Source organism: Gymnogyps californianus, unplaced genomic scaffold (genome assembly GCF_018139145.2).
Source record: "Gymnogyps californianus isolate 813 unplaced genomic scaffold, ASM1813914v2 HiC_scaffold_37, whole genome shotgun sequence".
Classification (NCBI taxonomy): domain Eukaryota; kingdom Metazoa; phylum Chordata; class Aves; order Accipitriformes; family Cathartidae; genus Gymnogyps; species Gymnogyps californianus.
In genome coordinates, this window is record NW_026114257.1 from 632513 (window position 1) to 763215 (window position 130703).

At 40.7% G+C, this 130703-nt stretch overlaps 1 protein-coding gene and 1 pseudogene across 1 annotated transcript; both read left to right on the top strand.

Annotated features, from left to right (window-relative positions):
* Positions 1-27193: 27193 nt before the first annotated feature.
* Positions 27194-119611, top strand: LOC127028624 (integrin alpha-1-like). The gene is made up of 30 exons (XM_050914345.1): positions 27194-27244; positions 57172-57292; positions 61274-61386; positions 62358-62446; positions 62537-62651; positions 63318-63445; positions 77800-77948; positions 80081-80231; positions 81842-82007; positions 86288-86361; positions 88230-88374; positions 89573-89715; positions 91014-91157; positions 92577-92831; positions 93262-93392; positions 94828-94991; positions 95184-95320; positions 96910-97020; positions 97571-97656; positions 97857-97992; positions 98980-99060; positions 107585-107661; positions 108378-108467; positions 109512-109614; positions 110860-110973; positions 112450-112554; positions 114913-115017; positions 115880-115972; positions 118683-118799; positions 119549-119611. Exons 1-30 carry the CDS (start codon positions 27217-27219, stop codon positions 119591-119593), a joined length of 3516 nt encoding a protein of 1171 aa, XP_050770302.1. The 5' UTR covers positions 27194-27216; the 3' UTR covers positions 119594-119611.
* On the top strand, positions 31380-34034 carry LOC127028625 (protein pelota homolog; annotated as a pseudogene).
* Positions 119612-130703: the final 11092 nt, after the last annotated feature.

A 130703-nucleotide genomic window follows, 5' to 3' on the forward strand; every position in this document is an offset into this window, starting at 1 on the left:
GCAGTTGCTTTATGCAGTCACGTCAGGGATTGGAGATCTGACCCAAAAGGGACTGCTTCTTAAGCAAGGTATTTTGAAGAATAGCTGGTATTGACTTCTATTCCTTAGAGTGATTCTGGCTATGAACCTTTAAGTAAGGAGTCTTTACTGATGCAGAGAAATATATATGTTCCATTGAACATTAAAACAAATTCTATTTCTTAGATTTGAGGTATGGCAATAGCGGTTGTAACTACTGACAGAAATCCCTTGTCTTATGCTTTGCAGCTAATTGAAGCCAGGAAGCACTTGTAAAAAATGTAGCATTTCCTGCAGTCTGTGAACTGTTATTGAATTCAAGCTTTACATTCCAGTATATTGCTGTTTAAACCTTGGTAATGGTCTACCTGAACAGAGCCAGTCTCGTGCTCAGCAGTGTAGTATTTTTGTACAAGTAGCTGGGAGGGGTACGGGAAGTTCTGGAGGTGGGAGGGAGCCTGGGAAAAAGTGAGAGTTTTAGCAGGTTGGAATAGTTCAGTGGAGGTCAGGGTAAAGAAGAGGGTTGGGAAAGCTTGGGGGAGCCTCTGGATGCTCAAGATATTGATAAGGGACAGTAGGATTTCAGAATGTCTCCCTAGAAGGATGAGGAAGAGTGGAAATGAGTGAATGGGAGTTTCAGAGAACAAAGCGGGCTTTGTTAGGGGTTTCAGAGAATACTGCAGGCATCATTTGGTGTTCAGCATCATTTACCTGTGCCTCAGTCTGTCCCTCAGAGGGAAAAAAGTTGTGAATTAGGTAATACATTACTATGAGCAATAATGCACTAAAACTATTGTTGGTGTTTGTCGTGGTTTAACCCCAGTCAGCAACTAAGCACCACGCAGCCGCTCCCTCACTCCTTCCCCCTCCCAGTGGGATGGGGAGGAAAATCAAAAAAAAAGAAGTAAAATTCGTGGGTTGAGATAAGAACAGTTTAATAACTAAAGTAAAATAAAATATAATACTAACAATAATAATAAATATAATAATAATAATTTTAAGGAAAAGGAATGTTAAAAAAAAAAATAAAACCCAAGAAAAGACAAGTGATGCACAATGCAATTGCTCACCACCCGCTGACCGATGCCAGAGCAGCGATCCGCCCCTCCTGGCCAACTCCTCCCTGTTTATATACTGGGCATGACATTCTATGGTATGGAATATCCCTTTGGCTAGTTCGGGTCAGCTGTCCTGACTATACTCCCTCCCAGCTTCTTGTACACCTGCTTGCTGGCAGAGCATGGGAAACTGAAAAATCCTTGACTTAGGATAAGCGCTACTTAGCAACAACTAAAACATCAGAGTGTTATCAACAGTATTCTCACACTAAATCCAAAACACAGCACTGTACCAGCTACTAAGAAGAAAATTAACTCTATCCCAGCTGAAACCAGGACAGTGTTTAAGAAGTTTCCTGACTGTTTTCCTAACAAATTTGTTGTTCATACTGGAAATGAACATATCTAGCAAGTGAGCATAGCAACTCCTAGATTTTAAAACTGAGGCTAAAGGAAAAAGAAGCTGTATGTGAAAATGAAGACAACAAAGTAATGAAAAATATCTTTGTTTATAAAAGCCAAATCTCCTGCTAGCAACAAAAACAAGAGTTAGAACAACTCAGCAGATACTCACAGTTAGTTACATTATATTCCTCTCCTAAGTTACAGGTTTGATCCAAAAGCCAAGTTGGGGGGGGCAGGGGGGAGGGACAGGTTCCCTAGATGTCAGCAATCTTGGTATCAGGCCCACAGTATTGTTTTGTTTTTCTGGGAATCCTACTGACAACAGAGTGAAGAAGAAATATAGAAAGAAAAAGAAGTTTGGCTACTGTGTTGGTTTACCTGGAGACATACTCAGATTTTTCATAGCAAAACTGGAGAGGGACAAACCCTCAGAAGCCATCAATCAATATAGCCTCCATTAATGTCACTGATGATTAAAGTTGTCTAAGAATCTGGCCTGAGACCACCTAGATGTGTCAAAAATATTTGACATGCTATAGACACTATTGTTATTCTAATAGTAATGATAATAGTGTCATTTTCCTCAATTTATTTAATGGATTTTTGTCCCTTAACTCTCTGCTTCATTGGCATCTACATTTTAAATGACATTACGTATCATTATACTCAAGTAGTTTATATATTTTTTAAAACAGTTAAAAATAGATACTTCTATTTTTTAAAAAAGCCCAGCATTCAGTACTAAATCTTGCCATTCCAGCTTACCTGAGCTGTCATTACTCTTATTAGCAGCAATGGTCCTGCTCAGATTAAAAGATCTTGTCCTTCTGATAGATTACAGCACTTGTCATATTTCTACTGCTGCACAATCCACATACTGGGTCTGGATTTTTTCTGGTTTACAGGGCCTCTGGGCTCTGAAGCTTCCTTGGGCCCAAAGAGGAAGCAATACTGTTTCTCCTAGCAGCCTGGCACAGAACAGGGACTCCATAGCCTTCAGTCAGTGCTTGCCTCCCACCCCTACTCAACTGAAACATGCCCTTCCTCATACTGCTAACCATGCCAGCACTTTGTATTTACAATGTAATAAGCAGGGGCATATGGTAAGTATAGAACAAACTTCATTTAGGGTTCTAAAACAAAAGTATATTTATACATAATTTACATTTAATTTACAATTTAAAAATCTCACCTTAACCCATTTACCTGCCTTCTTTCCACACCATACTAAAAAGCAATTGGGGAAAAAAAGAAACAAAACAAAACAGTTGAGTGATCTGAGGTGGGTAGCATGTCACCATGCATATGGCATCTCCCCAGAATTCTGGGTCTTCCTACCCAGAAGTACGGCCAAAATTCTGCAACACAGACTCCACCCAAAGGAATGGAACTGGGCTTCCACCACTATTGGCACAATGGCTGTCCTCAGGCTTAGTACCTGCACAGTTCCTCATAGGAGACAAAACACTCTCTCCTCTATTCAGAGTGGTATTTTCTTGACAGACTCTTGATCACATTTGGCAAAGGACAGAGGTAGAATAGCTTTACATTTTTATTTTCTGTTAGAGCTAGCTAAACTAGAAACAGCCTGGCTGTCCTTTAGCTCCTGATCTGTTTCCTTGGGAGCTAAATCCTAGATTTATGATTTCTTCTCATTAAAATGGCCCTCTGTTTTTTATCAATCAGCAATATCTAGAGCTGTGTATCCAGGTCTGAAAAGTTTTACAATGCTATGAGAAGGGGGTTGGGAAGACAGGGATTACTACTTTGTTTCAAGTTACTGTACAGCCTTGGGAAGCAAATATAAATGGTACATTACACATTTCTTCATTTAATATACGTATTCTTCACTAAGATGATGCTGCCTGCCCTTGCAGTTAATTTCAGAAATACTTTTAATTACAGCTTCCATCATTCCAGCTGCTGCTGTGTTATTTCTGCCAGTGTCCTGCAAAAAATAAAATTTAGTGTTAAAGCAGCAAATAGCTTAACCAATGAAGCAAACCACTCACAAAAAAAACTAGCAAGTATATTACTCTCAGAATAAACAAAGAGGAACAAGCATCCTGCATTACAAGGTTGTCACATACAGAGAACTCCAGCAAGCTTACTTTCTCTGTTCTTCTTCCAGCAACCAATTTTTAAATATAGATGAGAGTTTCATGCAGTTTTGTGGTACATATCCCTCAGCTTGTGGTGAAGTTGGCTCAGGCAACACTCAGATAATTGTTGTATCAGTTCTGTCCATTACTAGATCACTTGTCAATACAAATTTGGTCAGGATTGCACAGCTAGCAAAATCAACCAGTCCTGTCTCTTGGAGAAGTCACCATCTCTCCTGGTACCCAGACTCCTGGGGTGCCTACAGCAAGCAGTAGGGCTGGAGGTTCAGAATTGAACACATCCCAAAGGAAATATCCACTTCCATTATCTCATCCCTCACTCTCTAGCTTCTCAGTATATCTGCATCAGGAGTAGCATAACTTTGCCTAGTTCTTGTACCTGCAGAAGGCATGGTCTTGGTGGTGGAATTGGAGCAGTCTTTCATAGTGGAAGGCCTACTCTTACTCCATGTCCACAAGCTACTCCTGGTCTGTCTGTGTCTGACATAGGATTCTCCACGAGATGCGCTCTGGTTTTCCTTGGCTCCTTCAGGTTCTATTCAGGTTCACATTCTGGAAGTGGCTGTATGAAAGGAATTTGGAAAGACGATAACTAGTCTGACAGTCCTCAAGGTCCTGTATACCCTTAGTACGCTGTATTGTTGCCCATAGCTATCACCTCTAATTCTAAGAGCAAAGGCTACAAAAGTGGGAAGACCACCAGAGTAGGAAAAACTGAGGGAGAGGAGATGTGACATTTGAAGATTGCCCCTAACCTCTCTCTTTACTTGGAGGGGCATGAAACCAACATGCCAATGAGCATTAAAAAGGTGATTTGATCACTCAGAATCTGGCAATCCATATTCATTCCAATTCGTTGCAAGCTTATTTGGGGTCAAAAAGTTGACAGTGAGCATCACAGTTTAAAAGCAACCTCTGCTATTTGGATAGTTCTTGATTCAGGCTAAATGTGGCTGATGGTGCTTCACTCATAGAGAAATTGTGCTTTGGGTCAGCCAAGAACATCTGTGGTTCCACTTGCTCCAATTGTGTGACCTGGACATTACAGCAGAGGTGACTAGGGAGCTCCAGGAAGCATAATGCAAGCAATGACTGACAAAGTTCAGCTTCCAAGGAACCTAGACTGGAAGCACACTCCCATCAAAAGTTTCATACAAAAAATCTACCATAAAGCAGCAAAAAAGTAGCAGCTAAAAGAAGAAATGGAGAGGGAAGAATGTGTCCACAGAAGTGGTTTTTTTATCTGTTGTGGCAGTCAGGTTACTGCATAGATTCTGGATATCTTTTTTAAGGTTCCTGGCTCCCAGAAGCTCTCCTCCTGCCTCTTCCCTAGATTTCACTCCTTCTGACTCTTCTACTACAGATACTTCTCATTCTATTTTTCCTCAGTATTCCCAGCAAATGAAAACTGGTCTCAGGCAGAGATCACCCTACGTTCTTCCTCACAGAAGCTCTGATGTACTCCAGTGTGATGTCACTCTCACAGATGTAGCTGCCCCTTATGGTAGAAGGGCTCTCTTTTGACTCCAGGATGTTCATTATTGCCTTTGGCTTTCTTCTCAACACAGGGCCTGCATTGATTCAGATACCTAATAACTCCAAGCTACACTATTCCAGTTACACCACAAAATGACATGTGTTCCTAAAGATGACTTTCCATCCAGATACTCCAGCCTACACTGAATTATATCCATAGTCCCCAGCTGGGATCACAAAAAGCACTTGGGAAATGCAACTTCCTATTCTGCACTGTCATGGAGCTCAGACTTCAGCTTCCACTGAGCAGCAATGCTCTTTTGTTGGCATTGTTGAATCCAGCTGTTGGTTAATGGGACTGAGGTGGAGAATAGCCAGAATCAAAGAAAAGAAAGGCCCTTTCGTGTGCATATCCTAGTGAGGAAGTGGGATAAAAGTAGTCCAAACAGATGTGGTGCTTTTGGGTAATGTATCAAAGAAACTGTCATGGGGCAAGGATATAATTTCGTGGGATGAAGTTAATAGGAATCAAGTCACATTGTAAATTGCTTTGTTTCTTTTGGATAAAAGCAACAATACATGAAAGCCTTTGTAGCAAACACACACGATATCAATATAGAAATGTGAGAAAATCTGGTTTAAAATCCAGAAATTTTAAAATGTTAGGTTGCTTCAATAATCTTAAATTAATCATCGATTTATATCCTGTATAGATCCAAACTGAGAAATAAAAAAATTTATATTTGGAGTTCAGTCTTGCAGTCTTTGCAGTCCTGCTACCAAAACCTTGCCACGCAAACCCAATACACCCATATATATCAAATCATGGTCTACCTGATACTAACTGATATTTTCCTAATAATAACAATGGTAATACTTCCGTATTATATATAGACAATGAAAGTTAACAAAAGGTAGACTTTACTTCCCCTACCTTTAACCGTTTAAATGTTAAACTCTCAGCCTAAGATGGCAGGTAGGCTCCCTCTAGAGTTGATGGAGAAAAGAAGGTACAGGAGAGCTACTATAGCTGTTCTGAGAAAAGTAGACTAGATCTGGCTATGGGGGTACTTCCTTCATTTCATTGACTGTAAAATGAGCCTTGACAAATGGCTTAGATTAGACAGACACATTTTATATGCAGAAGATATATCTTACCACAAAATGCAGTGGCGTGACTTACTAAGGAATTCTCTCCAATACTGAATTTCAGGGTCAGGGCTGTTTAGAAATGTAACAGAAATGATGATCAAAACCCCCATATCTGATATGCACTGTATTGGCACTAGATTTCATCCAAGGCTGAATCTAATTTATTTGTGCCTGGCTTTCAGATTTTATGTCCCTTTTCCAGCCTTCAAAGGATCATATTTTTATTTCACTTGGTTGCATATGAGAATTCTGGTTTTTGTCAAATAATTTTATCATGTCAGATAAAAATTACCTTAGATGAGACTTTATAACAATCAAATAGTGCACATTTTAGAGATAATTGATTCTTAAAAGGTAAAGAATTACTTAATTGTTCAATAGAATGAGGACTTTTAAAAGGTAAACTGTCATTTTGGGGAAATAAGATAAAAAATGTTATCTGACAGTAAAAAAAAAAGCCAGGGAAATTTCATTAAACTGATTTTATCTCTTATGGGAGATATTGTACAAACTTAATTTAGGAAACCAGTTTTTGTATTTCAAGCAGTATGAAAAGCTTGAACTATCCAGTATATGAGGAGCATGAAATGCAAATATGATTGTTCAGTGGTCTGTTTGAGAAAACAAATAACACCAAACTTCAAGGCACTCTCTACACATTCTTTAAAATCCACCTATCTTTCATGTAAAACTTCCCAGTGATTTTTATTTGAACAAAAAAGACTAAACCTTGACCCTCCATTTGTCTAAGATGATAACTAAAATCCTTGTAAGTGTTAGACCTGGGATAAAGAACTGTGGTTTCAGAGATATCATACAATACATTGTCAGAAAAAGGTGTGGATAGCTTGCATATGAGATTTCCTGAAAATTATGTTTACAAGGAATTTGCTTTGTTATAAAGCTTTTAAATCCATTCAACTTCTTATTAAATGCTGTTCTTTTGGGAAAATACATCTCCCAATGTTTTTTTTTCCTACAGCAAAATATAGTATATGTATTTCCTTCAAATGTTTCTGTTCTAGATAGAACTTAGGTTGGTATGAAAATCTGCATTACCTTTCATAGGTGGGAAAATATCATCTATTAATTATTATAGCATCTGCTTTTATACTGACCTCTGTAACAGGAAATAGACCACAAGTGACCCAATAAAGCTGGTGATAAAAATGTAAATAACATCTTGCTTTCTTGCTATTGTGTTGGCTTTTCTGCAGTTCTGGATGGCCTGTGTCACAATATAACTGGCACAGTCCCACTGCAGAAAGACATAGGAGGATATCTGGGTGTTTATGTGCAAGTTGCTGGAGAAAGAAGCTATTAGGCTGGATCTGAAAATTAACTTTACAAAACTACTTCATCAGCTTATTTTGATAAGCAAATAGTACACAAATATTGTTTAGAAATATGATACAACTCTTCACACTATATAACTATGTATTTGACTCATAACTAAAAGTAGATATTAGTTACACCTCTAATTATAGATGTTGTACTTCAATAGTAAAAGTACTTCAAATTCAAATCGTGTAATTATTTAAAAAAACCCATACTATAATCATACTGCTGAAGTTATCCTATTCTTTTAATTCTAGATTCTCTCTTGCATTTTTTGACTTTATAGTGTTTTGCTCCCTATTTTACAGTGAAAAAAAAATCAACAGAGACAAAAATAGAAAAAAATCATGTATCATATATCAATTAATGACTGTTATTTCAAAATAGCATCTTAAAATACTATTAGATGGACATGAGCATTCAAAGTATCTGATTTTTCTTCAATATGATATGTATAAAGAACAGGAGGTCAATATCTCTTCAAAATTTTGCAATATATTCCTTTTTTCCAAAACAGTGGCTGGAAAGTCACAACACCATTAGTCTACCAAACTGTTTGGTAACTTTGAACAGATAGCTGTGCCCAGGCAGTTCCCAGATGTTGCCACAGAATTCCAGTAAATTTACTACAAGTTTCAGTCTTTTATTGGGTTTCATGTAAAGAGAACAAAATTCTTTCACTTTCAATATCTAACTGAAAGTTGATTTAAGACCAAAAAGGTTTATTGTTTTTGAATTAAATTTTTAAATACAAGTGAGGTGAATTATTTGTAATCTAAAAAAAAGCTCTCTGAATAACAAAACTAATGAAAACTGGCTATTTTTCTGTGAGTTTGTCTTCCCCTATTGTGATGATCTCAACTTCTCCTTCCTTCCCTTTCCCCACACATGAGACAACAGTGCTGTTGCTACACTGAACTTTTAAGCATAATAATTAGCTGGTATAATACATACTGCTTGATCGAGGCTCTAACATCATCCTTCAGGGGAACTGGTGGAAAAGATGAGGCTCTAATTTGCCCCTACTCGTCTGACTAATGCCCACACTTCCCCAGACTTGTGAGACCATACTCAGTCCTCTGCTTCTCCCTCAAATGGAATCAGCTGAAACTGACTGCTAGGTTCAAAGATTACTCAGGAAAATGGCACATATGCAATCGAACTGATAAACTGACAGCATAATTGTACATGGTGACAGAGTACGCAGCATACTAAATGGATTGTCCTGATTGATAGCCTTGTCTTTTGCCACCCTCTTTCATGAGGGCCTGGCAGCACCTCTTTTATCACATGATCACACACATGCCTATCATATATAAAAGGCATGATATGCAAAACCACGATGTCATGGAACATCTGCATTGTACTGTCCTGGTTTCAGCTGGGACAGAGTTAACTCTCTTCTTAGTAGCTGGTACAGTGCTGTGTTTTGGATTTAGTGTGAGAATGATGTTGATAACACTCTGATGTTTTAGTTGTTGCTAAGTAGCGCTTATCTTAAGCCAAGGACTTTTCAGTTTCCCATGCTCTGCCAGCAAGCAGGTGTGCAAGAAGCTGGGAGGGAGCATGGCCAGGACAGCTGACCCGAACTAGCCAAAGGGATATTCCATACCATGGAACGTCATGCCCAGTATATAAACAGGAGGGAGTGGGCCGGGAGGCGTGGATCGTGGCTCTGGCATCGGTCAGCGGGTGGTGAGCAATTGCATTGTGCATCACTGGGTTTTTTTCCTTTCCCCCCCCTTTTTTTGTTGTATTCCTTTTCATTACTATTATTAGTAGTAGTATTAGTATTATTATATTTCATTATTACTATTGTTAGTATTATATTTTACTTTACTTATTAAACTGTTCTTATCTCAACCCATGAGTTCTGCCTTCTTTCCCGATTCTCCTCCCCATCCCACCGGGAGCAGGGGGAGGGGGACGGGGAGCGAGGGAGCATCTGTGTGGTGCTTGGCTGCTGACTGGGGTTAAACCACAACAGTCCTTTTTGGCGCCCAACGTGGGGCCCGAAGGGTTGAGATAACAACAGATCTGACCAGAGTGTGTTAAAACAAATTTGTTGTTTGTTGTATTGTATTAGTTCAATAGTCACTGGTCACAATGTTGGGTTATTGGCTCTTAGAGTTGTGGCGCTTGTTCTTAGACTTGTGTTATGTATCACCTCACTTGCCGTATATAGTCCCTGTGCTGCTGCTTATCACCCATAAGGTGAGGTGGATTAAGGTTTTCGCTTTGCTTTACTATGTAACACTGGTTTATGGTACAATAAAATTGTCGGTCATGGGACTAATCTGGTATTTATACACAAATATCTAGCGGAAACTATTAATAATTACACCCTTTACCTTTTCTCCTCGGAGAGCCAATCTATGGGGGAGACACCTTCCTTCACCTTCCCATCCTCCTCCAGGCTAATTACAGTAGTGTTTGAGAATTTTGAAAATTTTGAATATCCTTGGAATGTTGAAACTAACATGGTCCTATTGCTAGGAACTAGCTTGTTCCTGAATGTGGTTCAGGTCTTGTTCAGGGTTAAACAACTATTTAAGAGGATCACCCAGAGATCTGCCCCAAGGCTGGAGAGTTATGAGTGGCAGGGTGTGTGGGGTAGCATGGGCAAATGCCTAGGACGGTGGGCACCTCCAGTGTTTTGGAACTTCACCCTTGAACAAGTGCAGAATCCTGAAAAACTAGGAGAACATTTGGAAAAAGTATGCTGTCACTCTGACGATTCCCGGGAGACACAAATCACTGCAATGTGCTGGGGCCTGGCCCATGCCTACCAAGCCCTGTTCAACACTATTCAGTACCCTCAAGGGGAAGCGAAGGTCTCTGGATCTGACAACAAAATGACAGCCACTGCAGCCACTCTGACCCCAGCAACAGGCACTGCAGCCACTGCAGGCCCGGCCACAGGCACTGCAACTACTCTGACCCCAGCAACAGATGCTGCAGCCACTTTGACCCCCGTGACAGACACTGCAGCCCCTCCGACCCCAGCAACAGGCACTACGGTTACTCCAACGCCTGTGACAGGCACTGCAGCTGAACCAGAGAACCAACCTGTGCCGGTATCAGTTGCCCCTGTACAGAAGAAGAAATACTCAAAAAAGACAGCTCACTTAGCGAAGGATGAAGGTGAAGCAGGGTCATCACGAGAACAGGAGGAAGAGGCAGAACCGGAGATAATCACTCGATCCCTATCCCCGAGTGAGCTGCGAGATATGTGAAAAGACTTCAGCCGTCGTCCAGGCGAGCACATTATCACCTGGCTGCTCCGATGCTGGGATAATGGGGCTGGGAGCTTGGAATTAGAGGGTAAGGAAGCCAAGCAGTTGGGATCCCTTTCTAGGGAAGGGGGCATTGACAAGGCAATTGGAAAAAAACCACAAGCCCTCAGCCTCTGGAGGTGACTTCTATTGGGCGTGAGGGAAAGGTACCCCTTCAAGGAAGATGTTGTATGTCACCCAGGCAAGTGGACCACCATGGAGAAAGGTATCCAGTACCTGAGGGAATTAGCCGTGCGGGAGATGGTTTATTATGACCCAGACGATGGGCGGTTACCCACAGATCCAGATGAAGTCCAATGCACATGACCCATGTGGCGGAAGTTTGTATGAAGTGCACCATCATCGTATGCCAATGCATTGGCAGTAATGGACTGGAAAGATGAAGAGGGACCAACAGTAGATGAATTGGCTCGCCGACTTCGGCAATACAAAGAAAGTCTCGCTTCCTCCCTCGTCGCGGCTGTGGAGAAACTGCCAGACATACTAGCCGAGAAATGGTCCCAAGAGTTCCAGCGATTTGAGGATAAGTTCTGCCTCCTACCTGCACGGACCAATATCTCAGCTATTAGGAATAAGCATCCCTCTGCTCAAGAGAGAGAAGGTAGAAGGTACGCACAACAGGGTACCCTGTGGTCCTACCTGCATGAGCATGGAGAGGACATGATGAAGTGGGATAGAAAACCTACCTCGGTCCTAGATGCACGGGTACGGGAATTGCAAGGAAAAACAACCACAAATGAGGGTTCTTCCAGGAAAATTGCTGCTCCAGCCTCTGGTGAGCACTGTGAGTGGTGTGGCAGACAGAGTGGAAGGGCTGATCTTACTCCCGATCCTATGAGAAGGAATTCTAATCCGTTTTTACAAGTGAGTGGAGAATCCTATGACCAGGACTAGAGGGGCCCTGCCTCCAGCCAGGCGGAGGAGAGGGACAACCGGGTTTACTGGACTGTGTGGATCCGATGGCCTGGCACATCAGACCCACAGGAGTATAAAGCTCTAGTAGACACCGGTGCACAGTGTACTCTAATGCCATCAAGCTATAAAGGGGCAGAACCTATTTGTATTTCTGGGGTGACAGGGGGATCCCAACAGCTAACTGTATTGGAGGCTGAAATAAGCCTAACTGGGAATGAGTGGCAAAAACACCCCATTGTGACTGGTCCGGAGGCTCCATGCATTCTTGGCATAGATTATCTCAGGAGGGGGTATTTCAAGGACCAAAAAGGGGTACCGGTGGGCCTTTGGTATAGCTGCCTTGGAGATGGAGGAAATGGAACAGTTGTCCACCTTGCCTGGTCTCTCTGAGGACCCTTCGGTTGTGGGGTTGCTGAGGGTCGAAGAACAACAGGTGCCGATCGCTACCACAAGGGTGCACTGGCAGCAATATCGCACCAACCGAGACTCCCTGATTCCCATCCATAAGCTGATTCGTCGACTGGAGAGCCAAGGAGTGATCAGCAGGACTCGCTCACCCTTTAACAGCCCCATATGGCCAGTGCAAAAGTCTAATGGAGAATGGAGACTAACAGTGGACTATCGTGGCCTGAATGAAGTCACACCACCGCTGAGTGCTGCTGTGCCAGACATGCTAAAACTTCAATATGAACTGGAGTCAAAAGCAGCCAAGTGGTATGCCACAAGTGATATTGCTAATGCATTTTTCTCAATCCCTTTGGCAGCAGAGTGCCAGCCATAGTTTGCTTTCACTTGGAAGGGCGTCCAGTACACCTGGAATCGTCTGCCCCAGGGGTGGAAACACAGCCCCACCATTTGCCATGGACTAATCCAGACTGCACTGGAACAGGGTGAAGCTCCAGAACACCTGCAATACCATTGATGACATCATCGTATGGGGCAACACAGCAGAAGAAGTTTTTGAGAAAGGGGAGAAAATAATCCAAATCCTTCTGAAGGCCGGTTTTGCCATGAAACAGAGTAAGGTGAAGGGACCCGCACAGGAGATTCAGTTTTTAGGAATAAAATGGCAAGATGGACGTCGTCACATCCCAATGGATGTGATCAACAAAATAGCAGCTATGTCTCCACCGACTAGTAAACAGGAAACGCAAGCTTTCTTAGGTGTTGTGGGTTTTTGGAGAATGCATATTCCAAATTATAGTCTGATTGTAAGCCCTCTCTATCAAGTGACCCGGAAGAGGAACGATTTTAAATGGGGCCCTGAGCAACAACAAGCCTTTGAACAGATTAAATGGGAGATAGTTCATGCAGTAGCCCTTGGGCCGGTCCGGGCAGGACCAGATGTTAAAAATGTGCTCTACACCGGAGCCAGGGAGAATGGCCCTACCTGGAGTCTCTGGCAGAAAGCACCCAGGGGAGACCCAAGGTCGACCCCTAGGGTTTTGGAGTCGGGGATATCGAGGATCCGAGGCTCGCTATACTCCAACTGAAAAGGAGATATTAGCAGCATATGAAGGAGTTCGAGCTGCTTCAGAAGTGGTTGGTACCGAAACACATCTCCTGTTGGCACCCCGACTGCCAGTGCTAGGCTGGATGTTCAAAGGGAAGGTCCCTTCTACACATCATGCAACTGATGCTACATGGAGTAAGTGGGTTGCACTGATCACACAATGAAGTCGAATAGGAAACCCCAGTCACCCAGGAATTCTGGAAGTGATCACAGACTGGCCAGAAGGCAAAGATTTTGGAATATCACCGCCAGAGGAGGAGGTGACGCGTGCCGAAGAGGCCCCACTGTATAATAAACTGCCAGAAAATGAGAGGCGATATGCCCTGTTCACTGATGGGTCCTGTCGCATTGTGGGAAAGCATCGGAGGTGGAAGGCAGCTGTATGGAGTCCTATGCGACAAGTTGCAGAAACTGCAGAAGGAAAAGGTGAATCGAGTCAGTTTGCAGAGGTAAAAGCCATCCAGCTGGCTTTAGACATGGCTGAACAAGAAAAATGGCCAATACTTTATCTCTATACTGACTCATGGATGGTGGCAAATGCCCTGTGGGGGTGGTTGCAGCAATGGAAGCGGAGTAACTGGCAACGCAGAGGTAAACCCATCTGGGCTGCCCCATTGTGGCAAGATATTGCTGCCCAGCTAGAGAACCTGGTTGTGAAAGTGCATCATGTAGATGCTCATGTACCTAAGAGCCGGGCCACTGAAGAACATCAAAACAATCAACAGGTAGACAAGGCTGCTAGGATTGAAGTAGCTCAGGTAGATCTGGATTGGCAGCATAAGGGTGAATTATTCATGGCTCGGTGGGCCCACGACACCTCAGGCCATCAGGGAAGAGATGCAACATATAGATGGGCTCGTGATCGAGGGGTGGACCTGACCATGGACACTATCGCACAGGTTATCCATGAATGTGAAACATGCGCTGCAATTAAACAAGCAAAGCAGTTAAAGCCTCTTTGGTATGGGGGACGATGGCTGAAATATAAATATGGAGAGGCCTGGCAGATTGACTACATCACACTCCCACAAACCCGCCAAGGCAAGCGCCATGTGCTTACAATGGTGGAAGCAACCACCGGCTGGCTGGAAACATATCCCGTGCCCCATGCCACCGCCCGGAACACTATCCTGGGCCTTGAGAAGCAAATCTTATGGTGACATGGCACCCCAGAAAGGATTGAGTCAGACAACAGGACTCATTTCTGGAACAATCTCATAGACACCTGGGCCAAAGAGCATGGCATTGAGTGGGTATATCACATCCCCTATCATGCACCAGCCTCTAGGAAAATCGAGCGATACAATGGATTGTTAAAGACCACATTGAGAGCAATGGGTGGTGGGACCTTCAAACATTGGGATACACATCTAGCAAAGGCCACCTGGTTAGTCAACACTAGAGGATCTGCCAATCGAGCTGGCCCTGCCCAATCAGAACTTTTACATACTGTAGAAGGGGATAAAGTCCCTGTAGTGCACATAAAAAATATGCTAGGAAAAACAGTTTGGGTTACTCCTGCCTCAGGCAAAGGCAAACCCATTCGTGGGATTGCTTTTGCTCAAGGGCCTGGGTGCACTTGGTGGGTGATGCGGAAGGATGGGGAAGTCCGATGTGTGCCTCAAGGGGATTTGATTTTAGGTGAGAACAGCCAATAGATAAAATTGTATGATGTTGATTGCTATATAACCCTGCCACTGTATGTTATTATTGTTGTAATTGTTATATGCTATATTAATGGTATTACAGTAGGAATCACTTAGATTAATGAAGAATGAACTTTGACAAAACTGAGTGAAGCGCTGTAGTGATGGAACCAGGACTGACTTCAGCATGCAACAGTCCGACACCACACACCATCCTCCTGCTGTGCCCAATGTCACCTGCCTGCCACATCACACCAAAGCCCAATCCTGTTCTGCCGACTGAGCGGACTCCTGCCCAGACAGACTGTTATGACAGATGGAGCCCAAAGTCATGGACTGAATGAATTCAACAGACATTTGGTAGAGATGGCCCATAGACCACGGGAATGATATCTGTGTGTATATATTAAAAGACAGGAAAACGGATGGTGATTAATTGGAAATGTATGAGAAAGTGGAGGCTCTGGGCATAACGTAAATGGTATAGAATAAGGGGTGGATATTGTCCTGGTTTCGGCTGGGACAGAGTTAACTCTCTTCTTAGTAGCTGGTACAGTGCTGTGTTTTGGATTTAATGTGAGAATGATGTTGATAACACACTGATGTTTTAGTTGTTGCTAAGTAGCGCTTATCTTAAGCCAAGGACTTTTCAGTTTCCCATGCTCTGCCAGCAAGCAGGTGTGCAAGAAGCTGGGAGGGAGCATGGCCAGGACAGCTGACCTGAACTAGCCAAAGGGATATTCCATACCATAGAACATCATGCCCAGTATATAAACAGAGGGGAGTGGGCCAGGAGGCACGGATCGCGGCTCTGGCATCAGTCAGCAGGTGGTGAGCAATTGCATTGTGCATCACTGGGTTTTTTTCCTTCTCCCCCTTCCTTTTTTTGTTATATTCCTTTTCATTACTAGTAGTAGTAGTATTATATTTCATTATTACTATTGTTAGTATTATATTTTACTTTAGCTGTTAAACTGTTATTATCTCAACCCATGAGTTCTGCCTTCTTTCCCGATTCTCCTCCCCATCCCACTGGGAGCAGGGGGAGGGGGACAGGGAGCGAGGGAGCATCTGTGTGGTGCTTGGCTTCTGATTGGGGTTAAACCACGACACAGACTTACCCATGTGTTTGATAATCATCTTACTTCTGGAAAACCTAATATTGGATAATAAAACTCAATATGGGCTTCTGTATGAAGCCCAGGACTGTGTCTTCTTACCAGAGTGACCTAACCACTAAGATAAAACCATCGAAGGCTTTCAGACCACAAAAACAAATTATTCACATGGAAAGGCAGATGGAGTAGTGGGATTTAGATTACAGGTCTCAGTAGGTAAAAATTATTGTAGTACCCCTGAAACAAAGTGTTATAGCAATCTACAGAAGCTGGAATCCCAGCAGGAGCCTGGTTTACAACATCCACTAAAAAAGTAGCAATGTATTGCTCATTATAGAGGGTTTATTGCAAAATCATAATTTGTCTTAAAATCACATAGTTAAAAAATAAAAAGGTAATCATTGCAAAAGCTGAAGTTTCTGCACTACAGGGATATTTTTGTGTGCATGCTTGTTTTTTATTTAATGTATGCCATAAAACATATACTGGCATCATGACCAGGCTCATGTTCCTGTAAAAAGCAAGATTTTTTTCCCTGCTCATGAAGATTAAAGGAAAGCCTGGGCAGTGATCTGTATTTAAATGTTGCTTTTGCACTAACTGAGCAAAATAACAGAAATGGAAGAGGAATGTGTGCATGCATCAAGGAAAAAGGAAAGGGAGAGTTAATGTTTTTATCTATATAGAGTAGAAAGAAAAAAATAGAATAAACTGAGAGTTTTCAACATGGCTATTGCAGTGTCGTGGTTTAACCCCAGTCAGCAACTCAGCACCACGCAGCCGTTTCCCCCTTCCCCCTCCCAGTGGGGTGAGGAGGAGGAAAGCAAAGGAAAAAAAGTAAAACTCGTGGGTTGAGATAAGAACAGTTTAATAACTAAAGTAAAATATAATACTAACAATAGTAATAATGAAATATAATAATAATAGTAATGAAAAGGAATACAACAAAAAAAGGAAGGGGGGGGAAGGGAAAAAAAACCAGTGATGCACAATGCAATTGCTCACCACCTGCTGACCGATGCCCAGTTAGTTCCCGAGCCGCGATCTGCGCCTCCCGGCCAGCTCCCCCCTGTTTATATACTGGGCATGACGTTCCATGGTATGGAATATCCCTTTGGCTAGTTCAGGTCAGCTGCCCCGGCTATGCTCCCTCCCAGCTTCTTGCACACCTGCTTGCTGGCAGAGCATGGGAAACTGAAAAAACCTTGGCTTAAGATAAGCACTCCTTAGCAACAACTAAAACATCAGAGTGTTATCAACATCATTCTCACACTAAATCCAAAACACAGCACTGTACCAGCTACTAAAAAGAAAGTTAACTCTGTCCCAGCCGAAACCAGGACAATATCCACCCCTTATTCTATACCATTTACGTTATGCCCAGATCCCACACTTTCTCATACATTTCCAATTAATCACCATCACTTTTCCTGTCTTTTAATATATACACACAGATATCATTCCCGTGGTCTATGGGCCATCTCTACCAAATGTCTGTTGAATTCATTCAGTCCATGACTTTGGGCTCCATCTGTCATAACAGTCTGTCTGGGCAGGAGTCCGCTCAGTCGGCAGAACAGGATTGGGCTTTGGTGTGATGTGGCAGGCAGGTGACATTGGGCACAGCAGGAGGATGGTGTGTGGTGTCGGACTGTTGCATGCTGAAGTCAGTCCTGGTTCCATCACTACAGCGCTTCACTCAGTTTTGTCAAAGTTCATTCTTCATTAATCTAAGTGATTCCTACTGTAATACCATTAATATAGCATATAACAATTACAACAATAATAACATACAGTGGCAGGGTTATATAGCAATCAACATCATACAATTTTATCTATTGGCTGTTCTCACCTAAAATCAAATCCCCTTGAGGCACACATCGGACTTCCCCATCCTTCCGCATCACCCACCAAGTGCACCCAGGCCCTTGAGCAAAAGCAATCCCACGAATGGGTTTGCCTTTGCCTGAGGCAGGAGTAACCCAAACTGTTTTTCCTAGCATATTTCTTATGTGCACTACAGGGACTTTATCCCCTTCTGCAGTATGTAAAAGTTCTGATTGGGCAGGGCCAGCTCGATTGGCAGATCCTCTAGTGTTGACTAACCAGGTGGCCTTTGCTAGATGTGTATCCCAATGTTTGAAGGTCCCACCGCCCATTGCTCTCAATGTGGTCTTTAATAGTCCATTGTATCGCTCGATTTTCCCAGAGGCTGGTGCATGATAGGGGATGTGATACACCCACTCAATGCCATGCTCTTTGGCCCAGGTGTCTATGAGGTTGTTCCGGAAATGAGTCCCATTGTCTGACTCAATTCTTCCTGGGGTACCGTGTCGCCATAAGATTTGCTTCTCAAGGCCCAGGATAGTGTTCCGGGCGGTGGCATGGGGCACGGGATATGTTTCCAGCCAGCCGGTGGTTGCTTCCACCATTGTAAGCACATGGCGCTTGCCTTGATGGGTTTGTGGGAGTGTGATGTAGTCAATCTGCCAGGCCTCTCCATATTTATATTTCAGCCATCGTCCTCCCTACCAAAGAGGCTTTAACCGCTTGGCTTGCTTAATTGCAGCGCATGTTTCACATTCATGGATGACCTGTGCGATAGTGTCCATGGTCAGGTCCACCCCTCGATCACGAGCCCATCTATATGTTGCATCTCTTCCTTGATGGCCTGAGGTGTCGTGGGCCCACCGAGCCATGAATAATTCACCCTTATGCTGCCAATCCAGATCTACCTGAGCTACTTCAATCCTAGCAGCCTTGTCTACCTGTTGATTGTTTTGATGTTCCTCAGTGGCCCGGCTCTTAGGTACATGAGCATCTACGTGACATGCTTTCACAACCAGGTTCTCTAGCCGGGCAGCAATATCTTGCCACAATGGGGCAGCCCAGATGGGTTTACCTCTGCGTTGCCAGTTACTCCGCTTCCATTGCTGCAACCACCCCCACAGGGCATTTGCCACCATCCATGAGTCAGTATAGAGATAAAGTATTGGCCATTTTTCTCATTCAGCAATGTCTAAAGCCAGCTGGATGGCTTTCACCTCTGCAAACTGACTCGATTCACCTTCTCCTTCTGCAGTTTCTGCAACTTGTCGTATAGGACTCCATACAGCAGCCTTCCACCTCCGATGCTTTCCTACAATGCGACAGGACCCATCAGTGAACAGGGCATATTGCCTCTCATTTTCTGTCAGTTTATTATACAGTGGGGCCTCTTCAGCACGCGTCACCTCCTCCTCTGGCGGTGATATTCCAAAATCTTTGCCTTCTGGCCAGTCTGTGATCACCTCCAAAATTCCTGGGTGACTGGGGTTTCCTATTCGACTTCACTGTGTGATCAGTGCAACCCACTTACTCCATGTAGCATCAGTTGCATGATGTGTAGAAGGGACCTTCCCTTTGAACATCCAGCCTAGCACTGGCAGTCGGGGTGCCAACAGGAGATGTGTTTCGGTACCAACCACTTCTGAAGCAGCTCGAACTCCTTCATATGCTGCTAATATCTCCTTTTCAGTTGGAGTATAGCGAGCCTCGGATCCTCGATATCCCCGACTCCAAAACCCTAGGGGTCGACCTCGGGTCTCCCCAGGTGCTTTCTGCCAGAGACTCCAGGTAGGGCCATTCTCCCCGGCTCCGGTGTAGAGCACATTTTGAACATCTGGTCCTGCCCGGACTGGCCCAAGGGCTACTGCATGAACTATCTCCCGTTTAATCTGTTCAAAGGCTTGTTGTTGCTCAGGGCCCCATTTAAAATTGTTCTTCTTCCAGGTCACTTGATGGAGAGGGCTTACAATCATACTATAATTTGGAATATGCATTCTCCAAAAACCTACAACACCTAAGAAAGCTTGTGTTTCCTGTTTACTAGTGGGTGGAGACATAGCTGCTATTTTGTTGATCACATCCATTGGGATATGATGACGTCCATCTTGCCATTTTATTCCTAAAAACTGAATCTCCTGTGCAGGTCCCTTCACCTTACTCTGTTTTATGGCAAAACTGGCTTTCAGAAGGATTTGGATTATTTTCTCCCCTTTCTCAAAAACTTCTTCTGCTGTGTTGCCCCATACGATGATGTCATCAATGTATTGCAGGTGTTCTGGAGCTCCACCTTTTTCTAGTGCATTTTGGATTAGTCCATGGCAAATGGTGGGGCTGTGTTTCCACCCCTGGGGCAGTCGATTCCAGGTGTACTGGACGCCCCTCCAAGTGAAAGCAAACTGTGGCCGGCACTCTGCTGCCAAAGGGATTGAGAAAAATGCATTGGCAATATCAATTGTGGCGTACCACTTGGCTGCTTTTGACTCCAGTTCATATTGAAGTTCTAGCATGTCTGGCACAGCAGCACTCAGTGGCAGCGTGACTTCATTCAGGCCACGATAGTCCACTGTTAGTCTCCACTCTCCATTAGACTTTCGCACTGGCCATATGGGGCTGTTAAAGGGTGAGCGAGTCCTGCTGATCACTCCTTGGCTCTCCAGTCGACGAATCAGCTTATGGATGGGAATCAGGGAGTCTCGGTTGGTGCGATATTGCCACCGGTGCACCCTTGTGGTAGTGATTGGCACCTGTTGTTCTTCAACCCTCAGCAACCCCACAACAGAAGGGTCCTCAGAGAGACCAGGCAAGGTGGACAACTGTTCCATTTCCTCCATCTCCAAGGCAGCTATACCAAAGGCCCACCGATACCCCTTTGGGTCCTTGAAATACCCCCTCCTGAGATAATCTATGCCAAGGATGCATGGAGCCTCCGGACCAGTCACAATGGGGTTTTTTTGCCACTCATTCCCAGTTAGGCTTATTTCAGCCTCCAATACAGTTAGCTGTTGGGATCCCCCTGTCACCCCAGAAATACAAATAGGTTCTGCCCCTTTATAGCTTGATGGCATTAGAGTACACTGTGCACCGGTGTCCACTAGAGCTTTATACTCCTGTGGGTCTGATGTGCCAGGCCATCGGATCCACACAGTCCAGTAAACCCGGTTGTCCCTCTCCTCCGCCTGGCTGGAGGCAGGGCCCCTCCAATACTGATCATAGGATTCTCCACTCACTTGTAAAAACGGATTAGAATTCCTTCTCATAGGATCAGGAGTAAAATCAGCCCTTCCACTCTGTCTGCCACACCGCTCGCAGTGCTCACTGGAGGCTGAAGCAACCATTTTCCTGGAAGAACCCTCATCTGTGGTTGTTTTTCCTTGCAATTCCCGTACCCGTGCATCTAGGACTGAGGTAGGTTTTCCATCCCACTTTCTCATATCCTCTCCGTGGTCAAGCAGGTAAAACCACAGAGTACCCCGTGGTATATACCTTCTCTCTCTTCTCTCTTGCCCAGAAGAATACCTTCTCCTAATAGCTGAGGTATTGGTCCATACAGGTGGGCGGCCAAACTTATCCTCAAATCGCTGGAACTCTTGGGACCATTTCTCGGCTAGTATGTCTGGCAGTTTCTCCACAGCCGCGACGAGGGAGGAAGTGAGACTTTCTTTGTATTGCCGAAGTCGGCGAGCCAATTCATCTACTGTTGGTCCCTCCTTGTCTTTCCAGTCCATTACTGCCAATGCATTGGCATACGACGATGGTGCGCTTCGTACAAACTTCCGCCACATGGGTCGTGCACATTGGACTTCATCTGGATCTGTGGGTAACTGCCCATCGTCTGGGTCATAATAAACCATCTCCCGCACGGCTAATTCCCTCAGGTACTGGATACCTTTCTCCATGGTGGTCCACTTGCCTGGTTGACATACAACATCTTCCTTGAAGGGATACCTTTCCCTCACGCCCGATAGAAGTCGCCTCCAGAGGCTGAGGGCTTGTGGTTTTTTTCCAATTGCCTTGTCAATGCCCCCTTCCCTAGAAAGGGATCCCAACTGCTTGGCTTCCTTACCCTCTAATTCCAAGCTACTTGCCCCATTATCCCAGCATCGGAGCAGCCAGGTGATAATGTGCTCGCCTGGATGACGGCTGAAGTCTTTTCGCATATCTCGCAGCTCACTCGGGGATAGGGATCGGGTGATTATCTCCGGTTCTGCCTCTTCCTCCTGTTCTCGTGATGACCCTGCTTCACCTTCATCCTTCGCTAAGCGAGCTGATTTTTTTGTATATTTCCTCTTCTGTATAGGGGCGATTGATATTGGCACCGGTTGATCCTCTAGTTCAGCTGCATCATCCATCGCCAAGGTTTGAGTAGCCACAGTGCCTGTTGCTGGGGTTTGAGTAGCTGCAGTGCCTGTCGCCAGAGTTTGAGTGGCCGTAGTGCCTGTCGCCAGAGTTGGAATAGCTGCAGTTGTGGGAGCTGATCTCTGGGAGGTATTTTTAAATAGTTGTTTAACCCTAGGCAAGATCTGAATCACGTTCAGGAACAGGCTGATTCCTAGCAGTACGACCATACTAAGTTCAACATCCCAAGGATATTCAAAATTTACAAACTCCTTCAATGCTATTGCAATTAACCTGGCAGAGAAAGGGAAGATGTGGGAAGATGTCTCCCCAATAGGTTGGCTCCCCGAGGAGAAAAGGTAGAAAGTGCAGTTATTAATATTCTCTAGGAGATAGCACCCGAAGTATGGAGATCTCTCCTCCACAGATTGGTTCCCAGAGGAGAAAAGGTAAAAGGTACAATTATTAATAGTCTCCCATAGGCAGCTCCCGAAGTACAGAGGTGACAACAATGCCGAGTACAAACACCCGATTAGTTTCACAACCTGCACTTCTATCATATCATAAACCAGTGTTACAAACAACAACGTGATAACTCTAGCCCGGTTCCCACAGATGATAAACAGCACAACAGGGAGCATATACTGCAAGTAGGGCATTACATAACGCAATTTCAAGAACCACAACACCAACTTTGAGAGCAAACGAACCCACATTGTAACCAGTAACTATCAAACCAATACAATGAATACTTATAACAAGCTTGTTTTAACACACTCTGATCAGATCCGTCGTTATCTCAACCCTTCGTGCCCCACGTTGGGCGCCAAAAAGGCTGTCGTGGTTTAACCCCAGTCAGCAACTAAGCACCACGCAGCCATTTCCCCCTCTCCCTCCCAGTGGGGTGAGGAGGAGGAAAGCAAAGGAAAAAAAGTAAAACTCGTGGGTTGAGATAAGAACAGTTTAATAACTAAAGTAGAATATAATACTAACAATAGTAATAATGAAATATAATAATAATAGTAATGAAAAGGAATGCAACAAAAAGAAGGGGGGGGAAGGAAAAAAAAACCAGTGATGCACAATGCAATTGCTCACCACCCACTGACCGATGCCCAGTTAGTTCCCAAACTACAATCCACACCTCCCGGCCAGCTCCCCCCTGTTTATATACTGGGCATGACGTTCCATGGTATGGAATACCCCTTTGGCTAGTTCAGGTCAGCTGTCCTGGCTGTGCTCCCTCCCAGCTTCTTGCACACCTGCTTGCTGGCAGAGCATGGGAAACTGAAAAGGCCTTGGCTTGAGATAAGCGCTACTTAGCAACAACTAAAACATCAGAGTGTTATCAACATCATTCTCACACTAAATCCAAAACACAGCACTGTACCAGCTACTAAAAAGAAAGTTAACTCTGTCCCAGCCGAAACCAGGACATGCAGTCACAGCTACCATTTTTCTGTAATCAAACGGTAATAAGTAATTATATTATGCAGCCCAGCTGTGAAGGCAATGAATGCAATGCAATACAATGTAAAACTCTTTGAGTAATTAGTCATCTATTAGTCTCCCTTCACAGCACCCTCTCAGTAAGTTATTGTTTTATACAGTTTCATAATTGAAATCTATCTGAAAAATAAATAATATTGGTTATGCAACATACCATGAGCAGCACGTTAGAAAAAAAGACACTAATTGTTAAGAAGCTGTAATAAAAAGAAGTGTGGGTGGAGTGAAGAAAGCCTAAGATAATAATAAGAATCAATTAATCCTCTGCCCCTAAATTCTGGCCTAATTTCAAATAATTTCATTTGTATAATGCAGTAGAACTAAAGCACTGATGGACTGACATTAGCTGATATGTTATATGTCCCTTTCATAAAAAACCTTATAAACATATTGCAATTTCTAGTTCAGCCCCTTGATTTAGTACAATAAAATATGAATTTGTTTCTTTCGTCTCTCCCCACTTGAAGTTACCAGTTCCATTCACCTCAAACTCAATGCCATAGCTCCAATGGCTTCAGTGCTGCAGAAAAAGTGCTTCAGCACAAAAAAAGGCTGAAATACTCAGGCTGGAGAGATCAGTATGATTTTTACCTCGTTCAAGTTGAATAGCTAAACAAGCTTGTGTTTTTCTAGCCTTATTTGTAGCTTACACTTTGAAGAAATATATATTCATGTTAAAGTCTGGTAATATATTACAGAGCTCAAAGATATATTGTTGACATAATAAATAGATAAGTAAATAAGCAAGCAGAAAATTAAAACCATGTTGCAGGAGAAAACTGTGAATCAGGATTTAAATAAAATATTTTCATTATCAGAAGCTGACTCAAAGGAAATAGAAATAGCACAAGAAATTATGAAAAGATTAGAGGTATTGTCTGCAAGAATCTTAAATTCTATTCTAATATAAAAATCCTTCTACATGAGTATAAAGTGACAATCATAAAATAAAGAGATTGGTGGCAGATTTATAACAGTAAATTATATCATATAACCTCATCTCTTCCTGGTCTAAGATCATCATGTGTGCAAATAAAAAGTTACAGAGAAGTTGAGATGGTTTATTTTTGTGATACAGCCATTTTTTATCTCTACAAACTGTGGATGAATATTGAAAAAAATGTGCCCTGAGAAAATGCAGAAAAGAAAAGCAGCATGACTGAGAATGTAAGACACTTTAAATCTGTTAAGGAGGAAAATCAGACTATTTTATTTCAGTAAGAATACAGATTGTATATTAATTTGGTTCAGGAATACTCTATGATAGTTGGTATATACTCCAAGACATACAAACGAAGAAGACATAAAAGATATTGTAGATAATAAATTTAACACAGAACACAATGGGCATTTTCCATAACATTTCCTACCAACATTAATTAAACTAATACAAGCTGCAAAACAAAATTCTTATGAAGATCCCTTTGTACAGTAAAAAGGATTTTTGGCACATTTGTACCACTGGTTAATACAGATGGAGCAGAAACATGGGCATTCTCCAAGAATATCAAGTATCAGCTAAAAGCTGAGCTATAAAACATGAAAAGATTTATGAATAGAGTATTGCTGGAACCATACCAAATCCCGCAAGGTCTTAGTTCTGGTACTTGAAGAAGGAGCCCTTGAGTATCTCAGACATGATAAAAATAAGACTACAGCCCCACAAGTTCTGCCAAGTGAATTCTAACATGGTCCTAGAATCAGATAGGAAAAAAATTGAGACTATGAAAATGAACAACAGAGTAATCAAGGTGAAAGATATCTTGGAGACTGTGAATAAGCAAGTGTAAGAAAAAAATGTAAGTTATCACTAATCTACAGTACAATGTAAACCATCAAAGATGATAATAAAAGCTTTCAATGATAAATCTTCACTTAGAAGCTATATGAACAAACTCTGTAGTATTTTCCAAGCAGTGCATAACCCAGCATAATAACAACAGTGTGCACTGCAGAAACATGTTACGTCTCTCTTTCTTACAATTATTGATGTTGTCATACTATTCCTTTAATGGAAGTTAAGCATGCTTCTGGCTATTTGAAGTCAGTCTTGCATTACTCATTGCTCTCTTGTGCTACAGGTTAGAGATGCTTTTAAACTAACAATGAAAAAACAATCCTCCTCCTCCCCCCCCCCCCCCATTCTATAACATGTAAAGGCAAGCATATGCATAAATTATTGCTGCATGAGGACCTTTGCTCTTAAATCCAGATTTGAAATTGTGCACTATTTTCTAAAATCTGCATCTCCACACACCTACAAGTAAATGCACACCCAATTTTTTCTCATAAAATGTAAGACAGAAGTTGGAAGATGTATTTAACTATTTTAGTGATGATTAACAGCTGTAATTTATTAGCCTCAGAGGAACTTACAAAAATTCCACTAACTTCCACTTCTTCACCAAATTCTTTGCTCCAATTCAAAGAAAAAATAGAGGATTTTTCTAGTAGCACCAAGGTCTCCAAATCCTTATAGAGTATTTTGACTTCTCTTTTTCTTGCTTGAGGGACCTTGGGTTCTCTTGTTTTACGAACAACAAAATAATTTTTCAACAGGTCCAGTGCAAAAACTCATACACTGCTGAAGGGATGTCACTCCACCTGAGCATCACTCTGGTAAATAAAAAAATAAAAAGCCCTGCAAGCTTCTCTTTTACTGAGCATTTAACAAACCCTGAAAATCACTACTCACAGGCCTGAATCTGGCTGATTATTACCTTTGCAATTTATTCAGTGATTTATTAGTGAAGTCACTCAGGGGGCAGGGAAGGGATGCCATGCAAATGTTCGGTAGATGAGGGCAAAGGCAGTTATCTGGTATTTCCTCTACGCAGCAAAGCACTGGGAGACACAAAGACTTGAGAAAAATCATCCTCTGTTAGAAGAGTTACTGTATCCCCGGAGCCGCTGAGAATAGGGAGGGGGTGGCTAGCTTCCTCCTGCAGGCAAATGACTGGCCATAGAGTGCGTTTTTAAGGGGTGATGTAAGAGAAATTAAACTTGACTAGCCAAACACACCCTGTACCTCAACGATGTGTTTCTGCTGAGAAGGGTGAGAGGTGAGCATGAAGCATGCCCAGCTTTCTCCTGCCTTACTAGTAGGGGGGTGGCCGGTGGCATACATCTATTAATTAATTAATTATGAGCGGGTAGATGCCCCTTTAAGGTCTGCTCAGCTCTCTAGAGGTTGCAGCTGGGGGAGGGGAGATTTAGCTTTATTTGCATTTTTTAGTACTGGGCTAGCTTTATGGGGGGTGTTTCCAAAGCTTAGAGATCTTTGGGGCTTGAGGGGGAAGAAGCTAAATTATTCTTGATGCGATGAACTAATGTAAAGACTGAATAGTAAACAGGAAATGCTTAACTCGGCTGTAAGGCGACGAGAGGCATAGAGCACTGAATTCTACTCGCAGTGCAGCACCACCGGGCGCCGAGGCGGCAGGACCGCTCCTGCCGCTCCTGCTCCCGGGCTCACAGGAGCCCAGGCATGGCTGCCTCCTACTGGATGCTGACAGGTGAGGAAACTTCACTTTCTCTCTTGCTTTGAAGACCGAGGTCCCGAAAGCAGTTCCCCTGCTGTTGGGTGAGGCTGTTGGGGGCTGGCATCCGAAGGACCGCGTCCTCCCTCCCCGATCCCTCTACCTGCTCCGGGAATGCCCTGTCCGGAGCTGCCCTCCAGCAGGAGCTCTTGAGGGACTTCGGTTTGTTTCTCTCTGGGAACTTTAATCCCTAAACCAATCTTAGAACTGGAGGGGGGAGGGCTGCTAGATGAGGATGAATAGGTGAGAAGAAATACTATAATTGAAGCTAGCTTGAGAGAACAGATGCACCTGGCAACTTTTTTTTAATTAGGGTAGCTTTTCTATTTTCCTCCCTTTGGCTTTCAGATGTTCTGAGTGGTAAAAGGGGAAGTGAGGAAGCGGTTAACTGCACCCAACTAACTTCAGAAAGATGAGTTCATCCAGAGATGGAATATGTAATATTTCCTTTTAGGGTTTCATTTATTGTTAGAGACTTACTTGGGGATTTTTTGGGGGGAGGGTTTGTTTTGGTTTTGGGGGTTTTCTTGGGGGGGGGTGAGTGGGGTTTTTTTGGGGGAGGGGGTTAGCAAAACAAATACAGCAAGTAAAATTCCCCCTAGCTAGTCAAGCTGTAGTAATGTTTTGGATCTGAATTTGGGGAAATCCAACAAGCATCAAAGAGGCTAAGGCAATGCTGAGATTCATGTGCTTGTGAACTTTGACACTGAGCTCCCCAGCACTAGCACATGGTGAACCTGTGGCAGTACAGAGGAGGAAATCAATTTCATAAGAATTGTCAAAATGCAGGCAGCAGCAAGTGGGGAAAAGGCAAGACTAGGGTTTTTCCCTCTTTGCTTTGTGCTTACTGTGTGAGAAAGAACAGATACAGGAAAACATGAAAATCTGAATGTAGTACTTAGGTGTGTCATATTTAGCCCTTTTTCATAGATGTCTTTATTACTTTTATTACACGATATTCTCCAAAATATGCTTTTGTGTTCCTTTACAGAAGGAGGCTTTGTAAAGTGGCAACAACTTAATGTGCCACAACTTCCCTTCAGAGTAGCAAAGTTGCCACTGGTACTACTGACAGATAATTCACCAGTAATGACAAAAAAGGTTTATTGTCAGCTAGGAAGACATCTCAAGGGTGGGTCCCATCCAAATCTGTCAGGGGCTTACTAGTTTTTGTTGGTTGTTTTTTTTTCTCTTTAAAAAAAGTTGGTGTGAAATAGAATACACTTAGAAATAAGAGGAGGCACTACAGATACCAGGAATGGGATTCAAATTGTCTCAAATAAGAGATAGTCCTACATAAACAAGTCAAAATATAATAAAAATTAGGACAAGGAGTTTTAGAATTACAGCAGAATAAAAAATAAAATACAAATTTATTATGTGCTCCTCTTTCATAAAAAGAAAAAAAAAGCAAATAATCTGGCATGCACTAGCAGTCAAAATCAATGTAGAATAAAGGAGGTGCATAGAGGTGTATGTTTGTCTATTTATACTGATTTTAATTTTTTTTTTAAATTCAACTTGGTATTGATGAGGCCTCTGAGAATCCTGAGTACAGGAAGTCTGAGAGATGCAAACAGTCAGGACTGCAGAGAAGTGACAAGCCTTATAAGAGTTGAAGAAATATGATCTATGAGGAAAGACTGAATGAATTATACTTGTTTCTCTAGAAGAGAGAAAACTAAGGGCAAAATGTTGAGCATTTCAAATATACATTTTTACCAAATTATTATTACCTGAGAATATTCCAAATGTCAATGTTTTCTTTGTTTTGAGAGAGCACTTATGGCTTTCTGTATTGCATATGTTGGTTTATAGAGACTGATGAATAGTTGGTTCTCCATGTCCAACAAAGGACATGAGAAAAATCAATGAAACTTGCTGTGCAAAAAACTTAGGGAATATTCACAAGAGTTTTCTTACTCTTCAGGTAATGAATAGCTAGAACAGGCTACAACACACACCACCCCACCCCCCAATAATCTCCTTCACTGAAAGCTTTGATGAATTTGGATAAACACCTGTGAGGGATGGTTGAGGTTTACTTCACCTGGCCTCAGTATAAGATAAGGTGGTTTGTTTTTTTGTTTTTTTTTTTTTTTAATGCAGCAAGTCACCTGCTTGCATGAACTGAATGTTTATTTTCTACTGGGTGGTACTGGATGCCAACTTGCAACGTTTATCTGAAATATATAGCATCTCTAGGGGTGTGAGGCTGCTTGTAAAAAAAAAAAAATAGACTGGAACCAACAAGCAGAGAAAAAGAATAAAAAATAAAATGGATATTAATGTGGAAGGTAAATATGCACTGCAGCTATTTTTTCTTGAAAGAATAGCATGAGGTCTACCCTTGCAATTTTATAATCGAAAAGAATGTAAAAGAATCGAAAATTCACCATAAATTCCCCATACAGCATTTACATAGATAAGTGAAAGGAACTCCTAAAGAAAAGCTGAATGTACACTCTCTGCCTAAGCCACAAAACATTAATACGAAATTATGAGTATGTACAAGCCCAAATTAAACAGTTATGCATGTGCTTATGTTATATTCCCTTGGGTGGTCCAGCTTCCTTCTGTGAAACTATTCATGCTAACAGTTAAGCATGTGTACTCATAGGAAGGGAGTCTGAGGTCTCATAAATAAATCCTATTATGCAATATCTGATAAAGTTGTTTTTACATCAGTATCAAGCTTAGAAATGCTGAACACACATTACTGGGCCAAATCTGAGTTCAGTGTCCTGTCCCAACAACTAATTAGTGATAGATACTTGAGAGAAATATATATGTACACCATAATGGGAGATAGGGGATGATTTTTGCTCACAGTAGTCTTGTATCTCATTAAATCCTTGACTCCAAAGCCTTTCCAAGTCAGCAAATTCCACAATCCACACTGTTTTAGTTCTTTTCTCTCTCTTTTTTTTTTTTTTTTTTTTTGGGGGGGGGGAGGGGGAACAACTAAAAGAAATCAGAAACTTCCTCTTAACAATTCTAAGTTTGCCACTTTCTCATCTCTAAGAGGATGTTCTCTGCTTTTTGGTTATCAAACTGAATGTATAGATATTCCAAACTTACTTTATCTGTTCCAGTTGCCCTGATACGCTTATGGCACATTAGTTTGTCTACTTTCTCAAATATTTGCATTCTTTTCAATCCTTCTTCATACAAGCATTTTTTCTATTCTCTGTTCTTTTCAATTTCTTTTCCTTATTCTTTCTAAATTTGCAACATTCATTCTGAAATGGAGTGTTCAGTGCTGTACACCATTTCAAAATAAGCTACAGTATTTGCATAATGACATTGTCTTTTTTATATTATTTCTGGTTTGTTAAATTTGTCTAGGCTGCAAATTGAGCTGTCTAGTTATTGTTCAGGTCCCTTTTCTGTGCAAATATCATTGAACTAATCTGTGTTTTAGTGATAATTTACAGGTTTTTCCAATGCATATTACTTACATTTGTCAACATCAAACTTCATTTGAAATGCGCTTAGCTGCCTCTGAAGCTTCTCGGAACTGTCTCATTCTGACTGAAATAACTGGTAAATTCAGGAAGCAGATCAAGTTTCAGTATAGGCTGAAGAGTAACTGAAGCTAGGATGTGTAAAAAAGATACTGCAAGTTTAACCAAAAACTTTAAGCTGAAGTTCAGTTCAAGAGCGATGTCAAAATAACAGTTCAGGTTCTGATGTTGCCTGGGTCTGGTTTTCATTTCACTCTGTAACAGTCTGTGACACCGAGGTACCATGGCATTCACTTATCACACCAAGAAAACTGGCTACTCACTTTTCTTGTCTCTTCCTTGATCTGTAACTGTGACCTTCCACAACTACTTAGTTCCTGTTTTGGGTTGGGTTTTTTTTTTCTTTCTTTCCCAAATGTGAGGGACTGTGTTAGAAGCCTTTGGAAGTTTGAATTGTCTCTGTAAAGAGCTAGAGGAGAAGGACCAGCACACGCCCCAACTCCCTCCCGCCTCATTCACGGAGAGGCTGTAGCAGGGGGGTACGCCAATTATGCAGTCCTTTCCTGCTTCACAGCACAGAGGAGCATTGCAGCTGCCTCCTAGTATCCCCCAGAAGGTTTCCCTTCAGAGATCTCTGACCCTGCATGGCCCTGGCTTGTGACATCTCCCCTGCCAGTGGGGAGGAGATGGCAGGTGGCAGATTACTTGTACCGCTCTTCAAAACACAACACCCACCCTTAGGCGCCACTTCTGCGCATAGCACACCACCACCACTCCCTTTCCCCACCCCATGCATGCGCTGGCTCTTGATGCAGCACTGGCGGGGAGGGAGTGGCTGTGTGCATGTGTGTCAGGCGCAGAGGTGAAAAGGCAGGGGGAGGTGTGCATCCAGCTGGTGCCTTTTAGGATGCACTGTGCATATGCGCCTTGGGGGGTGGTTGGGCGTTATGCATGCACACAGGGCTAGGAGCCAGCTGTGGGTGCTCAGAGGAGCCACCTTGCTGTGCCTGAGGTTGAGCTCAGGCTTCGCCGCGGGCCCGGGGCAGGCTGGTGTTTGGGATAGGCCATTCACCGCAGCCTAGGGGTAAGCCATCTGCTGGCGGGAGCGTGTGAGTCCCGCCGCCAGGCCTCTTGGGGTAGGCCTGCTGGCCGCTGCAAGGCGCAGACCAAGTCGTCCACGGGCAGCATGGGCAGCATCTGCACCACCCTCAGCCTCTATGTTGAAGCCATCGACTTTGACTCACAGGCCTGCCAGCTGCAGGTCAAGGGCACCAATGTCCAGGAGAATGAGTATGTCAAGATGGGGGCCTACCACACCATCAAGCTGGAGCCCAACTGGCAGTTCACGCTGGCAAAGAAGCAGTGGGACAGCCTGGTGCTGGAGTGCATTGAGCAGGCCTGCGACCCAGCCTGGAGTGCCTGGTCACTCCCAGCGTGACCCTCACCCGTGCCAAGGTGGAGGTGAACATCCCCTGCAAGTGGAAAGGGAGCTGCACTCAGCACGACCTGGCCCTGGAGAGGTTTTACGAGCAGGTGGTGCAAGCCATCCAGTGGTATGTCAACTTTGAGGTGGTGAAGTGTGTACTGGTGGCTAGCTCAGGCTTTGTGCAGGAGCAGTTTTGTGACTACATATTCCAGTAGGCAGTCAAGACCGACAACAAGCTTCTGCTGGAGAACAGGTCCAAGTTCCTACGGGTAAGGAGCTAAACTGTCTCCAGAGTGGGTAAAAAGATGCTTAAGAGCTGTCTGTGGTAATAGAAAATAATTATAAGGGTGATGGGAAATAATTCACTTATTAGAAAAAAATAAATTTCTGTCTGAGTATAATAAGGAAATTATTCTCACGCCTCTCAAATTATAAGGTAGTTATGAAGATACAGGGATGGTTCTTTCCTAGGATACCTTAATGTGGAGTAGAGAAAGTATTAAATATTTTAAACTCCCTATAAGTACATATTTAATCTTCAATTAAGAGTGAAGTACAAGTTGGAAATTAGTTTAACTGTAGTGTTAATCTGCCATACTGTATAGCGTGCATGTTTAATAACAATTTTCTAAAGCTTTTTAAAGAAGGAAAAAAAGTACCTGGATGTGGTATAGGTTAGTTAATGTTGCTGTTAATCTTTAACTATTTAGTACAAAATTATGCAGACCATAACACTTTTTCCTGTTCCTTAGTCATCTCATTGATTGAGTGGGGGGTTTTTGCCTTTCACTGAAATAGGCAAACTCAAAGCCTAAAATAAGTTTTCCTTTTCATAAGGATGCTTGTATCACTTTTGCATTGGAGCAGGCCTGTAATCTATGCTTGCAAAAGTGGGGGGGGGAGGCGGCGTGTCCCAGTACTTAATGGTCACAAAGTTTAGGAGTCAAATTGCATCAAGAAGCCTCCTTTTGCATTTATAGCAAAGTGACAATAATAAGTGTAAAAGGTACTTCACAGCTTTGTGAGCATAGTAGCCATGCAGTTGTGCAAGACTTGATGCTTTTGCAGTCTTAAGAGGTCTTCCTCTTCTTGAATGCTTTAAAAGGAAGAGGCTTAAGTCTTAATTTCTTAGTAGTTTCAGGTGGCACTACCTTGGGGACCGTCTACAACAGCTTGCGTATTTAATGTGGTCATTGAATAAGAGAAACATCTTTCCTGCACTTCTTAAAATACAGTTTAAAGGATTTGGGCTAGGCTTTGGGTTGCAGGAGAGAGGATCTTTTAAGAAAAGAATCATGTAGGTTTCAAGGAAGAGATAACTTTCTTGAATAATTATCAAGATAAATATTATGTACAGTGGAAGCTGTTTGTGACTGGCTAATCAAGGAAACAGTCCTTTTTATTAAAAAAAAAAACCAAACCTTTGACCTTTTTTTACTCTAGATTCACTCTTCCTCAGGACATAAATATGCATTAAAGGAAGCCCTTTGACTCAGCTGTAACTAGTTGTCTCTCTGACACTAAGGCAGCTGGTGAGGTCAAAGCCTTAGATGACTCCTATAAAATGCTGCAGCATGAGCCTGACTGGGCTTTTCATTGTCTAAAACATGTGGAGAAAGCCAATGAAGCCATAGCCTTCAATACCTTGCTGATCAGTGATGAGCTTTTCCAGCACCAGTATGTGGCTGCACGCACCCGATATGTTAAATTGGTAGATAGCATACAGGAGAATGTGGGCACAGTGCGCACTTTCTCCAGCCTTCGTGTGTCTGGAGAGTAGCTTGGCCAGCTGACAAGGGTGATAGCCATTCTGCACTCTCCTGTTGCTGAGCTCTCTGACCAGGAAGATGAATCTAGCTCTGAAGAGGATTGATAATGGTGACTTCGTTCCACGGTTTCTTTTCCAAGTCATGTTGAAATGACATTAAAGGCCCTCCCTTCCTAAATACTGTGCGCAGATGTGCCATGACATGTAATTTAAGTTTTTGATAATATTTCTTACAGTATATAGCTCTGCTCAGCACACTAATGGATATCTGTTATATGGTAATGATTATTGGTATACTGTGAATTGGAGCTGACTGTTTTTTCAAGTTATGCCCTGGACTTCCAGCAGTACGAGAAACTGATTTGACTCCCCAAAGCTGCTCATTCTGCATGTTAAGGCAGACTGGCAGCTTAGTGTTTTGGAATGTTGTCTTGGTTTTGGCTGGGATAGAGTTAATTTTCTTCTTAGTAGCTGGTACAGTGCTGTGTTTTGGATTTAGTGTGAGAATAATGTGGATAACACTCTGATGTTTTAGTTGTCGCTAAGTAGCGCTTATCCTAAGTCAAGGACTTTTCAGTTTACACCTGCTTGCTGGCAGAGCATGGGACAAGAAGCTGGGAGGGAGCATAGTCAGGACAGCTGACCTGAACTAGCCAAAGGGATATTCCATACCATAGAACGTCATGCTTAGTATATAAACAGGGGGGAGTTGGCCAGGAGGGGCGGATTGCTGCTCGGGCATGTATGAAAAGATAATAAACTAAGAGGGGAAAAAATTGTCAGACTGTCTGTTTCTGTTTAAATGCTTGAAAACAGTATTACAAAACAAATGTAAACTTCTTCATGCAAGACCTATCAAAACTATGCTTGGTTGTCTTAGGAACTCACCCTTCTCACCTGAGATGTGGCAAAGGAGTGGGATCAACATGATCTGTTAGGGGTTTTTTGGTGTTATGACTGACCACTTAAATATTTCTGTGAAACATTTGAAGCAGTCTTTCAGAAACCAGACCCTTTAAATTAACCATTTCCTCCCTAATATGATAGTAGATGCAAGACAAATTTCTTGTATAATCAGCTTAGGCAGATTTTTAAAGCTAGAAAGCACCCTGATTCCTGCTATACACGCAGTTAAATGTAAAGAACATATGAAACAGGTAGAAGAATCTGACCTTCAATAAATATTATTTATATTTAGCAAATTATTGCTTTAAACAGGCTCATTATGTCTAAACAAAGTCACTAATTTCTTTAAGATAAGCTGGTATATTAGTATTTCCATTATAAGTAACGCCTATTTGTTGCAATTGTACACTAATGATATATTCAAAATTATAGTACACCAGGAAATTCTTAGTTTAATTCTCAGCAAACTAAGAGACAAGGCAAACTGTTCCTAGGCTGTGGAATGGTTTGCTATTTTATTAGACCAAATAATTGATTCCAGTTATTCCATTTTAAAAAAAGAAATTATGAAGAGTTTTTGCTGCGTACTATAAGATGATTACAATAACAATTCTGCAAGTCTATATTTTGTGCTTGTGGTAGTGGATCATCAAGGAAAAGAAGGAGCTGTTTTGCTGCTTATGTGGGGTTTTTTTAAGGTATAACAGCAAAGATCTGGTAAGAAAATACATTCATAGTGATTATTTGAATTATTTACACTTAGAATTAAAATTCTGCACTGACTTTACAATTTATGAATATTTTTCTTTTTTCTCAGCTATAGCTATCATGACATTAAGTCTCTGAAAGAAATATAAATCTAGTTCCCCAAAGTATGGAAGGGTGGGAATTTTTTTTTTTTAGTAAGCATTTTTGTAGTAAAATAAATATGCAATTACTATGTAGACAAATTCATCCTGTTTAAGGAAACAGCTTAAGGGCTTGGTATTGAAAGTAGGCGGTGTTCAGTAGTTGCAGATACTTGGCCTGGCAAAGTTTCAGGGATGGTAGTATCTTACATTTAAAGGAATTTGAATAGTTGAAAAGTCCATATTGACAAAGATACTTGCTTAACACAGACCTTAATGTCTGTCCATAGATAACACAGAATATGCATGTTATCTGCAGATGAAATGAGTAAGTGCTAGAGCCATGGGAAAATATTTTTGTGTCTTTTCTTTGGAACTAAACATACATGAACTAAAACCTGTCCACAATATGAAAATTGTTCTCTTACACTATAAAGCATTTAGTAATTTCAAACAGTATTTCAGTTTAATTTCTGATTAGGTTCTGACATAATTTTGTGAATTTTTAGCATGATTTCTCTTCCAGTTTTTCAGTTTTCAAAATAAATGAGTATACATTGTAGGACTTCTTAATATTTATTACATTTGGTAGGAAGAAAGCTTTAAAAAGTATCATGAAATTGGCTTGATCCTGAACCCTGCTGTGCTGTTAGCTTCAAAGATTCAAATAAATTCATTGATTTAGGTCATAGAGCCTCTCTTGCAAACTCATACTTTGGAGCAGGCCCCAGTTTGTTAGTTATGTCACCTTTGGCATTTAAATCCAGTTATTATATCAAATCTTTTTGTGGTTATTTATCAGGTCAAGTTTGCAAAACATAGGTCACCACCAGCAAGAGACAAAAATAATCCTAGTTATAAAGCCAAATAAAAGATAAAACTTTTATTGATAAAAATGGTTTATAAAATTGTAAACCACTTAGCAGTATTTGACCTAGGGAATTTGTCATCTCCCTCCTTCCTGTCTTCACCATTGTACACTGAGTAAAATGCTGGTAATAAATGATCTTGTGACCACCTGTGTAACAAGAACCTATAGCTCTTCAGCTTAATTTGTGATGTAACTAGCATGATGTTTTTAAAGCCATGTAAATGTCTGAAGTAATTTTCATTTGCTACTGTTTTTTCAAAGGTTAAGTAGTCCTTAAACTTAATTTAACTTCTGAGCTGATGACCTTGGTTTACCTTTTTCTGTGAAGGTATATTATAGCTACCTTCTCAGTTGACTGATTTATAGTTTGAGCATCTTTAATTTCTTTCTGGAAGCAGCATTATCCATGCAGAAAATGTGCTCAGTTTTGTAAAGGCAAGGTGGGGATAAAAGGTGGAGTCATGTGCATGTGATCTTTTTGAGTCAGACCACTTTACTTCTGTCTGAGATTTTAATCTCTAATTCTTTTTTTTTTTTTAAGAAAACAAGCCTGTTTCATAAAGGAATAGATGTCTAGTTTTACAGGAAAAACATGTTCTCAAAATGTTTATGCTGTTTTATCTGAAGCCACATTTGTGCAGTGTGTGGTCTATTTCTTCTACAAAAGATCTAAGAAAGCAATTTTTAAAATGTGAAACTGCAATTAGAAGATCTACAATTAGGAATCATTGTTTATAACCCAAAATTGGAATTCCTTCAGGATATATTAATTTAAAAAAATGAAGGAATGACTTCAGAAAACTGCTTATCTCCGTTCTTCTTAGATACGGTAAAACTTCAGACTTGAATTTTTTTTCTTGCTCTCTGATATGCCAGTTGCTTTTATTGGGTTTGGGTGGGGTTTTTTGTTGGGTTGGTTTCTTTTTGGGTGGTTTTTTTTTTTTAAGATACAGTTAAAATGTTTATTTTGGAATGAAGTTCTTAAAATGCAGAGCTAGGTGCAGCTGAAGTGGTTTAGGTTGATGACTATTAAACAAAAAAGAAGTTTCTTCAAGCCATGCTAATGTGGAGAATGATACAGGTCGGGGAGTCATTCTTTCCCTTCTCAGTTCTTGTTAAATATACGCCTGCAACTTGTTACAAAGTGATTGAATGATAAATGGTTTGATGCTGTTGGGACTTACCATTTCTCAGTTTTGGTTTGATTTTGCAGATGGTGGGAACAGAAGAGGGATATAACATAGCAGTAGCTGATTTTGCAGTATCTGTGTTTCTCTTGTAATGGCCACAACTTGCTTTTAGAGCCTTGAGACTGAGACTTGAAATTGAGATACTGAGAGCTCAAGAGACCTTGCTAATCCTGTCACTATGGAGTTGCTATAATTTCTGATGGGCCTGCTACACAAGTCTCACATGGAGTCATTGATGTATCTGAGGCTTGTAAAAGACTGTCTTTGTTTTCCTTTCATACCTGTCTGAATGCCGCCTCCTTTTACAAAAGTAGTACAGAAGTGCTTTGTGAAACAAACACCTTAATGTGTTGCGTTGGCAGTGTGATAAGCTAAGGAAAAATTTCTAGTCAGACATTAAAAAAAAAAAAAAAATCAATAGAAGCTGATTGAAACAAACCTTCCAGAGTTTTTTGAAGGGGAGCTTAGTGAGAAGAAACAGTAAGAGAAAGCCAGAAAAAAAAAAAAAAAATCATGCTAAAAGGTTTGTTGTCTTTTAAGTGTTTCATGTTGTGTTTCAACTAAAGCATTGTTTTTTAAGATAACCAGACTAGTAAATCAAGTCAGTCAAATGGGATGTTTTTAGACTTTTTCTCTTGAAAGCCTCAGAAATCAATTATTAAAAAAATCTATTAATAGACAGTCAAGCATTATGATCTTGGTAAATACAGATTTATGATTGCTTAAGCAATTGCAAACCATCTGCATGTGTCTTATCCAAGTCTACTTGCATGGTCATGTGCTATTTCTGTTATGAGACAGAAGTCCTATTAAGTGTTCAGAAAGAATGAAATTAATGTTGACAATTAATGCTGACAACTGTAAGTCTAACCTAAATAGGTTATAAAGATTTATAATAGTCTTGGAGAGGGGGGAAGGGAGGGGGAGAGAGAGTATTGAAATTGTCACTGAAAAATGTTTAGGGCTTTAGACAGTAGTATTTTGAAATGGAATGTTTTCACTTTTACTTCTAGAACACTTTTAAAACTACTTTGTTCTCTAGCTTAAACACTTTTATTTTGACATAAGAACTGGCAAGAAATAAATGTATGTTTGAAAGCAGAAAGTTCCTACTACTGGAAAAATGAGATGTTAGAACAGCCTTCCAGTCAGAATAATTAGAGCAAAAGGTCACTTTAATATGGAATTTGTTTACCCTGAAAAATATGATGTAGTTGCCAGCAATAGATAGGAATCAATTCAGCAATCCTGTACGCTATGCTCTGAACAGAAGCAGAGCGACTGCTGTTGTTATTTTAGTGGAGTATTGTGTTGCCTAGTTTACATCAGTCTAATTCTTAGTACATACACTTGCACCACATCTCAACAGATACACCAGATAGCTCTGCAATACTGACCTCATGTCAGGATGGAGTGAGCAGGCAGTGATTAGCTGTCTGAGCTGACAATGCAAAGATGGTTAGATTAGGTACCTGATATGGGTTTAGTGAGTACTTTCCTCTCAATCTCTGTCAGTTTGATGTCCTCCAGGAGCTCTAAAGATTTATTAAAAAATAATTTTTGAGCATTTTATTTGTAAACAGGCATCAGACTCAAGTCATTGATCATTAAATGTGTTTCCTTTAGAAAGCATGCTTCCTCCAACGATTCTGAAGCAAGCTGCTGTGAGTTGTTCCTCTGTTTATCTCGGCACAGCTTAGAAAAGTCTGTCTTGGACAAAGGCAACTGCGGTATCCAAAGAGCTATAGACCAAAGAAGAATGAGGGGGGGAAAAAAAGTGCAGCATCAGCACTGTTGTGCTGCCTCGTAGCTGGGCTGGAAGGAAAAGCTGAAAGTGATCCATTGCCACTCTCTGCTGCTGAAACTGTAGTTAAGGTGCTACTTGCGTAAAGCTGATGATAAATCTATGATAAGGTAACATGTATTTACAGAAGTTCTAGGAGTATTGTGGGACATAAGCTGGTGGCATGAGGTTCTTTTGTGCATTTTTAGGAGGTCCTTTTTTAACACTTACAGCTCCCGTTGACTTCAGAGGACTGAGTCACTCTTAAATATGACCAAAACTGACCTTAGCTTTGCAAACTTCAATTTACCCTGGAAAAGTGGCGTCCACACAAGAAAATAAAATTTTCTCACTGTTAAGCTTCCATAGTACTTTTGTGAAGTTGATGCAGATGTTTGAAAGGAGGAATAACAGGTTCTTTATGGAACTCCTGGTAATGCCAGAATACTTTCTGAACAGGACTGGGCCAGACAGATATCTTAAAATCACGAGTGTACTTCATGTGCTGTGGGTGGGAAAGATAAGTTATTAGTGCCAGTAATTCATGTAGAAAGCTTTATCTTAAACTGCATCTAAAAACCAGGATGTTTTTCTACTTCTAGAGTCCAGCTTTAACTTTGGGGGGGAAATAAACCTTCCTCTTACCTCTTCATGGCTAGTTCCAAATTTCCCTGAATTGCTTATTGACCAATAAAAAAAGAACATTTGCAGTAAAAAGATCTGGGATTAATTCTGCAGTGCTTTCAACTGGCTTACCAGTAAAATCCCTATACCAACAGTACAGCAAAAGAGGTGTTCATGCTCTTACTGGTACTTGAGTGTCTTAATCTTTAAAAATTAGTAGATATGGTTGATGATGCTTAAGTTGTCAATATGTTGCTATTCAATATTGATAATTCATGGTGATATACTGGCTTTTGGAGAATTTATTAACTTTTTAATTGAAAAACAAAGTATCTTGACTATAAAAATATAACACAAAATAATAATATTAAATACCCATAAACTGTTACTGCAATTTTTTAAATTACTTTATTTCCCAAACTGCACTGTGAAATGACAATGGTAGAGGCACAGATCTTGAGTATATTCCACTTCAAAGATGTCACACTTTAATATTTCAGGGAATAAGTTTCTAACATACTCTAGAGGGGTATCTTTTTTATTCTTGTTTCAGCTGAGAGATATAGGTGTGAAGTTGGCATTTTGGCTTCATCGGGTTTTCTGATTATCTCAGGTGAACACTGTATGCCACTTCCTGAACTACTGGTACATGAATCCATTTAGCAGAAAGCTAGGTTTTATCTATTGCCTGTAAATTATGTTCACCTCACAGGTAGACTGGAGATTAACTACTAACATATAAAATGACGAGCCTGTAAAAGTCCTTGTGATTGTCTTAGACCGTAAGAAGAGTAAAGCTGCTTAAGTAAATATGCGTAGCAACAGTTTATGAATTGCCTAGTGCAATAACAGTTGTTCTTGTGATGGTTTTTGTCCAAATGAACAAACCTTTGTATTGCTGATCTTCAGTTTTTCTTAGGGTGCAGTGTCTTTTGTGATGTGTATCTGATGGTGTGTTTTGTGGCCTCTTCTAGATTAGGCAGCTGTTTTATGGTTGTTTATGTTCATGGAAGACTGGATTTAATGACCACTGTGGTCATTTGCAGTCCCACATTCTTGTCTGCTTGGATTTCTCAGTTAAAAATGTAAAATGTATGTTATCACTGAGTCATATTCTTTAAACTGTTCAGTGCAAGAAAAGATTTCTTATCACAGGTAACAATTTGTAGGTAGAGACGAGTAAGGAAACAGACTGGCTGAGGATTATCTTCTCTTTCACCAGTGAACAATAATCAGTTTCAAACCAGAAAAGCTCTGTATGTCTTGGTAGAGAGCTGATACTGTGATTATCCATGCTGGTGCGTGCTTGAGACAGGCTCAAGATTTTGCTAGTAAGCAGGTTAGAGCTGATCTGTGTAAACAGGCAGTGCCTGCTACACTGTGCCGGTGTTCCCTGTGGGCATTTCGCTGCTGTACAGTTGGGGATGAAGAGGCACTTCCATCTGACCTCGTGGTGTGAGAGCACTAGCAGCTGGGGACCATTCATGGTGGAATTCCAGTATTTCAACAAATACATGACTTATTTTCCGTTACTGCCTATAGCAATCTCTTATCAACTATATTCCCACTGTAGTCATGTTTTCTGGTTACTGATAGAAGTTTAAAACAACATCTTGACCAATATTATTGGCAATACAATTGATTCATTGCAAAGAATTAACATAAGCAATAGAAAAGAGGAATTATTTGGATGATGGTTCATTTTTTTCAGTTTAAGCTCAATGTCAAGCATTTTTAAACCTTTCAAAATTCACTTTTAGCAATAGTAGGTTTCATCCCTTACTCTCCAGTTCTGCTCTCAGAAAACTGCAAGTATGATTAAATAAAAAAAAAAAGGCTTAAACTTTACTAGGATACTTACATTTGTAAAAGTGTTTTCTGTCTTAGGCTGTTGTAGCATTTCCCTGTGCCGTTTAAATGGAGTTCAGTTTTGTAAAAATCCTTTTGATTTACATTTTGTTGGAACCTGTTAGCAGCGCATTTATATAATGAGTTTGTCTGAAAAATAATGTAAAAGTCTTTGTGCTAAGAAACAGTTGAAAGTTTAAGAGTTTTCAAGTCCCTGTTGAAGTAAGGCAGTAAGTATTGTGAACAGGGGAAACATGGAATTCTTTTTTTATGTAGCCATGACATAAGAACCTGGAGCAACATAGCGGTTCCCTCTTAATCTACTAGAAGATGACTTAGATAAAGAAAAGGAATGTTCTGTTGTGTTTCATTGAAAACTATCATAGATGCTGTATTATCAGAAATATTAGGAAAGATGTTCTCCATACAACTTGACTATAGTTTGGAAGTTGATTTCCCCCCCCCCCTTTTAATATTGTGGTGGGTTGACCCTGGCTGGATGCCAGGTGCCCACCAAAGCTGCTCTATCACTCCCCCTCCTCAGCTGGACAGGGGAGAGAAAATAAAACAAAAGGCTCATGGGTCGAGATAAGGACAGGGAGATCACTCAGCAATTACCATCACAGGCAAAACAGACTCGACTTGGGGAAAAATTAATTTAATTTATTACCAAGCAAATCAGAGTAGGATAATGAGAAATAAAACCAAATCTTATAAACACCTTCCCCCCACCCCTCCCTTCTTCCCGGGCTTAACTTTACTCCTGAACTTTCTACCTCCCCCCCCCCCCGAGCGGTGCAGGGGGACAGGGAATGGGGGTTTGGGTCAGTTCATCACACGTTGTTTCTGCTGCTCCTTCCTCCTCAGGGGGAGGACTCCTCACACTCTTCCCCTGCTCCAGTGTGGGGTCCCTCCCACAGGAGACAGTCCTTCACGAACTTCTCCAATGTGAGTCCTTCCCATGGGCTGCAGTTCTTCATGAACTGCTCCAGCGTGGGTCCCCTGCAGGGTCACAAGTCCTGCCAGCAAACCTGCTCCAGCATTGGCTCCTCTCTCCATGGGTCCACAGGTCCTGCTAGGAGCCTGCTCCAGCACGGGCTTCCCACAGGGTCACAGCGTCCTTCGGGCATCCACCTGCTCCGGCGTGGGGTCCTCCACAGGCTGCAGGTGGATATCTGTTCCACCACGGACCTCCATGGGCTGCAGGGGGACAGCCTGCCTCACCATGGTCTTCACCACGGGCTGCAGGGGAATCTCTCTCTGCTCCGGCGCCTGGAGCACCTCCTCCCCCTCCTTCTTCACTGACCTTGGTGTCTGCAGAGTTGTTCCTCTCACATCTTCTCACTCCTCTCTCTTGCTGCAACTCCTACTCCCCTGTAACTTCTTTTCCCTTCTGAAACACTTCTTCTGCCTTGTTGCCCCACACGATGATGTCATTGATGTATTGTAGATGTTCAGGGGCATCACCCTGTTCCAGTGCAGTTTGGATTAGACCATGAGAAATGGTGGGGCTGTGCTTCCACCCCTGGGGCAGTCGATTCCAGGTGTATTGGACACCTCTCCATGTGAAAGCAAACTGTGGCCTGCATTCTGCTGCCAAAGGAATTGAGAAAAATGCATTGGCAATGTCAATTGTAGCATACCACTTGGCTGCCTTCGACTGCAGTTCATATTGGAGCTCTAACATGTCTGGTACAGCAGCACTCAGTGGTGGCGTCACTTCGTTCAGGCCACAATGGTCTACTGTTAACCTCCACCCTCCATCAGACTTTTGCACTGGCCATATGGGACTATTAAAAGGTGAGTGAGTCTTGCTGATCACTCCTTGGCTCTCCAGTTGATGAATCAGCTCATGCATGGGAGACAGGGAGTCTCGGTTTGTGCGATATTGCCATCGGTGCTACCGTCCTGGTAGCAATTGGCACCTGCTCTTCTTCAACTTGCAGCAATCCCACAACCGAAGGGATCTTCCGAGAGGCCAGGCAGGGTAGATAGCTGTTTGATCTTCTCTGTGTTCACAGTGGCTACACCAAAAGCCCATTGGTTACCCCTTTGGGTCCTTGAAGTACCCTCTCCTGAGGTAGTCTATGCCAAGGATACAAGGGGCCTCTGGGCCGGTCACAATGGGGTGCTTTTCCCACTTGTCCCCTGTTAAGCTCACCTCAGCCTCCAATACAGACAATTCTTGGCATCCCCCTGTCACCCCAGAGATCCAGATGGGTTCTGTGCCCCTATACCCTGATGGCACCAGCGTACACTGTGCACCAGTGTCTACCAAAGCCTTATACTTCTGTGGGTCTGATGTGCCAGGCCATTGAATCCACACAGTCCAGTATACCCGGTCATCCCTTTCCTCCTCCTGGCCAAAGGCAGGGACCCTCTATTCCTGTTCCTCGTCAGAGTATTTACTGTCTGACCCTTGCAGTGCCAGACCAGAAGTCCCCTCACCAGAATCAAGGGAGGTGATTTCAGTTCTTCTATGTCTGGGAGATCGCCGATTGCCTTCTTGTGTCTCTACAGCAACTACACTGACAGCCTTCTTGGGCGACCCCTTCTTAACAGCTGTCTTCCCTCTCAGTTAACGTACATGGGCTTCCAGCTTAAAGGTGGGTTCACCATCCCACTTCCTCATGTCCTCCCCCTGGTCACGCAGGAAGAACCAGAGTGCACCACGCGGCATGGGCCTGGGGCTCCCTTTCCCTCTGACTGGGGCAGGAGGGGATTGACTTCTTGGGGCGCCCCTAACAGCCAAGGCGCTGTCCCATAGGGATGAGGAGGTACAGAGATTTTCTTCAAAGTTTTGGAGCCAAGAAGATGCTCTCTCCACAGTTGGTGTATCCATATCTGGGCAATACATTGCTGCCAAGCTGTTAGAATATGATGCTGGGGCACTTTGAATCACCTTCCTCCACATGGCCCATGTGCACAGGACATCCTCTGGATCTTTGGAGACCTCATAATCGTCTAGATCACTGTAGATGACTTCCAGCACCGCTAATTCTCTCAGGTATTGGATGCCTTCATCTGCAGTAGTCCACTTTCCTGGGGAGTTCACAAGGTCTTCCTTGAATGGATATCTTGCCCTCACACTTGAGAGGAGCTGTCTCCAGAGACTGCAAATTGCTGCCTCTTTTCCAATTCCTCTCTCAATTCCCCGGTTTCTAGCAAGGGATCCCAGCTGTTGGGCTTCCTTACCTTCCAATTGCTGACTGTCGGCCCCACTATCCCAGCATCGGAGCAGCCAGGCAGCAATCCGCTCACCTGGCTGGCAGCTGTAATCTTTCCGCATGTCTCGAAGTTCTGATGAGGTCAGGGACCAGGTAGTTTCCGCTTCCTGTCTGAGTTCTCTCATTCCTTCCTCCCATTTCTTTGTCGAAGGACTGGCTTCTTGAACAAACCTTTCCTCTTCTTCCTCCTCCCTTACTAATCGAGGGTATGGACCCATTGTTCTCCTTGTCCACTGTTTCTTTTTCACTACTGAGGCAATTACTGTAGTTGTTGTTGTTCGGGTGCCTATCATCTCAACCATGATGTTCTCAGATGCAGTTTGGGTCCCTGCCTCAACCATAATCCTCTGAGAGTACTGAACTGTGGCTCGATAGGCACAGGCCAGGCCCCAGTACAGTGCCAGAAGCTGCTGGTTTTCATTGGGGTAGGCAAGGCACCCTTCTACCAGGTGGCATGTCAGTTTGCCAGGGTTGCTTGTCTGTTCAGATGTAAAGTCCCAGGTTATGGGAGGTGATAACTGCCCTAGGAATCTGCCCAAATCCTTCCACACACCCTGCCACCCAGGGACCGGCGGCCTCAGGGCACATTTCAGTATTGCCTCACCCAAAAGTTGTCTTCTCTTACACCAGGACGAGACCAGATTCCACAAAACCCATAATATGCCAACAGTATTAATTAGTAGTATTAAACAGCTCACATAAGGGTGAACAAGGACCTCAGGAGCCTGCATAACGAAACCATCCACATCAGTCCCGGGTAGGTAGAGGGAGATATATTCCCTCATCTTCTCCACAAGATAGCTCCCCAGCACAGCAAGGCCATCAATGCCAGGGCAAAGCACATCATAGTCATTATTTCTATTAACATGTTTCCAAGCTCAGCAAAATAAAGAGATAAGCAGTGCAGCCAACAAACTCCGTGACCCACACAGGAGCTTGCCACTTAACAACTGCTATAGCTATAGCACGCTTAATACAAAACTGCTGTTGTCGAGCCCCACATTGGGTGCCAAAAAGGACTGTGGTGGATTGACCCGGGCTGGAAGCCAGGTGCCCACCAAAGCCGCTCTATCGCTCCCCCTCCTCAACTGGACAGGGGAGAGAAAATATAACGAAAGGCTCGTGGGTTGAGATAAGGACAGTTTAATAAAGCAAAAGCAAAGGTCATGCGCGAAAGCAAAGGAAAACAAAAGATTTTATTCTCTACTTCCCATCAGCAGGCGATATCCAGCCACTTCCCGGGAAGCAGGGCTTCAATACGCGTAGCAGTTACTCCAGAAGACAAACATAAATAATGAATGCCCCCAACTTCCTCCTCCTTCTCCTAGCTTTTATTGCTGAGCAGACGTCATATGGTATGGAATATCCCTTTGGTCAGTTTGGGTCAGCTGTCCTGGCTATGTCCCCTCCCAAGATCTTGCCCACCCCCAGCCTACTGGTGAGGGGGGGGCAATGTTGGAGAGACAGCCTTGATGCTGTGGGAGCACTGCTCAGCAGTAGCCAAAACACTGGTGTGTTGTCATCAACACCTTTCTAGCTACCAATGCAGAGCACAGCACTATGAAGGCTGCTATGGGGAAAATTAACTCCATCTCAGCCAGACCCAATACAATCATGCACATCTGAGATTTAATTCTGAAGTGTGTACATCCCTGCTTGGCTCTGGAATTTTTCCTTGGTCAAGCTCTCTGCTTGCTTTTGGGTTTGTTTGGGGTTTTTTTTCCCCAAATCACTGCATAGCAGAGCTGTATTAGACCAAAGGAAAAGAGATATTTGTAAGCTTCCATCTTTTCCATTCCACTGCACTTATTACAGTTTTTTGGATCACAGCTGAATTGATATTGATGTGTTTTATAAGACATCAAATATGAGCTATTGGCTTTTAGCATGTGTGTTGACTGCATATGTTTTTGCTGTACTATATAAAAACTGGCTTGGATTTAAGTTCTGTAGTGCTTTGGCTAGTTGGGTGTGAGAGGGTTATATCAGGATATTTGCACTTCCTTTTGGAGGATTTCTTCTCTTCCTGAAGCCTTGAGAGATTCGGTTGAGAGTGAGCCAATTATTATGCTCAGCCTAAGGTGATGAAAGACAGGAGTTTGTAGCCATTGTGAAGTAAAGAAATGGAAAAAGTTGATGCTTTTCAGAAAGCCTTTATTGCCACCAGTCCATTTCCACTCTGATGGAAAGAGTCGTAGCCTTAAGACTGCTAACCTTTGAGAAAATTTACCCAACAATCTTTGAAAACAATTGGGGGAAAAATTAACAAATAATGATACCAGATCAGGAAGGCAAAAAGAAAAAATAATTGTCCTTCATCCTGGTGGGGAGATAGTAACATGAGTTTTCAGCTAGGCATAGTTTTTTTGCATCAGTTCTGTGATTATCACATTTCCCAGAATGTTCAGAAGGAATTGTGATCATTTCTGTCCTCCTGGGGGGTTTTATAGATGGGTGATTTTGAATGCAATGGGATAGACTGACTAAGTCTAGACTGATCAGATAGACTGTTTGGGTTTTTTTGTGTGTGTGTGTGCCCGCGCTATGGTTTACATTCTCTTAAAAGAGTATAGTATTTTTTATGTGTAAATAACAGCATAGTGGCAAAATACCCACCCTCAGAAGTACATTAATTTGGCTGCAGTGTTTTGGCAGTTTTCTCTGATTTTTTTTTTTTTTTTTGACAGAGTATTTTTATTTCATTTTTCAAAGATAGCTTGCAAGGGAAAGCACAAGTACAAAGCATGGATTCAAAAGAAACTTAAAAATATGTAGACAATGGCATTTGCAATTCACATTTGAACAGTGACAGGTAGTAATTTACTCCAACTCACAGGATTGGCCAGTGTGATGAGTATTCAGTGCTTTCTCTTTCATTGATCCTGTACTAGTATATTGAGATTACAAAAGGTGTAGAGCATATTGCATAATAAGTGTTACCAGTCTCCATCTTCTCAAAATAAACATCATTTTGGTGGAGAATAGGCATGACGTACTGTTGAACACATATCACACTAACATGTGTGCTTCACCAGCAACGAAGCTGGTGAAGGGCCTAGAGAACAAGTCTTATGAGGAGCAGCTGAGGGAACTGGGGTGGTTTAGCCTGGAGAAAAGGAGGCTGAGGGGCAACCTTCTCGCTCTCTACAACTACCTGAAAGGAGGTTGTAGCGAGGTGGGTGTCGGTCTCTTCTCCCAAGTAACAAGCAACAGGACAAGAGGAAATGGCCTCAAGTTGCACCAGGGGAGGTTTAGACTGGATATTAGGAAAAATTTCTTCACCGAAAGGGTTGTCAAGCATTGGAACAGGCTGCCCAGGGAAGTGGTTGAGTCACCATCCCTGGAGGTATTTAAAAGACGTGTAGATGTGGTGCTTAGGGACATGGTTTAGTGGTGGACTTGGTAGTGTTAGATTAATGGTTGGACTCGATGATCTTAAGGGTCTTTTCCTACCTAAATGATTCTATGATCTCTGCCTCAGAATTTCTGATTTATTTCTATAAGCTTTCATATGGTTTTTATTATGAGCTTCAACTTTGATATTGTAAAATACTTCTCTGATTTAAAGATGCATTTAAGCTAACTGATTATTAACCATAATGGAGTGGTGCTATGTAAGGATGGTCATACCATTTTTTTTTTTAAACAGGTACTGATGGGTTAACCTCCTTAACCATTTGTGATACCTATTGCACAATCTAGCTACATCTTTGGATTGAATCATAGGCATAATGTTGAAGAAACTGTTGCTTGAGGTGAAGTGATTTATGTGATTAGATAAGCTAGAAAATGTATGGGAGCTACTTGTTTAAGAGGGGGGGAAAAAAAAAATGAGTTTGCTTCCTCCTGTTAAGTGTTACAGATTTTAATTTCTTAGGAAATCTGAAAAGAATACTTAGACATAGTTAGGAATTATTTAGCATGATAAGAATAATAAGGCTTTGGATACTCAATTAGCATCATACTTGTTTAAAAGAATACACAAGATTATTATTGAATCTACTTGGCCTTTTCATTTAGCATAACAGCAACAAAACTAATTGGAAATATGTAAAGTATACCTTTTAGTGTAGGAAAAGCAGTCCAGTTCGCAATGTGAAGTCAAATGAAAAAATCACTATGGAAGAAGTGACTTTGGGGCTTGCTAAGGATTTTGACGTGTGTTTCCCATAGCAATAGCTGTACCATGCTGATTTCGACAAGGCTACACAGTGGAAAGCTTACAGCAGCAGGACATTAGCCTGCAAAACTGGGATTCAGCATAACTGAGCAAGTTGAAAGTTTGTAGAAAACCAACCTGAACATCATACTTGACTCTCCCTATCAACCTAGAGTAATTTTGAGTGGTGGAAATCCTACAGGTCCATGAGCAGTTGTGGAGAGTATTGTGAACACCACATTTTTCTTTAGGTTAAAGAGTCCTTGTTTATTCACTTGACTCTTTGCATGAAATGAATCTCTTGCTCCTTTTTAAGCTTCTGGTTTTTATGTCGGAAAATAACATATGTGATCATTTTAACCATGTTTTTGGTGTGAAATTTGAGTTAAATACAGATGACTATAAATACCTTCCATCTCCAAAAAAAAAAAAAAAAGTTAAAAGATAAAGGGTCCTGGGGGCCTATAGATAAAGCTAGATGATGGGAAACAAAAGTTTTATAGTGGGATGTTCAGGAGGAAATGGTCTGTCTTTGATAGCAAAGGAGGATGGGCCTAGAGGGGAACACAAAGGTTGTAGGGACTTGAATGGAGTTAAGTATTGATGGAAGTACTACATCCAAAAGATGGACTGGAGATCACTGGAGACAAGTTGAAACATTTTCTATTCTATAAGTTATTTCACTTTCATCAAGCTACTAAATTTTCTAAGCCTCTGTACAAGTCTAGTAGCTGACCTCACAAAGTTTTCTGTATGTGACTGCATATTTCTAAGACTTTTTCTCCCTTCTGTGAGAAACTGCCAAGTGCTAAGAATTGTGCCGATGAGAGGATTACTTTTCAAACTTTGTACAAAATGGCTTTATTCTGATGACTGTCAACAGAGTGAGGTGCATGTTCTTGGTCTATGCTATCGTATTTTCAGAAGTTTTGTCTATTGCACTGTGTTACTCATTTGGGACCATGTTACAAAGCTTGGATTCAGTATATTTTCAGGCTTGACACTGTGTTATAAAGCTATTTTCCAGTACAAATTTTTCAGTAGGAAACCAGCAAAGGAAGCTTTACTTAATGGGTTGTACAAAGCATTTAATTGGTTTTGAAAAGCATGTGTCTACTGAATCTGGAACCACTTTCAAATATATATTTCTTTGTCTTTTTTGGGACACTTATCTACTTTTAATAAGTTGTCTTTTTTTTAATTATTTGGCCTCATTCCAGAAAGTCAGTCTTTTGCTCTTCAAAGGTTAAAGATTAAAGAAAAAATGCTGGAGGCAATATTATACAAAGGTTCTTTTGTAGCCCTGAAAAATAAAAGGCTTGATTTAAGCAGTACTGAAAAAGTTTCAAAAGTTGAAACTTTTTTTAATATACAGCTTTATTTGAAATACACTGATATTTAGCCATCCAGAACTGAATACAGCAGGAACTCCTACCACAGTCTCCTTGGCCTTCCACTATTAGGCCAAAGCACTGTGGCCTCTGAGCTCACAGACGGCAATTGTACCATGCCATCGTATTTTCTTCCACTTGGGATGTCTGTCACTAAATCTCTTTTTCATAAGACAAGACTGTATAATCCTGCAGTGACATTATCACAAATGAAACAAAAAATAAAATGTGAAGATTCTCCCATTTACTGGTCCAGCAAAGAATCCACTTTCACGTGTTTGAGCCGTGATTTCACAAATAGCATTTTTATAGGTATGTCTTTGTAAGCAGATGCATTTTAAACTTCCCTTGCTACCGGCCAGATGCAGTCTAGCCCTGAACCTAAATCCAAAGTCTTGTGTTGATGCAGCTAAAAGATCCAGCTTTCAGGAGGTTTTATTTGCTCAGGCTTAGTGCTGCACTTACTGAAGGAAACAGCTTGTTTTCTGTTACTGGCATGATTCCAGCTAGCTGAGAGCAGCAGCACAAGCTTGCACATGCCAACACTCAGTGGTATCAATTTCCTCAAGTGAAAGTTTTCTAATTGCAGAGGATGATACTATTTGCCACTGTTTTGACATTAAGCTTTTATGGGAGGCCAAGCCACTACTCCCAGTCCTGCTTCCCTCACTGAGTAACTGTCACCAACATCCCAGATACTTCCTTTTATGCTGTTTGCTTCATATGTTTTCAAAGATCACAACAGAGGCAGGTAGTCTTTTGCAATATCAGCATAAAATACTTTTAAAGGCAGTTATTGCCTTGTAAACTAGGACATCCTTCCTAATATCACATAGCTTTCAGTACGTTTTGATCGGATGCACTGTTCTGTATTGGTATACTGCACTCCTGTGTCATTTGCAGGTCTTTAAAATACCCTGACAGCATCACTTGTTATAATATATTGTAATATGTCTTGTGCTGTACAAGACAATAAAGCAGTTTGGTGGGGTTTTTCTGGGGGTGGTGGTGGTGTGTTTTGTTTTTGTTTATTTTTTTGGGTGGGGTTTGTTTTGTTTTTTTTTTTCCCAAGAGGTCCAGGTATATGAGAACTACATAAAATGTTAATCTTATTTTAATCTTCATCTTAAATTTCTCTGTCCTCTTTTATTGTCCAGGATGAAAGCAGTCTGACGTTTTTTTGTTTTGGTTTGGTTTGGTTTTTTTTTTTTGCTAATAACTTTTTTGGAGTTTCCCAATATTTTCCAGTTGTGCATACTTTTGCAAGACATTTCTACTTGGTTTGTTTTCCTTCTTGGTTGCACTGAGACCTGCTTTGTTTCAGTCTCTTATTGCAAAATGCAGAGGAATTAATAAGGGCACCTGAAATGCTGTAGCAGTAAATGTGTGTCATGGTTTAACCCCAGCCAGCAGCTAAGCACCACGCAGCCGCTTCCCCCTCCCTCCTCCCAGTGGGGTGGGGAGAAGAATTGGGAAAGAAGGCAGAACTCGTGGGTTGAGATAAGAACGGTTTAATAACTGAAGCAAAATATAATACTAACAATAATAATAATGAAATATAATAATAGTAATGAAAAGGAATATAACAAAAAAAAAAAGAAATAAAACCCAAGAAAAGACAAGTAACGCACAATGCAATTGCTTACCACCCACTGACCGATGCCTGAGCAGCGATCCCCGCCTCCTGGCCAACTCCCCCCTGTTTATATACTGGGCATGATGTTCTATGGTATGGAATATCCCTTTGGCTAGTTCAGGTCAGCTGTCCTGGCTACGCTCCCTCCCAGCTTCTTGTGCACCTACTTGCTGGCAGAGCATGGGAAACTGAAAAGTCCTTGACTTAGGATAAGCACTACTTAGCAACAACTAAAACCTCAGAGTGTTGTCAACATTATTCTCACACTAAATCCAAAACACAGCACTATACCAGCTATTAAGAAGAAAATTAACTCTATCCCAGCCGAATCCAGGACAGAGGGAAGTGGAACAAACTTTGTACTTTGATCTGAATTTTTAGTCATTCTGTTAACACAACATGAAATAATTAAAAATCTTATTTTGGAACACTTTGACCACATGCTGGTGGGGAGAAGTAGCGTATGGCCAACATGTAAGCCCTGTTCAATGTAAAGTGCAAATTTGTCCTTTCCTATTTTTGCAAAAAACATTTGTATTTCTCAGAATAACCATTGTTTATAGAGGATGCAATTGTTATTTGCTACAGACCACACACAGGTAAAATATCTGAACTGAATTTACTCTCTTCTCTTGGTTAAGTCAGTCTTCATGATATCACTTATTGTGGGTGATTTGCAGTGATCTTTTTTTCATCATTAAAAAGCCAGGTATTAGACTTTGTTCTACAGTTCAGGTTATGTTTATATCCATCTGTTCTAGAAAAATATGGGTGCCTATTCTGCAGTTCTCTGTTTGCAAAGGCCAGGCAATATGCATGTGGACAAGTGCCAGGAAAATCTAGTTTTGCATGGTTTAGAGGCAGAATGACCAGGCAGACAGCATGAAAGTTTGGTTAAAAATCTCATTAAATAAAACAGAAAAAAATTTATTAGTGGCTACTGGACAAGTATGAGCTACTACTCTAGGTTTGTAATAGAAATAATATTTGGGGGGTTGTCTTGGTGACTGAGTGCTAACCTTTCACTTACAGGTACAAACTGTGCTCAGCAAAGAATGCCGCGTGCACCAGCTAGTTTTCTTCCTCAGTTTAAATCAGTAGTGAGAGGGATGTTGTCCCAGGTTTTCTACACTGCCTTGTTTCTTGTTATACAAGAAGTTAAAAGCTGGAATTTCAGTTTTATCCATTGATAAACATTTATGTTCGGCATTTCTGATCAGTACTTTGTTCTGAATCTTTAGTCATTCTGTTAACACAACATGAAATAATTCAAAATCTTAATTTAATTTACCTACAATAATTGTGATTATATAGTCAAATACTACATGCCTCAAAAACAATATTTTTTTTTTCTCCTTAATCCCCATAACTCTCAAAAGAATTCTCTCCAATTTCCCTGTAGCTGCTCTTTTTCCACTGCTTCTGCCAATAGTCTTTTTACTACTTCTACACAAGTTTGCTAGAAACAGATGAGAATGTGAACATTTTAGAAGCTGGAAGTTTGGAGGAGAACAAGCTAGATATTGTTATTAATATAAAGTATCATTTTCATAGTCATGATCAGCGGTATTTTTAAATGTTCTGAATCGTCAGCTTATGTGTACGATGTTCTTTATTGAAAAATGAAACAAAATGTGAAAGTCAGGTTGCCATAAGTGAAGTAATTATTGTTAGTTGACAATGTAATGTGGGTCACCATAAACTCCATTTTTCCATTTACCATCTGCAGATTCAAACATATCTTTGACTAGTGAGACTTCTTTTTACAGAATCTGTGGAAAATATAATAAGATACCTTTAAATCTATTAATTATTTATAAGTTAATCTTACACTGCTTATCATGACCCTTACTTTTATTCAAAAGCATTATGCTCATGATGTTTCGTAGCACATGGAAGCCACAGAAGGTCATGTAATACATTTGCATATTAAAATATGCCACAGTTTATGTACAAAATCAAACTTCAAAGCATCTGATTTCTGGCTAAGATAGAACGGAAAGTTGAGAGAGCAAAAGGATAGACATACTGGATCAAATCAAGACCGTGTTTAGTTACCCATTGAACACATAACGTTTAGCATCCAAAACATCCTTTGCTGACAAGGCCTATGGGTCTATTCCCTGCTGTGTGGAGTCACCTCCTTTTTATTTCTGACCAGTCTGGCCCATCCTAGCTTCTTTTGATTCCTCTAGCTTTATTTTTAAGAAGAATATTTATTATTATTGCTGGTTCTAATTTGACCTCACTCAGAAGCATGAGGAGTTGGAGGGTTAGTAGCAAATAGTTGGCATTTTTTGTCTTCTAGTTTGATTTTTAGCATTTCACATTTTCAAACATTCTGTTATAGCTATAAGGTTTAGAAGTGTATTCTTCAAAATTAAGATTTGAGTATATCGCTTAACAAATTCAGGAAACTTCAAGACCATTTAGTATAGTGAATACACAGTAAAAATCACAGTAGTTTTTATTACTGCTTCGTTGTGAAGAAATTCCTTGTTTGTCAGCAGGTGATGGAATGATGTTGGAGGGTATCGTGATGGAGTGTACAGAGCACAGAATGCACGTGTAATCTTTAAAAGAAGCTAAACTTGAAGAAATGAGCTGGAATCTGTGGCCTTTAATAATTCATCTCAAAATATGTTTTAAATATCATCATAAGGTGAACAAGGGGAAAAAGACATGCCTCTGAAGACCTCTAGAAGGACGTTCTGTCCATCTTATTCAGCGATTAAAGTGAACAGGCTTCTGGAGATCTCTGAGGCAAGTTGACATGGTTGCATTTTGCATCTACCTTGCTGCTTCGACTAAATAAGGAACTTAGATGCTTTAGCAGGCGATCTCATTAGAACTGTTTCATTGTCTAGGAGGTAGATTGGGAGTCCAAATGACATGGCCTGAATCCCACACATAGTGTCAAAAATAATAATAGCAATTATTTTTACTCTGAAATTTAACAAAAAAGATTTGAACCAATGATAATTTTACTGAAGTTTTAAAAGGGAGACTTTGATTTTTTTTTTTTTTTTTTTTTAATTATGCTTTGATAACCAAGAGTAGGGAAAGAAAAACACCTATTGCACATGAACAGGCATAGCAGAATTTCTTTAAATATAAACATTTATGGAAGACAAAAGATGCATGGATTACTTTTCTGGCAAATTATTTCCTGTCAGACTGTCAGCCATGAAGTTTTTCTTATCACTTGCAATGAATCTTTTCTGAAGAATAAAAGTAAACTCTGTTTTAATTTGTTCACTTCTTTGTATTTCCTTACTCTGACTGGAGAAAGAAACTAAAATAACACAAATGAAACTTTTCCTTTTTTGCCGTCCAGTGAAACTGGAAATACCTACTAAGTGATAAATAGTCTTTTGTGATAATTTTACTGCATTAAGCAGGAAATAAGATGCTGAGAGAGACAGATTAGCATTGACAGCTTGGGAGCTTAATTATAGTAACAAGCTTTATATGAGAATATCGTCTCAATGGTGAATAATGTGTATTAGTAACTGAACATTATTTAGATGCTTTGATGTGCAGCAAGTAGTATGGATTTGGGTATTTTTATGTAGCTGTTAAATGTCAGCAAATTATTATGAAATGCTTCTTTGAAATGGAAGTTGTGTATAATTGTCTCTTTAACTAGTCTTGATGTTCTACAAATTCAACTAATTTTTGGCTGTTGTGTATTAAATACACAGCTCTGCAGCAGGGGAGTCAGTGGTTGCTTTTGAAATTGACTTCAACAGGACAAGGATGGAAGAGATCAATGCAAAAAATAAAAAATAAAGAAAAGATAAATAGCCTTACTTGTATGTATAAATAGTAATTTTGGCTTCTTAATGAGCCTCACAGTGGGATACAATTATCGCTTTAAGCTGGAATTTTCACTCTATATACCTCATCTTTCTGAAATTTGCTACGCAGTCACATTTTTACAGTATTTTCCCTGGTGATGATCACTGAGTATTTGTGTACAGGAAATCAGTCTGAAGAAGCATCTGCTCTCATGACTGATCTCATCATAGTCCAACACCACCGTTGTAGAGCAACTTTTCCTAAGTGTGTAAATGTTGGATTTCTGCAAATAGTCTCATACAGGTACTTTTGAGATAACATCTGGTTGTATTAAAAATTTATTCTGTTCTCTTCCAAATAGGAAAGTTTTACAGGTACTCTAGAACAGAATTAAGAGAAAAGTATTTGCTGTTTGTTTTTTTTTTTTCCTCTAATGTAGATTACAATTAAATACATCTGAAAGCTTTTCCTCATTTTCTTCTCTTTTCCTTCTGCAACTAGTTGAAAATCAGTTAATTCTTAAATTTATGAAAACTTGAGAACTACTACCCTGAATGAGGGAAGGAATATTTTGTGTAAATTTCTTACATTAGAAATGCATGGAGCTAAAGGAAGTAAAAACCTGTTATTTTATTTACTATTAAAGGTAATATTATTTACATAATGTTTTTGGAAATGTGATTTACAAATGACTGATGGACTTCACAAAATAGACTTTGAATACAGAAGTCCAGTTGCTAACATCTCTGAATATAGCTGCGTATATATATGTGAGGAAGTACATTTTAAATCTCTTACCAGCTGTGATAAATATGCCCAAAATGCCATTTTCAACTTGTACCCTCAGTAAGTAATAACTGAACCTTGATTTCTTAAAAGTCTTGGGGTTTGTGTGTATTGCTACATATTACTCTTTTTTTTTTTTTTTTTTTTTTTTTTTTTTTTTTTTTTTTTAAAGCTTTCTTTTACTTCATCGGCTCTTCCAATGTTGATGTGAAAAATGCAATGACCTTCAGTGGGCCTCTGGAAGACATGTTCGGGTACACAGTTCAACAGTATGAAAATGAGGAAGGAAAATGGTAAGCTGTTTTGTTTTTCTTAAGAGTAAATTCCAAATTATCAGATATTCAGCGACTCAGGTGCTATACTATTATTTGTAAGTACGCCCCATAAGTAAGGGTCAGATTCTGTCAGTGTTAGTCATATTTCTTAAACTAATGCACAGTCCTAAAGAAACCTGGAAAGATTGGGAGACTGAAACATCCAAATTTATATCTATGTTTATTTCCTCAAAGACATAAATGAATTCACAAAGTGGGTAAACTTTCTCCTTGCTGGAGCTGAGAAAACTTTGTTATGCCTGAGCCCTCTTTTTTCCATTTATTGAATAAAATCATTATTTATCTTTTCCTTATGTTAAAGTATAGCCAGTGAAATTGTTCCTGTTTTGCCTAACTAATCTGTATATCCCCCCCCCCCTCAAAGTTTTTTGTCAGAGGTTGTCTGAACTGGGTTTTTTAACTGGTGGGAAGATTTCTTTGTCAAAATATTTATTAATACAGTACTCTGCCTTCCCTTTTGGAGGGCTAATTATGTCTTGCAATTGGTAATATATTCACATTTGAGACTTGGAGCCGCCTTCTTAACCTGCTTTTTCCTTCTTGTTGTTCTCCTGAATTAGAAGTTGCACTTTGTGCTTACCAATATCACTGCTTCTCAGTCTTTTGATAAACACCTGCTTATGCTTTTCCCTTGTAAGAACAAACTTCACAGGCTAATCACTGGGCTGGAGGACTGAAATAACAATTGAATGGTAAAAGGTTTGGGAATCCTGAGATCTCCATCACTCTTTGCAGATTTCTCTGGTTTTCTGTGGTGGGTTGACCCTGGCTGGATGCCAGGTGCCCACCAAAGCCGCTCTATCACTCCCCCTCCATAACTGGACAGGGGAGAGAAAATAAAACGAAGGGCTCATGGGTTGAGATAAGGACATGGAGATCACTCACCAATTACAGTCACGGGCAAAACAGACTCGACTCAGGAAAAAATTAATTTAATTTATTACTAGTCAAATCAGAGTAGGATAATGAGAAATAAGGACAAATCTTAAAGACACCTTCCCCCCACCCCTCCCTTCTTCCCGGGCACAACTTTACTCCCGAACTTTCTACCTCCTCCCCCCCCCCCCCCCCCCCCCCCCCCCCCCCCCCCCCCCCCCCCCCCCCCCCCCCCCCGAGCGGTGCAGGGGACAGGGAATGGGAGTTTCGGTCAGTTCATCACACGGTGTTTCTGCTGCTCCTTCCTCCTCAGGGGGAGGGCTCCTCACGCTCTTCCCCTGCTCCAGTGTGGGGTCCCTCGCGGGGTCACAAGTCCTGCCAGCAAACCTGCTTCAGCATTGGCTCATCTCTCCACGGGTCCACAGGTCCTGCCAGGAGCCTGCTCCAGCATGGGCTTCCCACAGGGTCATATCTGCTCCACCGTGGACCTCCATGGGCTGCAGGGGGACAGCCTGCCTCACCATGGTCTTCACCACGGGCTGCAGGGGAATCTCTCTCTGCTCCGGCACCTGGAGCACCTCCTCCCCCTCCTTCTTCACTGACCTTGGTGTCTGCGGAGTTGTTCCTCTCACATATTCTCGCTCTTCTCTCTCTGGCTGCAACTCCTACTCCCCTGTAACTTCTTTTCACTTTCTTAAATATGTTATCCCAGAGGCGCTACCACTGTTGCTGATTGGCTCGGCCTTGGCCAGCGGCGGTTCCATCTTGGAACCCACTGGCATTACCTTTATCGGACATAGGGGAAGCTTCTAGCAGCTTCTCACAGAAGCCACCCCTGTAGCCCCCCCCCCCCCCCATGCTACCAAAACCTTGCCACGCAAACCCAATACATTTTCCAAGAGCTTTGCCAGTAATTTGACATTCTTGGTTAACCCCAGGGACTCCTACTGGCAGCCTGGGACAATGGGCATGTGGCTGCTTGACAGCCAGGTCAGACTGTTCTGCAGTGCCTGAACAATCTCCCTTGCAAGCACCAGGGCTGTGTGGCTCTGATAGTCTGTCCACCACTGCAAATCTGTGTTCACTATTAGCCATAGAGGATGTTCACTGAAATGAAGTTTCAGAGCCTGCTTTTGAAAATGCTAGCTCTTGATTGCCCAAATTGTAGGATGTTTAAATATACATCTGCTTGAGGGTCGTGGGAGGTTAATACTGACCTTCTTTGAGCTAATTTAGACTTTCAGGAAATGGTATTCATTCTAGGAGCTGGGATTTTGCAAAGTAAGCTATATTGTTGTAAACTGTCCTGAAACCTTTCAAGAGTAAAATATAATATGAGCCAGAAAGGCGACTCTTCCAGTAGCTGAAGGAAGACAGGTATCTAAACCAGTGTGATAGGTCTGAACATCTCTGAAATTAAACTCCAGAGCTGCTGTTAAATTTTCAAGCTTTCAAGTTGCTTTCAGCATAACAACATACAGAGCAGGAAATCTGTAGGTTGATAGTTAAAAATAAATATACAAAGCTTTGTGATGCTTTGTCAACTGCTGTAACACTACCTAGATACTGTGGATAGAGCTTTTCAGCAACAGATGTTCTGTAAAGCTGACTGTGGATGTTTCTCGATTAAAACCAGGGTCCCCTAAAAAAAAAAAAATCCTCTGTGCAAACATACAAAATAACCTTTCAAACCACTTCTCTTTGTTCATGGGGCTCTTTGTGAGAAAAGAACAACATGGGGATATAATCCTGCTGAGCATTGATCACCTCCTGTGGGTTGTCAAGCACATTCAGCTTCTCTGCAGTTAAATGGGAGTCAAGGATGCATAACAGGTTGTAGTGCCTGCTTCTAAGTTTTATTGTAAAAAAACAAACAAACAAACAAAAAACCCCATATGTTACAGCATATAGCTTGAAAGACCAGTCAGATCCAGTATGTACTTGGAACATTTTATTTTGCTTTAGAATTTATTAATTAAAAAATCTATTAGTATCACAATGAGCTGTTCCAGTATGTTTTTGTTTTTGTTTTTTTTTAAAAGCTAGATTGTGTACTGGGTTTAAATTCTCCTTTCTGTCCCTTTTTAATCCGTAGGCTACACTTTACCTGTTATGTCATTCTAGTCAAAGACTCATTAATTTATGATTAAAGGTAGAAATGGTTCTCTCGATAACTCTTCACAATCACCTAAGTGTCCAGGAGCAAATCTTACTGAACTATTACTCTTAATGGCAGGATTTCAATTTCCAGTGTGTACTGTGAATTCTAATTTAATCTGAGTTCTTCCTTACACATTTAATGGAGCCAGTTGTTATCTGCTGGGTAATGCTGGGCTATTTAGTGTAGCTAATGAAGATTTGAGAATAAAAACAGTGTCCATCGCTAAACAGCATTTCCTACAGAAAACTGGATTTAGGAATGGATGCTAATTTGTGGTGTTTACAAAGTACTATATGAGAATAGTGATTTTTTTGATCATGCCAAATTTTGGGGGGGGGGGAGGGAGGTGCACAGGATAAAAAGCCTTAAAATTTAAAAAAACTGAAACTGCTTTTAATAATTAACCTTGTTAATGACATTATTTTTCATTAATGAGAGGAAAAATTATGTATTTTACATTTCTGGCTCACATTACTTAAGACTGAATTCTTCTGGGTGCCTGTGAGCCTCTCCTTTGGCATTTGGGGTCTCAGAATTGAAAATACATTTTCTTCTAAAATATATTAAAAATCAAGGAGATACTAAATAAAACAGATATTTCCTTATGTATTACTTGTCATCCACCCACCAATACTGCTTATATTTTCCACTGGAATTTTTTTAATGTTATTCTGTTGTGTAATTTGGTATATAGGAACATATCCTTTCTGTGCTCTTTATTAAAGAGGAGACAGAATGACTGCTTTTCCTTGTATCTGAACTAGAATAATAGATACTTTTCTTGTTCTCCATCCTGTACTCTGTGCAGAGCTTGCTGCAGCTGTGCTCTCTCTAAGTTTTATTTGCTGACTTTCATGCTGTTTAAGAAAGAAGAAATTTCAGCTAATATATTTCATTTGCAGGGTACTTATTGGTTCACCGTTAGTTGGCCAACCTGAGAAAAGAACAGGAGATGTATACAAATGCCCTGTAGGAAAGGACAACCAATCACCCTGCATAAAACTGAACTTACCAGGTATGAAAGAAAATAAAGCTGTGTCGTGGAGGAATAATAGAGGTCAGATCTTAGGAGATTTTTAGCTAATAAATATGCATTAGAATTGTTTCTATAGAGAAAATTTACTTAGGATTCCAGAGCTAAATGTGAAGAAAGTTGTGTTTAACATCAAAAATAATTTTCTTTTTAAAGCCTCTCATTCTCCTACGGAAAACATGCTGATCATTTTAGAATGGGCATTTGGCTGTGTTATCAAAACATTATTATAACTGGCATTAATTGACTCTGGCAATCCTGGCCATGGAGCCAGAAAGGCCGTGGAGCATAGATTCATGGGTTACCCTTTCTAAAGCTCTCTGAAGCCAATGAGAGCCTTCATAATGCCATCAGTAGGCTTTTGATGAGAACATAACTAGCCAGAACCAGGCTGAAGCACCTTAATACAGTACAGGTAAATATTAATAATTTTCTTGCTCATGTCAAGAGATACGCGATGTAGACAGGAAGAGACTTCCTGTTAATATGAATTTCACTAAATACACCTATCACGGTATTTTTTTATCTCCTCTTTTCCCTTGAAAACCTAAATGTCAGTAATGTAACAGTAACAAACAAAAGCTGTAATTCATTTATAGCAGGACAGGGTGAAAAAAATGAATGTTTGTACTGTTCACACAGTTTTGTTAATTAGAAATCTCTTGCTTTCATTGTGCTGTTTTGGTTTTTTTTTCTTTTTTCTTTTTTTTTGTGGTTCAAGAAAACTATTTGAGACGGCAACCCAGACAAATTTTCTGGGATAAAAGCCAGTCTCAGAATTTTTTCTTGTTTGTTGCAACTGAAGAAGGAGGAGGAAAGGTGCTAAAATATTTGATGGAACCAGTGTCAGTCTGGGTTTTATTTCAGTAGCTGGAAGCTCTATGCTAGGGGATATATACTTTAACATTTTGTTTTCACGTTCCCAAATATTTAACATTTTAATCTATTTATAGCTGCTACTTCAGTTCCTGACGTGATGGAAGTAAAAGAAAACATGACTCTTGGAACAGCCTTAGTGACTAACCCAAAAGGAGGCTTTCTGGTAAGAAAGGACCTTTTGCCAATTTTAAAAGAAGTCTGTATTTTCCTCAGGTACCATACCAAACACTTCACCCTTTTTCATCTTTTAAAGGCATGTGGACCACTTTATGCTTATAAATGTGGGCGTTTGCGTTACACAACTGGAGTTTGCTCTAATGTCAGCTCCACTTTTGAAACTGTCGAGGCAATTGCTCCATCTGTGCAAGGTATGTATGCCACAGGAATTCTCGCGTGTGTCTGAAAATACAAAGTGCCAAACAGGACAAATGTATACACACAGGCATACCAGAAAGTATGAACTACTTTCCTTAGCTGCCAGCATTACCAAGTTAAGTAAATGTTTTAATTGTCCATATATAATCTAAATTTTTGCTACTTTTGGAATTTATCTCAGTATAAACAAACATTAGAGGGCTATGTAACATCCAAACACAATTGCTAAAAATAGTTGCTTATGTTTTTTACTTATGGCCAAAAGACTCTCTTTAAATAATGATGGCATGTTAAGACCCAATACAAACCCAATTTAGTAATATAGATAAAAATCTTAAAGACCTAGTCCTTTGGAAAATCAAAGAGGAGCAGATTGACATTGAAGAAGGTAGGGGTCACTGGTAAATACTCCAGTTATGTGATCCTCTAATCCCATTCTTAAGTTTCTGCTTACAAGAAAGTGCCTTGCTGATAAAGGGAACACCAAACCACATAAAATATAATGCAAAAGTTGATGAATGACAGTTTGCATCAAACATGTCAGTTCAGCCCCACTGTAGAAGGATATGTGTTTGTTACTAATCACAAAAGTAACTGGAGCTGTGAGATATATTTGATCCTTGTTAGTATCAATTCTTATGTGGCAATTTGTGTTGCAGAGTGTAAAACCCAGTTGGACATCGCCATAGTCCTTGATGGGTCCAACAGCATTTATCCATGGGAGAGTGTCACAGCCTTCCTAAACAGCCTCCTGAAAAACATGGATATAGGTCCTCAGCAAACACAGGTAACATGGTAGATATTTTATTGTTGTTTAATTTGTGGGGGAAAAAAGGATTTACAGGAAATGGGATGAGAGCATCATCTATGAAGCTCTTCAATTATAAGAACTTATGGCAATGGGGTACTAAAACAAAATAGCTGAAACCACAACTAAGTCAGTGTCTGCTGCCAAGTAGTGATGTCAGGGAGGCTCTCCCTCCCCCCACTGTTCAGGCATTCTGGAGAAACTTGAATTTCTAACCTAGAGACAAAAGTTAAGTGCATTAAGTGAGGCTGTTTGAACGTTGTCCTTTGCCACTTTCCTTCCTTTCCACAACCACTTCTTGTTGTCTTTTGTACTTCATAGCACAAAGGTCATTTCTGCTCCTCTGAGGCACACAGACATGGTTCAGACAGCCTTTGATTATAAGCTTTTTGGAGCACTGTTCAAAATTTTGTACCATGGAGCACTGAACATACAGCTTCTAAACATTTGAAATCGTAATTAACGAGTGGCTGTTAAGCTGCATGTTATTAATGGTAGACACTGCATTTATATAATAAATGGAGAGGGCCAAATTCCCAGCTGCTATAAATCAGCACAGTTCCACCAGAATTAATGGAGCTACAACCAATTAACCCAGCTGAGGATCTGGCATGTGTTTCACAGTCTGCTGAATAGAGTATGTAAATAGCAATTTGAGCAGAAATCAGGGAAGGGGGAAACACAGATGCTGGGATACATTTTAACTCAGACAGCTTTATTAACAGCAACAGAAGAAACCGGGTCTTCCTTTCACTTCTCCCTTCCCCCCCCTCCCAAAATCAAGGATTTTCTGGGATCCTGTATGATATTTGACATGCTGCAGGCCAATACTTAGGGTTTTTGCTACTTCAGGTTAGCTCCTAACATTCAGCTCATTCCTGAATCACCTCAGACTGCCTTTGCAAAGGAGACTGTGAGTAGGTGTAAAGGATACCTGTCTGCAGAGTATCCCTGTCATTTTCCAAGTTAATTGGGGTTTGTGAGTTACCACCTAACTCCCCTGTTGTCTGTACTGAACACTGGCTGATAAAATTATTACTTATAAACTGTCAACCTTACAATTGTGTCCTGTTATTCTAAACACGCTGTTCTTCCAGATATTGTGAGGAAGAAGGAAAAACACTTTGTCAAATTTAACAGAAAGGAGGGAAAGAAAAAAAAAATCTTCCCAGTCCCTTAAACTGGTGATTACTCAAACACATGGCATCTTGGGAAAATACTTAAAGTTGAACTTCCTAGTACGGGGCAGTGGCTGCATGGAAATCATCACTGCCTTCTGCCCAAAGGGCTTCATGGGAATAGTAAACAGGGCAATCAACTCTACTGCACCCTCACCCCTCTTCCTCACCCTGCAATTCCTAAATTTTTACATTGCCACACCTGTCATGTTTGTTTTTTGAATCCTGCCTTGTCTGCATGGGTTGTGCACAAAAGGTCCGCTTGCTTGCCTGCACTCCAGCAGCCAGCCATCTCCACCTACAAAATCCGTTCTTTCCACAATTTGGCATAGCTGCCCCTCTTCTTACACATACGCTTATTCACTCAAGAACGTCAGCTTCTGGTTGCTAAAGAGCAGAAACATTTGAGAGGGAGATAAGAATGGGAAAAGGGAGAGAGACTGAAAAACTGGAAATGGGAGGCAAAAGCTAGATGGAATTTTCTCGGGACTTCTTACCTTTCCCCCCACTCCCCAGAATATATCCCATCCCTCTCCTTTCCTCTGAGCTCTCTGTTTGAGAACCCTGGCATTGCTAAAGGTAGTAAGAAATGTATACCATCTCTTCCACCCACACTGTCTCCTTTCTCAGAAACTGTGTTTAAATGACTATTGAATGGGGAAGAGGAGAAACAACAGAGCAGGCTTGTTTCTCCCATCTCCTCTGGGAGCACAGAATAGAAATAAAGGAACAATTGTTTACTTTCTGTCTGTTTTAAATTGATTTTTCCATGTTCATCTTCTGGGGATTTTTGAGCACGTTGAAATTGGTGGACTTTCACTGACTTCAGATTGTTTTCTTCTTGTATGGGAAAGGAATGAGGTGATTACAGAATAACTCCTTAGCGGCTTGGATGCGACTTGTTTAAAACTGTGTTTTGATTAGAGGCTTGGGAGATTTATTTATTTATTTATTTCCCCTCCACTCTCTCTTACCCCCTCCATGAACAACAGTCATTAGATTTGTGGCAAGTCAGAAGAGAAATTCCTCAGTTTCCCATGTTTGGCAAATTTGAAAGCCAGAAGATTCATATGCAAAACCCAAAGTTTATGGTATAATTTTTTTCAGAAATACTTCCTTCCCTTCCTCTTTCCGTTCTCCAAAAAATCCACAACACAGTACTGATGGTTAAACTGCATATCCTGAGCTTAGGGATAATAGAAGTAAAGGGAAAGTGAAGATAAAGTAGAAATAGAAGAAGGAATTAAATGAGGAAAAAATGGTACAAGTAGGAACAAAATATTTCTCCCTGCCTTATTGTACATTTTAATGTAACTGCAAAGCAAGATCATTTTTACTTTTCTCTTTGTCTTTTTAACTTTTGTGGAGATAATTGTCTTTTTAATATGAGAGTGTGTTTTTTAATCCTTTATATACCTTCTGTGGTAGAAGAATATCAAAAGAGAAAGCACAATACTTTGATATGTTCAATTCCAGCTTTAAAGCGATGTTGGAATGGCATTCAAAAATTTTCAGGCGGGTTTTATTTCTCCATTAATATGACATAGGTAGTTTGACCTGTATCTTATTATATCTCCAAAGAGACTGTATCAGTGGACTAATAAGTCATGCCATGTCATATCTTATGATCAGTTTTATCTCCAGAAGAATGGAAGTGTATTAAAGAGGTATTAAAAAGATTCAGAATGAAGACCGACCTTTGCAATAGTTTACAAGTAGTTTCTGTCTGAGTCCTTGGGAGCAAACAAAATGTACCAGAATTAATTCAATTTTGCTTTGATTCAGGTATTTTTAGCAAGCTCTCCATATGATAAAATGTATTATCCATTAGTGCTTCCCAAGGCATCTCTGCTTTTCTTTTACCTTAAATATGATTTAAGTACAACCAAAAATATTTCTGATTTTCCTCTACATCCCAATGGTGGAAATCCTAGCATATAATTTCTATGTACTAAATGGTTTTCCTTTCATTTAGTTTTTTTTTTGTTGTTGTTGTTTTTTACCAAATAGATTAGTTTATTGGCAAAGTGTTGTGGCTTAACCCCAGCCAGCAACTAAGCACCATGCAGCTGCTCACTCACTCCCCCCCCCCCCCCACGTTGGAATGGGGAAGAATTGGAAGGGTAAAAGTGAGAAACAAACTTGTGGGTTGAGATAAAAACAGTTTAATAATTAAAAATAAATAATAATTTTTTAAAAAGTAAGGAAAGGAGGGGAAAAAAAACTAAAACAAACAAACAAAAAAACCCAAAAAACAAAGAGAGGACAATAAAACCCAAGGAAGACAAGTGATGCAAATGAAAACAATTACTCGCCACCAACTGACTGATGCCCAGCCAGTCCCTGAGCAGTGGCCCCCCTGCCAACCTCCCCCCTAGATTTATTGCTGAGCATGATGTCATATGGTATGGAATGGAATATCCCTTTGGTCAGTTGGGGTCAGCTGTCCCAGCTGTGTCCCCTCCCAACCCCTCTTGTGCACCCCCAGCCTACTTGCTGGTGGGGTGGTGTGAGAAGCAGAAAAGGCCTTGACTTAGTGTAAGCACTGCTCAGCAACAACTAAAACCATCAGTGTGTTATCAACACTGTTTCCAGCACAAATCCAAAACATAGCCCTATACAAGCTACTAGGAAGAAATTTAACTCTATCCCGTCCAAAACCAGTGCACAAAGCAAGAATATGCTTTCCAAATTAAGGGGCTGTGTTCACTAATAGAACAATAATAAATAATTGTCCTCAAAAATGTTTTGTCCCAAAGTAGAACAGTCCTTCACTTGCCTGTTCTCTCTTACAACACTTTTTCACAGGAACTGGGGACAATTAAAGAATTATTCCCTTGTGTAATATAAAAGCCATGGAATGCTAGGGAAGTGTCCTGGTTTCGGCTGGGACAGAGTTAACTCTCTTCTTAATAGCTGGTACAGTGCTGTGTTTTGGATTTAGTGTGAGAATGATGTTGATAACACTCTGAGGTTTTAGTTGTTGCTAAGTAGCACTTCTCTTAAGCCAGGGACTTTTCAGTTTCCCATGCTCTGCCAGCAAGCAGGTGTACAAGAAGCTGGGAGGGAGCATAGCCGGGGCAGCTGACCCGAACTAGCCAAAGGGGTATTCCATACCATGGAACATCATGCCCAGTATATAAACGGGGGGGAGTTGGCCGGGCGGTGTGGATCGCGGCTCGGGAACTAACTGGGCATTGGTCAGCGGGTGGTGAGCAATTGCATTGTGCATCGCTAGTTTTCTTTTTTTCTTCTCCCCCCTTCCTTTTTTGTTATATTCCTTTTCATTATTATTATATTTCATTATTACTATTGTTAGTATTATATTTTACTTTAGTTATTAAACTGTTCTTATCTCAACCCACGAGTTTTACTTTTTTTTTTTTTTTTTCCCTTTCCCCACCCCACTGGGAGGGGGAGGGGGAAGCGGCTGTGTGGTGCTTAGTTGCTGACTGGGGTTAAACCACGACAGGAAGGAAACATAAACTTAGGAATTACAAAGATGTTCAATAGATTATGGTCAGTAATGCTGGGAAAAATATTAGGTTTCCTAGAGCAGAACAGAATTATGTCCTTCTGTGTAGTACTATTGCATTTTCCAGATTTAAATTAAACAAGCAAATCAAAACATACAATGCCTGTAAGTGTCATTCTTAGGGGCTTGCTGAAGTTATGCAGTTTGAACAGGTTTATTGTCCCATAAAGGCACACTTGCATCACGTAGATGTGTCACTTATAGTTTTCTATTAGATTAAAACACTGCAAAAGCTCGAACCTTCATTGCTATCTAATAAATATAATTCTAATTTTACAAGGTGGAGTTGATTCTATGATCCTGCAGGAGACTGGAACATGCAGCCTAGTCGTATTTTGTCAGTTCTGGGAAGCTTTTTGTTACCCTTTTTTGAGGAATGGCTCATCTTTGATGCCATGAAATATGTAGAACATGATGATCAGTGTTTTCAAAGCTAGTGCTAAGGAAAGGTCCCACAGAACAATTGTATCCCATAAGATAACCACATGCCCCCCTTCTTTCCTGATTTACAAGCTATGCAGCACAGTGCAGTTTTCCAGGCTCAGATGTTCTTCCCATTCACTTCCTGAAAAGGAAATGCTCAAAATGTTTACTTGCTGTGATTATAGACAGCATTTCCTTTCAAATAGGAAATGATACAACTCAATGTCTCAGCCTGTAATCCTTTTTTAGGAAAAAGACAACACCAACATGGGTTTCTAGAATCATGAAAGACTGGCAGATACTTTTCACCCTGATCCTGGCAGCAGTCAATAGTTGATTTAATCCTTGGTAGCAATAAAATCCTCAAAGCTGCAGATAAGGAGCCTGTGAATCCACAGTGGCAGGCTCCCTGGCATACAACAGTCTCTGGCTATGCTTGTGCATGGTCCTGGAATACTTGATGCACTCCTCCTGCTCCAGAAGACCAAGCATGATGAAGACCTCTCATTTATCAACAGTTAATGGCAGTCTTTTAAAATGACCAGCAGCATCCTGTTCAGATTATGTTGTGTGTCACTTTAGATGCATGCCACAAAATAGCTGCCTTGGAGGGAACGGGTTAAAAATTTCATCTTCAGCTTGGGTTTTAGCTGGTGCCACATGAGTGCTGTGAGCTGTAATACAGTGTGTGCCCTAGCCTGTTGTGTAAACACTGTGCAGGATTAATAGGCTGCTGCCCACAAGAACATGCAGCCTCCAGATGCTCTCGGCTGCAGGTGGAGGAGGGCATGCATCCAAGAGAGAATTAAAATATCTTTAAAGAGAGCAACTTGTAACTTTGAAATTACATCAGTTCTTCCAGTTGTGATTGTATTTTCAAAAGGATATAGCAATTAAGTAGGATAGATTATGGGACTATAATCATAATAGTATGTAGTATATAATCTTATGTAACTAGGTTTTCATAATGATCATGATATTGATGTTTAGCATCAAATATTTATCCAACTCTAACCCTTCTACTACAAGTCACACTTTTGGTTTAAATACAAGCAATGGATGCCAGCAAACAAACATTGTATAGAATCTGAGAGCTTATGAAAGTACCTAAAAAACCACCTATAAAGCAATTGCAAAGTACATACTAAGCCACCTCTAAAATAATATGATGGCATAAACATCCTAGAGGTCTTATTGATCTTCAGTATTGTCCTGGTTTCGGCTAGGACAGAGTTAATTTTCTTCCTAGTAGCTGGTATAGTGCTGTGTTTTGGATTTAGTAGGAAAATAATGTTGATAACACACTGATGTTTTTAGTTGTTGCTAAGTAGTGTTTATACTAAGTCAAGGATTTTTCAGCTTCTCGTGCCCAGCCAGCAAGAAGGCTGGAGGGGCACAAGAAGCTGGGAGGGGACACAGCCAGGACAGCTGACCCAAACTGGCCAAAGAGCTATTCCATACCATATGACATCATGCCCAGTATATAAACTGGGGGGAGTTAACTGGGAGGGGGGATCGCAGCTCGGGAACTAACTGGGCATCGGTCAATGAGTGGTGAGCAATTGCATTGTGCACCACTTGCTTTGTATAGTTTAATTCTTTTAGTATTACTATTGTCATATTATTATTATCATTATCATTGTTTTTTCATTCCTTTCTGTCCTATTAAACTGTCTTTATCTCAACTCACGAGGTTTGTTTTTTTTTCCTGATTCTCTCCCCCATCCCAGGGGTGGGGGGGCAGTGAGTGAGCGGCTGCGTGGTGCTTAGCTGCCGGCTGGGATTAAACCACGACAGTCTTTTTTGGCGCCCAACGTGGGGCTCAATGGGTTGAGATAACGACAAATCTGACTGGAATGTGTTAGAACAAATTTGTTATAAACATACATTATATTAGTTCAATAGTTGCTGATCACAATGTTGATGTATTTGCTCTCAAAGTTGGTGCGCTTGTTCTTAGAGTTGTGTTATGTAATACCTTACTTGCAGTATATGCTCCCTGTTGTGCTGTTTATCACCCGTGGGAACTGGGCCAGAGTTATCATGTTGTTCTACTTTGTAACACTGGCTTATGATACGATAGAAGTGCAGGTCGTGAAACTAATCGGGTGTTTGTACTCAGCATTGCCGTCACCTCCGTACTACGGGAGCCATCTATCAGAAACTATTAATAATTGTACCTTGTACCTTTTCTCATTGGAGAGCCAAGCCACGGGGGAGACACATTTCTTCACCTTCCCCTTCTCCTCCAGGCAAATTACAGTGGCTCTTGAGAATTTTGAATATCCTTGGGATGTTCAAACCAGCATGTTCCTGTTGCTATGTCTCCTGAATGTGTTCCAGGCCTTGTTTAAGGTTAAACAACTGTTTAAGAATACCTTTCAGAAATCTGCCCCGAGGCTTAATAACCATGGGTGGCATGGCATGTGGGAGAAAATGGGCAGGTATCTAGAGAACTTCTCACCTCCAGTGGTTTGGAACTTCACTCCTGAACAACTACAGGACCCTGATAAAATGATAGATTATCTGAAAGGAAAATGCTGTGGCTATTCCAAAGAGGCACAACTTATCGCACTGTGCTGGGCCCTGGCTAGTATCTACCAAACACTGCTCGATATTATGCAGCACCCTCAGGGGGAAGGGAGGGAAAACAGACTGACAGATACTGCGGCTACTCCAACCCCTGCAACAGACACAGCAGCTACTGCAACCCTGGCAACAGGCAAGGCGGCTACTCCAGCCCCCACAACAGACACTGCGGCTACTCCGACCCCTGCGACAGGCGCTGCGGCTGAACCAGAGAACCAACCTGTGCCAGTATCAGTCGCCCCTATACAGAAGAAGAAATATACAAAAAAATCAGTTTGTTTAGTGAAGGATGAAGATGAACCAGGGCCATCCCGAGAACAGGAGGAAGAGGCAGAACCAGAGGTAATCACCCAATCCCTATCCCTGAGTGAGCTGCAGGATATGCGAAAAGATTTCAGCCGTCGTCCAGGTGAGCACATTATCACCTGGCTGCTCCGATGCTGGGACAATGGGGCTAGTAGCCTGGAATTAGAGAGTAAGGAAGCCAAGCAGCTGGGATCACTTGCTAGGGAAGGTGGCATTGATAAGGTGATTGGAAAAGGGACACAAGCCCTCAGCCTCTGGAGGCGACTCCTGTCAAGTGTGAAGGAAAGGTATCCCTTCAAGGAAGATGTTATCTGTCAACCAGGCAAGTGGACCACCATGGAAAGAGGTATTCAGTACCTGAGGGAATTAGCCGTGCTAGAGATGATTTATTATGACCCGGACAGTTTACAATTACTCAGAGATCCAGATGAAGTTCAATGCACACGACCCATGTGGCGGAAGTTTGTACGGAGCGCACCATCGTCGTATGCCAACCCACTGGCAGTACTAACCTGGAAAGACGAAGAGGCACCGACAGTGGATGAAATGGCTCGCTAACTCCGGCAATATGAAGAAAATCTCTCTTCATCCCTACGAGCCTGTGTCTCGGCTGTGGAAAAACTGTCCGAAAAGTCCGAAGAACTGATTGAACTGATCGAAAAGTCCTACTCCCCACCTGTACAGACCAATATCTCAGCTATTAGGAGTGAACATTCCTCTGATCAAGAGAGAGAATATAGAAGGTATACACCGCGGGGTACCCTGTGGTTTTACCTGCGTGATGACGGAGAGGACATGAGGAAGTGGGATAGAAAACCCACCTCGGTCCTAGATGCACGGGTACGTGAATTGCAAGGAAAAACAACCAGAAAAGGGGATTCTTCCAGGAAAGATGCCGCTCCGGTTTCCAGACAAAGTAGAAGGGCTTCTGACCCTCTTGAAGGGACCTCTAAGTCATTTTTACAAGAAGTGAGTAACAAATACTCTGACCAGGATGAGAGGGGCCCTGCCTCCAGCCAGGTGGAGGAGAGGGACAACCGGGTTTATTGGACTGTGTGGATTCGATGGCCTGGCACATCACACCCACAGGAGTATAAGGCTCTAGTGGATACCGGTGCACAGTGTACTCTAATGCCATCAAGCTATAAAGGGGCAGAACCTATTTGTATTTCTGGGGTGACAGGGGGATCTCAACAGCTATAACTGTATTGGAGGCTGAAATAAGCCTAACTGGGAATGAGTGGCAGAAACACCCCATTGTGACTGGCCCAGAGGCCCCATGCATCCTTGGCATAGATTATCTTAGGAGAGGGTATTTCAAGGACCCAAAGGGGTATCGGTGGGCTTTTGGTATAGCTGCCTTGGAGACGGAGGAAGTGGAACAGCTGTCCACCTTACCTGGTCTCTCTGAGGACCTTCCGGTTGTGGGGTTGCTGAGGGTTGAAGAACAACAGGTGCCAATCGCTACCACAACGGTGCACCGGCGGCAATATCGCACCAACCGAGACTCCCTGATTCCCATCCATATGCTGATTCATCGACTGGAGAGCCAAGGAGTGATCAGCAGGACTCGCTCACCCTTTAACAGCCCCATATGGCCAGTGCAAAAGTCTAATGGAGAATGGAGACTAACAGTAGACTATCGTGGCCTGAATGAAGTCACGCCGCCGCTGAGTGCTGCTGTGCCAGACATGCTAGAACTTCAATATGAACTGGAGTCAAAGGCAGCCAAGTGGTATGCCACAATTGATATCGCTAATGCATTTTTCTCAATCCCTTTGGCAGCAGAGTGCCAGCCATAGTTTGCTTTCACTTGGAGGGGCGTCCAGTACACCTGGAATCGACTGCCCCAGGGGTGGAAACACAGCCCCACCATTTGCCATGGACTAATCCAGACTGCACTGGAACAGGGTGAAGCTCCAGAACACCTGCAATACATTGATGACATCATCGTATGGGGCAACACAGCAGAAGAAGTTTTTGAGAAAGGGGAGAAAATAATCCAAATCCTTCTGAAGGCCGGTTTTGCCATGAAACAGAGTAAGGTGAAGGGACCTGCACAGGAGATTCAGTTTTTAGGAATAAAATGGCAAGATAGACGTCGTCACATCCCAATGGATGTGATCAACAAAATAGCAGCTATGTCTCCACCCACTAGTAAACAGGAAACGCAAGCTTTCTTAGGTGTTGTAGGTTTTTGGAGAATGCATATTCCAAATTATAGCCTGATTGTAAGCCCTCTCTATCAAGTGACCTGGAAGAAGAACAATTTTAAATGGGGCCCTGAGCAACAACAAGCCTTTGAACAGATTAAATGGGAGATAGTTCATGCAGTAGCCCTTGGGCCGGTCCGGGCAGGACCAGATGTTAAAAATGTGCTTTACACCGGAGCCGGGGAGAATGGCCCTACCTGGAGTCTCTGGCAGAAAGCACCCAGGGGAGACCCGAGGTCGACCCCTAGGGTTCTGGAGTCAGGGATATCAAGGATCTGAGGCCCGCTATACTCCAACTGAAAAGGAGATATTAGCAGCATATGAAGGAGTTCGAGCTGCTTCAGAAGTGGTTGGTACTGAAACACAGCTCCTATTAGCACCCCGACTGCCAGTGTTAGGCTGGATGTTCAAAGGGAAGGTCCCTTCTACACATCATGCAACTGATGCTACATGGAGTAAGTGGGTTGCACTGATCACACAATGAAGTCGAATAGGAAACCCCAGTCGCCCAGGAATTTTGGAGGTGATCACAGACTGGCCAGAAGGCAAAGATTTTGGAATATCACCGCCAGAGGAGGAGGTGACGCGTGCTGAAGAGGCCCCACTGTATAATAAACTGACAGAAAATGAGAGGCAATATGCCCTGTTCACTGATGGGTCCTGTCGCATTGTAGGAAAGCATCGGAGGTGGAAGGCGGCTGTGTGGAGTCCTATTTGACAAGTTGCAGAAACTGCAGAAGGAGAAGGTGAATCGAGTCAGTTTGCAGAGGTGAAAGCCATCCAGCTGGCTTTAGACATTGCTGAACAAGAAAAATGGCCAATACTTTATCTCTATACTGACTCATGGATGGTGGCAAATGCCCTGTGGGGGTGGTTGCAGCAATGGAAGCGGAGTAACTGGCAACACAGAGGTAAACCCATCTGGGCTGCCCCATTGTGGCAAGATATTGCTGCCCGGCTAGAGAACCTGGTTGTGAAAGTACATCATGTAGATGCTCATGTACCTAAGAGTCGGGCCACTGAAGAACATCAAAACAACCAGCAGGTAGACAAGGCTGCTAGGATTGAAGTAGCTCAGGTGGATCTGGACTGGCAGCATAAGGGTGAATTATTCATGGCTCGGTGGGCCCACGACACCTCAGGCCATCAGGGAAGAGATGCAACATATAGATGGGCTCGTGATCGAGGGGTGGACCTGACCATGGACACTATCGCACAGGTTATCCATGAATGTGAAACATGTGCTGCAATCAAGCAAGCCAAGCGGTTAAAGCCTCTTTGGTATGGGGGACGATGGCTGAAATATAAATATGGAGAGGCCTGGCAGATTGACTACATCACACTCCCACAAACCCGCCAAGGCAAGCGCCATGTGCTTACAATGGTGGAAGCAACCACCGGCTGGCTGGAAACATATCCCGTGCCCCATGCCACTGCCCGGAACACTATCCTGGGCCTTGAGAAGCAAATCTTATGGCAACATGGCACCCCAGGAAGAATTGAGTCAGACAATGGGACTCATTTCCGGAACAATCTCATAGACACCTGGGCCAAAGAGCATGGCATTGAGTGGGTATATCACATCCCCTATCATGCACCAGCCTCTGGGAAAATCGAGTGATACAATGGACTGTTAAAGACCACATTGAGAGCAATGGGTGGTGGGACCTTCAAACATTGGGATACACATCTAGCAAAGGCCACCTGGTTAGTCAACACTAGAGGATCTGCCAATCGAGCTGGCCCCGCCCAATCAGAACTTTTACGTACTGTAGAAGGGGATAAGGTCCCTGTAGTGCACATAAAAAATATGCTAGGTAAAACAGTCTGGGTTACTCCTGCCTCAGGCAAAGGCAAACCCATTCGTGGGATTGCTTTTGCTCAAGGGCCTGGGTGCACTTGGTGGGTGATGCGGAAGGATGGGGAAGTCCGATGTGTGCCTCAAGGGGATTTGATTTTAGGTGAGAACAGCCAATAGATAAAATTGTATGATGTTGATTGCTATATAATCTTGCCACTGTATGTCATCATTACTATAGTTGTTATATGCTATATCAACAGTATTACAGTAAGAATTATCTAGATTAATAAAGAATGAACTTTGACAAAACTGAGTGAAGTGCAGTAGTGATGGAACCAGGACTGACTGCAGCATGCAACAATCCAACACTACACACCATCCTCCTGCTGCGCCCAATGTCATCTGCCCGCTGCACTGCACCAAAGCCGGATCCTGCTCTGCCGAGTGAGCGGACTTCGCACCATCCCTCCTGCCCAGACAGACTGTTATGATAGATGGAGTCCAAAGTCATGGACTGAATGAACTCAACGAACATTTTAAATGGACATTTTAAAGGCTTATAGATTAAGGGAATGATATCTGTGTGTATATGTATTAAAAGGCAGCAAAAGTGGTGGTGATTAATTGAAAATGTATTGGGAAGTGTGGGACCTGGACATGATGTAGATGGTATGGAATAAGGGGTGGATACTGTCCTGGTTTCAGCTAGGACAGAGTTAATTTTCTTCCTAGTAGCTGGTATAGTGCTGTGTTTTGGATTTAGTAGGAAAATAATGTTGATAACACACTGATGTTTTTAGTTGTAGCTAAGTAGTGTTTATACTAAGTCAAGGATTTTTCAGCTTCTCATGCCCAGCCAGCAAGAAGGCTGGAGGGGCACAAGAAGCTGGGAGGGGACACAGCCAGGACAGCTGACCCAAACTGGCCAAAGAGCTATTCCATACCATATGACATCATGCCTAGTATATAAACTGGGGGGAGTTAACTGGGAGGGCGGATCGCGGCTCGGGAACTAACTGGGCATCGGTCAATGAGTGGTGAGCAATTGCATTGTGCACCACTTGCTTTGTATAGTTTAATTCTTTTAGTATTGCTATTGTCATATTATTATTATCATTATCATTGTTTTTCATTCCTTTCTGTCCTTTTAAACTGTCTTTATCTCAACTCACGAGGTTTTTTTTTTCCTGATTCTCTCCCCCATCCCAGGGGTGGGGGGGGCAGTGAGCGAGCGGCTGCGTGGTGCTTAGCTGCTGGCTGGGGTTAAACCACGACAAGTATCTAAATGCTAGAGTGCTTTTAATAATAGATGAGTGAGACATAAATATGCCACGTAATACTGCATTATCCTAAATAACATCTATAAATTGCCACGTGTAACGTAAAATTGAAATATGCTAATGGAACATTGTGTGGATTCTCCACAGTAAAAGCTGTTAGGAACCTACCAAAACATTAAAACTGACAGAAATGAATGAGAGAAATTAATTAATATTTAAGGATATTGCTCATTGTCTTTTTGTTTCACTGGATTTTTTTGCAGCAGGTTCCTTCAGGCATTTGTGGTTGGGTTCCAATCCCATATGTTGCTCTTTCGCAAAGAGATTTGTCCTGCTGAGGTCATCTTGAGTCTTTCCATCATCCTCCCGTTCCAGGAGCCACTATTTTATTCACATTGTCCTCTCTGGCACTTGTCAGGTGTCTTACTTTGGCTTACCTCCTGCTGGGAGAATGACCATGTCCTGGACTGCCCTGCTGTCTTCATCAAGATAAGGGTACTTGGGTCTTCCTCTCATCCTGAGGGCCTAAATTTGGCATTGCAGTGCCATTTCTAGGCTAGGTTTAGGGTAAATAGCTTATTGGATATAGGAATACTATAATTAGATAAAACGAACAAAGTCGTAAGTGAAACATAGCCTTGTATGCTATAAAGAAAACTATTTTTTGAAGTTGTGACTGATGGCTAGGGCATTGGTATGCCTTGGCCTAGAGGAGAGCAGAGCTGCAGCACGGATTACTGCAATTCAGGAAGAGCAAGGAGTTGAGCCTGCTTTTGGCTTTGTTCCTATTTTTAATAAAACCAATTTAGAAACTTCAAAACATTTCATGAAATCGACTTTTCTAGCTAATCTTGCTCAAATGCTAATAGGTGTTTCATACTGGGGGAAACACACAGAGTTCAATTCTTTTCCTGTCTTAGGTACAGACGGGCATTTACACCACTGCAAGAGAGAGACAGATGCTTTCTTTAAGGGTGGTTGATTTTTAACATAAACTGTGTGGTTTAGGTTGGAATTGTTCAGTATGGACAGACTGTAGTCCATGAATTTTTCCTAAATACATACTCAACAACAGAAGATGTGATGGCTGCAGCTATGAGAATACACCAGCGGGGTGGCACACAAACTATGACAGCCCTTGGAATAGATACGGCAAGGTATGTTTGCAAAATATTGTCCTGCATATGGTAGGAATGGTCTCAGTTCTGATTTTATAAATCAAAAATATGATGTGACTGGTATCTGACTTAATTTTAGCTAAGCAAATGAAATTTAGGAGGAGGATGGATAAACAGACTCTGTCCAACCTCTAGAGCAGTTGTATAAGGCACCTGGAAAAGGTAGCTGTCTCTTGAATGGAGGAAATAGGGAAAGAAAAAAGACATGGAAATAAGGTTGTAGTCCTAAGCAAAGGGATGACAATCTTTGTCCACATAAAGCAGGTAGGAACTGTGTCTGTAGAGGGATCAAGGAAATTAAGTTTTTCAGAGGAAACAGGAGAAAATAGAACTTTTTAATGTTAATTTGTCTTCCTTATGAGGTTAAGATTAATACAGGGTTTGAGCCCATAATTGTCAGCAAGTCTAGAAATTTTATATCTGAAGTCTTTGAAGCTTCTGGATTGTTGGGAGATTAAAGATCTGTTGTAGTAATAGCATATTTAGAAATGCTTCCTTTATGAGAAAAATGAAATCTGACTTTTGTAGAATAGACAGTAAATGCAAAATCAAACTCCCAGATGACTGATGCAGGCAGTTATCCATTTCTACTCCTAGCCTATCAGACCTGGTTATGGACTATGTGAAAGATAAGAAACCAGAGTACAATTAAAAAAGAAGAAAGTGAGAGGGACTTTACACCCAATACAAAACCCTACAATGTTGTCCTGGTTCTGTGCTCATTGAAATCATTACTGAGCAAATAGTTGAAACTACTTGCTCAAATGGACAAAGTTTGCCATTAGTTTGCTGTCCATTTCAATAAAAACTGTTTCCAAAGTCATTTAAAATGCTCAGAAATAGTATTAGCACAAAAGGATACCTAAGAATGGACCTCATTGATAAACATGAATATAGCAATGATCTGCATTACTAAACCTTTTGTATCTTTTCTCTTTTCTACTTTTTTTTCCAACATGACAGCATGACTTTATTCCATAAAAGATTGCATTCTCCCTTTCCAAACAACCATCTAGTTGAAATGTGCAGCATCTTTCTGGTGAACTATTTGATTATCTGACCAAAGTTCTGTTGATATTATGTCTTAAACCTCATGAAATTCCTATATACTCACCAGTAATGTTTTCCTTGTATACAAGTAGAAGTTTGAGGGAGTCCGAACAAGTTCACAAAAGCAGAGCCAATTGAGAATTGCTAAATATTCAGAAACCACATGTGGTTCAGAAAGTCCCTGTGCACCATGAACTGTTGCAGGCTTGTATATACAGGAAGTATCAGGAAAAGCTTCCTCTGTTCTTGCAATCTTCCTACCCATCCACTTTTGGCCATCATCAGCGGTGGATCTTAGCTTTCACCCATGTGGCCAGTCTTAGATAGCTCTGTGGTAGTTTTCTAAAAAGAGGAAGCCCTGCTTCCCTTCCTTCTCCTCCAGAGCCCTAATCCAGCTTTGCCTTTTCTGGTCCCCTCCAGAGTCTGGGTGAGCAGCTGCCCAAAACCTCAGTGCCCCTTTGCCCATCTGCAGCTGTAGAATTCAACCGGTCGCCCCAACCTGCCTCCGCTCACCTGCAAACTACTTCTGCCACATCTGCAACACCCAATTTTGCTGTAGATGTGCAGAGGTGTGCTAGTAGCTGAATAAATACTTTGACCACTTGAAGTGCTGCTGTAGGGTGGAAAGAGTTTTTCTCTGTATGCGGGTTTGGGGAGAGGGGGGTGTTGGCTGGTTTTGTGTTGTGGGTTTTGGGTTTTTTTTTTGTTTTGGTGGGGTTTTTTTGGTTTTTTTGTTTTTGTTTTTTTTCTTTCTGCCAAAAGCTGTTTTAAGGTGCCAAAAGTTTATTTGGATAGGAGAAGAATTCTTCACTATCCAGCATTGTGTTTTCTGCTGTCGCTCTCGAATGAATAATGAATGAATGCTTGTGAAACTCTTTGGCCATGAACTGTTGTGTAAGTTCTAATTGCTGTTGTTTGTATTTGTTCATGGTTAATATTAATTTTCTTTTCCTGCTTCTTAATTAATATAAAATCTTTTAGTTTATGGTTGACTGTGCAAAAGTGATGCATGTGCTAAATGCTGACATTGTCTTTCTCCAAACCCTTTATGCTCCCTTTAGGAAAGAGGCTTTTATTGAGGCTCATGGTGCGCGACGAGGAGTACAAAAAGTAATGGTTATTGTGACTGATGGGGAATCACATGACAACTACAGATTAAAAGAAGCAATTGATAATTGTGAAGATGAAAACATTCAGAGATTTGCTATTGCTGTAAGTGAAAATTAATGCGAAAAATTCAGAATCTTAAAAGCATGTTTCATCTTTCAAATATAATATTTGTTTAAAAAGTTCATTTCACAGAACCTTTATGGAAATATAATCATCTCAGAGCGGAAAAAAAGATAGATGCTGAAAAAAAACATTAAAAATTTGCTTTCTGATTTTATAGAACATAAGAAAAAGCAACTGTCTTCCTGGTGATGACAGGTGTGTGTGCGCGCGCGCATGTGAAGAAAAAGGAGAAAGAGTTTGAGGGGCAGTATAAAATCTAATCCTTTTTGTTAAGAGCAATATTGAACAGAGTGGACTAGTTCAGATCTTCTGAACAATTTCTATAGACACATTACCCACTTCAAAAGAAAAAAAGCAAATGTAAACCATCAACAAATAACAGATTTTTTTATGGCTGTTCTGTGTGCTGGCATTCTAAAGTTGTCATTTTCATGTTGAGCAAACTTAGTAGCTGAATGAGAGAATGAACATGATGGAGGTTAACCCATATAGAGAAATATGGAAACATTAATGATAGATTTGGTGTGAACTCACCACTGTATTTGTGTATTCTATACTGGAATCATCTGTTTTCTCTCATTAATTTTTAAGGTACGTTGGATTGTTGCTTCTCCATTCCTATCTCTCTCTCTCTCTCTGTTTTGGTACAATGAGGTGGTATAGAACCATACATTTTCAAGAAAGATGTTATCTTTAATTTAAAGAAAGATATAAAACTAAAGTTGAATCCAGTAGCACACAAATTTTCAGTGGTTTCCTTTGTAAAGCTAGAGATCATTAAAGAAAAAGTCGTCCTTGAAGCTGCAATAATTTTTAGCAATAAAATTCCTGTCTAGAACCAAATTTGAATTGCTCCAGTGTCCAGGAATGCTAGAACATGGAAGTTTGTTTTTTATTTCCCTCTCAAAGCAAGTTAAGTGTGTAGAATAATTTTTTTTTTCTATGAAAAATATTTCTCCAATTCTCAAATGACAAATGAGTCGTTTTGTTCTGAGGCATCCTGAGTTTTTACAGCAGTGGTGTTAAAACTGGGGACCAAATCTAAAGTCTTGTACCAGGATGGAGTCGTTAACACTGAATGCAAGTGTTGTTGTTATATGTATTTATAGGGCAAATTTGCACACAAAAAAGAATTATGCTATGCCTAATTAAGTATGTTATTAATTGCTCATATACCACATTATGAGGAGAAGTGATGGTACCTATGCAGAAGCCAGTGCAATTGTGTATTCTGTTTGGGGGGGTGTTTGTTTTGTTGTGGGGTTTTTTTTTTTTCTAAATTAAGGTCTACTTCAGCAAATCATTAGAATTTTGTGAAGAAATAAAAAAAAGGACAGTTGAGGATAGCAGACATCACACCATACAGTTGCTTTGTTTGCTATTGTTGATATTTTCAGAAAAAAAACCCTGAGCCCTCGTACAGTTCTGTTCTCATCGGAAATAGCTTCAAATCAATTTGAGAGAGGTTTTAACAGAAAAAATTAAGGTTAAATATGATTTCCTAATATTCTCTGAAAACCTGCCTCAAAAGTATCTTTTAAAACAGGGTATAAAATGTATTCTTGACTACTTTTTTTAATTCTATTTAGATTCTTGGCAGCTACAGCAGAGGAAATTTAAATACTGAAAAATTTGTAGAGGAAATAAAATCAGTTGCCAGTAAGCCTACTGAAAAGCATTTCTTCAATGTCTCAGATGAATTAGCTCTTGTAACTATTGTTGAAGCACTTGGAGAGAGAATATTTGCCCTGGAAGGTATGACATTATTTAAAATTTTACTTCATGCCTGCATTACAACTGAAGCAAATAGAAGATCACCTGCTTTTATCTTTCTTTACAACGTATTGTGCTGCATAAAATGCATTATGCAGGTATTTTTTTTCATGCTGATCATAAAGATATTTTGCAATAGACATCAAAAACATAGATAATGATGTGAAATATGTTCAGATGGGTTAGAGCATATGGAGACAATAGCCTAGAAGGGTAAGTAACCATTACCATTTTAGCTGAGGTAAATCTGAAGTTGCCTTCCCTTAGGTAAAAAAGCATTGCCAGACCGTATCCTGATTGCCCCATGATCATGTGTCTGTCTGCCTATACCTTTAGGTTCTCTTTTTGGTTAGTTATTAATTATGATATATTACTTTGCTATACAAGTTAACATGGACTTGGTGTATAGTTGGCAAGATATATTTTTCCTTTGGAAATGTTCATGATATTCAGATTTTAGCAGAGAAAAGTCATTCTCTCATAATGTCTGCTTACATTCTCCATCCAAATTAGGCAACACTGTCCAATTCTGTTTGTTTCAAGCACGCTACTGGTAACAGAAGACTGAGTTTATTAGTTATAAATTATACTGGCAAACTCTGAAGGGATTCATGTCATAAAAGAGAACATCCATCTATTTGGACTTACTTTTTTTCAACATCTCAACTTTCCAAGTGCCTGGAAGAGTGTAGTTTATAGCTGGAACAAAAGACAATATTGATTTGAATGTCAAGAAATAATACAAATAGGAGAGAGTATTTTAAAGCTTTTTAAATTGGAGCTATATTTCTTAGACATATTTAGGTATTTTGTTAGTGTATCATTTAGCTTGATCAAATATTACTATTTTCAGCTGATTATTACTAAATGTTTTTTCCAGTTTATATATTCTTATCTTTTTACTTTCTGGAAGATTTTGTTTCCTCACTTTTAAAACAAATTCATTTGAGGAGAATTTAATCTCTCTAAAGACCAAAGTTTAGCCTACTTAAGCTCATTGAGTACTTTGAAGTTCATTGAACAGGGGCTCTTTTGTTAAGTCCCTGTTTACTAGGAAGAATACACTTTCAGTGGAAAAATAGTTGTTCAAACAGAAATTGAAAGCTTAGTCTTCAATTTGTGCATTGTACTTCTAAAAAAGTGAGAAAAATCATTGTCTTTTATTAGTAGAATAAAATCTGTTAGTTACACCTATTAAATATAATGGATATATAATAAAAAGTTAATCAACTGCTTTACTAGTCCATGACAATGGATGAACGATATGATTATAAGATCTAACATGACTGAGTTTTTGGACATCTGTGTACTCAAAATCAAGATTTCACGTGACAGATCAACCCTTTGAACAACCAGATGCCACTGGAAGAGACGGCCTCACTTTTTGTCACACTCCACCTTGCCTCTTTCAACAGTCATTAGGTAGTGCCTGGCTGTCACATGAAACCCCAACCTGCCCAAATAGTAAACTGTGCTGGCTTGAACTCCCTGCTGATGGAGAATGCTTTATATCATGAGCTCTAACCCTTCCATTGATTTTAGTAATTCATTCCTCTAATCATAAGAAAAAATTACAAAACATTTGAACATTAAAAAAGTTCTATAGCTTAATAAAATATCCAAACAAATTGAGTTATGTTGGTGATGGTGAAACTAACTGATTAAATTGTAGAAATGTTATCTGTTTATATGATAGTCAGCTCTTGAGATGACTAATGCTGGTCATCATGCCCTTCAGTATTTTGGTACTTTAAGCATATTGCACTTCTTTAAGTATCAACAAGTTCTGTTGTAGTCCTTGAATTCAGCTTTAATTTTCTGCAAAAGATGCAGTAACAAATATCTACTTCTTGAATATTATTACTTCTTATTTAACATAAACTTATTATAAACTGTTAGGATATTTGTGCCTTGATATATTTGCCTTATTTTCAATTTTTATTTTAGATAGACTTGGCTGTATTACAAAAAATATATATTTGAAACAAAAAAATGTGGAAAATTATTTTCATCCACGCTATAAGAGATGAGCTAGGTAATTTCACCGCTCCCAAAAGCCTTCTTGGTTTTCAGATCTTCCCTAGGAACTGTGCTAAGATTTCCATATAAGATACCTGTGGTACGAGACAAGAAATTATGCCCCCTCCTCCACCTGTGGAAGTCCCAGAAATCACATAATCTGGCTGCAAGGGAAGTCAGAATGGAAACTGGAAATGGGATCTTAGTTTTATGTCAAAACATAGCAAGGCTGAGTTGTTCCGATGGGTTGGTAAGGCTGGAGCTAGAAGATGCTGACTAAATCTATTTCTATTGATTATTTAGGCATGGTTTCCTGTCCCTCTCAAAGCATTTCAGGAGCTATTCTAGATTTGCAAATGTGTCCATGGATGCATTATTGTGGCAGGGGAGAAAAGCAGTTTAATTCTGTCCCACCCAGCTTTCTGGTGACAATCCAGCTTATTGGATGTGTGCAATGTGGAAAAGATGAATTAACCCCATACAATGTAGCTGAATTAACTTCTTTGCATAACACAGAGGTCACAGGAACCTTGATTCTTGAAATTCTGTATCTGAATGTGTTTAAATTCTCAATCTAAATAGCTTCCTACTAGTGTAATAGTACATTGGATTTTCTGTCTTGATTTTCTTGTTTTCTTTTTGGTTTTGGCCTTTAAAAAAGGAAAATTGAGAGAGAGTTGGAAAATCAAATCCAACAAAAACCCACACTTGACAGCCAGTGGATTTTTACACATAATCTTTTTCATATGCCTCTGTGTCTCATGGCATGGACTTCTGGTTTTAACATCAATTTTATGTTTTATCCAATCCGTAGGCAGGCACAAATGTTTTTTTCACAAAATATCCTTTGTAGGATACTTGGCAGTTTGAAACTCAATGGAAAGTTAGACCGGGGGCCGTTATCTAAACAGCATTCAGAGCTGCACATACTAACAGTACCAGCATTGTCCTCTGCCTCAAACTGAGAGAGTCCTGTCTTAGCTCATTAAAGAGCATCTTTTACTGCATGAAAATATTGTTTATCAGTAAATGCACAACTTAAGAGTTTTATGTTTAAAAAGGACCATAATTTTTTCAGACTTAGCAAAGCAGCTACATCTTGTGAAACATGATGGCCTACGCTTGTGTGTTAAACATTTTGTGTTTGAGATCATGTCTCCTTCCTATGACTGGCCATAAATCCCAACAACTGGCAAAGACATCATGTCCCAGGGAGCAACCTCTGTGGTTTAGTTGCTGAGTATCAAAAGTTCAGTATTATTTAATAGTCCAGATGCCTGAAATTCATGCAGTCATGGCTTGCTATGCCTCAGTTTCATTCACACAGTTGGAGGTTTGCCCCAGCACTCAGCTGGTAGCGAATTGTGAACACTTCCTGGACAAGCCTCAGAACAGATTTCATAGTTCCCCGCTACTGCCCGTTACCATATCTTGCTCTCAATATGCATAATATAGTTACCTTACTTGTGGTGCTTACAATGGCAAACTAGTCCTTGAGTATTGCTTTTAAGTAGGGGAAAAGGCAGATCTTTCTCTTCCCTGGTGATCTTTCAAGTGTACCTGACAGTAAAGCAGCCCATCAGAGTTTAATAACTAGCATATGACTACCTGAAAATACTAAAACTAGTACTAAATCACCTGATACCTTTTTTTATTCATAGTCACTTAAGAGAAACAGGAAGATTTTCATGTAACTTTCTGGGAAGGGTTATAGTTCCCAAGCCCTTCCCTGAGGCTTATGAATCTTGGACAGCTGAGATTTTCCTGTGTTGTGTTTTTTTTGCAAAGGTTCATACAAAAACATCAAGTGTTTTTCATTTAAAGTTCTACCAGCTGCCTACGAATTTTTAGTTGCTTGAATACAAGGCCGGGGTTACATGGATGGTGTTTTATTGTTCACTTAGCTCAAGTGGAAAATGGCTTAACCATATTAATCAAACATTCCAAACATATTTACCACGAGCCTGAGGTCAAATCTGGTCATTTTTAGCCCAGAAATATTTCTTGGACAAGTTCTGAGACATGATCTTAAAATGGAAACTCTCATACTTAATGGTAGCATTTAACAAGGATCTTAATTTCTGTATTTATTATAAAAATCTATGGCAAACTATATTCACTGAATATTCTAGTTAATTATGTTATCCTTTACTATCATATGAGTATTTTCATTACACTATTCAGATACTTTTTCAGATTGAAACTAATTTATTTTTTAAAACTTAATTTTTTCTGTTTAATAGCAACAACAGACCAGCAGGCAGCCTCATTTGAAATGGAAATGTCTCAAGCTGGTTTCAGTGCTCATTATTCTCAGGTAAACAAACTGTTTGAAAATAGAAGCTCTTTTACAAAGTAGATTTTTCTTGGTGATGGCATACATTTGGAATGAGTACTTCAGAATTCTTTGTACAGTCCTGTTTGCTGTTGGAAGTTTTGGAGTTTCCTGTAATCCAGTTAGTTTTTTGTAAAATGTATATAAAAAATGATTATAAACAATGAAAGCTTAAGAGAATAAGTACCTTCTTCACATGAACTCTAAATTTAATGCTCCCATAGCACTTTCCTATCAGAAGAATATTCTATAATATGTTAAGAAAGATAGAGAAAGTTTTTTATTTTTTGGGTTGTGGGTTTTTTGGTTTTTTTTTTCCTTCCTACCAGGGCACGTAGTGACAGGACAAGGGGCAACGGTTTTAAACTGAAAGAGGGTAGATTTAGATTGGATATAAGGAAGAAATTTTTTATGATGAAGGTGGTGAGACACTGGAGCAGGTTGCCCAGAGAAGTTGTGGATGCCCCATCTCTGGAAGTGTTCAAGGTCAGGTTGGACGGGGCTTTGAGCAATCTGATCTAGTGCAAGATGTCTCTGCCCATGGCAAGGGGGTTGGACTAGATGATCTTTAAAGGTCCCTTCCAACTCAAACCATTCTGTGAACTACAAAACTGTTCTTTATAAATATGTAAATTGATATTATATTGTATTGGTGAAATTGCGACAGAAGATATATTTAAAGGATATTTCTGTAATGGATATGATCTGCATTATTAGTAACACAACATATTCTTAGTTCTGTTAATACATTGAATACCTCAGTTCTCAAGGGGTAAATATTTATTAAACTGGGATGCAAAAATCCCTGGGAATTTGTATTAGCAGAAAATCACTTCCTACATATTTTATTTATTTATTGAAAATCAGAAAGTATCCATTGTGATGATCTGCTCAATGTACACAAATTAAATGAAAAATTAACATGAAATTAAAAGTACTGGGAAGAGTTAAGCTTTAAAGATACAAAAAAAGTAATGACAGTGGAAAAGAACAAAATAGGAGAGTAATTGAACCGAGCAAACACTGAGCAATCCAAGACAAACTGACACACATAGGAAAACCTTCAACATGAGTTTGTATACAGCTCAGCATCTCACTGGTAAAACAGAGAATAAAAGACCTTCAATATGATTTAACTTAAATACTTTATTGCAGAAATACTCTCTGTTTGTTTTTACTCTCTGCACTGCATTATATGTTATGCTTCAGATGGTGTATCATACCTTAGAAATTAGTATTATCCTGATAGGGAGCCTGAGGAATATTTATAAGACTATCTATTTGGTGGAGCATATTCTTGAAGTTCACAAAGAACTGACCTGCTGTCATCAGAACCTCTATTCAGAAGTGGGTCTTCAGTCCTTGGTGCATTGACAAAATCTGGTGTCTGTCTTATCTAGAAGACTACGTTCATGCCTTTAGGCAAGAAAGGTCAGCAAACCATTTCTCATTGACAAAATGCTCTTTTTAAATACTCACAGATTCAACAGAGAAAGGTTCAAGTTTCTGAAAGTTTGTCTGGGGAATGCGTTTAAGTGTTGTATTCTCTGATTAGCTTTGCTAAATCTCTTTCTGTTTGGCCTGGAGTAGTGGGCTGAAGTTGTAGGAGCTATGTTTCATTCTGCTGCTTTTACTGAATGGCCCTTTTTTTTTTTTTTTTTTTAGTTGGCTGTGTTTTTAACAAAGAAGGGAAGACATACTATGATTGTAGGGGCCATATTATAGCAGGAAAAGCAGGGCTAAATATTGCAAGTATACAGGAAGCATTACCCAAATGTGAGCATCATGATCAATGAACGTCTAAAGATGGCTCACATAGAGAACAGGCTTTTTGTTTTTCTCTGCATAAGGATTGGATCATGCTTGGAGCAGTTGGAGCATATGACTGGAACGGCACAGTGCTCATGGTGAAGGACAGTGGTATTTCAATGCCAACTAATGACACTTTTCGTGACAGGCTTTCAGAAAAAAATGAACCCCTTGCAGCCTATCTAGGTAAGAGAAATAGCCCATCTTATAACACTTTTCAACAAATGCTACAAAACCTCTCTCTAATCTCATTCACAAAGATTCTCTTACAGAATATTATCTTATATTCTAGAAGCCTGGGAAAATTTATGATGTATGGACATGTCTACAGTATGACTTTTTTGTTCTTTAAAAAAAAAAAAAAATTCACTACTACAATCAAAAAAACTAGTCCAAACACTTATAGCCCTAAGCGTATCTAGACTTTCCCCGAAAGAGATGTCTAATCTGTTCAGAGAAGACTTCACAGATTCCCCTAGTATTCTTCTCAAGTTTTTCTCTGCTTTGCTAGTTAAAAAGTTTTATACAATATTCAGTCTAAATCTTTGCTTAAAATTAAGCCGATTTCTGTCACTCAATGGACAAGAACAACAGTTTACCCCTATTTTCTTTATAATAATGTTTTGCATATTGGCAGGCTATTGTTTTCCTCTCAGCCTTTTCTACCAAAAAGCATGTCAGTGGCCTTGCTCTCTCCTCTAGGTCTTGCTTTCTACACCTCATGGTTCTGTTTGCTCTCTGTTATCTCATTTAAGCCACATTTTCACTGATGAAGAGTCAACACTAGAATCACTTCATTTTTTTTCCCCAAGTACATTGTTTGTCTTCTTTACAGAATTCCATTAGCTTTTTTTTTTGTATCTCAGATTTGGTAAAGTAATTTTGAATTTAGATCCTATCCTTCAGAATACTTGCAACCCTGCCACAGTTTTGATTCATCTGCAAATTTTTTGTCTTCCTTCACTCAAGTTGGTAAACTGTTGTTAATATTAAACAGCTAGGTTCAAAATGCCCCCAGAATCACACTTGGAATACTCTGTCAGTTTGACAGTGAGCCAGTGACAACTGTTCTTTGAAAGTAGATTTTTCAACCAGCTATTCACCAGTTATTTCATCAGTACCATCATATTCTTACACTATGTAAGAATGGCAAAGTGAACATGACTCACCAGCCTGTGAACAGGTTTAATGACACAATGGTGCTCGTGACTCTGAGACTGTAGGCAAATATACATCCAGCCCTTTTGTTTGACTCTGCTATTATTCTGTAGCATAAGTAGGGCTAAACATCTAGTTGTAGAATAAGCCTTAAAAAGGCTCTGAATCACAGCAAGTATTTCTGATGCATTCAGTGTGTACTGCATCTTGAATTTCTGCTTCCTAGGATATACTGTGAATTCAGCATTGACACCTGGAGGCATACTGTACATAGCAGGACAGCCACGATACAATCACATTGGCCAAGTTATCATTTATAAAATGGAAGGAAAAGAGGTACAAGTACTTCAGAGGTTAAATGGAGAACAAGTAAGTATGCATTCATGATTAACATATGAGAGGAATATGGCATGAGAAATAGAAATAATGATTTCAAATGAGAACTCTATCAGAAGAGCAAATGAAACTGAGAGTTTTAAGCAAGATCAGAAAGAAAGGTTAGGTAGATGCTCTGGTCTAGTAAGTAATGGAAAAAGTGGACTTAGAGTAGTCAGAGACCCTAGGAAATCTTCTCTTTGTGGGGTAAACCTTCACCAGTGTCAAAGTGGTTGTAGCCATTTCTGCACTTGAATTTTCTCTGTCTGCTGAGTGGAAGGGATATGTCACTGGCAGGAAATGGATGTGACAAGCAGGGTTCTGTGTGAGAGATATCAGCTAGGATAGCATGAAATATTGAATAGCTGCTTGTTATGTTGAGTAGCAGCTCACTGAGAGCTGTTCCTGCAGGAAAAAACAACAGGTAATCACATAATTAAAGATGGTAGTATAATATTATGCACATGAGGGTTGAAAGACCTGCCTACTCTGGTCTCCCCAGGCTGCAGTATGAGCTTCTTTCAGGAGAATTCAGGTTACCTAATTTTCATCTTTTACAGCTGATATCTGCAGCTCAGATAATCAGTCAATCCTTTTAGAGTCAAAGAAGTGGGCATTTTTAAAGTTTGAGGGATCTGGCCTATTTGAAGCATCTTCTGTGGGATGAGATGCATCCTGCACTAGAAGGGTCTGCTTCTCATGTTGAGTGTAAAGAAAATGCAGGATGTCTAGCTTAGCTGTAAAGTGAATGTAATCAGATAAATCCCACACCTTGTACCCAGTCTATGAATGTATCTAGCTCTTTGTGTAGATCTTGTTCCTCTGCATTCAGTGGCAACTTGGGAATTTTGGAGACTGCCTGCACTGTGTTATCTCAGAGCTCTTATCCGTCATCCTACCTTTTTCCCCTGGCAAGCCTAAGATCATTGATTTTGCTCCTTCTATGTATTACTGTTGGGACTGAAGAGAAAACTAGCTTCCCCAAGACACTTCTATTCAAATGCTGTCTTTAAGAGGTCCTACTCCCCTAGCAGGTAGGAGGCACCATTTGTACCTTTCAAACTCAGGAGAGTTGAGTTGAATGGACCATTCTTAAATAAAAACTCTGACAACAAACCCTGAAACAGAAAACAAGCTTCAAAGGCAAACAGACCAAAAAGATCTTCTAGGTAGCAAAGAAAATTTTTGCCTAATGGTTAAATTTTGGCATTGTTGTAAGCAACTATAAAACAGGTCTCTGAATAGGAAATGTTGCTGACTGTCTCCGATTTATACCTTATATTTTACTGCAGATTGGGTCATACTTTGGGGGTGTTATTACCACAGTCGACATCAATGGGGACTCATTTACAGACCTTCTTATTGTTGGAGCTCCTATGTATATGGGAACTGAAAAAGAGGAGCAAGGGAAAGTATATGTTTATGGTCTGAATAAGGTAAGGATGATGTTTATTGACCAGGAACAGAACATGCTCCTTACTGTCCTCATATCCTTATTTTAAAGAAGTATGACAATTTGAGCTGGGGAAGATGACCTGTTGAAAAGAGAGAAACATGATTTTGACAACTGAGAGTATAATACAGATTATTTTCTGAAAACTTTCTTCTCAAACTCTTTTTTTCCTCACCTTTTTTTCTAATGGAGTATATTATATAGATAAGCACTATATCCTGTGAACTGCAATATGGCATAGATGCAAATTTATAGGATTAATTTTCTATCACATTTTCTTTTTGCTTTCACTCGTTAGGGAACAGTAGGGCTCATCCATCCTAAAAGTGTGTGCTCTGATATTCTTGTGACTTGCTTACCAACCTAGAGCTAAACCCCATACATCTAAAAGCTTTTAAGCATGTTATGACTAGATTGGGGAATATACCAGATACACCTGTTTCTTAATTTGATACGTCTCTCTTTCCAATGTCTATGCATACTTTTTCTTCTTTTTTCTCTTCTTTTAGTCCAGTACTATTGTGTATTGTTATAACGGATATCAAAGTAGGTCCTAGGAATGATGGCCTCCTAAAATACTACTGCAAGAAAAGGGCCTGAAGAGACTGGATCTATTTGAAAAGGAACTCTTCCAGTTTCTACATGCATGTTGCTAACAACAAATTGCTGGTGAATCGAGTTGGCGAGAAAACAAAAATTCCATGTCCTCCAGTAATGCAAGGATTTGAAATTTGTTTTTCTTGTGTTTCCTTTTATCCATCTCCAAATAAAGGAGATGCAGCAACTGCTTGCTGCTGCTAATCTCTAACATGGAACTCATGGGGCCAATCTCTTGGAAAGATTGGTTACATACCATACTGTATGTGTGGTTTTGGTCTAGGATGCACACTGGACACTGACCAGAAGAATTCATATGTAAGGCCATGGAGTATGTGTCTACTGAGGATAGAATTCAGTCTACGTAAGAGAACTGCTGTCTTTTGTTCTGGAATAACAGTATTGCATCTGTGTTTCATCAGAAACTTGGCTTGCTTCTCAGGTTAAGAGAATGCCTTTGGAAGAAATCTTTACACTATCTTAAGAATGAAGTGGTTTACTTATAACATCCAAATATTGTTATGATACTATGCTTTCCTGTGAACCTCTAACTTCAAAAAATATGCATAAGCATCTAGATGCAGAAAGAGAGGGAGCGAGAATGTCTTTTCCCACCTGCTGCTCAAAAAGAACACTTGAATTATAGTTACAGAATCACAGTTTCTACAGTGCACTCAATCATTATGAATAGGATGTAATGGTTTCATTTAATTCATCAGTTTGTCTTCTGTACAGGAGCTCTTAAAAACCTGTATTGCTAAAATGTTGATGGAAATCCACAAACTCTAAATCTGTTCTTTCACAGACAAAGTTTGAATATCAGATGAGTCTTGAACCTATAAAGCAAACATGCTGTTCACCGTTAAAACATGACACCTGCAAAGTTCTTAAGAATGAGCCTTGCGGTGCACGCTTTGGGACTGCGATTGCTGCAGTGAAGGATCTCAATCTTGATGGATATAATGACATTGTAATAGGATCTCCCTTAGAGGATGATCATCGGGGAGCTGTTTATATTTATCATGGCCGTGGCAACACAATCAGTAAAAAATACACACAGGTATGAAGTAAAAATTTACAGGTTGGCAGCTGCTGTAAGTGTATGTAGCACAAATCCCGTTTTCCCATCTCTTTCCAATGTAGAATCAAACTGTGACTTCACCTGTCATGACAGCTTTTTTAAAATGCTCTGTACTTTTAAACTCAGTCTGATTTAACCAAATTTGACTCTAATACTGCTAGAAAAGAAAGTTGCATGTTTTTATTAGAAACCTTCTGAAATGTTCTGTACAGCCAGAAAAGTAGATATTTTGTAATTCTGAAAACTTATAGTGTGTTCATCACCATGGTAACCCTTTTAGGACTATTGTAATGAAAATTTAATATATTTAAAGAGTTTAAAAGCCATCTAACTGCCAACAAATGCATCTTGAATGTTCTTATAAAATCCTTCAATATGCACTACATAAACCTCTTAATGCTTTCCACAGCGTATTGCATCAGGTGGAGATGGGGAAAAAGTGAAATTTTTTGGCCAGTCTGTGCATGGAGAAATGGATTTAAACGATGACGGGCTGATTGATGTTACCATTGGAGGCCTTGGTGGGGCTGCCCTCTTCTGGTACGGATACTCACAGCAGCTGTTAGGCTAGAAAAGAACCATTTGTCTTGTGATACCTATGTAACTTGTATGCACTACAGTTTGGACTGTTGTGAGAATACTGGTTTCGTACTGGTTTTATCTCATACTTTGACACTGGCTGTGAATCTTCATATTATCATGTCTCTCTGGAGGAAGTAGTATAAAACTTAATGGATAATAGTAATAAGTATAGGAATGTTTTAGAAACCTTGTTAGCCTAGCATGAAGACCTTGTCCTCCTAGATCATATTCAAAATAGAAACTGATTCCTCTTGTGAAAATAGAAAGTAAAATAGAAAAAAAAACCCTAAGTGTTCTCTTTTCTACACTATATTGCATGTTATCTTATTAGCAATATCAAGGACGGGTTCAAATGTAAAGAGGTCGCTAAGAAAACTCATTTCACTTCCTAATAAGAAAACTCTACTTTGACTCCCTACAGAAAATTTTGGAAAAATTTAACTAAACTTTCTGGTGAGCAGTGAATTAATTTTCTTTACAAAAGAGCATGATTCTGATGGAATAATGAACAATATATTTTTTAAGGGAGAAGAGAAAAATACCAGTAAGAGAAATTAACAAGGTAACATGTAATCCCTCATTTCTAAAGCACAACTAAAACTATTTCACAGCTCTCTCTGGTAAGGTAATTGCTAAGCCAGCTCCTTGCTTTCCCTGTCCTGCTGTTCCACCTAACTAACCATCAAGTTTGTCAGGTCTTGCTACCATCCTCAAGCTGCCAGCTTCTCCTCACCTTCATCTGGTAATTTGTCTTTCTAAAAGCTCCATGTGTGAATGCAATGAGGTGCCCCTTCACTGTGTTGTTTGGATCACAAATCTGAAGAAAGCTATTTTGCCAGCTAAATTTTCTGCTGATTTTGTACATTGGCATACTCCATCTCGAGGCCAAAAAGGAACCGAGCCAGAGCAAAGGGAGAGGCAGGAATGCGTTGCAGGGACAGGGCTGAAGGGGAGTTAGTGAGGCAAATTGGTAGTAAATCTCAGCCTGTTTATCTACCCACAGCCTAAGAGATGACACGCTACCCTCTAGCTCATGTATAATAACATGTTCACCTGTGGATACCCTCGAGGATGGGTCTGGGTCTTCAGTCTCTTTTAAAATGGGACTGGCTCCATAGAATTGCTTAAATGCTTTTGAAAATATTTCCTTTCATCTGGTATCTGTTCTGAAGCAAGTACAGCACTGTGGAGAAACCCTGTGACTGTTTTCTCTTTAATTTGTTGTTTACTGGTACTATGTATAGAGTCTATAGTTAATTACTTGTCTAGACCATCATATATGTGTATTTTAATGTTCAATGTTGCACATTTTATAAGTTCATTCTTAAGAAGTTAAAAAAAGTTGCTGCTATTATTTTCAAGGTACTTTCTCTCTTTTTGTGTTTTTGTTAAGGTCTCGTGATGTGGCTGAAGTAAATGTTTCCATGCAATTTACACCCAAAAGCATCAATATCCAACAACAAAATTGTCAGATAAATAAAAGAAAAACAATATGCATAAATGCCACAATTTGTTTTAAGATCAGACTAAAATCGAAGGAAGATACATTTGAATCTGGTAAGTAGATAAGCACTAAGCTATGGAATCTTTACATTATAAAATTGCTATGCTCACATTTGTTTATTTCTCAAAAAATGGATTGCAACTCTCTCTTAAATTCACTATTCAAAGTGTATTTAGGATACTGGGAAAAATAAGAATGTGTAGAGGCAAATTGGTTCAAAATATTGATCTCGACTTCCTTTGCAGGTCTGCAGTATTGGATTACTCTTGACTCACAAAGACAAATATCTCGAAGCTTGTTCACAGAAAGCCATGAGAGGAAAATGCAAAAAAATATAACTATCAAAGGATCAGAATGTATTAAACATAACTTCTACATGTTGGCAAGTAAATCATTTAAAGTGTTTTTCTCATGTTGACATTATAATAATCCAAATGTATTCCATTAATTGTAAATTGGACAAAAAAATCTGCATCCAGAATTAATCTTAAGAAGCATACATAAAATTTGTTTACTACTTAGGATTTATATATATGTATATAGATATAAACTGTTTACTTATATGTACAGTCTACTTACCTTTGTCTCTTTGTGTCTGTCTTAAGGAAGAGCATAACACTTAGTGGAACTAAGCAGCTGTTGTGGTTAATAGTTTAGGTGCATTCCAAACTCAGCAGGAGAATGTGGGCTGGAAGTCTAGTTTGCATATTGGTGCAATTCCTTCTACTAAAATATAGTCAAAAACTTGCAAATTAGGTTTGGGATAGAGAATACTCATTCACCGTAAAACAGAAATGTAATTAGCAACTGTGAGTATGAAATTGCCCAGATTGTAACTAATGTGCAGAGTGAATGGAGGTGTATATTATAAGCTACCCACATTTAAGACATTTAGCAATGTCCTGGTTTCAGCTGGGATAGAGTTAATTTTCTTCTTAGTAGCTGGTACAGTGCTGGGTTTTGGATTTAGTGTGAGAATGATGTTGACAACACACTGATGTTTTAGTTGTTGCTAAGTAGCGCTTATCTTAAGCCAAGGACTTTTCAGTTTCCCATGCTCTGCCAGCAAGCAGGTGTGCAAGAAGCTGGGAGGGAGCATAGCCGGGGCAGCTGACCCGAACTAGCCAAAGGGATATTCCTTACCATGGAACGTCATGCCCAGTATATAAACAGGGGGGAGTTGGCCAGGAGGTGTGGATCGCGGCTCGGGAACTAACTGGGCATCGGTCAGCAGGTGGTGAGCAATTGCATTGTGCATCACTGGTTTTTTTTCTTTCCCCTCCCCTTCCTTTTTTTGTTATATTCCTTTTCATTACTATTATTATTATATTTCATTATTACTATTGTTAGTATTATATTTTACTTTAGTTATTAAACTGTTCTTATCTCAACCCACGAGTTTGAGTTTGTTTTTTTTTTTCCCTTTCCTCCTCCTCACCCCACTGGGAGGGGGAGGGGGAAGCAACTGTGTGGTGCTGAGTTGCTGACTGGGGTTAAACCACGACAAGCAACTTCACAGTTTTATCATAATTCAAAACTAATCATAAATGATGCCTAGAATTTGCTTGAATATGCAATACATCTCCTAACAGCAGGCCTCAATTTGACTTCACGCAAGGTGATACCACTGCTGTTCATCTTACTGATCCTTTAAGCACAACTAAAAGAGGAAAGGCTATGAGTTGACAGTTCTGAGACATTCTTAAATGAAACTGTGTTGGATAAGCTCAGGCTATGTGACATTTTTATGATGAGATGAGATACACAAAAACATTAGTAGGTATTTATAAGAGTTGGCTTGTGCATTAAATGCTTTATCATCAATTGCAAGCATTCAAATGCTTCTCTAAGCAAGGACAGCAACAGTGTGACTGAAAAATATTTTCCTCAGCATTGTTTGGGGTTTTTTTAACCTCTTTAGATATTAAAGTGAATGTCTATAACAGCAATTTTGTTTTCTTTATGTTCCAGGATAAGCCTGACTTTCAGGACTCTCTAAAGGTTTTGCTGGAGTTCAATTTTTCTGATCCAGAGAGTGGACCTGTTCTTGATAGCAACCTGCCAAATTCAGTATCTGAATATGTAAGTCAGCAAGATTCTGTATTAATAACCAAAGTATTTAAGGTAAAATTCATAGCCCACACAAGAGCTGAAAGTATCGTCCACAAATTGGCTAAAGAGGGAGGGTCATTGAGCCTGTCCAGAAGATGTTTCCTCTAAATGAGCCTTCAGGGGTGAAGAGCTCAGTTCAATGTGCTTGGGAACCAGCCTGGGGTTTTAAAGCTGTCCAGAGTTAACTGAAGATAGAAGAGAATACAAGCAATTTTATTGTCATTTTTTACATAGATAGAGCAGGGGAATGTTAGTCATATGCTTTGATGGTGCTTGGCATCATTCATAATTTTACTATTGCCTCTTTTGCTAACCTAGATGAATCACTTATAAGGGAATGAGTAGGAAGGTTATGTTTCACCCGTGCATTTTACAGGATATTGGCATGTTTAACTGATTAATATTAGGGAAGACTTCTTTGATTGTCAGACAGAGGACCTTATATAAAATTAGATAATGAATTAAAATGCAAGTATTTAATACTGTAATAAAATTGAGAATAAACATACTATTGTTGCAGATTCCTTTCACAAAAGATTGTGGAGCCAAAAATAAATGCATTTCAGATCTTGTTTTGAATGTAAAAGCAAGCATAGCTGGAGACAGGTAACTACACTGGGTTTATTGTATCACTTGATATCTGTACAAAACTTCTATGTAAATTATAAATTCTGTAGTCTAATAAGATAATGCTGTGGCATAATTTCCAAATCAGAAACAATATAGTCTGGACACTGAAAGAAGTTCCTCTATTTTAAAAACAGATTCAAAGTTAAGATGTCCAACATTCTTACTTTATTTTACAGCTCTTCTCCATTCGTTGTAAAGTCACGCAATGATAAGTTCACCATCCAGCTCTCTGTCAAGAACAAAAAAGACAGTGCCTATAATACCAGAGTTTTTGTTCAGTATTCTCCAAATATTATTTTTGCTGGCATTGAGGTAGGAATTTTTCACATTATCACATTTGTCATAACATATATTGCTGGGGAGATCTGAGGAAGCCTTTGTATTAAGCCTGAATTTCACTGCTCTGGCATCATCTCAGTTGATTGCAAGAGATTCCCTGGGAGTGCTGTCTTTGCTTATACCTCTAAAAGAGTGTATTTATTTTGACCTGAGTGGACTATGGCCTAGCCACCGTTAACGACAGATGCAAGTTTCACAATGATACTTAGACAGTAAGTGCCTGCATCTCAGATGAACGTCAGCATCATGAATCATCTGTACATCTGTAGAGCCGGAAATGCCTCATTATTCATCAGTACAGCTCCTGAGCCTCTAGAATTCTTCTTTTGCACATGTATAGAAAAAGCACTGTCATAGTAGGGGAGCATAGATCAGTGCCTGCCTCATCCCTACCTCAGACAGCATTTCCAAAATAGCTGTTCTTCTGCCTGCCTCAGTAGATATGCTATGAATTCACCTCAGTTCAGGTAGGAAACATTTGAGAAGTTTGTTTTCAATCAAAAGTCCCGATTTTGCACATTAGGAGAAGTCAGGGATCCATAGCACTGTTGCTGACCCTGTGGCCATAATGTATGGAGTATGAATGTCACTTTTATTGCTAAGTTAGGAACACGTTTACAAAATTACATGTAAAAACTGTGTACTTATACATATGTTGATCTGCTAGACCCCATGGCTAATTTACATGATGTCCAGTTTGTATATAATTGCTAATGTTCCAAACACTTTCACTGGAAGGGAATAATGGCAACTAATTGATGTAGATGTCTATAGGTGGAAATTGTTTTGCAGAAGTTGTGGCTTCCTATTTTTGTTCCAGTTAAATTAAGGCTTTGACTCTTATGATGTTTTGATGATGAAAAGTGACAATGGTATATATGTTTGATAAGCCCTTGATGCTTAGTCAAAATTTAAAAAGAGTTTGCACATGGTCATGATTTCACTTTCTTTTTCCCTTAGGATATACAGAAAGATAGTTGTGAATCTAATCACAACATCACCTGTAAAGTGGGATATCCATTTCTAAAACCTGCAGAAGAGGTAAAAAGTTCCCCTGCATGCAAGTTCTTGCTCCATGCGTATTTCCCAAGCTATCCTTGATATGAACTGCACTGAGCCAGATAGGAAAACATCAGGTCTTCAGTACCTGGGCAGTCAGATGTGGTACGTGAGGAGGTAAAAGGTGTATATTGCCATCATTGACACTGACAGAAGGCAAGTGGCATGCCTGGCCAGAAGGGTCTGTCTCCAGAAGTATAGGATATTGGTTAGGATATACTGATAAGACATTAGATACTGTGGCTTTCCACAGGTTGGAGCCTACAACTTTAGTTATTTTGTATATAAAATTTAATCGGTTGAAAAGAGAATAAGCTGATATCTGGAAATGCTAATCTGGATCTGCCAATGCCAGGCATCAAGACTTCACCTCTGCTCAGTGGGGAGTGAGAGGCCTTTCCAGCAAGCAGTCCACTTAAAAATCAAGCTCCAGCTTGAACAGCTCTAGTGATAAGTCTGTATCTCCTGCTGGAATAAAGAGGGAGCTTTAGCTAAACTTAGCCTTTGAAAATATGCATCTAAGCTTCACTGAAATAGTTCTGATATTGAATTAGGAAATAGCAAATTGCATGCAAATAAAACAAACTGTCTTTCCTGGCAGTTTCTTGTCTGTTCCCCTATTGTATCATGTCTGTGTTGCAGATGCATAACAGAGGGGGAGGATCGGGAGAGATGTCCTCTTATATTGCCTCCCACATACACGTTCCAGCTTGTGTCTTGGACTTGTAAGAAGTAAATCAGCTGTTACTTTCTTGAAGCCAAATGAGCAGACTACCCAATGCCAGTGCCCACAAATGTTCCCTTCCCAGCTTTACTGGAGTTTTCTCATTTTCTTTTCATGCTTTCATTGTCAGTTTGTCTGTAGCTATAGATTCCTAAATTTAGAAATTTCATGCTCTCCTTTGCATTCAGAAATTAATTCATCTCTTAATCACTGATAAGCATCCCTAATACGTTCCTTTTTAAAGCCTCTTTCTGGATTTTTTTTTTTTAATATGAAAAAATATCTAAGACAATTTTCTCTGGGTGACTTTGTAATAAAGATTTGTATGCATTAAAGAAAAAATAAAAATCTGAGCTCAAAAATCCTGTACAGTAACAAATAGTAAAACTTTTGCTTCATATAAAATTACCCTTAAATGTCAGCATATGAAGAGGGGCATGTTTGGGACAGTGTTCCCAAAACTTGTGTAGCGCCAAATTGTTGATAGATTTGCCCTAGTTCTAATTAGTAGGGAATTTTTGTGAGACCTAGTAGTCATTTATTTATGTCCTGGTTTCGGCTGGGATAGAGTTAATTTTCTTCTTAGTAGCTGGTACAGTGCTGGGTTTTGGATTTAGTGTGAGAATAATGTTGATAACATGCTGATGTTTTAGTTGTTGCTAAGTAGTGCTTATCTTAAGCCAAGGATTTTTCAGTTTCCCATGCTCTGCCAGCAAGCAGGTGTGCAAGAAGCTGGGAAGGAGCATAGCCAGGACAGCTGACCTGAACTAGCCAAAGAGATATTCCATACTATGGAATGTCATGCCCAGTATATAAACAGGGGGGAGTTGGCCGGGAGGTGGGGATCGCTGCTGGGGCATTGGTCAGCGGGTGGTGAGCAATTGCATTGTGCATCACTTGTCTTTTCTTGGGTGTTATTTCTTCTTTTTTTTTTTTTTTGTTATATTCCTTTTCATTACAATTATTATTCTTATATTCTTAGTTAGTATTATATTTTATTTTACTTTAGTTCTTAAACCATTCTTATCTCAACCCATGAGTTTTACTTTTTCTTTTCCTCCTCCCCACCCCACTGGGAGGGGGAGGGGGAAGCGGCTGTGTGGTGCTTAGTTGCTGGCTGGGGTTAAACCACGAAAGCCCTTTTGGCGCCCAACGTGGGGCACGAACGGTTGAGATAACGATGGATCTGATCAGAGTGTGTTAAAACAAACTTGTTATAAGTATTCATTGTATTGGTTTGATAGTCACTGGTTACAATGTGGACTCTCTTGCTCTCGAGGTTGGTGTGGTTGTTCTTGAAGTTGCGTTATTTGCAGTATATGCTCCCTGTTGTGCTGTTTATCACCTGTGGGAACCGGACTAGAGTTATCATGTTGTTGTTGTTTGTAACACTGGCTTATGATATAAGTGCAGGTTGTGAAACTAATCGGGTGTTTGTACTCAGCATTGTGGTCACCTGTACTTCGGGAGCCACCTATGGGAGACTATTAATAATTGTACCTTTTACCTTTTCTCCTCTGGGAGCCAATCTATGGAGGAGACATCTCCGTACTTCAGGTGCTATCTCCTAGAGAATATTAATAATTACACTTTCTACCTTTTCTCCTCGTGGAGCGAACCTATGGGGGAGACATCTTCCCACATCTTCCCTTTCTCTGCCAGGCTAATTACAATAGCGTTGAAGGAGTTTGTAAATTTTGAATATCCTTGGGATGTTGAACTCAGCATGGTCCTATTGCTAGGAATCAGCCTGTTCCTGAATGTGATTCAGATCTTGTTTAGGGTTAAACAACTATTTAAAAATACCACTCAGAGATCAATTCCCACGACTATGGCTACTCAGACTCCAGCGACGGGCACTGTGGCTACTCAAACCTTGGCGATGGATGATGCAGCTGAACCAGAGAATCAACCAGTGCCAGTATCAGTCGCCCCTATACAGAAGAAGAAATATACAAAAAAACCAGCTCACTTAGCGAAGGATGAAGGTGAAGCAGGGTCATCAGGAGAACAGGAGGAAGAGGCAGAACCGGAGATAATCACCCGATCCCTATCCCCGAGTGAGCTGCGGGATATGCGAAAAAGACTTCAGCCATCGTCCAGGCGAGCACATTATTACCTGGCTGCTCCGATGCTGGGGATAATGGGGCAAGTAGCCTGGAACTAGAGGGTAGGGAAGCCAAGCAGCTGAGATCCCTTTCTAGGGAAGGTGGCATTGACAAGGTGATTGGAAAAAAGACACAAGCCCTCAGCCTCTGGAGGCGACTTCTGTCGGGTGTGAGGGAAAGGTACCCCTTCAAGGAAGATGTTGTATGTCACCCAGGCAAGTGGACCACCATGGAGAGAGGTATCCAGTACCTGAGGGAATTAGCTGTGCAGGAGATGGTTTATTATGACCCAGACCATGGGCAGTCACCCAGAGATCCAGATGAAGTCCACTGCACACGACCCACGTGGCGGAAGTTTGTACGAAGTGCACCATCGTCATATGCCAATGCATTGGCAGTAATGGACTGGAAAGATGAAGAGGGACCAACAGTAGATGAATTGGCTCACCGACTTCGGCAATACGAAGAAAGTCTCACTTCCTCCCTCGTCGCGGCTGTGGAGAAACTGCCAGACATACTAGCCGAGAAATGGTCCCAAGAGTTCCAGCGATTTGAGGATAAGTTTGACCGCCCACCTGCACGGACCAATACCTCAGCTATTAGGAGAAGGTATTCCTCTGGGCAAGAGAGAAGAGATAGAAGGTATACACCACGGGGTATCCTGTGGTCTTACCTGCTTGACCACGGAGAGGATATGATGAAGTGGGATGGAAAACCTACCTCGGTCCTACGTGCACGGGTACGTGAATTACAAGGAAGAACAATATCACAGATGAGGGTTCTTCCAGGAAAAATGCTGCTCCAGCCTCCAGTGAGCACTGTGAGTGGTGTGGCAGACAGAGTAGAAGAGCTGATCTTACTCCCGATCCTATGAAAAAGAATTCTAATCCATTTTTACAAAAAGTGAGTGGAGAATCCTCTGACCAGGACTAGAGGGGCCCTGCCTCCAGCCAGGTGGAGGAAAGGGACAACCGGGTTTACTGGACTATGTGGATCCGATGGCCTGGCGCATCAGATCCACAGGAGTATAAGGCTCTAGTGGACACTGGTGCACAGTGTACTCTAATGCCATCAAGCTATAAAGGGGTAGAACCCATTTGTATTTCTGGGGTGACAGGGGGATCTCAACAGCTAACTGTATTGGAGGCTGAAATAAGCCTAACTGGGAATGAGTGGCAAAAACACCCCATTGTGACTGGCCCAGAGGCCCCATGCATTCTTGGCATAGATTATCTTAGGAGAGGGTATTTCAAGGACCCAAAGGGGTATCAGTGGGCCTTTGGTATAGCTGCCTTGGAGATGGAGGAAATTGAACAGTTGTCCACCTTACCTGGTCTCTCTGAGGACCCTTCGGTTGTGGGGTTGCTGAGGGTCAAAGAACAACAGGTGCCAATCACTACCACAAGGGTGCACTGGCGGCAATATCGCACCAACCGAGACTCCCTGATTCCCATCCATAAGCTGATTCGTCGACTGGAGAGCCAAGGAGTGATCAGCAGGACTCGCTCACCCTTTAACAGCCCCATATGGCCAGTGCAAAAGTCTAATGGAGAATGGAGACTAACAGTAGACTATCGTGGCCTGAATGAAGTCACGCTGCCACTGAGTGCTGCTGTGCCAGACATGCTAGAACTTCAATACGAACTGGAGTCAAAGGCAGCCAAGTGGTATGCCACAGTTGATATCGCTAATGCATTTTTCTCAATCCCTTTGGCAGCAGAGTGCCGGCCACAGTTTGCTTTCACTTGGAGGGGCGTCCAGTACACCTGGAATCGTCTGCCCCAGGGGTGGAAACACAGCGCCACCATTTGCCATGGACTGATCCAGACTGCACTGGAACAGGGTGAAGCTCCAGAACACCTGCAATACATTGATGACATCATCGTATGGGGCAACACAGCAGAAGAAGTTTTTGAGAAAGGGGAGAAAATAATCCAAATCCTTCTGAAGGCCGGTTTTGCCATAAAACAGAGTAAGGTGAAGGGACCTGCACAGGAGATTCAGTTTTTAGGAAAAAAATGGCAAGATGGACGTCGTCACATCCCAATGGATGTGATCAACAAAATAGCAGCTATGTCTCCACCCACTAGTAAACAGGAAACACAAGCTTTCTTAGGCGTTGTGGGTTGTTGGAGAATGCATATTCCAAATTATAGTCTGATTGTAAGCCCTCTCCATCAAGTGACCCGGAAGAAGAACAATTTTAAATGGGGCCCTGAGCAACAACAAGCCTTTGAACAAATTAAACGGGAGATAGTTCATGCAGTAGCCCTTGGGCCAGTCTGGGCAGGACCAGATGTTAAAAATGTGCTCTACACCGCAGCCGGGGAGAATGGCCCTACCTGGAGTCTCTGGCAGAAAGCACCCAGGGGAGACCCAAGGTCGACCCCTAGGGTTTTGGAGTCAGGGATATCGAGGATCTGAGGCCCGCTATACTCCAACTGAAAAGGAGATATTAGCAGCATATGAAGGAGTTCGAGCTGCTTCAGAAGTGGTTGGTACTGAAACACAGCTCCTATTAGCACCACGACTGCCGGTGCTGGGCTGGATGTTCAAAGGGAAGGTCCCTTCTACACATCATGCAACTGATGCTACATGGAGTAAGTGGGTTGCACTGATCACACAGTGAAGTCGAATAGGAAACCCCAGTCGCCCAGGAATTTTGGAGGTGATCACAGACTGGCCAGAAGGCAAAGATTTTGGAATATCACCGCCAGAGGAGGAGGTGACGCGTGCTGAAGAGGCCCCACTGTATAATAAACTGACAGAAAATGAGAGGCAATATGCCCTGTTCACTGATGGGTCCTGTCGCATTGTGGGAAAGCATCGGAGGTGGAAGGCGGCTGTATGGAGTCCTATTTGACAAGTTGCAGAAACTGCAGAAGGAGAAGGTGAATCGAGTCAGTTTGCAGAGGTGAAAGCCATCCAGCTGGCTTTAGACATTGCTGAACGAGAAAAATGGCCAATACTTTATCTCTATACTGACTCATGGATGGTGGCAAATGCCCTGTGGGGGTGGTTGCAGCAATGGAAGCAGAGTAACTGGCAACGCAGAGGTAAACCCATCTGGGCTGCCCCATTGTGGCAAGATATTGCTGCCCGGCTAGAGAACTTGGTTGTGAAAGTACATCATGTAGATGCTCATGTACCTAAGAGTCGGGCCACTGAAGAACATCAAAACAACCAGCAGGTAGACAAGGCTGCTAGGATTGAAGTAGCTCAGGTGGATCTGGACTGGCAGCATAAGGGTGAATTATTCATGGCTCGGTGGGCCCATGACACCTCAGGTCATCAAGGAAGAGATGCAACATATAGATGGGCTCGTGATCGAGGGGTGGACCTGACCATGGACACTATCGCACAGGTTATCCATGAATGTGAAACATGTGCTGCAATCAAGCAAGCCAAGCGGTTAAAGCCTCTTTGGTATGGAGGACGATGGCTGAAATACAAATATGGGGAGGCCTGGCAGATTGACTATATCACACTCCCACAAACCCGCCAAGGCAAGCGCCATGTGCTTACAATGGTGGAAGCAACCACCGGCTGGCTGGAAACATATCCCGTGCCCCATGCCACTGCCCGGAACACTATCCTGGGCCTTGAGAAGCAAATCTTATGGCAACATGGCACCCCAGGAAGAATTGAGTCAGACAATGGGACTCATTTCCGGAACAATCTCATAGACACCTGGGCCAAAGAGCATGGCATTGAGTGGGTGTATCACATCCCCTATCATGCACCAGCCTCTGGAAAAATCGAGTGATACAATGGACTGTTAAAGACCACATTGAGAGCAATGGGTGGTGGGACCTTCAAACATTGGGATACACATCTAGCAAAGGCCACCTGGTTAGTCAACACTAGAGGATCTGCCAATCAAGGTGGCCCCGCCCAATCAGAACTTTTACATACTGTAGAAGGGGATAAAGTCCCTGTAGTGCACATAAAAAATATGCTAGGTAAAACAGTTTGGGTTACTCCTGCCTCAGGCAAAGGCAAACCCATTCGTGGGATTGCTTTTGCTCAAGGGCCTGGGTGCACTTGGTGGGTGATGCGGAAGGATGGGGAAGTCCGATGTGTGCCTCAAGGGGATTTGATTTTAGGTGAGAACAGCCAATAGATAAAATTGTATGATGTTGATTGCTATATAATCTTGCCACTGTATGTCATCATTATTGTAATTGTTATATGCTATATTAATGGTATTACAGTAGGAATCACTTAGATTAATGAAGAATGAACTTTGACAAAACTGAGTGAAGTGCAGTAGTGATGGAACCAGGACTGACTTCAGCATGCAACAATCCAACACCACACACCATCCTCCTGCTGCGCCCAATGTCACTTGCCCGCCATACCACACCGAAGCCCAATCCTGTTCTGCTGACTGAGCAGACTTTGCCCCATCCCTCCTGCCCAGACAGACTGTTATGATAGATGGAGCCCAAAGTCATGGACTGAATGAACTCAACAGACAGTTGACAGAGATGGCCCATAGACTGCGGGAATGATATCTGTGTGTATATATATTAAAAGACAGGAAAAGTGATGGTGATTAATTGGAAATGTATGAGAAAGTGGAGGCTCTGGGCATAACGTAAATGGTATAGAATAAGGGGTGGATATTGTCCTGGTTTCGGGTGGGACAGAGTTAACTCTCTTCTTAGTAGCTGGTACAGTGCTGTGTTTTGGATTTAGTGTGAGAATGATGTTGATAACACACTGATGTTTTAGTTGTTGCTAAGTAGCGCTTATCTTAAGCCAAGGACTTTTCAGTTTCCCATGCTCTGCCAGCAAGCAGGTGTGCAAGAAGCTGGGAGGGAGCACAGCCAGGACAGCTGACCCGAACTAGCCAAAGGGATATTCCATACCATGGAACGTCATGCCCAGTATATAAACAGGGGGGAGTTGGCAGATCGCTGCTGGGGCATTGGTTAGCAGGTGGTGAGCAATTGCATTGTGCATCACTTGTCTTTTCTTGGTGTTATTTCTTTTTTTTTTGTTATATTCCTTTTCATTACAATTATTATTATTATTATTATTATATTATTCCTAGTTAGTATTATATTTTATTTTACTTTAGTTATTAAACTGTTCTTATCTCAACCCATGAGTTTTACTTTTTTTTTCCTCCTCCCCACCCCACTGGGAGGGGGAAGCGGCTGTGTGGTGCTTAGTTGCTGACTGGGGTTAAACCATGACAACTGTAAATATTTCTGTTCAGTATTCTAGGTGTTTTACTATATATTAAGTGAGATTCCAGCAGCCTTATTTAGGCAGCTCATCTCCACTGCAATTGCTAGGCTTTGTTGATTCTCATTGGAGAAAAAAAATGGTTTTGATAAATTGCTTGCAAGATCAGTTGGTTTGTATTAAGAATTATTTAGCTATGTATTTCTAATATACTATATAATAAGTTTTACTGAGGCTTCTCAGTTCTGAAAATTGGAGGCTTCTGTTTAGTAAGTGATAACTGTTAGATTTTCTTCTTGGTTGGGGCAAATTCAAAAAAGTGGATTCCTTCATAGAAAAAGGTTAAAATGTGAATAAGGGTTCCATAGATAAAATAGCAAAATTTTGCTCATTGTTCATTAGGTCAAGCCTTATTTAGTGTGCTTTTATTTCCTTTTTTTTTTCTCTTTTAAAATGTGCAATGTATTTCTCCAAACAGATTTCCTTCAAAATATCATTCCAATTCAATGCATCGTATCTCCTGGAAAATGCTACTATTCATGTATATGCAACAAGGTTAGTTGCAATCATTGTTTGTTTACCTTGTGGTTTTTTCTTAGAAAGCTCTACAGCTTTGTGTTTCGTAGTAAAACAAGGATGACTTTTCTAAACTCAGAAGCAGTTAAACAATCTGTAGAGCTGGCAGCTTTATGGATGTACTTGGTCCAGCAGTGAACTGAGTGGACTAAATAAATAGCTGTTTGTTTCTAGAGCCTGAGAATCATAAATGAGTCATAATTCCCAGTAGTTTTGCCTTCAGAAAAGGTTTATTCTCTTACAAAATTGCCTCATACTTTAGCATGAATCACAGTTTATGCTAAACAAAAAGGTCTGGCCCTCAAAGAGCAAGAGCACTGCAAAGGTTTTCTGTGATAGAGCTGGACAGGTAAAAGGAATGCACTCAGTGTTTGCTGTCCCTGCATAATACAGGGATGGTGTGAGTAGTGGCCCTTATTTGGTCCATTTTCATTCAGTCAACTGCAGTCTGTAATTTTAACAAAAATGCATCTCTGAGCTGGGACTGGTGCAGGACTTACCTTTTTAGTTACTGGAAATAGTCTTTTGAATTTATTTTTAGGAGATAGTAATTAATTGGAAATGGGTAGTGTGTTTTCATACCCGGAGCTGTAGGTATTTCAGTTTCTTCAGGTCCTTTCCCACCTAGTAGTCCTGTTGCATGTGCAGATGAATATCACAGTCTGATCTGAGTGGCATATGTTGTTTTATTTTAGTGACAGTGAAGAATCAACCGAGACCTTGAGTGACAACAGAGGACATGTTACAATTCCAGTAAAATATGAATTAGGATTAATATTTTTAAGGTATTGATGCTTCTCTGTACTTCTATTTGCTAGCAAAGTAAATAGCAGGTGTTCAAAGAGAATATAGTATTGTTTTGTTGTTGAGCTGTGCTCAGTTAGTATCGATAAATGACAGCTGCTAGTCTCATGAATAGAAAGCACAGGCTGCATTGAAAAGAGCAGTTATATGAAATAATGGAGCAGTCACTGTCCCTGTCTCACTGTAGCTCCTTTTTATCTATTTATATTTGATCTGCAGTTTGCAAGTACAACAGCAGCTTTTGTTGGTTCTTGTATTTTGCTCTGTTCATTCAAAGGTGTTTCAGGTACATAAGAAAGCAAACACTTCCAGCTTCCTGATGGCCATCAGTTTGTATCACTATAATATTGCATGGTGTAGGGTTTGATTTCCAGCTTCAAAAATTAGCCTTAATTTTAGATTCTCAGGGGTTTGTTTTTATCAGTTCAGACATAAACTTTAATGCAGGTATTGTAGTATACTTTATTTTCAGAAATAGCTAGAATTCAGTTAAATTCCATCCCTGAAAACCATTATAAATATTATCAGTAAAGTACATTGCATGGTGTGCAGGTGTAAATAATTAAGTCAAATTCATTTTGTATGCATTTCATGGCTCAAATCCAGCCTTTGTTTGTCCCATAGGGAACAAGGTTGAATTTAGAACATGCTGGTTTTGTTCTTTTTTTACTTTGTTCTCTCTTTTATAGGATACTTCCTGTTTCACATGGCAATACTCTTAGGACAAGGAACTACACAGCTAGAATAAGAACAGCACAATCAGGCCCTGATGTATTATTTTTGGGAACAATATTTGCTAATTTCATAGTTTTATCTGAACAAAATATTTGAAATGTACATAATAAAAAGAGCACTACTCAGAAAATGGATGAGTTGTACTTTAGTGGGAGTAGCAGTGCACTCTTAATTGCAAGACTAGTCTTGGAGGATTAATGAAATAATGAAAAGACATATATTATTAACTGCTAGAGTTTTTATGAAGTTTTTGTGCTTCTTGTGTTTTGTTTTTTTTTTTTAACCTGCAGTGTTTTCAAAGAGCACCATGTTATAATTGCAGCAAATGATACCATCCCTACTGTTATTAACACAACAGAGCAGATTGGGGATGAAGTTACTCTGCATTATAGGGTAAGAAACAATTAAAACTGCATGATATAGGTACTGGTTTCATCTCTTCTTTTTTTTTTTTCCTTCTTTTTTTTTTCCTTCTTTTTTTTTCTTCCTTTTTTTTCCTTCCTTTTTTTCCCCTTTTTTTTTTTTCAAATTTGGTTTTAATCACTTAATGTAATAGCCTATTACTTAAGTAGCAGCTATGCAATATGTTAAACCTTCTACATGAGAATTTTGTGTTTAACTCTTTTTTTTTTTACTTCCTTGCTTGCTTTGGAATAAGGTGAGTCAGAAGTTCTCAGAGTGGTCCATCTCCTGTGGAGTAGTTCTGGTGAGTTTTAGAGCTGCTGCCATCAGCAGGGGAAAGAGAGCATGCCCTGGTAAATAAGAACTTGACCTACGTTCATTGCAGTTTAGAACAGATATTTCCAAAATACGGTCAGCTTTGAAAAAGGCAAATGCCATACTCTAAGAACATTGTCTTCCTAATGGAATGAATACTGCAAACTAAAATCACTTGGAAATGATATTTAATGGACTAGAAGCCCAGCCTCAAGTTGCAGTAGGACTGAATTTAGTTATCTTGAGAACATCACAAATGTGTAGTCAGAAGAAAAAAGTTAAACAGGATCTTGAGTACTTATTAAGCTCGTCCACTTCTGAGACAGGATCACCAATTCCCCTGCCACCAATTCCACGGATGCGTTTTCTCTATCCTCAGCCACAGCAGGCCTGTTCAGAAGGAGCAGCAGCTTACAGATATGTCCTGTGATGCCCTCAGGAAAAAGAGGGGAGTGGAGCAGGTGATCAGGAGGGCTGTTGCCTCAGCACACCTGAGGAGGAACTGGCAGGAGCCACTGTACTCAGCATTGGCTCCTCTCCCATGTTAAAGCATTTTGGGGCCTTTATTAAAAATTGCAATGAAATGATCTTAGATAGAAGTCCTGGATGGTAAGAGGATGCAGTAAACAAGATAAAAAGAAGGAATTTATGTCAAAATGGCCCCTTTCATCCTGTTCATTTGATTTCCTTTAATAGAGCATTTCATTACCAAAGACCACAGGAGAATGTCTGCTAATTCACAACAGGCTGTTCTTGGGGGAAAAAGTAAGAGTTTATCACACCACTTTTTGCATAACTGACTGTGGAAATGTGTAAAAAAAAAAAAAAACCACACAGAAGAAAAGAAAAAACATAGAAAAGGGGAAATAAACCACAATAAAATAAGGAAAGTACTAATCAAAACATTTTTTTTTCTTACAGATTGAAAACGGTGAATACTTTCCAATGCCAAACCTCACACTGCAGATCTTATTTCCCAATGTAACAGCAGCCAAGAATACTCTTCTCTACCTTACTGCATTGTCACATTCCCAAGTAAGCTAGGAATTTATATTTTAACAATAAGCAATTTTAACATGGTTGAACATGGTTTAACATTGTTGAACAATAATTGGACTATAACAAGGTTAATTTGATATATTGCCAAGTGATGAGGGGTCCAGACTGAAATATGAGGGACAGGAGTTCCTTTCTTAGTTTTGCAAATGCTCTAGTTCTGCTATGTAAATCTAGAGCTCAGTCTCCTGTTCACTCCTCTTCTTTCTGTTACTGAAATTAGTCTTCCTGAATTTCTGCTCTCCGGCACTAACGATCCTCTGGCTTCTTCCTTGTCTGGGGCACTGAGACATCTTGAAGGGGGCGGTAGGTCATGTCTTTCAAATGCTCTTCACTGCATCCCTCATTTGAGGGCGATTAGTTTTTCCATTTTACTCCTCCAGAGCAGCTGGAGGAGATCACAATTCCAGCAAGTCCCATGATTCCAGATCTGTAGATATTAAAACTAGAGCTATATCAATAACTGGATGGCTGAACAACCCAAATATCATTAAGTGGTGATCTGAACCTCCTTTTTTCTTTTTTTTTTTTATCTTTCCCTGAGAGAGACACACACATGCGTACCTCTCTCCAAACATCTCACTTAGTTTTGAGGTGTTACACCACTGAAAAACAAAAGAAACAGTCTAAATGAAAGTTCAGGGTTCACTTTAAAACAAAAAAATAAAATAACCAACAAAGTATTTCAGGTTTAGACTGCAAAGAAATTATGTCTGTTCTTAAATTCCTTCCCCCATTATTTTCGTTCCTAGGCAATCACCACATTTGACCCAAGTTTGCACATAAGGTCACAAGTCTGCATTTTTCTGTAGGTATAATTCATCTACCATTAGCTAAACAGTGATAGTAGTGTGCCAAAGTGCAGTGCAGGGGATTTGCAATCCTCTTCACACTAGTAATCTGAAAGTGAATGACCTGGACCAAAAAAACAAATTCCCCCGCACCGAAGACACCAAAGGATTTGCCAACTGCCTTTGAAGGAGCCATGGAGGGCTAGCAGTGCTCCAGCACCCACTCCCCCTCCTCGGGCACTACAACAGAGGCTCCTGAATCCTGCACTTAACCTTCCTGTCTGCTTGCTAAGGCAGAAGCTCTGTGGATTCCAGTGCAAAAGCTATTTAGCTCTCTTAATAGCCAATTCTTCCTGGTTCATGTAGTGGTCATCTTGCAGGAAGCTCTTGTTTGCTTCTACAGATGTTTAAGTAGCTGGATAGAGTTTAGGTTAAATTATCTCATAAAAAGCTCATTTGTTGTTTGTATAATGATACTTCAATACTTACACCATCTGAATTTCCTCTTCTGCACTCTCCCAATATGCAGTTTTATTGCATTTAGCGGCTTAGTGCAGTTAGTAAATATTATTAATGTTGTTAATGTTGGCTTGTTTCCAGAGCTTTTCTTGGTAATAGGTTGGATATTCAGACAATAAGAATAATATTTTTATTTTGCTAACAGAATGCCATCTGCCAAACTAGTTACCCTGTAGATCCCTTAAAGATCAGCACTGGGAAACCATTTGTGTTGCCAAAAATAAAAGAACCTACAAAGGATACAATTATGGTAAGCCTACATATAGTGTATATATATTCATCTCACATCTTTGAGCTGAATATTTCTGCAATAAATATGTAAAAGCTTCTTTCAAACTGTATCCTATGGAAACTCACTTTGCCTTAATAGCCTGAAAAGGCATCTTTATGTAGACTAGCTATATTTTTTTATTTTTATTTGGTGTCCTGATTTCAGCTGGGATAGAATTAATTTTCTTCCTAGCAGCTGATATAATGTTGTGTTTTGGATTTAGGATGAGAATAATGTTGATAACACACTGATGGTTTTAGTTGTTGCTGAGCAGTGCTTACACAGAGTCAAGGATTTTTCAGCTTCTCATGCCCAGCCAGCAAGAAGGCTGGAGGGGCACAAGAAGTTGGGAGGGGACACAGCCAGGACAGCTGACCCAAACTGGCCAAAGGAATATTCCATACCATATGATGTCATGCCCAGTATATAAACTGGGGGGAGTTGGCTGGGAGGGGCAGATCACTGCTCAGGGACTGGCTGAGCATTGGTCAGTAGGTGGTGAGCAATTGCATTGTGCATTACTTGTCTGTCTTGGGTTATATTTCATTCTCTTTTTGTTATCTTCCTTTTCATTACTATTATTATTATTATATTTTATTTTTTATTTCAATTATTAAATTGTTCTTATCTCAACCCATTAGTTTTACTTGTTTTCAATTCTCTTCCCCATCCCACCGGGGGGGGGGGGGGGGGGGGGGGGTGAAGGGGGAGGAGCGAGTGAGCAGCTGCGTGGTGCTTAGTTGCCAGCTGGGGTTAAACCACGACATTTGGCTACAAAACTGTATGTGGAACTGAATTTGTTGGGGTTTTTTAATTTAGTAAATGTATAAATAACAGTAACACATTTGACAGCTGAGTAAATCCTCACCTTCTATATTCCCAGTGTAACTAATAAAATTTTTAGAGCTTCTCATGTCCCTTTGTCCTGGTTTCGGCTGGGATAGAGTTAATTTTCTTCTTAGTAGCTGGTACAGTGCTGGGTTTTGGATTTAGTGTGAGAATAATGTTGATAACACGCTGATGTTTTAGTTGTTGCTAAGTAGTGCTTATCCTAAGTTAAGGACTTTTCAGTTTCCCATGCTCTGCCAGCAAGCAGGTGTGCAAGAAGCTGGGAGGGAGCATAGCCAGGGCAGCTGACCCGAACTAGCCAAAGGGATATTCCATACCATAGAATGTCATGCCCAGTATATAAATGGGGGGGAGGCTGGCCAGGAGGGGTGGATTGCTGCTCAGGCATCAGTCAGCAAGTGGTGAGCAATTGCATTGTGCATCAGTTTTTTTTTTCTTCCCCCCCTTCTTTTTTTTTTTTTGTTATATTCCTTTTTATTACTATTATTATATTTAATTATTATTATTGTTAGTATTATATTTTACTTTAGTTATTAAACTGTTCTTATCTCAACCCACGAGTTTTACCTTCTTTCCCGATTCTCCTCACCATCCCACTGGGAGTGGGGAGGGAGTGAGGGAGCGGCTGCGTGGTGCTTAGCTGCTGGCTGGGGTTAAACCACGACACCCTTGCAACTTTTTTAGACATGCAGTTGAAAATACTTTCAAATGCTACCACTCTGATCTGGCAGATTTTCCATGCAGTTGGTACAAATATAATTCATGGCCCCATTTGGAAAGGATTAGCCTCTCACATTTAGACGGAAGAGTTGCGAAGTATAATTTTGCTGACATAGTTATGTTGGCATGTCAGGGGGAAAACCATCATACTGCCTCCTCAGCATAGAGGTACAAGTTGAGTTTCTGGTGTGAATGAAACCGAGCCGTGAGAGGAGTATTTTGCCATGCTTATCATATGTTCTTCACAGAGGTGATAAAGGTCCAGGCTAAGCAAATGTTTCCAAAGTGTTGAACATACTTCTGCTGCCCTCCCAGCTAGCAAATGATACTGGGAAGTAAAGATACCTAAATTTTCACATGCACACCCTGCCCCGCTTGAAAGATTCAGGTGTCCCACGATTTGAAAGGGTTAAGAAACACTGCAGAGAAGCCATAGCTGTGTTGGCAGAAAAACACTTCTTGCTCTTACAGGCTATGCCTCCTTTACAAGCCCTGCTGATGCCTTTTGCTGTGTACCTACAGTAACAGAGCTTCCTCGAGGCTAAGCGAGCCTGCAAAAACTGGGACTATTCTACCACAGCATGAATATCTCAACTCATTTTATATACTGCAGTGTCATTTTTATGTAAAAAGCCCCAGTAATTAATATCAATTTAGTGTTGATGTCACAGCAAATCTATGATATGTATACATACCAGTTTACATGTTTTTATTTTAGTAATGTGAAAAATCTCTTACTATTAACTCATGCTGGTGACTTTTAAACAGGACTGTGATACATATAGCTGTGCATCTATTAATTGTGCCCTGGTCCCATCTGACATATCTCAAGTGAATGTTTCATTAAGAGTATGGAAACCTATCATCATAAAAGTAAGTAAATCCCATTTGCATTCGGAATACTCTTGGGTTTGAGAAACTTAAGCCACTGTTTGTAATGTCTATTGAAATTATATCTTTAATTTTCTTAAGTTTCCATAGTCCTCTAGTATTTGAAATCATTTCTCTTGCTATTTTTAAATTTCCTCGGAACTAACTTACATGCATTTTATTATCCTTAAAGTAGGTACTTAGAACTTAGCAGGAATTTCAAAACACATTAAAAAAAACCCCACCCCTTATTCTGTATTGATGGTCCTTTTTTTACTAGTTACTTATGCATCCACAAATTCTAATTCAGCAGATGTAAGGAGGGGGTACACAGAAGTATATAATTTTAAAATAAGTTTTAATATGGAAAGATTTCTCAGGTCTAGAAAGGGTTTTTTGATCAAAAAGAGCAGAGGAGAGTACACCTCAGAGCATACCTCAGCATTGTCTGATGGTTATGACAAACACCAGGCTGTTGTCTATTTTCCTCAGTTGATGAATTTTTGATACTGAGTTCCTGTTTTGTGTCTTTGTTTTTCTCTGGAAAATAACAGGACAGGAGAGGAGATACAGCAGAATTTTAGAAAGCCCAAATCTGTCCCTATGGCCAAAGTAGTTATTCCAGGATTGATTAGTATTTCTTTGAAATCTCTGCTTTCTATTCTTTCAAAGCTGTATTGCTGTCTTGCAAACAGTGATGTGTGTGCTGAAGGTGACACACATGAGCAGCTTCACTGACTCACATTTTTCAGCATCTCTCCCAAAACTTTAGCATTAAGTTTTGCTTTCACCCTTCTCATTTCTACAAAGCTTTCTGCTTCAAAATACCTAATTATAAACCATAGGCATTTCTTTCTTCTTCCAGGCAAATATTCACAGCTTAACCCTTGTTGTGAAAGCATTACTTAGGAGTGAAAACTCATCACTGATTTTAAGAAATGACCATCAAAAACTGGAGGTAAGAACATGATAATTCATGGATTTACTCTTCATAGGATTTATTCTGCTACTGAATCATTTGTTATCATTCATTCATTACTAGTGAACTGATTGTTAGCTGTTGTATTTAGAGTAGGATAAGTACATTACAAGTAAGTGATTTCATATTACGGTAGAAAATGTCAGAATTAGCCAGCTGATGATACTGAAATCCTGTTACCCACCAATGTACCTGGGTGAGAAGTACTGTCTAAAGTATTTCTGCCTGTTGCAGTATGCTTCCTGCATCTATGTAAATTAAAAGCATAATTAAAATTCTTCTTTTAATGAATCGATAGTATTTTTAAAATTGTCCTGGGTCATTTAGAAGTGATCCTACTTTGTACATTATATTTTCTTTATTATTTCTTTATTTATTATTTCTTTCTACTTCATTACCCAGGACATATATTTGAAACAGGATCTCTTATTTTTCAGAAGTTCCCTGTCATTTTCTTACATGCTACATCTGAAACAACATTGCACTAATGAGCTCCTATTAAAATCCAGAGTTGTTTATTCATAGGCTATTAATAAGAACTTGTATATAACATTATAGCAGTGGTATCAGATATAAAGAGAAATGTAGAAAGAAATTTTCTTAGATTTGCTATTTATCCTTTAATACTTTTTATTCCAATAGGTTTATGGTGGCTAATGCATTGCTTTTCTGTGATAACTTGTTGTGGTGGGTTGACCCTGGCTGGATGCCAGGTGCCCACCAAAGCCGCTCTATCACTCCCCCTCCTCAGCTGGACAGGGGAGAGAAAATATAACGAAAGGCTCGTGGGTCAAGATAAGGACAGGGAGATCACTCAGCAATTACTGTCACTGGCAAGACTCGACTTGGGGAAAATTAATTTAATTTATGACCAATCAAATCAGTAGTAGGATAATGAGAAATAAAACCAAATCTTAAAAACACCTTCCCCCCACCCATCCCTTCTTCCCGGGCTTAACTTTACTCCCAAATTCTCTACCTCCTCCCCCTGAGCAGTACAGGGGGACGGGGAATGGGGGTTGCAGTCAGTTCATCACATGTTGTTTCTGCCGCTCCTTCCTCCTCAGGGGGAGGACTCCTCACACTCTTCCCCTGCTCCAGCATGGGGTCCCTCCCACGGGAGACAGTCCTCCACGAACTTCTCCAATGTGGGTCCTTCCCACGGGCTGCAGTTCTTCACGAACTGCTCCAGCATGGGTCCCTTCCACGGGGTGCAGTCCTTCAGGAACAGACTGCTCCAGCGTGGGTCCCCCGCGGGGTCACAAGTCCTGCCAGCAAACCTGCTTCAGCGTGGGCTCCTCTCTCCATGGGTCCACAGGTCCTGCCAGGAGCCTGCTCCAGCACGGGCTTCCCACAGGGTCACAGCGTCCTTCAGGCGCATCCACCTGCTCTGGTGTGGGGTCCTCCACAGGCTGCAGGTGGATATCTGCTCCACTGTGGACCTCCATGGACTGCAGGGGGACAGCCTGCCTCACCATGGTCTTCACCACGGGCTGCAGGGGAATCTCTGCTCCGGTGCCTGGAGCACCTCCTCCCCCTCCTTCTTCACTGACCTTGGTGTCTGCAGAGTTGTTTCTCTCATATATTCTCACTCCTCTCTCTGGCTGCAATTGCTGCTGCACAGTAACTTTTTCTCTTTCTTAAATATGTTATCACAGAGGCGCTACCACTGTTGCTGATTGGCTCGGCCTTGGCCAGCGGCGGGTCCATCTTGGAGCCGGCTGGCATTGTCTCTATCAGAGATAGGGGAAGCTTCTGGCAGCTTCTCACAGAAGCCACCCCTGTAGCCCCCCTGGCTACCAAAACCTTGCCATGCAAGCCCAATACACTTGTACATGCAGGGGCTTATTTACTACAATGTACATTTTTAAGTACAAGTCTTATTATGTGTTGTTACTGTTAATACCTCCAAAATTTAGAGCAAAGTAACATTCAGTGTGAATTAGATCTTGTCCAAAATACAAACATCACAGGTCAACTATTAGCTGGTACTGTATCCAGGCATTTCTTTTAAGTGATAGGTTGAAATTAAATCCAGGAGGGAAAACACAACTGAGAGGCTTGCAGTTAATGAGAACTGCCTTTACAAACCAAAGAATTTTAGAATTAATTTTTTAAAAGACATAATTTCAAGTTGAATGCTTAGTGTTCAGCGCTCTAATGCTTTTTTGAACTATAAAGTTGTCTCTTTAATAAGTTAATTTAAAATAATTCAAACTCATATATGGTCACTTTCATTTAAATGTGAATATTCCTTATTTTAGTTTAGTTTACACCAGATAAGCCTGGTTTAAAATTAAATTAGTATCAACACAGCCTTTTACACTTGATTTAGAAGCTTGTTAATCACTGCCACCTTTCAGGGAGGCAGGCATTGAGTGATGAAGAATATACTAAAGAAACTCCCTAACATACACTTCAACTACTCATGGTTTTGGTACTGAATCCTTTATAACAATGATTACTGACTTATAGCAGGGCCAATCCTCATGAAATGAATGCACCTACAATGTGCAAGATATTATGTAAATACAAGGTTTCATGTTGGAGGTTATTTTCTCAATTCCCTCCTGTACTTAGAATGAAGTGGTACCCTGGAAAATCAGTGCATACTGATAAAAATTGTGCTACTCTGTTGATGTTTTAGAGGGACAAGTTATCTATTGCTTACATTCTGAACACTTTGCAGACCATGATTAAGATTTCCAAAGAACTCCCACCAGGTACAGTCCCCTTATGGGTTATCCTCCTGAGTATCTTCACTGGACTCTTGATTCTTGCACTGCTTATATTTGCTTTGTGGAAGGTAAGCTGCACATTCTTGTCTTCATGAAAATAAACAAATATGCTTAACTTCTCTGCTGTGTCCTTCTCATAACTAGAACCTCACAGACACTAATAGTATCTAATAAGTAGAGTGAAATCTTGTAGAAATGACAAAATAACTAATAACACTATATTTTTCTGAAGTGTAACATGCAATGCTAACCAATTGAAACCTGTACTGCCAGTATGTTATGAAAAGAAAAATAAAAAGAGATTTTAGTACTATTAAGGGGTTTTTTGTTTATTAGCTTTGACTGTGGCCCTTGATAACCAGGTTTTCTCAGTGCAAGAGATGCTAGGCCTGTGGTGTAAGTATTGCCACAAGTGGGCACTCTTCTCCAAGCTAAATATTCAGTTTATACTTGTGTTAGAAGGTTACAGTTTATAACTTCAACATGCATAATCTCTTGAAAAATTTGACAAGTATAAAATAAAGTATTATTTATTCAACTGAATACTAACTATTATTAAGCGTTTTAGCCTTTGACATTATGTGAGCATAACAATGATTCGGCAATCGCTCACTATATATTAACTGTGCTCCTTTTGTCTGCTTTCATGACATGTCTCTTTAGTTTTTCTGTTCCAGGAAAAACAATGTTGTATTTCACTGATAAAATATTAAATGACTTTTTACTGTACTGAAAGTATTAAAATAGTAGTAAGAACCAGCATATGAATGCTACCAATATGGGTTGTATGCTTAGTCACTTTTTTCCTCTTCTGCAGGCTGGATTTTTCAAGAGACCACTAAAGAAGAAAATGGAGAAATGAAGAAAAAAGCCAATGCAGAAATTTTTACTCAGGTCTGCCTCAAAAATGTTACTGTAAAATTATAAAATTAGATATACATGCAGTGGTCACAGTGTTTTCTAAACTCTGGTGCATTAAAAAAGAAGCAGAACAACAAGAAGCAAGTCAAGCACGTAGATGAATGATGCAGAGGAAGAATAAACAGCCTTATGGCATTTTGTGATACTCAAGGACATACTTTCAAGTGTTACTCATTTTTTGAGAGTAACAGAGTTCAAAGATTCTAACATTTTTTAATATGGAAAATGCGTAATCATATTTTTATATACCTATGTATGTGGAATCATTTTTCATTTCAAATTATGCAACAAGTCAGCTTGTATGTAGCAATCCCAGTCTTTTTTATCACCTTATGATTTTCAAAAGGAAAAAGCATCATTTTCAAAATTTCCTCTTTATGTCAGTTCTGTGAAAGCAGACTGTCAGTTCGTGAAGTAGAACATGCAAACTTTGAGAATGCACCAAATACTGTAATGACAATTCAGAAGATAAACACCTGCAGAATTTTGGGTGAAAATTACTGAAATACCTTGGACTTCTCTTTCTGCTTATTTTAGTGTGTCCAGCTGAACCCAGGATACTCCAAGAAAGAGATTTTTATGGTCAAGAGGACCATAAAGGATTGATCCATTAAAACACATAACTGTTTGAACTTGAAACAGATTTTTGGCAGGCCTAAAAATGTATGCACAAACCATTCAAGCCCATCTGATTGCACACTTTACTCAAATAAGCAGGGACACAATTGTATCTGCAAATTGAAATGTCCATATTTATGCAGAAAATGTTTAGAGGTACTCTGAAAATTTTACTCTTGCTGTATATCTTGGAGTAGCCAGGAGGATGCTTCATAAACTGTCACTGTAAATTTATTGTGTTGCTATTTAATCCGATGAGTTTAAAGTGTACAAAATGATAATTAAAAGAGCAAAGATAGGAAACTTAGCACTGGCAAGCTTCTTCTAGTATTATAAGCCACACCTCATCTTTGTTACTTATGAGTTTAAGAAGTGATGAAGAATTTGCATACTAAATAAGCACTTAAATTATGTTTATTTTGTGTCAAAGATTAAAAGTTTATATGAGGATACGCTGAAATGTAGATAGCAAAAGATTTCTTTAAACTTAGTTAGAATATTCAATTTCTTTCTTTCACGCACTTGTTTTCCTTCCACGAGGATCTCTTCCTAGGGCTCTCGGGCTATGCATTGTCCTCAAGAGCTTCCTACGTTACTTGCAGCCACACAAAATTAACAGAAGAAAATGGAGGCCTGCAGGCAAAGTGCAATGTTGCCTCAGCATGAGTTGACTCAGTATTGATTGCCAATAGATCATAAAATGTTGAGGAGCACTTCTATAAGATGTACTCATTTGCAGAAATGCCTTTGCCTTGCCAAGGAAGCCAGGATAATTTGTTCCTCTTCTTCATACAAATTTCACTGAAATGAAAAAAATCATTGCAGTTTTTCAAAAGGTTTTAACTTAGCAGATAGGCTCCACTGACTTTATAGTAATAGTTTAAAAAGCAGTAATATATTTTATAAAGACTCTTTTTCTTTAAGAAGAGACCATAGATTGGGTTGAACATGCTGGCAAGTACAACTCTGGAAATGTGCCAGAAGGTGCTTTATTGTTTGAAAGATGCTGTCACTCTTAAGTCCCTTCTATTTAGTTCCTAAATTAGAGAGAGTAGTTATTGGGAAAGGCTGAGACTTATGTGAATGCAGCAAGTAGGATTAAGTTTGAAGGTGTTTCCAATTTCTCCTTGTGTCTGTGGGAAAGGTGGTTATTTCATAACAAAAGTCTGCTGAAGGTAGTAGCATGACTCAGAGGAGAGGGCAAAACCCTCCGTGGGAACACTGTGGGTGGCTGTGCTTTGCGGAGCCTGGGAGAGCCACCGAGTCAGCAGACTTGCTTGCTGTGCTCATCTGCATGCCTGAAAGCGCACCCGATCCGAAGGGGTACAAGATGAGTTGCCCTGGTTCTGAGCACAGAAGGAAAACTTGGATGGAAGAAAAAAAAGAAAAAGACATAGAGGAGTTGTGGATAGGATTCTTGCCTCATTCATCATGTGAGTTAAATAGTCCTCGAAGGAAGGCAAAGATCCATTTGTTGAACAGTGAAGAAATTAATATTTGCAGAAGTGTTTTCAGTCCCATGTGAGATGCAGGTTTTATTTTAAGAAAATGTATGATTTTGCCAATTTGAAAGATTTAAATGGCACTTGTCACTATAGCATCTGAATGCCTCAGATTTATAAATGTTTTATCCTTATAGTATCTCTGTAAAGGCATAGCAGTGCTATTATCCTATTATGGTTTTGTAAAGGAACAGAATTATGAAGGAATTGTGACTCACCTATGTACACATAGAAAGTCTGTAGTAGCAGAAGAAATGCTTATATTTATTATTATTCAGCCAGTTTGTTAACCATGAGGTCATTTTTCCTGGCTTCATAAAATTAATTACTCTAAGTTGCACAAGCCACACATCATTTTTATGCAGCATACTTTTTTTTTGTTTCACTTTTTTGTTATGATAATCTGTTAACCAGAGCTTTTTGCTTTTCTGATGACATTTCATGTCTTATATTTTTTCAGTTAGGCTGATGCTTTAAAATAAGTCAATAGAACAGTCTATTTCCCTAGATAAAGACTACACACAAGTACATAAGTATTTTATCAATGCAAAGTATGTTTGAGATGTGTTCCATTCTCTTTAGACTCACTTTGCACTGTAAAAGCAGTAATAAGTTTCATATAACCACACTGCTTTCCTCTTTATGTTGTCATGCTTTCTCCCTTTTCACATTTGTCCTATTATCAGATTTTCAATTATAATATCTATTTAAACTATAAGTATGTAAAGGGAATACCACTATAGCACATTACTCTTACACAGGCTAAATTAGTAAAATCACTATTTTTATCCATAGAGCCTTTCCACACAGCACTGCAAGAGCAGTATTTTACTGCTTTTCACTATATACAACAGAAAAGCCTACTGAAAGCAATATTGCAAACATCAGGAACATCTCATTGAAATTTGACAGACACAAAAAAAATCAGAACAGCATGTAATCTGTTTTGTTCCTATAAAAAGAAACATTAAGGTTGTAATATGATTCTAATAACTAGCAAGCTAAACATTTTTTCATTCAAATAAAAGCCTGTAAAAAAGGAATAAATAAATTGGGTATATAACCAGAGCTTAAGCAATGGAGGGAGTCTGGCTCAACTCAGTTCCTAACTTCAGCACTGAAGTAGCTAATGTTAGAGGGAATGGACAAGCTATAGCATAGAACTTCTCTAGAAAGGAGCAAGAGCTTTAAACCATCACTCCTGCTTCAATTTGAGGCTGTTCTAGAGGTTGTCGATCCCCTATATAATTTTAGAAGACTTGGAAAACAGCATCTACATTAGAGCAATCTCCCTGGGCTGCTGCTTATGTTCTTGTGCTTGTATGGTGTCACTCTAGGTCTGTATTTTGAGCCCTTGCTGCAGACACAACCCACCTATCCTGACCCCTTACCTGAGCCCTTTAGTACATATCCTGTGCTGAGTCATTTAGAGCATGATGTCCCTCTTCTGCAGAGCTTGAGTCAGGGGAATCCACCTTCAACTGTAGCCAAGTTCTTCTCACTTGGCACAGAGAGACTAGAGTTAGGGACACTCTAATCTAATGAATTCCACATAGTCTAATTGTTTTAATTTCTTGGATTAACTATTGTATAAATGATGATCCTATTAAAAAAAAAATAGAAGCAGAGCAAGAGAATCACAATGTACCGTTGTTAATTATACCACTTAACAGGAATAAGAGGGAATTTCCATCCTTTTTAAGAAAGAGAAATCACAACATTCTGCACAGCATTTTTTTTCCTGTAAAATTATTCCATGTGTTTTATTGATTAAAAAAAAATAAATTTAAAAGAGTCTAGTGAAACTCCTGTGTAGTTTGTTTGCTTTTCAGTGATATAAGATGAATATAAAGGAATCTCAGTACCTAAAAACAAATCCATCTGACTGTCAATAGAAAGCTATTGTAGAAATAAGTGTTCTTGCACAGCGTAACATCAAAGAAAGCTTGAATGTGGTCAAGCTTTCAGAAATACATTACCATTAATTGTATGGATTCTGTACTTATAGCCATATTTGAAAGCTTTTCAAAGGACCATATGCCTTCCTGACACAGATTTGTTTTCATGACATTATATACATAAAAGTTGAAGACATACTCACTCATTTAACCATTCTTCCTATCCAGTAATTTTTCTGTACAACTTACTCCTGTGACCCAAATAGTCCGTTGTCTTGCATAATTGTAAATGATTCACATCTCCTTCCTTAGTAGCCTACTAAGCATTTGTATCAAAACTTCCTAGAAGATTGTCGTGGTTTAACCCCAGTCAGCAACTAAGCACCATGCAGCCGCTTCCCCCTCCCCCCTCCCAGTGGGGTAGGGAGGAGGGGGGAAAAAAATAAAACTCATGGGTTGAGATAAGAACAGTTTAATAACTAAAGTAAAATAAAATACGCTACTAACTAGGAATAATAATAATATAATAATTGTAATGAAAAGGAATATAACAAAAAAAAAGGAAACAACACCTAAGAAAAGACAAGTGATGCACAATGCAATTGCTCACCACCCGCTGACCGATGCCCCAGCAGAGATCTGCCCCTCCCGGCCAACTCCCCCCTGTTTATATACTGGGCATGACATTCTATGGTATGGAATATCCCTTTGGCTAGTTCGGGTCAGCTGCCCCGGCTATGCTCCCTCCCAGCTTCTTGCACACCTGCTTGCTGGCAGAGCATGGGAAACTGAAAAATCCTTGCCTTAAGATAAGCGCTACTTAGCAACAACTAAAACCTCAGAGTGTTATCAACAGTATTCTCACACTAAATCCAAAACACAGCACTGTACCAGCTACTAAGAAGAGAGTTAACTCTGTCCCAGCCAAAACCAGGACAAAGATAAAGATTGCATCTTTGATATCACAGTAAACTTTTTAAAAATATTAGACCATGTAATTAAAATAGAATCGTTCAGTTGGAAGGGACCTACAATGATCATCCAGTCCAACTGCCTGACCACTTCAGAGCTGACCAAAAATTAAAGGATGTTGTTAAGGACACTGTCCAAATGCCTCTTAAACACTGACAGGCTTGGGGCATCAATCACCTCTCTAGGAAGCCTGTTCCAGTGTCTGACCACCCTCTCGGTAAAGAAATGCTTCCTAATGTCCAGTCTGAACCTCCCCTAATGCAGCTTCCCACATGTCCTGTCACAGGATACCAGGGAGAAGAGATCAGCACCTCCCTCTCCACTTCCCCTCCTCAGGAAGCTGTAGAGAGCAATGAGGTCGCCCCTCAGCCTCCTTCTCTCCAAACTAGACAAGCCCAAAGTCTTTAGCTGCTCCTCATAGGACATGCCTTCCAGCCCTTTCACCAGCTTTGTTGCCCTCCTCTGGATGCATTCAAGGACCTTCACATCCTTCTTAAATTGTGGGGTCCAGAACTGCACACAGTACTCAAGGCCGCACCAATGCTGAATACAGCAGGATAATCACCTCTCTTGACCAGCTAGTTGTGCTGTGTTTGATGCACCCCAGGATGTGGTTTGCCCTCTTGGCTGCCAGGGCACACTGCTGACTCATGTTGAGCCTACTGTCAACCAGCACCCCCAGATCCCTTTCTGCAGGGCTGCTCTCCAGCCACTCCTCTCCCAATTTATACTTGTGCCCAGCGTTACTCCATCCCAGGTATTTGGTCTTGTTAAATTTCATGCCATTAATGATTGCCCAATGCTCCAATCTATCCAGATCCCTCTGCAAGGCCTCTTGTCCCTCAAGAGAGTCAACAGCACCTCCCAGTTTGGTATCATCAGCAGACTTGCTAATGGTGCATTCAACTCCTGCATCCAAATCATTGATAAATATATTGAACAGAACTGGCCCTGTTAAGTGAGAAGCCACTGCCTGAGCATTCACACACCAATCAAGGAGTCACATGCACACCACCCGAGACTTTAACTGCTAGTACTGGAGTCCCTTCGCAGTGGGCGACTCCAGCGACGGGTGCCCCTTTCGACTCCTCACATACACACACTCACCCTCAGGCACTTCTTCCCTCAGGCTCGACCCTAGGTTCCCTGAAGCAGAATCTCGTTCTGCTTTCAAATCATTTATCTTTGATTTCTGCCCCATGCTACCCGTGTATCCGAAATCTGCTTGTGTCCATGGTCATTGTGGCGTGTTCGCACAGGTACCCAGGAGCACCAATGCTAGTAATTTCAGGTTAATGTTTGTCAGATGCTCCATGGTCATTTTCGATCCATTTCGCATGTGAGTGGTGTATTCAGTGGTCCTTTCCTGCAACTTTAATAGCGAAATAAGAACATAAAAGTACAATATAAGGTCCTTCCCATTTAGGTTCCAGTTTAGATTTCCTTGAAAATACTTTAATTAATACTTAGTCTCCTGGTTGTATTCCACGTACTTGGATTTTTGTAGGGACCAGTTGGCTCCACATAGCCATTTTTTGGTTCTGTTTGAAGTATTGCTGCATACTTATCACATATTGTGTTAATCGTTCATCTCCCTCCAACAGGCTGGTCTTTGCTGGGATATAAGTCTCTGGTATGGCTAAATGTCTCCCAAATAATATCTCTGCAGGAGTCAGCCCTGTAGGCCGCTGTGGGGTGTTTCTAATGTCCCACAGCACCAAATTCAATGCATCAGGCCATTTCAGGCCCATACATTTACATGCTTTTGCTATCCTATCCTTTAATGTTCTGTTCATTCTTTCTACCCATCCTGAGGATTGTGGATGGTAGGGGGTATGTAAGTTTCTCTCTATGCCTAAGGATCTATATAATTGGCCTATTATATTTGCAGTAAAGTGGCTTCTTTTCGTATTTGTTCCGCTATGGCCTCTGCTCCTCCGTGGGTTTTGTCATGGAACCACCCGGCCACTGTGATGATATATTTCTTTGGTAAGATCAGTTTTCCCCCAGTTGTCCAAATCCCACTTTCTTCTTGTTTAGCTTCCCATTTTTCCCACTGCTTTCTCTCTTCCACTGAGCAGTCTTTTTCATACACTGCTTTTGGATCAGTAAGATCTGGCCATTTATTCTGATTCTGTGTGGGTATTGCAGCCATATATTCCTTCCAGGGCTGTAATGCAGCAGCTTTCGCGGCAGCATCAGCTAGTTCATTACCCTGGCTGATCTCTGTTTTATCTTTAGTGTGAGCAGGGCAATGCATTATGGCAATTTCTCTAGGTAGTTGGATTGCTTCCATCAGGTCTTGTATTTCTTTCCCATTTGCCACTCTTCTTCCCGATGATGTTAGGAAGCCTCGTTCTTTCCACAGCATTCCAGTAGCATGGCACACTCTGAAGTCATATTGTGAATTGGTATAAACGTTAACTCGCTTTCCTTTCCCTAGGTGTGCTGCACGCGTTAGTGCCACTAATTCTGCTCCTTGTGCACTTGTTCTTGCTGAGAGTGGTTCCGCTTCTATTACCTGTTTTTGGTTGACTACGGCATATCTGGTACGCCTTTGACCACCTTGATAATAGGATGAGCCATCCATGAATAGAATTAGATCAGGGTTTGATATTGGTTCATCTGTTAAGTCTATTCGAGGTTTATTTACAACGTGGATTGCTTGCTCACACTGATGGTGCTCCTCTCCGTCATCTGGCAGAGGTATTAGAGTTGCTGGATTCAATGTGTTACATCTCTTGATGTTTATATTGTCTGCCATTAGGAGGATTATCTCATATCGATGCACCTGTTTTGGTAATAATGCCTGGGTTGCATGTTGTTTAAGTAGTATCTCTACCTCATGTGGGACATAGATGGTTACTGGGTGTCCCAGAATGAGAGGGCGACTTTTTTCCACTACGGTTGCTGCAGCTGCCCCTGCCCTGATACACGCAGGGGCTCCTGCTGCTACAGGATCTAACTGGGTGGAGTAATAGGCTATTGGTCTTTGGTGGGGTCCTAGTTTCTGTGTCACTACCCCACTTGCTACTCCTTTTCGCTCATGGACATATAGGTTAAAGGGTTTCTTATAATCTGGTAGTCCAAGTGTGGGGGCTGAGGCTAAAGCTCCCTTAATGGCCTTAAAAGCCTTTTCTCTTTCTGGTCCCCACATAATGGGTTCCACCTCCTCACTCCTTGTAGCATGTTAGGGGCTTGGTCAATTCCCCTAGTCCCGGTATCTATGGTCTACAAAATCCTACTGCTCCCAAAAACCCCCTTACCTGTTTCTTTGTAATGGGGCGTGGTATCTTAACTATGGCCTCCACCCTCTCCGGGTCTATGACTCGTTCACCTTCTCTAAGAATAAATCCTAGATATTTTACCTCTTTCTGACACAGCTGGAGTTTGGATGGAGATGCATGATGCCCCTTTTCTGTACACAGATGTACAGTATCTTTTAAACATGCTTCTTTACTTTTACTTGCTATCAGAAAGTCATCTACATATTGTACCAAAACAGATCCCTCGGGTAATTCAACATCTTTGAGGTCGTTTCCCAATATTAGTGAAAAAATTGTGGGGATCCTGCAAATCCCTGAGGGAGATGCATCCATGTAAATTGCTGCCCCTTCCATTTAAAAGCAGGTGGCCCAGCCACCTGCTCCGGTGTGTGGTCCTCCACAGGCTGCAGGGGAATCTCTGCTCCACTGTTAACCCTCCATGGGCTGCAGGGGGACAGCCTGCCATCTCGCCACGGGCTGCAGGGGAATCTCTGTTCCGGTGTACCTCCTCCCTCTCCTTCTTCACTGACCTCGGTGTGTGTATGGTTGTTTCTCTCACATCCCACTCCTCTCCTCACTGTAGCTCCTCTTCTTCTGCCATCTTCTTCTTCTTCTCCTGCTCTCTTTACTGTAGCTCTTCTTCTTCTTCTTCTTCTTCTTCTTCTTCTTCTCCTTCTTCTCCTTCTCCTTCTTCTTCCTCCTCCATCTTACTCTCTCTGAATCTTTTTTTCCCCTTCTTAAATATGCTATCACAGAGGCGCAACCACCATTGCTGATTGGCTCGGCCTTGGCCAGAGGCGGGTCCGGGTTGGAGCCAGGGAAGCTTCTAGAAGCTTCTCACAGGAGCCACCCCTGTAGCCCCTCCCCCGCTACACAAACCCAACACACCCGTCGGCCCCTTTTTTCTCCCTGAATGTTGTCTCTCCTGCACCCATTCATCCCACACATACCAATAATCCATTTGTCCTGGGAACTGGTCCTCAAGTCAGTGTCACAAAAAGGTCAATCGATGTTGGTCAAAACTCTCTTGTGGTGGCCATTGATCTTCACTACCTCCATCTCGGGTGACGAATGGCCACCCTTGTTGACATAGAACTATCGCGCGCTTCTTTGGTAGTAAATTTGCACCATAGATTTTTTCCCCAATTTATTATCTCTGCTAAGGGCATCCCCTTCTCTACTCCAGTTACGTTACCCATGATTTAATTCGGGTGGGACTCAAACCCCCCTTTAAAATCTTTCAACAACTCTCTAATCTGGGCGGGACTCGAACTCCCCTTTGAATTGTACGTCTTATGTTGATCAGACTGCGTACAAACTCGTGTGCGATTTACGCTGATCAGGCTACACACCTCAGGTGGGACTTGAACCCCCTCTCCTTAAAATCTCTCCGAGTGGGACTTGGACCCCCCTGAATTCTGTCCTTTTCCCTATATTGAATTTAGATTTAGGGGATTTTAACACTCACCACTCTAGCAATTCAGTGCCTCCCATGTCCAAAATCCTCGGGTGAACTCACCCTGTGCTAGCAGTCGGAGGTTTGGATCCAAGAGGTTCCGAGAGTGACCTAGGGTCCCATCTGGGTTGCCAAACTGTTAAGGGAGAAGCCACTGCCCAAGCATTCACACACCAATCAAGGAGTCACACGCACACCACCCGAGACTTTAACTGCTAGTACTGGAGTCCCTTCGCAGTGGGCGACTCCAGTGAGCCAATGGGTGCCCCTTTCGACTCCTCACATACACACACTCACCCTCGGGTGCTTCTTCCCTCAGGCTCGACCCTAGGTTCCCCAAAGCAGAATCTCTAATCAAGGCCTTCAAAATAAAAAGCATAATTTATTCTATCTATGGTGCACAAATTTAGACAGCTCGAGCTGGGTGCCTCTGGAGAGGGACCCCAAACACTAAAATCCCTGGGCAGTTATACCCTTGCAATCTAAATTCCTGCCCCTCACACCATAGTCTGGTCCAATAGTAATATTCAGGTCTGGAGTCGTCTTCTCTCTCATTGGGTCCTTTTTCTCATCTCTAGGCAGGTTCTTTCTCTTTCCTGTTTTTTTTAGGCTAGTTGTTACTATGTCTCCTTTTCCTGGCTCAAACTGGCTCTGGGGCTTTCCGAATCTTCTTATTCCTCCAATCAGGGAATAGGTCAACATTAAAAAAAAGCATTAAGCAATCTATGAGTTCTGCTTCATCATGAACGACTATTTTTAAGCAGCTAAAGAAAGTCCTTAAAGCCCTCCAAAACATATTAACAGCCTCTATAACATATATACATTCCTGTGCTATTATAGCCTCACAATCTTATCCCATTATTGCCACGTGCTGTTTATGTCTCATTCGGGTGTGGTCCGCATGCTCATGTAGCTCAGCTTTGCCACCTTCCACAACAGCCCTAGAACTGAGCCCTGAGGAACACGGCTGGTGACTGGTCGCTAGCCAGATGTGGTCCCATTCACTACAACCCTTTGAGCCCTGCTGTTCAGCCAGTTCTTCACCTGCTCATACCTGCTCATCTCACAGTTAGACAACTTGTCCAGAAAGATGCTGTGAGGGACAGTATCAAAAGCCTCACTAAAAATCCAGAAAAACTACATCCACCACCTTCACAATTAAGCACAAATTTAAGAGCACAAATAATGTCCATTTTACCAGTTCAGTTGGGGGTAACTTCAGATTCTTTTTTTTTTTTGTGTAGGAATATTTTAAAAACGCCTACCTCCTTCTCAGTTACCTTGTTGAAAAACAGTGATTATGCAGGCAGCATGAACAGGATTTTGTGTACTTTTAGCA

Bases quoted from the DNA above. Each gene is read 5' to 3' on its own strand.
- LOC127028624 (XM_050914345.1), top strand. From the start codon at position 27,217: ATGGCTGCCTCCTACTGGATGCTGACAG. The intron at 91,158-92,576 runs GTAAGGATGATG...GTTCTTTCACAG, and splicing joins ATGTTTATGGTCTGAATAAG to ACAAAGTTTGAATATCAGAT. The intron at 115,973-118,682 runs GTAAGAACATGA...AACACTTTGCAG, and splicing joins ATGACCATCAAAAACTGGAG to ACCATGATTAAGATTTCCAA.